The 144179-nt window shown below is 42.0% G+C and overlaps 1 protein-coding gene across 2 annotated transcripts; it reads right to left on the reverse strand.

Annotated features, from left to right (window-relative positions):
* Positions 1 to 5228: 5228 nt before the first annotated feature.
* On the reverse strand, positions 5229 to 101998 carry LOC117750223 (inactive dipeptidyl peptidase 10-like). Of its 2 annotated transcripts, XM_034561318.1 has the most exons (25): positions 101959 to 101998; positions 98197 to 98292; positions 63095 to 63189; positions 62905 to 62979; positions 39598 to 39650; positions 38216 to 38297; positions 34604 to 34724; positions 33235 to 33389; positions 31608 to 31705; positions 30851 to 30974; positions 29110 to 29148; positions 26298 to 26405; positions 21034 to 21125; positions 20833 to 20880; positions 19852 to 19973; positions 18190 to 18234; positions 14839 to 14937; positions 14677 to 14746; positions 13627 to 13821; positions 11532 to 11586; positions 11251 to 11350; positions 10404 to 10462; positions 9660 to 9732; positions 9297 to 9370; positions 5229 to 5366 (listed from the first exon to the last, which is right to left on the reverse strand). In XM_034561318.1, the coding sequence occupies exons 1-25, from the start codon at positions 101981 to 101983 to the stop codon at positions 5229 to 5231; spliced, it is 2241 nt and encodes a 746-aa protein (XP_034417209.1). In that variant the 5' UTR covers positions 101984 to 101998. The 2 variants fall into 2 exon arrangements, with proteins under 2 accessions (XP_034417209.1, XP_034417210.1); XM_034561319.1 differs by lacking the exons at positions 5229 to 5366; positions 9297 to 9370 and adding an exon at positions 98798 to 98812 and having other exon boundaries at positions 9646 to 9732; positions 98197 to 98277; positions 101959 to 101983.
* Positions 101999 to 144179: the final 42181 nt, after the last annotated feature.

Here is a 144179-nt window from a genome sequence, read left to right on the forward strand (position 1 = left end):
CAACACAGAGTTCCCAGACTAACCATGATATCAAATCAGATAATGAAAATGAAACATAGTCAGCACTGAGGATTACCAGAGCATCTGCATCTCCAGTAGTGGTGAACTGATTCCTCCACACATCCCAGTTGCCGTATGGTGGTTTTATTCATATCCAGGTAACCATTGCTGGATCTATTTCTCATTCTATGTATTGTTTAATTGGCTCACAGTGCAATTAGACCTTTCCAAATGAAGTCAAAACAAGTGTTTTGCTGATCTGATAGAAAGGAAGCATGCTGGTAGTTGGGAACTATCAGAAGAAGCTTTTCAAACATAATGTCATCCTACTGTTATTCTCCATTATTAGTTCACATGTTGGCTAATTGACAACATACTGTAAGTAAGTTAAGTAAGTACATAAGAGTAACACTTAATAATAACCATCACAGATAAATTGTAAACTGATGATGTTATATCATCTTTATTAGTATCTCAGCCGGGAGGAACATACTTGCTCTGCGTGTGTGTGTGTGTGTGTGTGTGTGTGTGTGCGTGTGTGTGTGTGAACACGCCTGCATACAACACTGCTTTAAATAAATTAAAATGAATACTGTGTGTTTTACGACCTTATTGGTGTCTCGACAGGGTTTTAGCCAATTATGGTTGTATGTATTCAATCACACAATCCAGCTCGTAGTATTAGTTATAGTAAGATGACTACTATTAGTTAATTCATCAACAGTTAATGTATTATTGCATCATAACTGATAAGTGACAATAACGATTACTTTCTACCTATAGACAGATGGACCGAGGACCAATTATTAAGCATTCACAAATTGAACATGATTTACAAAGTATTTACAAAGTATTTATTAACCATTTAACATCATTTTATGATCATCTGTTGCAACTTCATAATAGCATCAAGGTAATGGTTATAGAAGGTTTATAAACTAATTATTAACCATTAACAAAGTTGCATAAATACCTGATCCATCTTCATATGTGATGTTTACAGATGTTTTACCAAGGTTTATAAATCATTTGGTTATCATGAACAAATACGTATTACAGTATATGCATATAAAGATATAAACAATAATTTAAAATAACATCAAGTATAGCGTTACTAATAGCTAGTAATCATTATTAATTGTCATTGTTTGTTAACAGTTGAATAACCATTATCTAAAATATAATCAACTATAATTTTACCATTTATTGATGATGGTTCTTAGAAAGTGTGATGTCACATTAACTATGTACTCTCACCTGATTGCTCTGAACTAAAGAAGTTCTCAAGCACCATTTGATGTGATTTCTGAGCGGATTTATGGACCTTTTTTTTTCCAATGATGACTCTTTGATATTTGCCTCAAATCAGAAACTACACTGCAGTAACACTGATGGGCAGCCCCATCATGAATGAGTCCAATCAAAGCTGAATGCTTTTTTCTTCCTGAATATGTTCCTATGTTCCTTTGAATGTTCACGACCGACTGGATTCTTCACTGTTAACATCCCAGAATGTGAAAAGTGTTTCAAATAGGCAGAAAGCGAAGACACATCAGTTGTATTAATACCGGTGCATTCTGTACAGCGTGCTTTGTCCATAACCAGATCACCAGATCCTCCTTCGAGTAGGATGTAGCAAACCGGAGCATTTTCTGACCATGATCCTGTGCTGCTTACACTTCTGCACTTGCTTGATTCTGTCATATATACTGACATTTGTATACTTGGGGAAAATGTATATGCTGAAATAAATTGGTAAACAAGACAGCGTTTCTTGCATATGTGCCTTTCATTGTTTGCTGTTGTGATGAGAGGACGAAGCAATAGAATGAGAATGTCATTCAAAGCCAAAATAACGTGGCTAATCTTGATTCAAAAGTGCTGACGGTGCACTGCTGACCTGCAGTGCTTAACGGTATCAGCAGTGACAGACGTTATGTTGCTGTTGCCTTCGAAAGCCACAGTCTGCTGAAACATTATTTTTCTAATGACGCTTTAACAAAAAGTTGAGTGTCAACTCTGAGTATTGTATGGCTATAATTACTGGGAAATTACCCCCAGAACTAAGAGGCTTTACATCCAGTTTTAGAACCATAAAAACCATTAAAAAAACCAGAAAACAAGACTAAAGAAAGCTATGCACCCGGCTGTTGTTTATTGAAAATAGTTCATTCGGGATGTATATGTACGTCAACATTATCAGTAGTAAGATGTGTTGTTGAGGTTATTGAGGTACATTATATATGTACGTCAACATTATCTGTAGTAAGATGTGTTGTTGAGGTTATTGAGGTACATTATATATGTACGTCAACATTATCTGTAGTAAGATGTGTTGTTGAGGTTATTGAGGTACATTATATATGTACGTCAACATTATCTGTAGTAAGAAGTGTTGTTGAGGTTATTGAGGTACATTATATATGTACGTCAACATTATCAGTAGTAAGATGTGTTGTTGAGGTTATTGAGGTACATTATATATGTACGTCAACATTATCAGTAGTAAGATGTGTTGTTGAGGTTATTGAGGTACATTATATATATACACGTCAACATTATCTGTAGTAAGATGTGTTGTTGAGGTTATTGAGGTACATTATATATGTACGTCAACATTATCTGTAGTAAGATGTGTTGTTGAGGTTATTGAGGTACATTATATATATACACATCAACATTATCTGTAGTAAGATGTGTTGTTGAGGTTGGAGTTTGTAAGTTGTAATTGTAACATGTTGGTCGTCTAAAAATGTCTCATTCAGCTTTAGGTTGTACTTAGCTTCATCCTCTTGTATCACTTCTGGTTCCAAAAAAAGAAAAAAATGCAGAGCTCAAGGGTTGAAAAACAGAGTCCAGAAAACTAACGGGTGAGTCTACGAGCATCCCTTCTGATGAGCTCACTGGAGGGGCCAAGGCGATTGGGGTGGGGGAGGGTTGCATTGTTCTGACATTGAAACTACAGCTGAGCAGAGGATTAACAGTTTTAAAGTTGGACAGTAGTGAAATTATTGGCTCACAGAGGTCGTAGAAAAATCTGATTGGTTTAACTTGGGAGTGATGCTTCCTGCTTATTTACCTCTAGTCTACTTGATATTAAATACCTAACCCTATTATGTCATCAAATGAGTTTATTGTTATTGTTCCATTACATTGTATTCTACTTGTATTCTTATCTCCCATTCTTGCCAATAGGTTGTGTCATAAGTGGAGTACACTGAAGAGTGTTTTCACCACAGGTTGTATGTGAATGTATATATGACGAATAAACCATCTGCTCAGCATCGAGGCCAGTGATTGCAGGCACAGGTTAATGCGATATTGAGGCATGATATCAACAAGTAGATCTTTGCTGCCAAATCATAAATGTAGGAGTCCCAAGGCCATTATGATGCCTCTACTCTGTAATGTGAGTCCCAAAGTGAAGAAACAAATGAAAGTTACTGTGAAGAGCTTTTAACTGGTTATGAAACAGTCTCACTGTAATACATATGTGTCTATATGAGTAAACCAGACCATCAGTGAAAAATACATTACAACTATTTATATATAGGTATTCTTAACGCCTGTCATCGGAGCACTCTCAGACGTTGCAGTAAAATGAGGCGTTTTGAAGGGATTCAGGTGCTCGAAAAAAACACTTACCACGTTTGGCCTCAGGGGGCTCCAATAGCAACACTATTTGAAGATTCCTCATCGTAACGTTACATTGAACTCTAGAACAATCAATATTGCAAGAACAATGTACCTGATTCAGTTCTTTACTCTTTAGCAGCATAACTCATTGTTTTTCCATAGTCTTTTTTTATTTATAATCATCACTAGAGGACAAAAAGCTCAACCCCTGTCCTTTTTAAAACAGCAAAAAGAACAAGAACAAGCATTACAAAATCCATCCGAAGAAGAAAAATCAACAGCTGAAAGGAAAACAGGAGAAAGAATGGTACAAGACATCCGGGTCAAATTAATCCATCCCCATAGACTAAACTATCTATGAGATCTGACATCTCAAAAATATATTTATGTACACACTCTGCTGTATAGGTACTGTACAAAATGTGACAACACTTGACACGTTCCCTGTAGACATGCAAACACCTTACTGACACTGTAAAATTGTCCGTCTTAGTACACCCATTGTCATTAATAACCACTGCAGTTAATTATTATCTTCTTAAATAAGAGAATATCCAGAAATAAGGAAAACGTCTCTCGACTTCAAGAAAGCTCTTTAATCTTAGATGAATCTATGAGAGAATGTTAAGAAAGAAAAAAAGAATAATATTTAATGACGTGTGACCTGAAACTGAAATTACTGTATGGCCAATATCCATTACCTTCATATAGAATGAATAACTTAGTCATGATACAGCTTACGTAGTGTTGTTGATACCAAACTGACTGCAATGCTGTGTCTCGAGGACCTGAGTTGACATAGGTTAACATGACACTGCTAATGGATGATGGTAAGATTACAGTAAATTGAACCTCATAAGGCATTGCACATGTCTACATGAGACCCCTGCACAATAAAGTGTGACCTATAAAGACTGTTGTTCCTTCAGGGTGGGCGATGGCGGAGTGTTTAGCAGGAAATAGCACTTATCCAGGAAATCGGCTCTGCTTTTGCGGTGAACTAGCATTTCCTTGTGCGACAATACGACAACCAAAGGAGAGGTGAGATCAAAAGTGTACATCTGTGTTTTTTTTTTCTTTCCCGAGTGCTACCACATACGGGACTAACGTGGGGAAATGAGTGAAGCCGCGAGGTGGGGAAAAGAACCATGCACTTGTGGATGACTGCAGCCCAGAGAGCCTGCAAGACATGGAGGCGGTCTTCCGTGCGCTTTGCCAAGAAACGGAGCGTCCCAAAATTGAAATGACTTAATGCTTAGAGGGCAGTTCCTGCCTTGAGTCCCGGGCTATGCAAGTGTCACTGTTTGTGTCCTTCAGTTATCTTTTCAACACATTTATGCACAGTCACACACTGGAGTTCTCTCTCTCTCTCTCTCTCTCTCTTTTTTTTTTTTTCTCTCTCTCTCTCTCTCTCTCTCTCCTCACACACACACACGGCCACACACACACACACATAGACGTTAAGAGCATTATCAGCTCAATCCCATTGTCCATGTCCCGCACAACACTTGGTCCAAACGTGAAAGGCCTTGACTGATTTTTAGCTAAATTCTTCTAGCTCTGCCAAAGGTCTGACCCTCAAAGCCTCCCGCCTACTCCTCCTCCTCCTCGTCCTCCTCAGGCAGCGGTAGCAGCTCTTCCTTCAGACAATCCCTGTAGAAGCTGGTCAGTGTGGCGTAGAGGTGCTGGCGACTCTGCTGAGACAGGAAGTGGCCCTCATCCGGGTAGATCTGGTGGGTAAAAGGTAAGTACATTAGTGGACAGAGGTCTGCAGACACATACACTGCAGACGGAATATGGGGTTGAGGGAGTGTTGTCCACTGCTGCTGTCTTTTCTGATACTGCCACTGAGATGTGCTCACACACATAAAATGGCTCTAATCTAGGCAGCAACCTTCGGTTCTGCAGAGTGAAGCCAATGCGGATGTGTCTTAAATCTCTCTGCTGACCACCAGGGGGCGACTCCTCTGGTTGTATAGAAGTCTATATAAAATGACTCTACTTCTCTCTTGATTTATTCCCTCAGTAAACATTGTAAACATTAGTTTTTGGTCTCAATCTCTAGCTTCAAGTCTTCTTTTTGTAAATGATGGTCCATTTAGAGTCAAACAGACCATAAAGCAGAGTATGCTTTAGGGCGGGGCTACTATGATTGACAGGTCACTACCGCTACCAGAGTTGTATATGGCATTGCTATGTCACTCCTTCACATTTAAAATAAGGTCACTTCCCTTCATTGGTTGTAAAAAACAACAACATGGAGACGGCCGTGATCCAAGATGGCGACAGCAGAAACGCCAACTTTACTGATTGCAAACTGGATGTTGTTGTTCAGTCTCACATTGTTTTCAACTTAAACAACTTTGAAAACCTACTGTACTCTGCCTGCTTAGCACTGAGAAAATTATTGTGAGTGGATACCAAAACAGCGCTTAAAAGGAGAGTGAATATTATTATATTCATCAGGTGACTAGAAACACAGGTTCCTCTTTTTGTCACGAGTTGCCTGTTCATGAAACCCTACCATTTCAACCTTCTCTTAATAATGCCTAATAATCTACTTGGACTCTGGGCAACCTGGTAGTTTATTGATGAGTTTAATGTACTTATTTTATTAGTCAGGGATCATGCACAAAGCACATTAGTCTCGCACAAGGAAAAGATGTTGCACACCAGATTTACAGTAACTACTAGCTCATTTGCATTGGCAGTTGCTGAGCACATAGTATTAATCATCCTCCCCAGCCCCCCTCCCTCCAATTGTCAGCATATTTTAAGAATACCACAGTACTTATATTGTTGGGGTAGCATGTGTAGGACTCAAAATAACAGATAAATAACTTAATTTACATTTCTTTTTACCATTAACATTAGGCTTTGGTCTGTGCTTATATACATTGTTACACTTTTCCTAATATTCAAAGTAATACAATAAAATCAGAGCCAATTTGCAACGTTTTTCATTGTTTGAGACTTTTTCATATTTTATGTTATTAATTCTGAACACTGAGAAAGATACCCTCCTCTAATGACCAATGTATGGCCAATGTAAGTAGTAGATGTTGTTAAATTGTCCTTGTACTTTTGAAAGAAAAGTCTAGAACCATCTCTTGCTTTTGAATTTCATGAACTCTTAAATAGTTATCTGGAACAATGTTATACAATTATTTGCAACTACAAGGCTCTGATCCTATTTATCTTAAGTTATGTAGCTCCACACTTCTACCACTACAGTTGTCAATCATCTCTTTCAGCTTTTCCATTTGCCTTCCTGAGTTGCATTGTAACCTTGTTTCTCTCGACTCATCAGTTGCTTTAGAATTATTTTTCAAGGCTGCCACTGGTGCCTTCATTAAATGCCAGAGGATTTCATTCAGTTATGATAAAGTGTTTATATTATGTCTCTGGGGTATAACTTCAGTAAATGTCGATTTGAGCTGTTCAAAGGTATCTCAGTATCATTCTTTACCAGAAGTCAAGTAAAGTATTAGTCCATTTAGTTTGCCTATTTCTTTCTAAAATAACTAATTCAATTTCTATACCTGGACTTTGACAACTTTCCAATGTGACACAATTTTTCTAATTTTGCCTATTAACACGACTGCAATGGATTTAAAATAAAGCAGTCAATATGTGGTTGAAGTGTAGACCTTCAGCTTACCTCAAAACTCATCCTGCTACGTCTATCAGCTGTGACATCATCAATGAACACCAGTGGCCCAGTTCCAACACCAGTGGCCCAGTTCCAACACCAGTGGCAGCCATACAGCCCAGACCATAGCACTGCTTCCACCATGTTAACCAGGTGATGTGGTTTGCTTTGGGTCAGAAGTCGATCCTTTCCTTCTACACACTTTTCTCTTCCCATCCTTCTGGTACAAGATAACATTGGTTTCATCTTCCAAAGAACCTTCATCTAAACCTGATCAGGCTTATTCAGATGTTTCCTGCGAAAGTCTAATCTGGCCCTCCTGTTCTTCAGTGCTGCCAGTGGTTTGCACCTTGTTGTAAACCTTCTGTATTCAGGTTCATGAAGGTATCTTTTGATTGTAGACTTTGACAAAGATACGCCTTCCTCCTCCATAGTATTCTTGACCTCGGTATTCATGTTATGAAGGGTTTTTCTTCACCCAGGAAATAGTTCTGCTACGTCTACTTTCCATGTCTTCTGTGGTCTTCCGGGCCTTTTGGTGTTGGTGAGCTTACCAGTACATTCCTTATTTTTAGGAATGTACCAAACGGTTGATTTGGTCAATCCTAATGTCTCTGCTATCTGCCAGATAGGTTTGTGGAGTTGGTCAGCCTTTGAATGGCCTCCTTCACTTGCAGTGACACCTCTTTGGTCCTCATGCTCAGAGTTACCTGGACCAGCTCCCAAATGCAAACTCAACATGTTGAATCATTTTATCTGCTTAGTTTGTCATAAAGTAACGAGGGAACAGACCACACCTGGCCATCAAACCATTTGTAAGGCAATTTGTCCAATTACCTTTGAGCCTCTCAACATGTGGGGGGCTGTAAACATGGTTGTAATTCATAAACAGTTAATGCAATAGTTTTGTTACATCCATTAAATTAAAGCTAAAAGTCGATACTTCAACCACATATCGACTGCGGCATATCAAATAAGTGTAAAGTTGTGTAAAGAGGAAAATAAGAAACAGTCCAAATACCAGCCCTGACTGTATGTGTCTAGAATATCTGAACTGCTTTATTTGTGAAAATTAGCAAAGTATGATACATTTTTGTCATTCACTGTTAGTGATGTATTTGTATTTGTTCTACATGTTATACTTAACCTATTAAGCTAAAATTGTACATTCAGATAAATGAGCAAAGAAAACATCCTTTACAGTAGAGGACATGTTAGGTCATTTCAATTTCATGGATTTGGATTTGATTACACCGAATGCCGCCTTTAAATAAATCCTGACCGTCGTCACGATATTCTCAATCTCTATAAGCAACCTGGTATATTAAAGTACCAGGTTGTACCGTGTACCAGTTACCGAGTACCGTGTTTCCAAAAGACACAATTAATCAAGATTAGAGTGTGTGCAGTCCATGACACAATGCTCCTCGTCCACCAAAGAAGGGAACCTTTTACTTTCCGGTCCCAGAGTATTTACATTTTCAGTTTGGTTGTAGTGCTCTGATGTGTTATTGCTTTGGTCTTGGTGCAAGCTGTGTGAGCCTCCAACAGCTTTCACAAATGAATACATTTCTATATAAATCATTTCATACCGTCACATTTATGGAAGTATCAATAGATTGGAATAAATCAGAATGATCCTTTAATATTTAAAGTGGATTTCTCCTCCACCAAATTGCCTGAATGTAGATGATCAAGTCCAGACAGTTAAATGACTGCTGTGGATGATGCTAAGCCCTGTTCTATCCTCTTACACTCTATCTCTCTGTCTCTCTCTCTCCAGCCTGTGATTACTCAAGCTCTTATAGAAAAAAACATTCAATTGACTGTGATGGTCTGTGGTGATTATGACACCCATCTGGCACCCCAGCAGCAGTGTTTGCGCATATAATTCTGTATTTGAGCTGATTTGATACATTTTGTAAATTGTTATTTACATTATCTTGTACGTGTGACGTCATACAATACACGCATGTCCATCACTCCTTTAACAAATGCAGATACACACCTGCATCGAGTAGTTTGCTCCAACTTTCACAAGGTTCTTGACGAGCTCAGCAGTATGCTGGAAGTGGATGTTGGCTGGGAATAAATGAATACAAACGCAACATGTCAGCAAGATTCAGACTGAATCCTAACTGGGAAAAATACGAGACCGTCAGATTCTAGCACGAAACTTCAACAAACATGCATTCAACATGCGTGGCTCACCAACCCATGTTTTCCTCTGGCTATCCCAGCATCAATTTAGATTATTCCTTTATATCTTTTGATTAGAAACCATGTGCCTCATTATGTCTCAGGGTTGCATGCTTCTTTGTGCTCAGCGCCACAGATACTTTTCATTCAATCGCAATCTATTTTCTCTTACCATCTGCCGTGCCGTGCACCAACATCAGTTTCTGCTCCCGGAGTGCCTGAACGTTCTGCAGCACACTGGAAAACTACGGGGAAATCAGAAGCAGAGGGGAGATAATAAATGTATTGATATGATATTGATATTAAATTGAAGAAAGCAATACAAATAAAGAAGTATGATCACATGAAAGACATTCGTGGTGAATTGCATCCTGCCCTGATTACATGGCACACACTGACACAGTTATGCAATCCAATTATAGATCTTCAATTGATAAAGAGTCTCCCATTGACAATATTTTTCTACGCTTGGAATAATACCGTTTGCGCAAATTGTGAGGAAAAAGATGTCAAACCAAGTCTGCAGACAGGAAAACATACTGAAAGCAGTGGATTGCTTGTTGATTTGTTGGTTGGTTGTTTACAATGTTCTTGCGGAAAAAAAAACATCCCTTTAGTTCTCCCTCCCTCACTATCTTTCCTATCGCTGTGATAGCGAAACATCTCGTCTGTGTGGGAATCCTGAGAAAGCCGGGGAACCCTTTTAGTGGCGGCTTCTAAAGAACATGTGATCTGACACGCCGGTGCACACAGTTACCAAGGAGAGATGAGTGACACGATCCTGTGGAGCATTACACAAAAACACAAGAAAATGTGACGCATCGCTGCCTCTGACTTTGATAGCAGCCTTCGGTAACTGCGGGTGTGTCGGCAAGACTCTTTTCAACGATCAGTGTAGGGGGGGGGGGACACGCACCTGATATCTGCTGTCATCCCGTAATGGCAAGCCAAGGTATCTCTCGGAGAACGCCGACGCTGTGCAAATGAGAAGTGAGACGTTCTTAATGGAGACAGGGCTTCAGCTGCAGCCGAGCACCGAGACAGAGTGGAGTTCATGTCATCCTGAAGCCGAATGAGATGCTTCCAGTGAGGAGACACACAACCCCTCTGAGTAGGTGTGACGGTCCTCCGTGGCAAAACGAGTGCTCTTTAGTCTGCTCCAGAGAAGAGCTGAGATTGACCTCACTGTTTAGTCAAACTCTTTACTTTTTACTCTCCACACAAACATGGTATTGTTTTTTTATACTTGAATGTTTTGCTTTTACTTGACTTCTCAGATGGCGAATACGAAGCAAACCACAGATATGTTGAATATGACAATTTGTTTCATATTTAAATGTTTTTGCCTTCGGGAGGAGCAGATGAAGTGGCATGGAGCAACCATGATATTTTTTTCACTCAGCTTAACCAATCAGTTGTTGCCTAAACGTAACCACCTTACCTACGTGGTATTGTGCATTTCTGAAAACGGATATGAAATGTGTTTTTGCTTCAGAAATGTTGAGGAGACGGGAGACAAACAAGGTTTAAATACTTTGGGGAGGTGCAGGGGATGAGACACAGGAGGATTCAATTGGGGGCGGGGCCGACCGTCACAAGGGCAGGAAGTGAAGGGAACAGAGGACACGAGAGGCAGGGGAATTCAACATGAAACAAAACAAAACCCAAGACTGTGACAAACATTTGTTTTCTGACAGCTGGGCTGAATACATGAAGTGTGAATTCAACATGATGTTGGACTCTTGGAGGGACTCTGAACTCACCGTAGAGTTTCCAGTCCGTCACTGGTGACATTGCACAGGCACATTTGAAGAGGCTGTCAGTAGACTTGAGCATCATTAATGTTATGTACGCTCCATAACCCTGAGCGGACAGACATAAACACATTGAAGTTTGATGGTTAAATCCTTAAAAAAACATGTAACATTACACAAACAAGCATTTTAAAAATACATTAATTGATATACTCTCCATGGATTTGTGCTCATCAGCAGCATAAACAGATGTAATGTAGATGTATTCAATCTCCAGAACACAGGCTCACCTTTCCAAACACTGCTATCCGTGTCCGATCAATATATGGAAATTTCATCATGAATCTGGAAGAAAAAAGCACGTATCATATGAGTTACAGTTCAAAACTTGTTCATACCATCATTTATTTAATTATATTACTTGTTATACATATTTGTGTTTCAGTTTACTGTATATTTGACCTTAAAGTAATGAGCAAATAAATATATAGTTCGATGAGAGCAATTGCTTTTTTAACATGCTGGTTTAATGCCCCTATTTCAATCGTACAGTATTCTCCAAAAGCAGGTATGACTGTAATATATTTTAAGCGAATGCATTGGTGTGAAATCTTGAATTTCTCTGGGAGCAATTGACACATTAAATTAACGACACGTCTGTGAAACAAAAGGAAATGGACTGAAAAATGTAAAGAAAGCCCAGCTGGAGCACGGAGAAACATTTCCTGTTGGTAGACGAGGGACATCGGAGCAAAGGAAAAAACTACACACAAAGTGGAATATAATACCGCATTGACAAGTGCAGACAATTAAGCTTTCAATTATACATATTGTTTCCCATAACATGTTCATCCGCCGGTGCAATCACATTCATCATAAGTGACATTTATGAAGCTATCCTTTAAGGGATTTGCATGTTGCTTTAAAGAGTAAGTCATTTAGTGTGTCCTTTGAAAGTAAAACCTAACCTTTAAAGTGTGTTACATTATATTGCATTCAAGATCTATTCAGCATTAATGACTGTTTGGAGGATATGAATCACAATGTTATTATAATGCCTTCGAATGTAATCTTGTAAAAATGATGAGAGGCGGATCATCAAGGATTAATAATACATTTACATGAAACAGTATGCAAACATTAATAATGGAGTGTATGTTGAAGTACATAGTTTGTTAAAGTGACGTCCCTAGTTTATTAAAGTAACATCCCTAGTTTAAAGTGACGTCCCTAGTTTATTAAAGTGACGTCCCTAGTTTAATGTGACGTCCCTAGTTTATTAAAGTAACATCCCTAGTTTAAAGTGACGTCCCTAGTTTATTAAAGTGATGTCCCTAGTTTAATGTGACGTCCCTAGTTTATTAAAGTGACGTCCCTAGTTTAATGTGACATCCCTAGTTTATTAAAGTGACGTCCCTAGTTTAATGTGACATCCCTAGTTTATTAAAGTGACGTCCCTAGTTTAATGTGATGTCCCTAGTTTAATGTGACGTCCCTAGTTTATTAAAGTGACGTCCCTAGTTTAAAGTGACGTCCCTAGTTTAATGTGACGTCCCTAGTTTATTAAAGTGACGTCCCTAGTTTATTAAAGTGACGTCCCTAGTTTATTAAAGTGACGTCCCTAGTTTAATGTGACGTCCCTAGTTTAATGTGACGTCCCTAGTTTATTAAAGTGACGTCCCTAGTTTAAAGTGACGTCCCTAGTTTAATGTGACATCCCTAGTTTATTAAAGTGACGTCCCTAGTTTAATGTGACATCCCTAGTTTATTAAAGTGACGTCCCTAGTTTAATGTGACGTCCCTAGTTTATTAAAGTGACGTCCCTAGTTTATTAAAGTGACGTCCCTAGTTTATTAAAGTGACGTCCCTAGTTTATTAAAGTGACGTCCCTAGTTTAATGTGACATCCCTAGTTTATTAAAGTGACGTCCCTAGTTTAATGTGACATCCCTAGTTTATTAAAGTGACGTCCCTAGTTTAAAGTGACGTCCCTAGTTTAATGTGACGTCCCTAGTTTATTAAAGTGACGTCCCTAGTTTAAAGTGACGTCCCTAGTTTAATGTGACGTCCCTAGTTTATTAAAGTGACGTCCCTAGTTTATTAAAGTGACGTCCCTAGTTTAATGTGACGTCCCTAGTTTATTAGTGATGTCCCTAGTTTAATGTGACGTCCCTAGTTTAAGTGATGTCCCTACTTTAATGTGACGTCCCTAGTTTATTAGTGATGTCCCTACTTTAATGTGACGTCCCTAGTTTATTAAAGTGACGTCCCTAGTTTAATGTGACGTCCCTAGTTTATTAAAGTGACGTCCCTAGTTTATTAAAGTGACGTCCCTAGTTTAATATGACGTCCCTAGTTTATTAAAGTGACGTCGCTGATAACGTACTCCACTGCGGCGATCTGGTCCTGAACATCCACGGTTCCCAGTCTCTGGTGGACCTCGTGCAGGATCCTCTGACCCTGGAAGCCGCTGCCCCGGCCGTCCAGACGAGCCACGAGGACGTTGTCCGAGCTGACCAGCACCGAGTCCCAGCTGAGAGAGAAGCGGTCCGTCACAGCCTGACCACCGGGGGCGCTGTCACTGAACAGAGCACAGGACATGATAAATATACAAAACTCAAGAGAAACTGAACTGTGAAATCAAACAGCTGGAGCTGAGAGCAATTACGCCAGAAGATATAAGTGAGTTTGATTTGTTGGAGATTTGTTTGTAGGCCTGCTAACAGCTGGTCTTTATAAATAACGTAGATCATGATTGCCTAGTTACTTTAATTGCAAAGCTCATTTTACTTCTTGGCAACAAATCACAACCAACAGTTTGTTGGTCCGTCTCTCAATAATCTCTTATCCCTGTCTGCAAAGCACACTGGTTCCTTCTGATGACATGAATCCTTAAAAACTGCCCACAAACATGTTATTTAATGTTTATTAAAAAGCTCAGTCAAATCCTAAAACAGCTAGGCACTGTAGGTTTGAGTCAACGTTACACAAAAAAAGGAGGAAATGGTATGTTCTTGATTATTTGTTGGGCACTACTTTCTGCTACATATTAACACACATTTAGTGCTACCATGACACTACAGTGTGTTCATCATGGTCATGAGGGAAGATGTCACCCAGGGAAACAGTGTGGCTAATTGACTAGTTGTTGGACGATGTCTAAGAAGAAGAAGAAGAAGAAGAAGAAAAAAGAAGAAAAAAGAAGAAAAAAAAAGAAAAAGAAGAAGAAGTAGACATATCAGGCTTTGACAACATGCTACTACAAACATGGTATCTTCTGTATTGCTACTTGGATAAAGGTTTCGACCAAAGATTGTACAAGATTAAGATGTATTTTAGTTTAGAACAAAAATGTCTCAAGAAAATAAAAAGAGTTCATCAGTATGAATTTGTGACACATTCCACGGTATAATGTGTCGTTGCATACGGTACGTACATCAGCAACAGTAGTCCATAGTGACGGGACTCAGAGAAGTCTGGTGGATACGAGATCTTCAAAGGTAAATCTGTGCGGAGAAAGACAGATAAACTACTGTGTCACCAAGATATCGTAAGTGGTAACAGTATGGAAACCAATCAACTGCATGGAAACTCTCACCAAAATGTTCCATCTGAACAGTTCTGAAGTCAGTCAGCTGGATCCTTTTGAGCATCAAAGCCCCCTTCAGCAAAGAGTTGTTCTCGAGGATGTAGTAATCTGAAAAAGATGAGGGGAATGGGTTTTACGGATGATACGAGAGCAAAAATTCCCTCTGATAATCAAAGCGTCGCTGCATTCAAATGACCCATAATGACACGGGGCTTTGTCTTTGGAGCCGGGGGTATAATGAGATAAGATGGAAGGTTGATGTGAGGCTCGCGGATCCTTCCTGACATTGTTTCATTTCGTGATCAATACAAAAGTTTCGGGAAGTACATCCCTGGATTTCATCTCTTAGGGGTTTAGTTTAGCGGTTGCAAATAACGGAGACAGTTCTAAATTGTAATGAGTTAGAAGATTATCGTATGAAATATGCAATCAAATCACTTCTTTCTAACAAAGCGTACATGTGTTTTTCAGCGTTTTCTTTCAACAAAAAAAACCACCAAAAAAAGCTGAATATGGTTTGTAACCAAAATGATTGAGTTGACCTGTATGCATTTTGAAATTGCCGCAGTTCCCCTTTAATTAAAGCGCCGATGATAATGGTAATTTGTACTCCTGTTAAACTTGGATGAGCACAATGAAATACGATCACTATGTTCCATTTCCAAAGCCCAGCAGCTTGCTCATTCTGGCCTCGACAACAGGGGGAGGCGGTATTTTCTCCACATGTAAATAAACAATGACTATAGTTTCGGCCATTTTTTCACCCATTCAAGCCATCTGAGAAACAGCTGAAATGAAATGGAATTCATCCAGCACTGCTAATGGAAAAAACCCAAAATCAATAGACGCCTCATTATGAAACCCGCCGGGGGCCTTGAGTTCCCAGCTGTGGATGGAGAGGGCCTATCTAAATAACCCTGGGCAAATTGTTTGCTTTTCTGCGGCACAGCTGTTAACATTTGAGGGGGGTAAAAAATTCCACAGACAGATAAGCAGGCATGGGTAACAAGAAGAAGCCTGTGTGTACTGTACATGTGCTGAGAGTGTGGATGTGTATAGCATGTGTGTATGGATTCAACCCCCCGTTGACCAGAACAGACCCCTAAAGAGACGCTCACACAGCCTTTTCTTTTCACGCTGTTGATGGTTCAGACAACAACACTCAACCCCCAGTAGAGTCGTGCCGTGACCACTTTTCAGTCGACTCACACTCAACATCATCAAAGCAGTCACAAAGTCCGCTCTGGTTCCTCTGAAACAAATCCCAAGAGTGAGAGGTTTCACTTGCAGAAGAGGCGACATGGGGCCCCGTTTGGTTTCAGAACCTTCTTCCGACCCAAAGGTATCTCTTCTTTAGAGGTTGTTTTAGCTGCTCGTCCTGCAGCGCAAAGAAGCGGCGACCATGAAAAGAGCGTATGCATGTAACAAGAGGAAATGGACACCTCATGGGCCTGCTTCCCCACAGGAACCTCTTCTGAGTGCCTTCTTCTCTAGTCAACTGTTCCCAACGAGCGGAGAGCTGTGCGGCGCTCGGAGCGCTTCAAGACTCTTTCTTTTCAGAAAGGTGCTGTGACGTCACTGAAGAGAGCGGAGGAGAAGCTTGTTTTAGCTGTTTCTGTCCTGAAGTTATTTATTTTTATTTCTAACAGACACTTTCATGACGCCTGTGGAGATATTTTATATCTCCTGTATACATGTTAAGATTGATAACATTGTATGGAATATTGTAGCAGTTTAAGAGAGGTCTCAACACAATGTATTAGTATAGATTTCCAGCTTTGTTGTAGAATTACACATACTGATATTCATAAATGAACTCTGTGACTGGACACATTCTAGTCGAACAGGTGTAGCTGGTTGACCAGTGGGGGTCAACTCTGTTCTATTTAGAGATCAATGTCTTCCATGCCTGTGTTCTGACCATCTCCATATATGGACTTGTGTTTCGTATGCCTGTGCTCAGCATCTCTCCCTGAAATCTAAATAACTGACCTCTAGGTAAAAACCTAAGTTTAAGCTGGTTAACTTCCATAAAGATGTCACCCATGTGTGTCTCAAGCGTTTGGTGTGAACGCAGCCCGACCAGCTGCTTCATTCGCGCCTTAGAGGGGGCGTGGCTTATCTCCGTGGCTTTACTCTGTGGAAACAGTTATAATTTCCGCCATCCACCACGGAAGAAATAGCCACTACTGCTTTATACTTGTTGTGGACATCCCACAAACGTCGGAACATCTAACACCCTGGTGTTTGGGTTCATAACATAGGCTCACACAGCTCGGGGGAATTTCACAGATACGTCTTGATGATTTCCGCTTCCAGCGCTACGAGAGCAGCAGCAGCCAGGGGGGCGGATTGATTGGCTTTCGCAACTTTGCGTGTTGCGAATTTTTCGCCAAAGTTGAAATATGTCAACGCGCGATTCGTGTCAATGCGCGATTCGTGTCAACGCGCGATTCGTGTCAACGCGCGATTCGCGTCATTCACAACCATTCGCGTCTGTGTGCAAAATTCGCAACGCTTTTGGTGTGAACGCAGCATGAGGGTATAAAGGTATTGTGGTTTCTTCCTTGCAGTCCAGCAAACTGTGCTTTTCCTCCCATGATTCATGTTCAATAAAGAATTCGACAAAATTGATCTTCGAATCCGACCTCATCTGTAACCAGTCTGTTCAACTACCACACGCCCATTTGTGGGAGCAGATGGGCCGGGCGGACACTTAATGTGGCCGAGTGTCGTGTGTCCATCACCGCGCTCTCACCTCGCTCTAGTACCGCGGCTGTCAGATTGAGTTGTGGCGAGCTCATCCGTACGAAGTATGACGCAGACCTCCTCCGTTTGCAGACAAACAGATCGTAGCTCAAACAGATCAAACTAAAGATACCACATTTTCAATTCAGCTTATTTTGTATAGCCCAAATTCTCCTCAGAGGGCTTTACAATCTGTACACATACGACATCCCTGACCTTTGACCTCACATCGGATCAGGAAAAACTACACAAAAAATGACCTTTCACAGGGAAAAAAGGGAAGAATGAACCGTTGTATGAGGTGGACCGCTGTGCTCGTTGCAGGCGCACTCCTTCTGTTTACTTCCAGCCAGACAGAATGATTCACATACATTCACATTGAAATGAGAAGCTCATGCAGCTCACGCAGATTAATACGTTGTTTTGCGCGGGACCTCAGATTAATTTCCGTGAATTTCTACAGCTGAGGTGTTGAGTGCAAAGTTAGCCCGAGCGCACAAAGCCACAATATCCACATTTATGGGAAATACACCATAGAAATAAACAGTTTTTATCTTTTAAGATGGCCGTCACATGCCCGTCATTTCTCTGCAGACTAAATGGATTCCTTACTTGAGTTATTGAGGCTGTGTAGGATGACAGTCGGTTCTCCGGGACCTGAAAGGAGAAGTGAAAAGCCTGTGAGTGTCCTGTGACTCTAATCCTCACCGAAGGATTATGTGTGCTATGCAGATAGCGGAGGACAATTCAAAGAGAGAAAACCTTCAAACATTGTAGACGGTGTTTCTTTTGACACGTTTGCTCCCACAAAGCAGACACACAAAAGTCAAATGCAGGCAGCCGTTTAGTTTTTTTCTCTGGTCACCTTCCATACTTTACCCGCATCCATTAGGGGTTAGAGGTCACTCACAATCGCCTCCGTAATAGCCCCAGGCGGTCAAATTTGGTGAATTCTCTTCAATGTGTTTTTGTGAAATACTTCGTCAATGAACAGGATGGCGTGTTTCACTGAATGTCAGCTGAGGAACACACACGACGACCGCATTCGACCCGCCGCGCTCGCTGTGGACTGAAACGCAGACCGCAGAGCTGTCCTGGACTTCCTGTCGGAGGGCTGCATTAGCTTTGGCCTTCGCATTCCTTCAACCACTCGCGTGTGCCACGCAGGGAAACCGTCCATTGTGTGAACGTACCTGCTTTCAACACGAAACCCATCAAGAGAAATAAAGGCCTTGCGTTGCTTTTCTTGGTGGAAACAGAGGACAGGACCGACTTGTCAGGGTCATGTGAACTTGATCCACCCCCCCCCCCCCAAAGGACAATAAGCCTCCTCCATTATTTTGTTATGTTTTTGGGGAAACGGAATTGCGTTATTATCCAATAAATCACCACGTGAAAACCCAAATGCTTCTGAGCACGTAGCACTTTCATCTTGTTGAAAAATAAATTGAAACCACAAACAATATAAAGAGTTACCCTCTATTAAACCAGCTACTCGCCGCCCGATTACGCTACCTAAAAGTAATTATACACAATAGAGCGGCCGTTTAATTTTATGCCTCTCATTTGGAACTGATGAGAGATTAATTGAAGAGAGAGTCGTTGGAGGGTGACAGTTTGCAGCGAGCCTGACATCTGCTCGAGGATTTCAGACGGAAAACTGATGAATAAATTAGGAACATAAAACACAAAAGAACCCAACATTTCAAAGACTTTTTGACTCTTTTAACTGCAACCATCTGCAGTTGTGTTGTCTTAAACTCGGCTTATTTCAGCCCATTTTAATTTGAAGGTAAAAGCTGAGGTTGTTCAAAGCTCCCCAGCATGTTGGAAGTGTAACCTCCGGATTAACTCTACAATTCTACTGCACACACACCAAAAAAAAAACATTTCTGAGAAAGAAGAAACGGACACTAAATTGTGCATTGTACTTTGATCCAAAACCAGTCAGAAAATATAAATAAAAAATAAGTTGACAAAAGGAGTTGACAGTTAGCATTCAGACATCATCATTTCAAGAAGAGAAATATGATTTCTATCAAACTTGAAGATGACTCATTCCGTACTCAGAGGCGTATTTATCCAGCGGCACAGTGTGTGACGTGGGAAGTCCTCTCCAGCCGTGCTAGATATGTCGTGTCCCACTTTTGAGCAATCACATCTCCCTGAACAATTTGACCAAAAGCATTCTCTTAATGGTTTCCACAGCCGGTGCTGTGGGAGCTAAAGATGCTCTAGTTGGAGCGCAGCCCGTCAGGGTGCGTGATGGCCTACCTTTGCAGCGCAGGATGATGTGCTGGTTAGCGGGGCTGATGTCGGCGTCGAAGTACAGACAGTGAGCTTTATTCAGCTCGCATGTCAAACACCGGCGTGGGAACAGGCCCACCGTTTTAACACTGAGGGGAGGAGATACGCATTTCAGGGAAGCAACACAAAAGGGGCACGACAACATTTTGAGTGAAAGACGGAGGGTGAAGCTGGCATTGCTTTATCGTCTCATCGTGTTCAAACCCTCCCCTGAAGAGACCAGAACCAGCAATAAAACAAATCCAGATCAGAGTTGTCCAATAACTATTCAAATGAGTGTAACCTAGAATTAGCACAATGTTGCAGTCTACATCCATGTCTTTCCAAACAAATTGTATCAATTCAGACATTTGTGTTGAATTGGCATAATTAACTCGTGAATTATTGAGTAAAAATAAATAATAACTGCTTTGTGAAATCAAAGTGACCTTTGACCTTCAAATTCAAATCAATTCATCCTTTGGTCCAAGTGGACGTTTGTTAAGTTTGAAGAGTTTTATTGTATTCATGAGAGTGGGTCGCACGTGAGGTCACAGTGACCTTTGACCTTCTGTTAAATTCATAATTAGCATATGAATTGATGAGTTATGGTGAAAAACACGTTTTATGAGGTTATGTTGACCTTTGACCACCAAATTATCATCAACTCAAAAAAAATTCCCTCCTGAGATATCACGTTCATCAGAAAACAGGAAAATATAAGGCCTCCATTAGAGGCATAAAAACACTTTCTATGACACCCAGGTCTATAATGCATTCTAAAAATATGTTTTTAATGTGAGTATAAAGTGCTAATAGCACTGTGAAATTATATATATGAAAACAATCTCAAAACCTTATAAAATATTGTATAATGACCTATAAGTCAAGTATAATATTTCATAATTACTGGTGACTAACTGACATTTGTATTATGTATTACATGGCAAAGATCTTGTCAAAACCAACCTGAAGAGTTGCCGTCTTCGTGGTGAACCCTCTGTGCTGAGAAAATAACTGTAAAGAGAACACACGCACACAAACAATAGGCACAAACAGGCATAATTAATTAAACATGGTTCTTCATTATCTTCTTCTTTAGGTTGAATGGCAAACCTCTCTTTTACTCTTTTGTGTTTTTTCTATGTTAAGAAATGTATGCAGACTTACAGGTTGTCAGTGTTCTCGTCATAGGCAATGATCTTTGTCACCTCCCAGTTCCCTGATGTTAGATGTCGGACGTCATTTTGATCTGCTCTGAACTGAGTGAAGCAAAAGAAGATGAGTACCGGTCATTGGTGTGAACATCTTTTCATTATATGCAGCTTATTTGAAACTGTGCAGACAAACAACAGCATCAGTCATTGGTTCAAAGCCTCCTGTAGGTGTTACATAATGTAACACCTACAGGAGGCCTCTTGTAGTCATGTGGATCATGACATGTGTCCGTCCAAGGCAGAGGTGGAAGTAGCCTCAAAGTGAGCAATATACCAATTCCACACCTAGGATTAGAATGTGTTTGGGGTAATCGGATCGCAACTGGATAGTGCCCGACCACATGTAAGTACAGGGGTGAATGGGCCCAAAACGCATTGAGGACGGACGGTGATCGGATCAGATGAACCACCTCCGGAGGAGGTCGGGGACGCATTGTGACCACATCGAACGCAAGTGTAACAGACTTAGTATTAAGAGTCTGCTCAGGGCGGCTGGGAGGAGCAAAAACAGGACTTCATGTCCCGTGTGAAACTAAAAGCCAAACCATGATGTTTTCCTTTAACCTAACTAAGTGGTTTAGTTGTCTGAACATTCTCCACGTCTGTTTCACAACATTAACCACGTGTTACAACGTTCTCCACGTCTGTTTCACAACATTAACCATGTGTTACAACGTTCCCCACGTCTGTTTCACAACATTAACCATGTGTTACGACGTTCCCCACGTCTGTCTCACGACATTAACCACGTGTTACAACGTTCCCCATGTCTGTCTCACAACATTAACCACGTGTTACAACGTTCTCCACGTCTGTCTCACAACATTAACCATGTGTTACAACGTTCTCCACGTCTGTCTCACAACATTAACCATGTGTTACAACGTTCCCCACGTCTGTCTCACAACATTAACCATGTGTTACAACGTTCCCCACGTCTGTTTCACAACATTAACCACGTGTTACAACGTTCCCCACGTCTGTTTCACAACATTAACCATGTGTTACAACGTTCCCCACGTCTGTTTCACAACATTAACCACGTGTTACAACGTTCCCCACGTCTGTTTCACAACATTAACCATGTGTTACAACGTTCCCCACGTCTGTTTCACAACATTAACCATGTGTTACAACGTTCCCCACGTCTGTTTCACAACATTAACCACATGTTACAACATTAACCACAGGTTACAACGTTCCCCACGTCTATCTCACAACATTAACCACATGTTACAACATTAACCATGTGTTACAACGTTCCCCACGTCTGTCTCACAACATTAACCATGTGTTACAATGTTCCCCACGTCTGTCTCACAACATTAACCACATGTTACAACATTAACCACATGTTACAACATTCCCCACGTCTGTTTCACAACATTAACCACGTGTTACAACATTAACCACATGTTACAATGTTCCCCATGTCTGTTTCACAACATTAACCACGTGTTACAACGTTCCTCACGTCTGTCTCACAACATTAACCACGTGTTACAACGTTCCCCATGTCTGTTTCACAACATTAACCACGTGTAACAACGTTCCCCACGTCTGTCTCACAACATTAACCATGTGTTACAACGTTCCCCATGTCTGTTTCACAACATTAACCACGTGTTACAACGTTCCCCACGTCTGTCTCACAACATTAACCACATGTTACAATGTTCCCCATGTCTGTTTCACAACATTAACCACGTGTTACAACGTTCCCCACGTCTGTCTCACAACATTAACCATGTGTTACAACGTTCCCCATGTCTGTTTCACAACATTAACCACGTGTTACAACGTTCCCCACGTCTGTCTCACAACATTAACCACGTGTTTCAACGTTCCTCATGTCTATTTCACAACATTAACCACATGTTACAACGTTCCCCACGTCTGTCTCACAACATTAACCATGTGTTACAACGTTCCCCACGTCTGTCTCACAACATTAACCACGTGTTACAACGTTCCCCACGTCTGTCTCACAACATTAACCACGTGTTACAACGTTCCCCACGTCTGTTTCACAACATTAACCACGTGTTACAACGTTCCCCACGTCTGTTTCACAACATTAACCACGTGTTACAACGTTCCCCACGTCTGTCTCACAACATTAACCACGTGTTACAACGTTCTCCACGTCTGTTTCACAACATTAACCACGTGTTACAACGTTCCCCACGTCTGTCTCACAACATTAACCACGTGTTACAACGTTCCCCACGTCTGTTTCACAACATTAACCAAGTGTTACAACGTTCCCCACGTCCGTCTCACAACATTAACCACGTGTTACAATGTTCCTCATGTCTGTTTCACAACATTAACCACGTGTTACAACGTTCCCCACGTCTGTCTCACAACATTAACCACATGTTACAACGTTCCTCATGTCTGTTTCACAACATTAACCACGTGTTACAATGTTCCTCATGTCTGTTTCACAACATTAACCACGTGTTACAACGTTCCCCACGTCTGTTTCACAACATTAACCAAGTGTTACAACGTTCCCCACGTCCGTCTCACAACATTAACCACGTGTTACAATGTTCCTCATGTCTGTCTCACAACATTAACCACGTGTTTCAACGTTCCTCATGTCTATTTCACAACATTAACCACATGTTACAACGTTCCCCACGTCTGTTTCACAACATTAACCATGTGTTACAACGTTCCCCATGTCTGTCTCACAACATTAACCACGTGTTACAACGTTCCCCACGTCTGTCTCACAACATTAACCATGTGTTACAATGTTCCCCACGTCCGTTTCACAACATTAACCATGTGTTACAACGTTCCCCACGTCTGTTTCACAACATTAACCACATGTTACAACATTAACCACATGTTACAACGTTCCCCACGTCTATCTCACAACATTAACCACATGTTACAACATTAACCACGTGTTACAACGTTCCCCACGTCTGTCTCACAACATTAACCATGTGTTACAATGTTCCCCACGTCTGTCTCACAACATTAACCACGTGTTACAATGTTCCTCATGTCTGTCTCACAACATTAACCACGTGTTACAACGTTCCCCACGTCTGTCTCACAACATTAACCACATGTTACAACATTAACCACATGTTACAACGTTCCCCACGTCTGTCTCACAACATTAACCACATGTTACAACATTAACCACATGTTACAACGTTCCCCACGTCTGTCTCACAACATTAACCACATGTTACAACATTAACCACATGTTACAACGTTCCCCACGTCTGTTTCACAACATTAACCACGTGTTACAACATTAACCACATGTTACAATGTTCCCCATGTCTGTTTCACAACATTAACCACGTGTTACAACGTTCTCCACGTCTGTTCCACAACATTAACCATGTGTTACAACGTTCCCCACGTCTGTCTCACAACATTAACCATGTGTTACAACGTTCCCCATGTCTGTTTCACAACATTAACCACGTGTTACAACGTTCCCCACGTCTGTTTCACAACATTAACCACGTGTTACAACGTTCCCCACGTCTGTCTCACAACATTAACCATGTGTTACAACGTTCCCCACGTCTGTTTCACAACATTAACCACGTGTTACAACGTTCCCCACGTCTGTCTCACAACATTAACCATGTGTTACAACGTTCCTCATGTCTGTTTCACAACATTAACCACGTGTTACAACGTTCCCCACGTCTGTTTCACAACATTAACCAAGTGTTACAACGTTCCCCACGTCTGTTTCACAACATTAACCATGTGTTACAACGTTCCCCACGTCTGTTTCACAACATTAACCACATGTTACAACATTAACCACATGTTACAACGTTCCCCACGTCTGTTTCACAACATTAACCAAGTGTTACAACGTTCCCCACGTCTGTTTCACAACATTAACCATGTGTTACAACGTTCCCCACGTCTGTTTCACAACATTAACCACATGTTACAACATTAACCACGTGTTACAACGTTCCCCACGTCTGTTTCACAACATTAACCATGTGTTACAACGTTCCTCACGTCTGTTTCACAACATTAACCATGTGTTACAACGTTCCCCACGTCTGTTTCACAACATTAACCATGTGTTACAACGTTCCCCACGTCTGTTTCACAACATTAACCATGTGTTACAACGTTCCCCATGTCTGTTTCACAACATTAACCACATGTTACAACGTTCCCCACGTCTGTTTCACAACATTAGTCAAGTGTTACAACGTTCCCCACGTCTGTTTCACAACATTAACCAAGTGTTACAACGTTCCCCACGTCTGTTTCACAACATTAGCCATGTGTTACAACGTTCTCCACGTGTTACAACATTAGCCACGTGTTACAACGTTCTCCACGTGTTACAACATTAACCACGTGTTACAACGTTCCCCATGTCTGTTTCACAACATTAACCATGTGTTACAACGTTCCCCACGTCTGTTTCACAACATTAACCACGTGTTACAACGTTCCCCATGTCTGTTTCACAACATTAGCCATGTGTTACAACGTTCTCCACGTGTTACAACATTAGCCACGTGTTACAACGTTCTCCACGTGTTACAACATTAACCACATGTTACAACGTTCCCCATGTCTGTTTCACAACATTAACCATGTGTTACAACGTTCCCCACGTCTGTTTCACAACATTAACCATGTGTTACAACGTTCCCCACGTCTGTTTCACAACATTAACCACGTGTTACAACGTTCCCCACGTCTGTTTCACAACATTAACCACGTGTTACAACGTTCCCCACGTCTGTTTCACAACATTAACCACGTGTTACAACGTTCCCCACGTCTGTTTCACAACATTAACCATGTGTTACAACTTTCCCCACGACCCTTTCACAATGATAGCCCCATGAGAACCTTGAGCATCACGATCCCACGCAAAAGGCCACCAATGTGGCAAAATATGAAGGAAGGGGCCATTATGTCTACGTTGATGAGAAAAAGATCTTTGAAGTGGGCCTATACTGTTCAGGAGGACAGTATCAGATTATGGAAACACTTCAATTAACAGCTTAACAACATCATGACTAATAAAGGCTGCTGTGAGGACACCTGGCTGCACATACCATTAAAGACTCTGTTAAATCTGCGGCAACACACAACATCCATCCTGTCAGAATTAAGGATTTAGCCAGATCCTTTGGTCTCAAAAACTGTTGCCTGTATGCTGGATCAAGTGGCTGTGAACTGGGCCTTTACCTGTGTGGTGAACATGGCGATGTGATGGAACTCTCCACGTCCTCCTTGTTTGACCGGGACTGTCAGGAAGAATCTGCTGCCATCTTTGGAGAACACTGGTTCTTGGTTCTGCAGTAAAGCAAATATAGATGAACAGCATCGGTCACCTTGGTGGACAAAACAACACATTCCTGTTTACACATTACAGAGGATTTCCCAAACATTTTTTTTTCAGAGGCTTGCTTTTCCTACAACTGACATCAACAGCATGAAACAAGTGAATTAAAAAGAGGATGAAATGATGTGCAAATTACTCCTACAGTCAAACCACTTTTTCACCCAGAAAGTAGTAATTGCAACATTTTAAGGAATAAATGTCTACTTTGCTATTGTTCAGATTGCTGTAACAGTGGCCGAAACATTTTCCGGGAAAGGAAACAGGTAGTTAGCATGATCAGCAGAGAGAAAAGTGCACCATTTACCACAAACTTGACCAGAATATTACCAGGCAGTGAGGGTTTAACAAAGAAACAAAGTTGCAACATTTAGGATCCACTATTTGTGCAGCTTGAATGATACTGGGGGATAAAAATCTGGATTTCTGGACGTCCGGTGCATACATGTCTTTTTTCTCTTGTGAGTCTAAAAGTTCACGTTTATTTTGTTACCACAGAACTAGGCCGCTGGAGTTAATCTCAGTACAGATGGAATGACCGTGACAATACAACATATAGTACAAAAGAAGGACAACATAATAATATAGTACACACTCCACATGCAATTACAGCGAGGTCAACATTGTGTGTGTTTAACAACTGCGCGGCCTTGGGGAAGAAGCTCTGGCTCTGCAGCGGATAAACGCAGTAATGGAAAAGAAACAAGAAAGAAACCCCTGAGGTACACGCATTTTACATCAGTATCTACATTTTCTCAACCTCTCAATTGAATTTACTCAACCGCAGAGGTTCTATGTACAGGACTCAAGAGTATTAATATGGTGAAGGGACCTTAACACGGAATGTCATCATTCACACAAATGCATACGCCGATTTGCAAGGTGCCACCCACCCATCAGGAATACAATACTTTGCGTTCACATCTATTCACACAGTGATGGCACAGCACTGGCGAGCAATTGGGAGTTCAGCGTTTTGCCCGTGTACGGCAGGAACACATGAGCAGAGGATGAAGCCACTCTCCCTCTGGGAGCGTTGGAGTCCTCAGGTTCTCTGTTCCTGCTTGACTCCACACGGCTCTCATCCGGCTCTTTCAGCTGATACACCGGTAAACACGGTGAGCTCTGTCGGCACCGTTGCCCGTGGGTTGCGCCGTTCGTGCTGTTAGCTTCTGAATGCCATATTGAGTATTGAGCGCCTCTCAGATTTCCACAACCCATAATGAGCATAAAGAGGAAACAGTGCGTTAAAGTAAATGACCTCAAAGTGAACAAAACACTTAGATCGGCTCCACCTCGAGCAGACACGCCCTGGGTGCACAATAATGAATCCGTAACTATAATCTACTAATATAACAGTTAAAGGGGCCAACCTGCAGCGCTTGTAGTAGTTGTCCTCTTTTATATTCTAAATGCATTCCGTTGATAAGATTTTCATACTTTGAATGTAGAAATATGTGGTATTACTCCCTTTTCTCATGTAAACATATGACTACCTTTAACACCACTGATCTTGGCCCACAGAAAATCATAATTCTGGATCATTTTAAATAAACCTATTGAATGCATATCCATACTGTGCATTGAGGCAATCAAGTTCATCAAGACACCCAAACTGAATACACATCTCACTCAGAGAACACATTCTGCCTCAGATGGGGAGAGTTTACCCAGATTGAGATGGCATTTGAGTCAATCTGACGTCAATAAGCTGTTGCGTAAAGCCCCCCCCCCCCACACACACTGTCACAACCACACAGTCGGTAAATGAGCATCTCGCAGATTAACCACCTTAACAAAGACAAGCAGCTCTGCATGCCAAGATTGACAAGTGGTTAAATGACCCGGCGCTGCAGCCAAACATGTACGGCTGCAGGGCCGTACGATCCACATCCTGCCAGCAACGCTCCCTCCTCTGCCTCCCATCTAAAAAAAGAAAAGCTAAAACGAACGCTGACAGTCGACCGCACTCCCTCTTCTTTGGAGGAAGACACATACAGAGAGCTAAATGATACAGTGTCACGTTTTAACTTTGCTGACGTTTATTAGATGCCAGGTTATTGAATGTCCGTCATGCTTGATTATTCCTACAGTGAAGTCGTGCTTTCCAGAAGTCCATTTTGACTAGAGGAGGGTATTCACATGTTTTTCTTCCAGTGAAAACATTCTAAAAAAGCTCACTGTGCTGCAATGTTGCATATTTCATGGATGACCTACACCAACCGCATGGGAACACTGATTTAAAATTGCATCTGCTTTGATTTTTCAACTTGTCCTAATCCCCCCAATAGCTCTTCGTTATCTCCAAGGAAAGCTCTATTCTTCGCTCCCGAATCCTACAGGTGATAATGAAGTGGCAGGTCCCTGCATCCAGAGTACTGAAGAGAATCATTTGAGGGGGCCGACACCGAGTGCTTCATCGCTGCCACTCATCCTGTGTCTGCGTCATCCGGCGAGGGATTTTAGAGGACGAGAGCCGAGTGTGCGTACAAATACTCGGGCATGTGATGGGTAATTGGTGAAGTTGTCCTTTATGTGGCATATTTGGAAAGATACTGAGATAGAAATGAATGACATCAAGTGAAATTATAGCGGTGGAGTGCATGCTTGCAAAAAAATAGTACAAACCCCGACACACGGGCACGGAGAGCACTTTACCTGCTTGGACAGCCAGAGCTCAGAGCTTTCTTCATGTCTCTGAAAAAAAAGATGCAAGAGCAAAATGTCAGTCTGCACTTAACGCACCCAGATCATCGAAATCCTCCCGTCTGTGCAGCCCTTCACTCTTACACTTCTACTTGGTACACAGAGGTTTTCAAATGGTGGACAATGGATGCAGTTTAATGGAATTCCATATAACACAAACCTTTATGTTTGAGAATGTTGTTATATTTTTCACGTTGTGCGTAAACGTATTTGGGAATAATACTTGAGTGGCATATTTTCAAGATGGAATCACCCGTCACATAGTGGACTTCATGTTTTTTCCAGTTTATTTGTGCACACCCTTCCCAGCCTTCGCCGTGGTTTCAAACCGATACATGCATGAGCCGGGAGCCGGAGTTTTAGCAGAGGAGGCCGTAGCGCTCGGTCCAAGTCTGAGCTAAGCTGCGTCTTGTCTGGGAGGCATGTTTGTTGGTGCGAATCACACCGAATAAGGAAAAGAAAACAGCACTGGAGAGCGGGTCCCACGGTTCAACTGGCAGGTTAACGCTGCTCTGCGTCGTCCACGATATTGAAGGAGTTTACTGCTGCAGGTGTTTTCTTCAAATAGTGATCGGTTTAACAGTTAAGGGCCTCCCGCAAAGTGGCACCAGAGGAGTTCCTCCGCATGTCCTCGTAACCGAGAGATTTATTGGCTTGGGACGACTCCTCGGGGTCGGTTAATGATCGACTACAGCTCGGGGGACATGTCGCAATATGTCTCAAGCGGTTTCTGTTGTCTCTCTAATGGTCTGTTTACTCCTCTCTGGCGTTGTACGCCCGGGACGGGACGCCACCGACCGCTCTCTAAACCCTGCCAATGTCCAATCACAGCTTCGCAACCGCAACTACTTCAAGGAGGCGTGTCAGGGATTTGTTCATACAGGCCACAGCAGAGGTCACTATGATTGATAAATCAGTGAGAACTGTCGTCTGAGCGTTTCTGGTTTGGACACGATGTACACGACGACCCGCTGGATGCGAGCATTGATACTCAAAACAAGACTCGCACGCTTGTATCTTCTGTCTCACACGAGTAACAGATGGCACTTTTTTTCCTTAGATCCTCTCGAACTCACGGCAACACAGCAGATGGCAACGACTCAGAGAGGGAGATGGTTTGAAATGACAAGCGGAAAAAAGTCAAACTAAATAAAAGTACTTTTTGAAGGTAGCGGGATCGTGTGGATCCTATATTCAGAAGCCCAGTGCCCCGATATGTACATTTTCATTTGCACCGGACCGGCTCAGACTCACTTCTCCGGTTAATAATAATAATAATAATAATGCATTTAATTTATATAGCGCTTTTCATAATACTCAAAGACACTTCACATAATTAAAACATCCTAAAAGCTAAAAATTAATAAATAAGAATAGCTAAAATACAGGTAAAACAAATAAAACAAATAAATAGGGACTTTGAGTCGCTCGGACTTAACAAACGATTCTGGTTCTCTGCTTCATCACGACAGCGGGAGTGTTACCGTGCCAAATCTAAATCAGATATAATGAGTCACGTATCGTCCCTGCACAGAGCACTCCGCTAAAGTTTGACTCAGAATTTCTTCAGGCAATTCCCAGATTAAATGATTACTTCGCCAACGCAAAGTCTCCTTTAAGACACACTTATTTCTCTCTCTCTCTTACACACACACACACACACACACACACACACGCACGCACGCACACACACCGTGACACAGGCTCCAGTGGTGGTGTCGCACACAGTCAGGATGGAGATGTTCTGGGCCCGGTTCAGCCACCTGACCGATGTCTTGGTCTTGCTGATCCACTTCACCACGGTCACATAATGTTCACTATGAAAAAAAGAACAGAACAACGCTGGTGACTACATAATAAAACTACAGTGCTACTAAGAGAAAGTCCTGTTTGTTTTGACCCCACCCGGCCACCCTCAGACTGTGTCGCTCTTCGTACTTCCTCTGATGGGTTTGCATTGAAGTTAGTTGAACGGTGCCTCGTGCTTCGGTATAAGCGACTATGGGTATTACCAACAGACAGGATGTAGGTTAACATATATGGAGGTTCAAGGTATGTCTGTTTTTGAGAGGCACAGAACAATGGAGATGGAGGAGAAAGATGTCCTGTTGACATCAAGTCAGAGGGGCTTTTGGGGTTTCAGTGATGCAGTCTCATGGAACCTGATCTGAGGTTTATAAAATCTGTTGAAATGACAAATGCAGCTGCATGTATTGTGAAATAATAAAACAATAGACCTGTGCACGCTGGGTTTAGTTGGTCACGGTTTGTCGTTTTCTTTGTTTCCCAACCAAAAGTGTAAGTTAAAACTGCAATGCGCATGGTCTCCCCTAAATAAAGGTGCCGAGTGAGCAAAAGATGACGATGTAGATCTTTAAAAACAAAAAAAAGTCAGAAGTCTCCTGCGGCCGATGCAAAGGTCTCGGCGACCAGCGTGCAGCTCCCCTCACCGTAGCTTGAGCGTCTCCGGAGGCATGAGCTCCAGCGTGTGCGTCGGCCCGTAGAGGTTGACCACGTAGAGCCTCACCGCCGGGTTGGGTTGGCCAGCCTGCAGAACCAACAGTCCAGACGTTAGACGAAAGCCCCGCATCATCAAAAACGCTCCACGCCTGCACCACCCAACCCGGCGAGCGTGACTTATAAAGCGCCGCGTGATGAAGTGATTTGGAATGAATAATTCAGAGTTTTGTGTGACACACTTAACAGCAGACATATGATATCATTGCATTGGAGCACTGACGCAGTAGTAGGCTACAGTAGTAAAGAACGGGCATTTGCATTCTTCTTTTTCACTCCACCTGCAACAAATCCCACTTTGAAGATCTTTCTATCTCTGTGCAAGTCTTCTTTTCAGGAAACAGCAAATCAGAGAACAACAGGCGGCGCCATTGTAGCGACTACTTTGTGTATTATCTGTGTGTGACCTCTGCGGTGTGGAGCGAGGTGGGGGGGTTGTTCCCCTTCTCTGACAGTGGACAGCCTCCCTGTACGATGGACAGAGGCACAGACTCCAAGAGACACCGACTGTTTTTCTTTTCGCTTCGCTGATTGCGTTAAAAATGTAAAGCTGAGATCTGAAACTGCTACAACACGCAGAATAAGAAAGGGAATCCACTTGATCCACAGAGATTGCAGCTGTTTTCATGAATAATATTTCCTACTGGCCTTGTCCAGGGGTATTTGGCTTTGAATTATTCTATGAACATGTTTTATAGGAAGATAACTGAGAACACAAAAATAGTAAGTTCAAACAACCTTAACAAGCCTGTATAATAAACTATAATAAGGATCAACAGCACAATTTCATTAAAATAACTGTGTCTGCAGATGGAAATAGGATCTTAATCTTAATACATCCCTTTTCTATGTATGACAGTAGTCATTTTTGTACCTTTTTATCTCTGGCAAATGAATGTACTAAACTCAACATATGTGAAAACACACTGTGAAAGGGTTAAATTAAAACATGGACAACTCCCAGATTGTGAAACACTGTGGTAGCAACCTGTCAATCACACGGTAGCCCCGCCCTGAAGAATACCCTGCTTTATGGTCTATTTGACTCTTATTTACTAAATAAACATCATGCTGTATTGAAGACTTGAAACTAGAGATTGATTTCCAATGTTTACTAAGGGAACAAATCAAGAGAGAAATAGAGTAATTTTCTCATAGACGTCTATACAACCAGAGGAGTCGCCCCCTGATGGACTTTAGAAAGAATGCAGGTTCAAGGCACTTTCATATTGGCTTCACTTTTTCCTGAGAAATCGTGTTCACAAAAATGGACCGGACGGATGTATATGCAGCAGAGGTGGGCGTCATGGCCTCGCCCACTCAGAGAGCAAAACAAGGAGATTAATAGCTTAATAGATTAATAGCAAGTTGAACACTAATAACTGGTGCTATTTATTGTGTGGCCGCTACCTCCTTATTGGACCAGCAGTGCAAGGATGGGGTAACCAGAACATCTTGTATGTTCCAAAATGGTTACAGATATGTTATTCACATTTTTCTGGAAAAATGGCTCACGGTCATGTGACGTTAAGACATGTGTGTCTTCTATATAATGTTTACCTTGGGGTATGGGTATTGCTTCCCTTTGGGGTAAGTCATGCCAGTGAAGCGAGGTAAAGCCATGTTGGGGACCAGGCTGTCATTAAGGACCAGGAAGGCCAACCTCTCTCCGTCCGGTGACCACCAGTGGGCCACATGGGTCTGAAGGATCTCCTCTGTTTCGGAAGGAGACACAGGATGAGCTGTTTCATCAAAATCGATCTTGAAATGTAAGTATCAGAAAGAGTATCATCGCCATAAAACATAAAACGTCTCAACACATGATCACCAAATTCAAGCTGCCACTTCAACATGAAAACGTTTAAAAAAGGTCTCTCTCTAAAGCCGGTGTTTGGTTTGTCCTTTCTGGGCTCCTGTAGAAACATGGCCGTGCAACATGGCCGACTCCGCAAAGAGGCGTCCCTGTGTGGATATGAAGGGCTCATTCTGAGCTCACGAAGACCCAATGGTTCTTATTTTCAGTAGTTAGGAATAGTTCCATTTCTGCTGGTCCTTTAAAGCTGGCTTAACTATGTGTGGCATCTTTATGTAATTGATGTATTTATTTGACACCACCACTGGGGGGGCGCCAACGTTGAAGCCTCTACTTACAGCAGCTTTAAATCCCAGGACACTTCAGCTGTGTACATTGTCAGTGTGGACGTTTGAATATCTGTTATTGACATAACATTTGTAATAATTACTAATTAGCCTTAGCAGTGAAGTTGAAATGGAAATGGAAAGTCAGGTTAAATGTAACACAATAAAGTTAAACACATTGCACTAAAAGCAATAATATCCATAAAAAAGTATTCATCTTTGTAAACACTGAATATTGTAATTACAGTCACTATTTTAATTTTTAAAAAGTAGGACACTCTTTATATATACCATTGATTACCTGACTCATTTTGGTGTCAATCATCACTGTTTGCTACATTATCATACTTCAAAAATATAACAAAGAATAAAAAGTCAACCAGAAGAAGAAAACAACGGTGCCGCTGCTTGCCTTTTTATTAGATTTACATAATATCCTTCACTTCGGAGAGATTGGCCAGACTGGCTAAGTGCTTAACGCACATAAAGCGACTCCTCTCACCCAGAGGGGAGATATCTGCACGGGAACAAACATTATGAATATTTAATCACTGCCTTTTTAAAAGGTAATGTTCCTGAACACAGGCATTTACGGTTTAATGAGACAGTCTGCTAACACTTTAAACAAAAGTCAGACGTTATCATCAGTGTTGCACTGTGGGAAATGTTGTTTCTCAACAAGTCTCTATCTGACATCACGTTCCCGTTTGTCATTGTCAGGTTTCAGCAAACAGCGACCACAAAAAAAAGGTCCAAGCGGCGTTTTATGGCTAGTTTCGGTCACATGTACCTTCATAGAGCCAGTCAGCGATCCCATTGAAGACGATCCCTTCCTTCCCGGAGGATGTTAGCCGGAGGGAGTTGCTCTTGACATCTGATTGGTAATAGATGTTGTTTTCAAATATGTAGATCTGTGGAAAGGAAGCACACACAGCCACGACTTAAATCGCATGGCAGGAACGAGCCAGTCAGGAACAGGAGCACTGCTGCATGGCTGGACAAGTCTCAAGTATAGGTGCTTCACAACTTTAACAATGGATCAACAGTGATTGTATGGAAAACACCCAATATCTGCTCGAGCATCCAGACTATTGTTTTAGGATTAAAGGTGTACGGCAGTGTCAGTGAGCTCTGTATTTGTGGAAGTAAGTCTGCTACCCCTCCAGATGCCCCAAAAGGGTTTTCAAAGTCTGACACTGTGGGCCCCCCCTCAGACAACATCCTTCACCCCCAAATGCACTCCGCCTCCACTCTAATTCAAGTATGTCCTCATCACACAAATCTGTTTTTGAATGAGCAGAGGAGAGTGTCGCTTCCATGAATATAATTGTCTTACTTCTCTATCTTTTAATATTTGGAATTACGGTTCCGATTATGCTTTTCCAGGATGTGAAAAGGAAGTATAATGTTGCCATGGGCTTAATTACACTTTTTAAAAACAATATTTGTTTACATTTTGTCAAATTAGCTTCTAGCAGTTCCTATTTGGATGTGCGTGACACAGGATTACTGTGATTCGGGACTGAAGAGAGCTACATTTCCCTGGAGAAAAAAAACAAACAATGCTTAACGTAGCTGACAAAAGTAAAAAAAATACAACTCCAACTAGTCAGACAAACATTTGTTGGCGTTACACGCTGAAAATAGTTGTCTGGGCTTTCCAACGAGCCAGAAGTCTGTGGTCATGTGATCTTCCATACAGTGTTATGGAATCAGCACAGGGCCACAACATCCCAGTCAGGAGGGCCTTCTGCTGTCTGGCTGGATGGCATTAAGATACCATCGGCCCAGAAGGCAGTCTATGCATGTGCTAACAAGTGGCTCCCTGTGGCTCTCAGCAAACCACGGAAAAACTTTTGTTGGTAAGCGGTGACAGGCTCTGGGAAATGGCCAGAGCTTTAATCATGACCAAAATTAGAATTTACATCAGAGGTTCTTGAAACAGGACAGGCAATTCAGTAAACCCTTAAACCTGTTGCCATGATTATCACATGAAACAATGGCACTCCTTTTCAGTTATAACTCATTCTATATTATATTATATGTTTAGATTTAGAGGGACTTACACTCTGACATATCTGATACCAGTGACCCAATGACAACTAATCATCTGCATATCTGCTTCTATGATCGGAGAGAAAAAAACACTTAATATCTCCAGGTTGCTTTCTTCAGTATCAAAGTCGTCCAGTGATAGCTGTCTGTGGTGATATTGCATACAGGAAAATAATAATAGACAATTCTGCATTCATTTAATCAATTCGCCAATGTTAACAAATATGAGCAAAAGAAGGGGGCTCAATTACAGCACAAAAGGCTACTCACTGAATCCATGGCAACATGGTTACATTGGGGGACGTATTTGTCTCCACAATGTCGGACCCCATTCACAAATGCATTCACGAATGATCAAAGACATCCAAATGACACCTAATTTGAAAACTTGTGTCCATCCCATCGCTGAAGGCTTGATGAATAGTGATTCATATTCCAAACGTAAACTTTCTGGCATCCTAATGAGGATGCACAAAATTCCCAAATAATTGCTCGGAGGCTCACTCCAAGCCAAAACACAGACGTTATGTTATTGTTTCCGAAGACGCACTTCTGGCTAATGATGCTGCGCATGCTACTCAAGAGCTGAGCTTTCACATCTGTCACCATAATGACTTCCTAATGGAGTCGTGTTTGATTTATGCCCAAATATGACACGCTGAAATTCGCAAATATGAACAAAACTACTCTGCTTTGCTTCTTTTTTGCTGTCAACCAATCTCACCAGTGTAGATAAATACAAAATCTGTAAAAAAAATGTGCATCTAATTGGGTTCCCACACAAATCTTGGCATATTATAAGCAGAGCGGGCAATTCTGAATTGTAAGCGCGGAAAACTAAAACCATTTATTGTGTGTCCTCGCAGTTCAAATGCACATGCAGTAAAAGCAGACACTATTACATGGTCTTCAAATTGCTACGTTTTATTTGTATTTTTCTGGAGAAATTCTGACGTCAGATAAAGCCAGCAATAAATATGCTGGAGCTGAAGGCTACATTATGAACTAATGATTTTCTGTGCTGGACTATTTAATTACATAATGAAAGGAAAACAACCGCATGTGTGCTTACTGCTGATTCAATGTGTTGTCATTATATGGCCAGTAATTGCTTCCCAGTGGCCAGGAATAAATGGAATAATCTCTCTCTCGCAGTCCGAACCTTTCTGTGCTGTCTTCATATGGGCGAGCCGGCTATGCAAGCCTTTTCGTGCATGTGAGCGTGCCCCTCACTACCCCCGCTTAGCACCGTGCTGATACTGCAGATACAGCTGATAACGCCGTCTCGACCAACAGCGTCCTGGTGGAATCATAGCGCCCACCCATCTCAGGTCAGCACTGTTCGCTCTGTCCGCACTGTTAGCGTTGTTTGCACTGTTAGCGTTGTTTGCACTGTTAGTGTCGTTTGCACTCTTACCGTGCCGTAGTTTGTACTGTTACCGTAGTTTGCACTGTTACCGTTGTTTGCACTGTTACCGTTGTTTGCACTGTTATCGTTGTTTGCACTGTTATAGTTGTTTGCACTGTTACCGTTGTTTGCACTGTTATCGTTGTTTGCACTGTTATCGTTGTTTGCACTGTTACCGCTGTTTGCACTCTTACCGTTGTTTGCACTCTTAGCGTTGTTTGCACTGTTAGCGTTGTTTGCACTATTACTGTCGTTTGCACTGTTACCGTTGTTTGCACTGTTACCGTGTTTGCACTGTTACCGTTGTTTGCACTGTTAGCGTTGTTTGCACTGTTAGCGTTGTTTGCACTGTTACTGTCGTTTGCACTGTTACTGTCGTTTGCACTGTTACTGTCGTTTGCACTGTTACCGTTGTTTGCACTGTTAGCGTTGTTTGCACTGTTACTGTCGTTTGCACAGTTAGCAGAGAGCAGCCGGCGCAGCAATAGCCACGCTGAGAGCCGTGTGTAGGCTATCCCTGTCATAAATATGCTATGTGTTTCCTATTGAGCACCTTTAACCAAGTAGCTGTGATTCCTAAACCTAACTAATCAATTCACAATGTTGACCCTGTGTGATTGTGTGTTTCTGCAATCAAGATATGGGGCTGATATGAAACGTATTAATGACAGATATGTTTTGTTCAGAAAACGTTGACAGTCAATGATTCCGTAGTTGTAGGTTGTTATTGCAGTCAAACATCGATGTAAATATGGTACAGTAACCTTGAAACCTTGTCTACTTAAAAATAAACATGTGTCTACAATGAATTACTTACTGCAAGCTTCAGCGAAGATGAGACACAAATAAGTAACTTTATAAACAAGTATGAGAGTTGTAATCTTCACTGGTGCTTTAAGGCAGTGTGAGGCTGGGGAATGTGGCTGTGTGTGTTCTCACCAGTTGTTGGCCTTGCACTCCCCAGGCGGCGTACTGCAGGACCGAGTTCACCACCTCAGGAGGGTCCAGCTCCCAAACCTCCCTAAAGAAAAAAGACAACAAGCAATGTCATCGCAAAAATGCTAAAATCTTGATGGGTCCAAGGTAGACAAAAAAAACTCATTTAATAATTAACTGTTTTCACATGTTTCATAGACCAAACAATTAATCAATAAATAGTTGGCAGACTAATCAGTAACGGAAATAGGTGCAGCCCTGAAATACACACAAGACTGTGTAATATAAACACAGAAAGGCCTTTAATACTATCTCAGACCTTCCATACAAATAAAGTTGGGTGCAGCTACTGAGCATATTAAGGGACAAATATGGGAAAATAGTTTTTTTTCCTGTGATTTAACACACGCTGTGTCAGTTTCTCTTGGTCCAAAAAACAAAGAGGCGCAAATTAAAATCTGCAACGAGTTGGCGACAGACCTGATATCAGCAGCCAGATGACCACGATGAAAAGAATATGATAGCGTGATGCGCTGGAATGGCACAATATCTCAGGAATCTCTCACAAAGCTTTGTCAAATAACACTCATATTTGAAAAAGGCAAATCCCATGAGCCAAACAAAGTTTTAATCCTCTCCGATTAGTGGTGGGAATCCTCCCCGTCCCCGTGACTGACACGGCAGGATGTCTGAATCCCAGCTTGTCTGGCATCAGCGCTTTGGACAGCAATGTGGACCCTTTGTGTGGGATGTTCTGAAGATCCACCTGTAAATCAGCAGGCCGCGACAGACTGTAGGCCCAGCTACTGGGAATCATAACTGCGCATGCATATATTTAACATTGCTGAAGTTCACAGGCCGTATGATCTCACTTCCCCATAAGAGAGATCTTCAATGATGTGCATGGCAAATAAATGTCCATGCATCCACTTCAGAAATCATAAGAAGTACCTGAGAGAACCTGAGAATCACCCTGTTATCTTCTTCAGAGGTTCTCCAGGTAAAATTGTCCATACATCAAACAGAAACTGCAAATAGCTAATTAAGCACGAGTTACACAGTGGTGACAACTTACTAAATTGTGTGTTGGGGAGGTCACAGTCGTCTCAGTTTTGTCTAAGGACGTGTCAGACTTTAAAACCCCCATATAGCATAGATATGTGACAATACTGGACCATTCAGAAACAAATTCATCCCACAAATGTATGTTTTAAAAAGCCAGCCAATGTGTGTACCCTGTGCTTGCGGCTCCATCCTGTATGTCAGCACGTTGCAACATGTGAACAGCATAAACTTTCATTGAGTTCTATCTGTGTCATACAGTGTTTGCAACCCTCGAGTGTTTCTGTTGTCACCCCACACACACTGAGGACAGCAACACTTACCGCGTGTGGATATTGTAGATACTGTAGGAGGCCATGTAGGAGTGGCGGTAAACCTGCAGCAAAACGAAGACACAGAGAGAGAGAGAGAGATTAAAAGATGACTGTCTGGAGACATTAACGAGAGAGGCAGCGGTGTCACGGATAATGACATCATGACAACAACAAAAAAGAAATGAGAAGGAAGAAAGCATCAAACAAAAACAGACTGCTGGCTTTTCTCAGCGATAGAATCTGTAGACAATGCAATTTGCATGGCTGACAGCTGTGGGACGAGACATTTTAATTCCATCTGAGAAACCCATCATCGGCTAGTGCCTCTGTGCTGAAAGCCCGGGAGAGAGAGGGAGGGAGACGGGGAGAGAGAGAGCGAGAGAGGCATTCAAAGTGACAGCGAGGTGCATGTAAAGCCCCCCCCCCCCCCCACATGGAGAAGCTATGGCTGACATGATAATAGACCTCTGACCGTGGCTTGTGATCGGGTACAGAAACAGGCCATATTTTTGCATTTCATCACGAGGATGACACTCATGTATTCAGCCCGGACACAAAGCAGAGGAATATATTACACGAGAAGATGTTGTAGCGCTAATGTAAAAAAACACTTGACGGACAATGAGCGTAAGCTGGGGCATAATTGTATTTCACTAATCAAAGTAACTGAAGATGTTCAATCTGTACATTCAATGACAGCACTCTCTTTGTCCGGTTCTATCTGGTGGCCACAGCATGGTCAACCCTCTGGTTTGGTTCATTTTTGCAGCATTTCTATATTTCCCTTTTTGTCTTCATCACCTTTCTTTAACATTCTTTTCCTCACATGCATGGTATCGTTTTCTTCCCCCAGCACAAATACAGTTATCATTCAGTCAATCCAACCAATCAAACCCAGACACCCACAATACAAGAAAGAGGTGACAAACATATGTGTAGCTGCTGCCCCCCCAGTCCACAGTACTTTGTTTGGCTCCATCTACTACAGCTAGTACACCGAATGTGGAGAAGCTCATACAACCGCCACTTAAAAACACCCAAACGTTTGGTTCTTCCAAACCAACGATGTATTTCTTTCGGTACATATTGAGCTGTAACTTCAAAGGTGGTCTCACAATAGTCATTTATTGTCATCTTTCAACGCTGTGGGACCTTTTCAATCAAGAAGGGCACATTTTAATTCAGGGAAATAGTCGTAGACAAAAACAGTGATAGGGCCACAGAATGACCTTCCTATGACAAGCAAACATGAGGTGAGCTGTCTCAAGTTGATCTGACCCTGATGACGTTGGCAGATGCTTGTTCTCCATACAGTGGGTGTACCAACCGAGTATGAGCGCATTCAGGCACATTTATTCCAGAGGGGGACGTTTGCACTGGGGCTTTTCTTGCATTTTAGCGTGCACGTTTTGGTTGAAACTGTACCCATGACAAATGTTGACAGGCTGATAATGTTGGAGCCATTGAACGAGAGAGGCCGCACGTCCTCAGAGCATGCTCTCAGACTCAACTGCCCCAGCGAGGCACGTGTAGCGTACCGAACAGGAACGGCGATCAATCCTGGAGAAACAGCTGTCGGCACCTTTTCATTTTACTGAGGCCGTTACGCCAAGAAGTATTGCGCACCCCAATGGCACAAATGAGAGCTCTAAGTGCTCCCCGGTACACCTTGAGGGGTGTCAGCCACAGGCTACAAGTGTTCTGCACCATCTTGGAAGGTGCTGAGTTCGTTTAGGACCGTTCCCTCAGGCTTTTCCAGCTAACCAGAAGCTTCACTTTTTTCTTTCTTTGTGTGTTATGCCTGTTGGCAGCTCACTGCTGCCTCCCCAGAGCACACCGGCCAGAACATGACTTCTCAATGAATTGTAAGACTTGGTAACTGCCGTCCATCTTACAGACAGAGCTCATCAAATGCCTTATGACGTTTATTTTCCACAATGCCGGATAAATGTGCAGGAAAGAGGTTCACACCCAAAGGGAACAATTCCAGTATTTTCCTTTCAATATACATCATTGAGATTTATGGATACCTGCAATTAAAACACACCATGGTGGGGATAACAGCAAAGAAAAGGGCCATTGTTGTGGTTAAACTTGGAGCCCACAGAGTTCGCAAGGCTTAGTAGTAACCATGTTATTAAAGATAATAATGTTATCTAGTAGCTGCATTTACATTTTTTAAATCGGGCAAATCCTGAAGTTTCTATCATAGTTGATATATGAGTGTGTTTGTCTGTTGTCTTTGTCACTTCTGCCATGTTATGCTCATCTAAAGCCTGCAGCGGGCTAATTGTTCATCACATAAGCTAATGAAGGACCAGATGGCCCTCTGTGAGTGGGATGAACCTGAACCCATATTGTTGAGGGGCAGACACATCATTAGCGGCTCCTTATATTTATGATTTCATTTATCCAACATGAGTAATCAAGGCAATCACTTTAGTCAGATGAGTTAGCACTTGTGCCGGGAGCTTATTACAACCCATAGTTATGACTGTTGTTAGGCGGCAATAAGTCGTGGCCATAGTAATTATGACGTGAGAAAAGGAGGAAGGCAGCTGACGTATTATTTTGAGCAATACACTCAAACACAGGAAACCGGTGTTCATGTCCCATGTGAAACCAAAGGCAACACTTAGGTATTCTAAGTTATGTTATTTTAAGTTATGTACCTAAATACGTTAGTACTGAACCACGTCATGTACGTGACGCAATAACTACATCACATGCTATCGTACATTAAAAAAATGTACTTATTGTAACCCAAATGATGTGTTTTTGACCATTTCACAGTGTTGAATAAAACATTTACATGCAGTGCAAAGTTTAAATGACATCAAATAGAATTGTAATATGTTTTAAAAGAGACGGTTGCGCAACGTTAAATAGATTGGTCATTTGAAGTTCAGGAGTCAATGGAAATTGTTGCATGCTATCATTCAGATATGAGGACGTGTTCATCTATGAACAGTAGATCAAATACATTTGTGAAATGTGAAAGGAGTTGTTCCTATTGATTAAGTTCCACTTGCTACCTGCTGTGCACCAAGCAGCTAACAGACAAGCTTAGCGACGAGCTAACATACACACCGTAAAGCATTTCAAAGCTAAAATGTTATCTACCCCCTACAGAGAACAGAGAATAACATGTTTTACTCCAAATTACTATATTAAGAAACCAAAGAGATGTTAATGAGGCTTATGGCAGTTATAAAGACATTAAACAAATACTACAATGAAGCTATGGATTTCAGCCTAAGCATCCATGAACGGCCCATAACAATAAGCAGGAACATCAATATTACAGACTCTTGCATAGTGAAAGTAAATGACTGTTTAGAGAGAAGAGCATTCACTGAGCTGCAGAGTGTAACTTCTCAGCACATACTGAGTGTACTGCAGTTGAAACAGGGGTTGAGTGTGCTCAATACAAATTTGCGGGCCTTATTACAAATATCTCTCTGTGTTGTGGGGAACTTTTTTTTTTGGGTAACATGTCACACATGTACGTTGGTGCTAGACCATGAAGAGATTTGTACACAAGCAGAGCTGTTTTAAAGTCTATTCTCGGAGCAACAGGAAGCCAGTGCAAAGACCTGAGCACTGGACTAATATGGTGGCATTTCCTGGTTCTAGTTAGGACTCGAGCAGCAGCGTTCTGGATGTTCTGCAGCTGTCTTACAGCTCGTTTAGAGCCCAGTGAGCAGGCCGTTACAGGAGTCGAACCTGCTGGAGACAAACGCATGGATTAGTCTCTCCAAGTCTGGTTTAGACACTATTCCTTTGATTTTGGCAATGTTTTTTAGATGGTAAAAAGCTCTCGATGTTATTGATTTAATGTGGATGTTAAAGTTCATTTCTGAGTCCAATATTACCCCTAGATTTCTAACCTGATTTTTAGGTTTTAGAGAGAGAGTCTCAAGGTGACTGATAACACTTTCTCTTTGTTTCTGTGGGCCACAGACAATCATTTCAGTTTTGTCTGAGTTTAGCTGGAGAAAATTGTTTTGCATCCACACACTGATCTGTTCGATGCAGTGACAAAGTAAATCTACAGGCCCATATTCACCTGCAGTCAGTGACACGTAGACCTGAGTGTCATCTGCATAGTTGTGGTAGGACACGTTATAGCTGCGTATTAGCTGGCCTAATGGAAGCATGTACAGATTGAATAATAGGGATCCTAGGATTGACCCCTGGGGAACCCCACAGGTCAAAGCCATTTGGTCTGAGACACAGTTACCAATTTCAACAAAATACGTCCTGTCCTCGAGCTAGGACTTAAACCAGTTTAGAGCAGTACCAGAGATTCCCACCCAGTTTTCTAACCTCATAAAATCCCATGGTCAACTGTGTCAAAGGCAGCACTCAGGTCCAGCAGAAGACTGAGACTTTGCCTGTGTCTGTTCAGGCGGATATCATTTGTCACCTTGATCAGAGCTGTCTCAATGCTGTGGTGGGGCCTAAAACCTGATTGGAAAGTATCAAAAGCATTATTAGACAGGAGAAAGTCAGTAAGCTGTTGGTATACAACCTTCTCTAGGACTTTGCCTAAGAATGGCAGGTTTGATATGGGCCGGCAGTTGTTCTGTTGTACTGTGGCATCCAGACTGCTCTTCTTTAGAAGAGGTTTAATGACAGCAGTTTTTAATGCCTTTGGAAATGTTCCAGTCTGGAGTGAGATGTTGACCAGGTGAGCGAGTTGTGGTGACAAACTGTTCAGCTCAGACTTTAGAACTCTAGTGGGTAAGTCATCAAGGCAGCACGTCGATGGACTCAGACTGCAGATGATCTCTTCAACTGTTTTGTCAGTGACAGGTATGACATGTGTCAGCTCTAGGTGTCTAGCTGGCTGCAGAGTAGATATTTGTGTTTTGGAATTTATGGCATTTTTAATGCCTTGAACTTTGTCATGAAAGAATATTGCACACTTATTACACTTAGATATATAATTGAGTTCTAAGGGCAGTGAAACAGGAGGGTTTGTTAATCTGTTTACTGTAGCAAACAGGACACAAGAGTTGTTACTGCAGTTTGTGATGATTTTCAGAAAAATAACTCTCCCTTGTTCTACGCAAAGTCTGGTTGAACGCACATAACCTTTCTTTGTAAATCTCATAATGAACCTGGAGCTTTGACTTGCGCCATTTCCGTTCGGCTCTCCGGCAATCCCTTTTCTGTGCCCTGACCGAGTCTTCTTTTCTCCATGGTGCCTTTTGCCTACTTTTAACCATTCTAACCTTGACAGGAGGTTGGTACAATGGTATCCAAAACATTTAGAACACTTGGTGTATAAGAGTTCAACAGATCATCAACATTAGAACACGGGGGAATTTTCAAACCTAATCATTTCCATAAACTGTGTCCCTGTGCCGTCATTTATGAGTCTTTTTCCAACAACTGCAGACAAGTCAAAGAAAACACAAAAATGGTCAGATAAATCAACATCAACGACATTCATTCATTTGGAATAATAACACCCTTGGTAATGAGCACATCTAGAGTGTGACCTCTGTTGTGGGTGGGCTCAGACACATGCTGAGTTAGACCAAACATATCAAGGACAGCAGTGAGTTCATTGGCTACATCCACATGCACATTCAAGTCCCCTTAATAATAATAATAATAATAATAATGCATTTAATTTATATAGCGCTTTTCATAGTACTCAAAGACACTTCACATAATTAAAACATCCTAAAAGCTAAAAATAAATAAATAAGAATAGCTAAAATACAGGTAAAACAAATAAAACAAATAAATAGGGACTTTGAGTCGCTCGGACCCTGATAAGAAAACAAAAACAAAAACAAACAATCACACATTAAAAGCAGTTCTGAACAGGTGGGTTTTGATTTGGGATTTGAATGAGGAAAGATCAGTGCAGTCTCGGATGAGTTTGGGGAGAGAGTTCCAGAGGGAGGGGGCAGATATGGAGAAGGCTCTGTCACCCCACGTCCGGTGCTTGGTCCTATGTGGGATGGACAGGAGGTCGGCATCAGAGGAGCGGAGCCGACGGGATGGAGTGTGGTGGTGGAGTAGGTCGGTGAGGTAGGAGGGGGCCTGATTATGGAGGGCTTTGTGAGTGAGGAGAAGGATTTTGTATTGGATCCGTTGTGGGACGGGGAGCCAGTGAAGGCTCTGGAGAACAGGGGTGATGTGATCACGGGAACGGGAGTGGGTGAGCAGGCGAGCAGCAGAGTTCTGGATGTATTGGAGTTTGTTTAGGATTTTGGAAGATGTGCCATAAAGAATACTATTGCAATAGTCAATTCTGGAGGTGATGAAGGCGTGGATTAAAGTTTCAGCAGCAGATTAGGAAAGTGATGAGCGGAGACGGGCAATGTTTTTTAGGTGGAAGAAGGAGGTTCTGGTGATTTGTTTGATGTGATGTTCAAATGAGAGGTTGCTGTCAAACATGACTCTGAGGTTGCGGATGTGAGGGGAGGGAGACAGAGTGGAGTTGTCAATGGTGAGGCAGAAGTTGTGACTGGTTTTGGTGAGAGATTTGGGGCCGATGATGATCATATCCGATTTATCACAGTTGAGTTTGAGAAAGTTGGTTTGCATCCATGATTTAATGTCAGTGAGGCAGTTGGTCAGAGTGGAGTGAGTAGCAGTGGTAATGGCTTTTGTGGAGATGTAGAGCTGGACATCATCAGCGTAGCAGTGGAAGAGGAGACCGTGATGACGTATGATGTTTCCAAGAGGGAGCAGGTAGAGGATGAACAGAAGAGGACCAAGCACCGAACCCTGTGGGATGCCCTGAGACAGAGGAGCAGTGGAGGAGGTGCAGTTGTTGATGCTGATAAATTGTTGTCTGTTTGTTAGATATGATTTGAGCCAGGAGAGAGCAGTTCCGGTGATGCTGAGGGACGATTCGAGGCGGGAGAGAAGGATGTTGTGGTTGATGGTGTCAAAGGCTGCAGTGAGATTCAGGAGAAGGAGAATGTTGAGGTGGCCAGAGTCTGAGGAGAGGAAGAGGTCATTGGTGACTTTGAGAAGTGCTGTTTCGGTGCTGTGCTGTGAGCGGAAACCAGATTGAAATGGCTCGAACAGATCGTTTGAAATGAGGTGGGTTTTGAGTTGTGCAGCGACGACACGTTCCAGTATTTTTGACAGGAAGGGAAGATTTGAGATGGGCCGGAAATTGCTCATGGTCTCAGGGTCGAGTCCAGGTTTCTTGAGGATGGGGGTGACAGCAGCCAGTTTAAGTGTGTCGGGGACTGAGCCGGAGTTGAGGGAGGAGTTGATTATTGCTATGATGAGTGGAGCAATGGCTGGGAGACATTCCTTGGTGAGAGTAGATGGTATGGGATCCAGAATACAGGTGGAGCTTCTCATTCCTGTTGTGAATGAAGAGAGCTCCAAAGGGGACACAGGGGAGAACTGAGAAAGGGGCTGAGGGGTGAATATGGGGAGAGGGGGTGGCGAAATGGAAAGTGCGGGTGAGGTCTTCAGGTTGCTGTAAATTATATCAATTTTTGTATTGAAAAATGAAAGGAAAGAGTTGCACTTGTCGACTGTAAAGGATTTGGAGGTGTTGTCCCTGGGTTTGAGAAGCTTGTTTATTGTTGAGAAGAGAACCTTTGGGTTGGAGGAGCCAGCGTGTATGAGGTGTGAGTAGTAGGTGGTCCGGGCTGAGATGAGAGCGTCATTGTATTGTTGAAGGTAGTCAGAGTGGGCTTGGAGATGGACTGTTAAACCAGTTTTCCTGCAGAGTCTTTCAAGCTGGCGCTTACGGGATTTCATGTGGTGGAGATCAGGAGTATACCAGGGAGCTGAGGGAGTGAATGAGACCGTTTGGGTTTTAATAGGAGCCAGCTGATCAAGACAGGAGGAGAGTGTGTTATTGTAGTAATTTACGAGATCGGAGGGATTATCAGACAGTGGGAAAGGGGAGGCCGACATGGTACTGGCAAGAGAGGCTGAAAGAGTTGTGGGGGAAATAGTTTTGAGATTTCTGAAGGATATGTTGCGCTTGGTTCTTGGGATGGGGATAGGGATGCCGATGTCCATGGTGATAGCCAGGTGGTCGGATATATTGAGGTTGAGGCTGGAGAGCTGAAGTATTGTGAGACCAGTGGAGCAGACCAAATACAGGATGTGACCTCGGCTGTGAGTGGGGAAGTTGATGTGTTGTGTGAAGTTGAAGCATTGTAGCAGTTCTAGGAATTCTATGGCAGGTTTACATTCCGTGTCATCAATATGGATGTTAAAATCACCAAGGAGGAGAACGGCAGGTGAAATTGCACAGAGCTGGGTCAGAAAATCAGAGAAGTCAGAGAGGAAGGAGGGGTTTGGCTTGGGGGGGCGGTAAATAACAGCAATTACCAGAGGAGTCGGACCAGAGAGTTTGAGGGCAATATGTTCAAAAGAATGAACGGCAGGAATGGGAATGGTGGTTGTTTTAATGTCCTCCCGGTGGACAGCAGCAACACCACCTCCCCGCCCCTCTGGACAAGGTTTATCTGTGTATGTGAATCCTGTGGGGGTGGTCTGGTTGAGGGAGAAATAGTCCAGGGGTTTATGCCATGTTTCAGTGAGGCAGAGAAAATCAAGATTACTATCAATTATGAATTCATTCAGAAGGAGGCTTTTGTTATTGAGTGAGCGGGTGTTGAGCAAGGCCAGTTTCAGGTGACGTTGCGTTGTGATAGGCTGTGAGGACTGAGGAAGGGGACGGAGATTGGACCAATTCACGTGTGGTTTGTTGTGATGACGTAACGAGGAAGTACGATTGCGACAGGACCACAGGGATGGGATGGAGTTTTGGGACGTGAAGTTGTAGGTGAACATGCGGCCAGAGCCTCTGTGTGAAGGATGGCCTCGGCGGAGTATTCCATGTTGTTTCAGAATGTCCATGCAGTGCGGGCGCAGGTGGTTATCAAAGCCGCGAAGCTCCGACGCGGAGTACAGCGGCGGCATGGTCCGGTGGCGGAGTAGTAGCGTTAAGCTAGCGCCAGCCTGTGACCGAGAGCCCGCCGTCCGCGAGATGAGAAGCGATGTGCAGCCCAGGAGAATCAGCGAGATGATCCACAGCATACCAGCGGGAAGACGCCAGCAGTCCGGTGAGGAGAGAGTGGTAGCCTGGAGGGGCTACCAGCCCGTTAGCCTGACGATCCTGCCCGGAGAATGGAGGTCCACCTGGTGCAGTGGTGGCTAGCGGAGACCAACCCAGGTCTGCTCACCGCACCGGAACGGAAAGATCCCGGCAGAGTAGACAGGTGGGCTCGTGATGGCTAGCGACGTGGCAGCCAGTGGTGAGAAGACCAGCCGTTCCAGTTGCAGGACAAAAACAACAATTGGACTAAACCCGGAAGTCTTCGGGCTAGCGGGCTAATTACTCTTCTGAGGTTAGTCGAGTGTTTAAATATATTCAAGGTGCTACTCTTGTGTTTGTGAGCACAGAGCTAGCAACCTAAACAAACAGGCAAAAAGAAGTGAAAAACACAAGAGCAAAAATAAAAACGCGAAAACACGAGCGAAAAATCGAGGCTGACATCAAGCGGCCATCTTGGATCCATGACTAAATCCCTTGACTAAACAGTCAAAATCAGTGCACACAACTGAAAGTAATTCAGTAAAATCTTCAATAAAACAATTATGTGGTGGTTTGTATATAGTGATATAAAGTATGGAAGATTGTTTTGTCTCCATTTTGAATGACACATACTCAAATGATAAAAAAAAACCAAATGACAGTTTGTGGGTGAGTATATTGTCCCTCAATATGGCACAAACCCCCCCACCCCTCTGGTTTTGTCGAGTTTAAGACACAAAATTGAAGTGAGGTGGACTAGACTCAATCAGGACTGCATTAGCTGTGTTTTTGTCGAGCCATGTCTCAGTTAAAAACATAAAATCAAGATTGTAAGAGGAAATAAAACTATTAATTAAAAAAGATTTGTTACTTAAAGATCTGACATGGAGTACTGCATGTTTGAGATTAGCTAAAGTTGAACTGGACGCTGTGTTCTTGCAGGGGATATGGATCAGATTTCTCTGATCAGACAGTCTGACTGTCCCTCTCTTATTTAATCTGTGTTTGGACAGTAGTTATTGTTTTAGACACTCTCTCCCTGGACCTCCGGTTGATATGGGGTTTAGCATCGCAGAGGCCCTCAGCGTCCTAGACAACAGCATTGACGCCATTGATAGCAGCTGTGGGCACCGGTGGTGGGGGCCGAGCTGGGGTGGTCTTGGCTGGTGGATGAGGCTGAGGAGGTAGAGGGGAGTGATTCCTTTTTGGGGAACAAATCCTTGATCTTGCCATCCTTGATCCCCTCTTCTCTCGATGGCAGCACAGGATCCGGTCTAGGCCTTTTCTGATGCCTCAGAGAGTGGAGGAGGTTATCCGTCAGTCGTCTCACTCCACCTCTGTTCAGGTGTGGGCCTTTTCCTTTAAACAGATCGCCTCTTTGCCAGAAAGAATTGAAGTTGTCAATGAAGTGCAGTCCTCTGGACTCGCATACTTTGGACAGCAATGTGTTCAACTGAAGCAGCCGGCTGAATTTGTTTATCCTGTTTTCGACGTTTGGGAGAGGTCCACTAATGAACGTGGGTATTGCCACTTCATCAAGACTCTCAAATAGTTTATTAAAGTCTTTTTTTTAAGATTTCAGACTGATCCTTTCTGGTATCCACAGCACCCACCTGCACAATCAGCTGTTTCACCCCTTGGTGTTTTGCCAGTTCCTCAGGAAGTATTTTTGTGAAGAGTATCCAAGTATCCAAGTGCCACTGTCAGAGACAGTGGCACTTGGATAGCTGCAAGTAGCTGTTCTGTTTATGTTTATATATTAGATATGGCTCCATCTCCAAGCACAAGAGTATCTTTGACCTTGACACTCGGCACAGTTATTCTATCCATCTGCACTGGCTTCATGGTTCACAATGGTTTTATAGTTTCCTCTCTGTTTGTTATACACAGTCACATTTGGCTCTGACGGTGGTAAAAATCTGTTTGTCAAGTCCATTATAAGTGTCTTTACAGAGTCTTGGAAAATACACAGTATCATTTAGATTTAGGTTGTAAGTGGCAGTTTTTTCACCCTTTCCTTTGGAAGTAAATGTGGACTTCTTACCACTGGATTCCGCTGGGAGCGTTTCCTGAAGTCCTTTTTCGGTTTCTAAGGCAAAAATCCGTCCCTGTAGCGCACACATTTCTTGTTGATATATCCGACAGCTTTCACAGGGAGACTTTGTTTGTATTACTCCTTTGGGCATGTTGAGAAGGTTGAGTAATCTCCTCATAGATTTTCACAAAAAAGAAAGAGAAATAAAAGCAGAAAGCAGAAAAAAATGCAGAAAAATGAGGAGCAAGCAGAAAAGCGTCTGGACTGCTCGAGAACCAGGAAGCGTGAGCCCTGGACCTTTAGATGAGGTCCAGGGCTCACTTGGGCATGGTGACCTTTTCAACTCTCAAATACAACAGTGGCTGTGAGGAAGCATATAATGTCCCGAAACCAAAAGGCATGGGCGCCGATACAACTAAATGTTATTAATATTACAAAGTTGATCTTTGCAAGCCGACATTGACCATCATACTATGACAACCAGGCTCAATCTCTGACTTAGTATCAAAGTCCCAGTGAGAGCATCTTTAGCATCTGTACTGTGACATATTCCTCAGTGAAATGGCGTGAAATCAAATCCTTTGCATTGGATTGGTCCACTATAAAGTCTGGGGGGGGAGGGGGAGGCCTTAGGAATGTAGCATGATAGCCGTGATGCACACACATCTCCTTTGTCGCTAAAAGATGCAGATTGATGGATGGACGTCATGAAATATCATTGGTTGAGAGTCGCTTACGTAAGCGTGTCAGACAAAAAAAAATGTCATTTCAATTTTAAGGGTCTTTCCCCAAAGGTTAGGCATGTTCCTGGGATTTACTATCCATATTCTGTGATGAACCAGTACTGTACTTGCTATTATAAAGTCAACACTTGTTGATTTTAACAAAGTGATTGATTAACGTATTAGCATTCATACTGATCCCACGAGATTATATAACTGTAACCTTTTTTTCATCTATCCTCAGCTTTTCCTATTTCTCTCCTTTGGGATTGCATTTAGAAAGACAAGTAAAGAACAACCCCAATCTCCGGTTTCACTTCAGCTCACTGCAGAGGAGAGCTTGTCAGTACGTAGTCTCCCAAGAGCTGTCGTTGTATGACATGAAACTACAACATCTGAGTAACACACGGAGAGAAAAAAACAGCACGGACACTTAAAGGGTGTCTTGGGAGGAAGGGTAACTCAGCCCCCCCTCCCTCGCTTGACATCAGCTCACTTATGAGCAAAGAGAAAATCGATAGCCGAGTGGGAGTACCTCCCCGGATGAGAGACTGGAAAACATGTTGGGTCAAATGGCTACCAGAGAATAACCAAGCTTTGTTACTATATGTGCAGCTGACACTGTGTAGCACACTGAAGCCATCAGGTTGTCATGGCAATATTATCTCCAGGTACACTTACAGGTATGACACTTTAGGCTTTTGCACATTTATATGTGTGACACTGCACTCACTTCCCATTGTAAGACTTACCAGAAAAACCCACCATTAGCCTGGTTCTGAAATAATCTGCGCAACTATTTCATCACCATGTCACACTTCAATATACTGAACCTGCTTCACCCTCTGCTCTGATTTGGTCAATACTTTAACAAAAGGACAAAGAAAAAAAAACATTAATTAGCTAATTGCAGATTGGTCGAAGAAGTCTAATTAAATAATAATAATAATATTTGAGACACTTCTTGTGAGATCAATACAATTAGGTGCAAAAGTACAAAATACGAGAGCATTCAGACACATCCTTAACAAACCTTGTAAGACAAGTTAAGAAGAGGCAGCAAAGATGAACTATAAAATCATCCCTCACAGTCACTAAAGAACAGCTTCCTGGTTTAACCTTTACCTGATGAAGTCAATGTAGTTTTTATGTGCAGTGAGGGACTGTTGCAGACTTTACTGGTGGACTCACTTTCAGTCTTGGTCAACCCACTCTGATCTCCTCTCAGACCTTGTTGCTCAATATGCTACGTGACCTGAAATCCTCCTCCTTTGCTTCCTCCATAACAAGGTCAAGCCACTAGAGGTTGTCGCCTAACAGCGTGTATTGCCTAATAGCGAGTATTGCCTAACAGCGTGTATTGCCTAATAGCAAGTATTGCCTAATAGCGAGTGACCATTCAGAGGGTGTGCCAATTCAAAGCGGTCTAATTGCTTGGCCCCGTGAATGCTGGTTGCAGGACATGTGGTACCTGTGTGATGATTGAAATAATGTCATTTTCGCGCTTGGAAACCAATTAGAGGCAATAATGGTTTTGGAGCACATCTATAGAACACAACAGTATAATGGAACACCGCTCTGTCAATGGCAACATCTTCACCAGTCCAGAAAGTGTAAGATCCGAATACCAAAGGTCTAAGGGAAGCAGTCAAATTGGTTTAAATAAGTGTGTTTGTGAAATGAAAATGAGTCAAAGTTGGCTTTTTGTTTTACACAGGACCCAGACCACGGTCTCCTGAGTGAAAGTCCTGTGTTCATATGACCATCCACCAACCGACGTATTTGTAAAAATAGGGTTCCCATTAAACTTAATTGACAATGCAATTATTAACAATGGACTTGAGAACAGCACATTGTTCCAGGGAAGTGAAGAAGAGTTCAGTAGTGATGTTAGTGTATCCAGCATCCGACTGCAGTCAATGAGCCCGGCCTGTCACAGCCAGCTACGGAAGACATGCTGGATTCAGACCACAGAGCCCTTAAGCCCCACCCCCACTTCTGCACAGAGCGCTATCGCTTGTTGATTCAACGTTTCTTAATATTGAACGTGTCACATGTCCACATTGCACCAACTTGGACACTGCATGTCCTTGCGTCCCCAGTAATACAGCGATGAGCACTTCTCAAGATATGCAAAGGACACAAGCAGACGGAGATTCCTGGATTTGTCACCAATGTTTCAGAATATTCTGCATGAGTACATGAAACATGGCCTTTAGCATCCAGGAGCACAGGTGTTGTATTTTAACAACAAAATCTCAAAGGCGTACTGTTTGGTTTGTGTTGGAATGAATGGAGAAATGTTGATGAATGATAGTCGGGTGTCACCATTCAACAGACTCATTTCACATGTAATCACAGACAAAATACAAGCAGAGACGCAGGTGCTGTTCTTCCACCGTAAAATGATAGTAGGACATTTGTTCCTTTCTCTAATAAAGCAGGCAGGCTCAGCCGAGACAGCTTCTGCCTCCTCTTTCCTCTTTGTTTTCTAGCACTACACCTGCGACTCCCCAGTCGCATTCCCCATTTAGCCCATTTGTTCTTTCATCAGCAATTTAGGCTTGAGGTGGGACACTGGAATATGATATATATATATATATATATATATATATATATATATATATATATATATATATATATATCTCTCATCTCTTCCGAATGCGTAATTAATCAATGATTTTGAAAACGACTCCGTCGGCATTATTCCGAATGCTCTCAAGACAAAGATGAGGAAAGGGCTTTTTAACTACTGACAGCCAGAAACCTTATGATATGCTTGTAACCTGTAAAATACAGAACAAATGCAAAGCACACAATCCAGTTACGCCCATGACATGCAAACAATGACGGCTGTCACTCTGAATCAGCAAGAAATCCCTCAGCGTCAAACCCACACACATCTGTGCCTTCACAGCTTGAAGCTTTTTTTTTTCCTGTCTTAGTTTGAGTGGAAAAAGGAACAGCGCGTATGCATATTAAAAGAGAGAGGGAACATGTACAAAATATCTCCCACCCGATTCCAATGCAGATACATATGACTGAAACAACTGGTCCACATAAGTGACATAAGATGACATATAACGACCGAGGCTGCAGGGATTTGCGCTGACAAGAAAATGATTCTGGCAAGGCAAAAAAGAGAAAAGGAAAACACAGGCCTGTTGTCAGCTGTGGCAAACAGGAATCCCAGAGATTATGAGCTTTTATCAAGCTTAATCACTCCCAGATGCAGATGTCGTCAGATAACGGTATGTAATCCGACAGATAGGTGACGCTCAAAGAGCTTTCTCCTCCCACCTTGTAACAGGAGACTCCTTCACTTACGTCTGAGCAGATCCATGCAACCAGCTGGGGGTGTACAGATGCTTCTGAAAGACTGTGGCATGAAGAGCAACGTACCAACTCAAAGACTTCACGGGATCAGAGTGTGTGATTAGTAGGAGACTCGTTTACCCATTTGAGAGCAGAGCCAGGTCCCTTTGTTATTCCTTGCATCATTTATTACAGGTTGCGATTAACTGCGAGCACCGACTCCGTGGAAGAATTCATAGATCAAAGTCTGGAGTTTCAACGAACCCACTTTAAAGCCCCGTTTCGGCTAAAAGGCAAATCACTAAAAAAAAAAAGCATTCACGGCACAAAATAAAACTAAATGCATGCTTTTGAAATGAAGCAAAACACAGTGCATTCAGATGCTACACCACATCCTGTGGTACACGGAGTGGAAACAGGCTTTGGCACCTGCCTTGCAGAAAGATTCACATTAATATGTGCAACGTTTAGCTGACCTCATGCACATTACGACATGTGCACACGCGCAATACACGATAGCAAAGACCACGTGCAGATTTATAATACAACTACATGAGTGCGGTGTAAAGCAGAGGTCCATTAAATGGTGTTCTATAAACATAGCTCGTGAACGAAGACTACGCCCAGAACTCAGCCAATCATCCGAGCCCTAAGTACTTCAGCACGTCGAACCCGTTCACACCTCTTCGACTCAGCTCCGTCCTCCCTCCCCCCCAACCCTGTTCTCGTCTTCCCATTTCTCTCCCTCTCTCTCTCCTACAGGACTTGAGGAACAAGGGGGACTCTGCACCGCCAGAGCTTGTATACCTGCACACCAATTAGAGGCAGTAATGGCTTCGGGGAACCGCTATAGAACACCACAGTACAATGCGACACCTCTCTACCATACCGTCGATGTTAACATCTTCACTAGTCCAGAACGTGTGAGATCCATATACCAGAGGTCTTAGGGAAGGGGCAAAGTGGCATGGACAAAGCTCAGAGACCTGGGTCCATGTCCTGCATCTAACCCTGTCTCCTATGGACCTGTACTTGTATAGGCTATGAAATGATGTTCCCACTCAACCAAACCTTATTGGTGGCAGTTTTATTCACGTGGTTAACGTCGATTGGAACAAAACAAAACAAAAACGCAACAAGACCAGTCCAGTAAAACAAGGTTTTGCTTTAATAAATCGATTTGTTTTTGAAGTTACAGGATGCAAATGAAAACCCGTTCACCTCCGGTTTCACACGGGACACTAACGATGGTCTCCTGGGTGAAAGACCTGTGTTTGACCCATCCATCCATCCCAACCTCCTCCATAGGTGGCTGTCTGTGATTAGAGATTTATGGTATGTCAAAAACAAATGTAATCTGGGTCGGGGGGGGTAGTTTCCCTTAAGACTTAATTGACAGAGCAGTTATTAACAATGGGAGCAAAGCCTGCATGCATCCCATTTGTTGATAGGCAAAGAGCACTAAAGCATTATAATAAACCTGCAGTCAGATTTGGCCACTAAAAATCAATGCATTCTGTTTTCTATTTCAAATCAGGAATTACTTTTTCAATATGATGATTCCCTAATCTTATGATGCCTTGAGTCGCCTGAACCAAACCTGACAAGCATTGTTTCATATTACAGGGAAAAGAGATGAGATATATTGGCCATGAACATTCGTATTTACTGCTGAATTCTTTTTTCATATAAAACAGAATATTTCTGAGGTCTGGCCACTAATTCAATTACAGCATCAAGGCTGCGAGTACTCTTTCCTTGCATCTGCAATTCTTCACTAAATGGTTCACAGCCAGGCGGTTTTTGTCAGTCTCTTGTTTTGCTCTGAATGGATTAAACGTTGTGCACATTTTGCTTTCATTTGCATCTCTAAGGCCTTTTTCATAAATAAGATACACACTGTTTTTCCAGCAGCATCCACATCAGCTGTACTCTGATTATTAAAAGTTGAAAACTGTTTTCCTGACGGTTATAATATTCTTGTTTCATCACCATTAGTAGTATAGCTGAGAAATTAAACCTGTGAAAACAAATGTTTGGGGATTTAAAAAATCTTTATTCGTAATGTTCTTTATGCTCGGGCCCATTCTCAAAAGGTGGCTTCATTTAAATTAATTCTAAGAATGAAAAAAAATAAAAATGTATTGATGATACCAAGAAAAGTAGTCATGTATTTGTATCCAAAAGCCTGATATAATAATGTCCAGTTCTAGTCCAGTAGATGTATCATGGAACTCAGAGATGGCTGCCATTCACTTAAATAAAAATTGCTCACTGAGCACAGAAGCAGAAACGTTTTTCCGGCTCCCGGTGTTCCTCTCTGCCGGCATGTTCACGTTTATGGCCACGTTGCTCATAAACTTTACATCGGGACATCACACAAATATAAAACTTTCATAGATTCTAATTCGTAAAGCAGAGAGCAATAAGTGACCTTGTTTGCAGGTCGATGCGTCCCATCAGCAGTTTCTATCTTTTATAATGGTTGGGACAAATTGGCAGCAAGAATGGGTGCACCATATTCACCTCCATTAATAATGGGGCGGCCCCATTGTGAGCAAGTGTTTGATCGATTTACTTTTTGAGTCCCTTCTAGTTATTCTTTTGAAAGAACACATTTCAGCCAAAAAGCCCACAATGCATTGTGACATGCTTGGAATAGTAGGTCTATCAATAGGCTTGCAAGGCTCGTGTCTGTAGAAGCGCCAATGGGGATGTGGATCTGGTCGGGTTTTTCGCGATTTGCGTGAATTCAGTTGCTATGGTAATATGGCAATATTCCATCCCTCACTGTTCAAATAGATTTTTGCGAGAAAAGCGCTGGCAGGGCACTGGAGAACGCTTTATCTGCAGCGATGACACAAAAAGTTCAGAGATGTTCAACCAGATGCATTTTTTTAGTGGCTGCATGAGAAATTTAGTGAACTCTGAATTAAAAAAGCCGTGTGGGCGCTTTTTCTCTCGGCAGCCACTTCCACACTCACCTCATAAAGAACAATTAAAAAAAAAACGACTCAGGCGCTCAGAAAATATTGCTATCGGACACTATTAGTGGGGATATGAAAATGCATCTGCTGGTATCCTGATCATTAACGTTTGTGTAAACGAACCCTCCCTTACACACCACAATTCCTTATGGACCGGCCAATCCCACAGACACATCCGGATGCTGTAAGTAGAGCTCTGAATATGTGATAATAGGCCCCGATAAATACACTATTTACTCCCGTTTTAGTAACATTTTCTAAAAACTGCCTGGCTAAACTTTTCTAAAAATAAGACTATGTATTTGTTTCTAAAGATCCACATCTTCATTAGGCACTGACAGGGTCGGGCCTGAATGCCATATTGGGTATAGTCAAAAAGTTGGTTTTGGTATTTTTATACGATGTCTTAACAATACTGAGACTATAAAATAACACCTGCTTTATTCCTTCATCAACATCTCTCTTACATCTGATGTGCTTTCCTTTGAAATGTCATTAGGCACGCTACGAGCAGAAGAACAACTGACGAACATTGTTTTTCTGCGTCTATATTTATGTTTCATGGTGGACCAAACTGATGTAACATCACAAGATGCAGGCGATGAGTCTCCGTCTCCTGCTGACACTGGTGTCTGTTGTTCCTGCTAGCTGAGGCCTGAGAGACTCATCCATTCTAACGGCACCCCTCCATCAGCTGAGCCTCTTCCTCTTGGACAGCGTTGTCCACACTGTATAGTAAAGTCGTGTCATACATATAGTGAGGATGTGGCTGTGCATCAGAGTAATTAAGCTATAACTTTGAAAAGGTAAAGAACAAGTCGATGCTATTATTTCTGCTGATAACGGATCATTTTGTGGTGACGCAGCCAGAACACCGTGCGCTGTTCTTTCCTCATAACTTGTTCGCAATATAACAAAACACACTGTAATGTCTGATCCGTAACAAACAATTCAATGTAAGAACCGGGGACAAAAACAAGAATCAAACTTACACGCTGTCACATCCCTACCGAGGCGATAAAATGTTAATGGATGTTTTATTTCACTCAGTGCACCGGAGATGCACCTAATAATAAGTAATTTATTTTTCTGAGAAGAACTGCTGTTATTATCATCAAACAGGTGTCGAGGTCAGGGTCGTTGGTTTGTTTCACATTGGCTTGCTGCCAGGTGGGAAACAAAGACAGTTACAGATACCTACAGGATGAACAGTGAAGGTTTTATGCTGCAGAAGCCAGAGCTTTAAGCCTTTGGGATCAAGTCCAACTCAAGGTGTCAGGGCTTTGACACGGCTATGGATTGGCATGCAAATTATGTGAGCACTAGGCCAAAATAAATCAGAATAAAATAATGGAAACAATGTTTGGGGAGGTGAATTTAAGAGCAAATGATGAAGAAAAAAAAAAAGAAGCCGCTTGATGGGTCTTTGTCTGTTACGTTGACATTTTTCTGTACATCCCCTGCTGAGTTTTCATCTTTGGTGCTTTGTCAGAAACCAAGCTCTACTCAGCCACACCCTCTTCACTTTCAACATCCAAGTGGAATCCATTCAACTTTCCCCGGATTTAATTCAGTTTGAAATCTGCACCAAATGTGTCAATGTCTGCCGCTGTTCATTTCCGTTGACCAAACTGCTTTTAGTTATGCTATACACGGTTGGGTCAGTCTTCTTTGTAGCTTGTTACTAATCATCAAAGATCAGACGTCAACAAAATTGGGGTATCTATTAAACAGTTTGTAACAAGTTAATGAGTTGCAAAAAAAACTGACTGCATTGAGCTGATTGTTGGCACAGAAATGGAGATTCCAAAGAAGACACATTTGTTATCTCAGTAATTAATGAAAATATAAGACTTTTACAATGTTTGCCTTTTCACGAAGAATTGTGTGAACAAATGACATTGTAAAAATAAGTTGTTCATATTCAGACTGCATATTTGTATTCATCATTGTAATGGTTTTCCCGACCGACCCTACCCACTGCCACAATATGCACTCCTTGTACGTTTATATGTTTGTGCCTTCCATGTTTGGGTAGAGCTCTAAAGAAAACTAATAGTAAAAGAAAAATCTCTTTGTTTTACATCAACACAACTAATAGACAGTAAGCCTCATCCCACACGGGTGTAGAAACCTTTCCTCTCTGGTTCTGAAGAACTAAACCAATTACCCAACACATTTCTTCAGTTTTAAATGTCAGAATGATACACTATATAGAAGGATATACATTTATATCAGACTTATATGCATGTCACTTCATATTTTTGAAGTGTCAGACTTAAATCTGCTTTTAACCTCTAATTTTCATGTTTTTGTTTTGTTTATTACTGTTATAATGTCATCTCTCTGACTTGTTTATATCGTTATTGCTTTTATTCTTACTGTCTTTATCATGTAAAATACCTTTTAAAGCGCCGTACTCAAAAAAAATATTATTATTGTTATTATATATTTTATAAAAACAAGAAAGCTCTCTAATAACTAAAAGCAGAAATTAGAACATATATATGGATCCATGTGTCTGAATCATTTGGAAAATAGTCAATGCTGGATTTGAAATAGTAAATTTAAACTAGTCATGTTTATAGGCCAATTAATCTTAAAATGATTTCCCTTATCTAAATTTGATATTCTAAATTGTTCTCTGGCACCAGCAGCCATAGACATCAATGTGTATTTGGCATTCTCTTTATGACATCAATTATTTACTGCACTTTGACTCTACAGCACAGCGATTTAGCCGTCCTGAAGACATGGCTCTAGAGATGGCAATGCCGGTCTGTCGGTTAGTAGCTCCACCGGCCACAGTGACATTTATGTTTGAGTATGCAGCCTGACAACTTTGTTCATCCCTTGACTTTTCCTCTAACATCACTAACAGGTTTATTATGTCTAATATCCTCTAAGAATCTCTCAACATTTGTTAACAACACTCCTAACGAACATAAATTCTGAAGACTTTGGTGATCGCTTAACTTTCCCTGTAGTGCCACCATGAGGTTGACATTTATAGTTTTGAGGTGGATGGACTGCCATGGAAGTTGATACTGGGCACGCATAGATGAATGATCACGTTGGTGATCCGCTGACCTTTTCTCCCGCACCATCATCAGGTTTACAATTGTATCCAATGTTTTCTGACCCAAAGCCGGCCTTAGCCATACTGAGCTGTGCTCATTACCAACTGTTTGCATGTTAAGATGTCAAACTAGGCTGATGAACATGTTGAACAATTAAACCTACTTGACATCAGCATGTTCATTCAACATTGGCATTGTGGGCTTCTTTCCATGCCGATGTTAACATTTAGCTCAAAGCACCGCTGCACCAACACCTTTTCACTCCCGACTCATCAAATACTGACGCTGGGTCAGTCACATAACAACATTACAGTACAATAACTCATGTTGCGCCAAAAACGGTCACCTGGGGGAAAGTCCTGTGTTATCCATCTTCTGCTTCTTCCTGCCCTACTCGGACCATATCGCCATTTGAACTGCATCAGTTGCTCTGACTAGCTAATGAAGACTTGGATGGATTTACATGTGAGGTAGTTGGAAGCCCCCAACATCTCATGCACATGCTAAAGGGTGTCTCGGTGTCAGACCCTCAGGGGCATGACCAAGCTGTGGTACTTGACAACTGCCAAGACTGGGTTGGCAGCCTCACAAAGCCCCATGCGTGACTGGAGACTCTCCGAGTCTTGTTCCAATATTTATGAGTTACCAAATCAAGTCTCCTCAGTTGTTTGAATTCCAGTCTCAAGTCAAGTCTTTTGGGCAAACAGGTCTCAAACAAATCAAGCTTACCGTCCATCTATTTGAGACCAAATCAACAAGAAAGTCTCTCCAGTCAAGTCTTGAATCTCAAATGTCCTTCTCTGGTTGAAGCTCCAATTGACCAATACATATACTTCCTTCAACATTACCTTGTGCTACATTGTTCCAAATTGTAAATCTAACCCTTCATGCAAACTATGCAAATCACTTCTGATTAATCACCATGTCACTAATCCTCACCGTTGATCCCTTCAAGAGTGGAGGGTCCAATTTCCATCTCTCACTTAGCATCCACTCTTTTCTGATAGAAAGCTGGTAATTATGGTTCAAGCTCGCCCCGCTGCGCCCTCGTCAAAATGTATCAAGCGCTACAGGACTATGGTGTAGATGTTTATTCAACTCTGACAAATAATTTCAGTATGGGTTTGTCTTTATAATGCTGGGATGTAATTTCTTACAACCCAGTCAAATCAAATATGAGAGTGACAAAAGAGTTGGAAAGTCAGCTGGGCTGCTTTTGACACACATCTCGACATGTCAAGACCGTAAAAATGGTGTATTTGGTCACAAATAACACACCGGCTTGCCGCTATAAGTGGATATTAATTCCTTTTCAGAACACTAAAACCTGTTTGAATGGAGGGCTGACACATTGTGTACTTCTTAATACTTAATAGGACTTTTTAAAGGTTATTAGAAACACTTTAGACTCCAGCTGGTGCCAATATTTAGTATGCCACTTTCGAAATAAGTGCATACTTGAAACCATTGAATCCAGTTGGAAATAAAATAAAAGGTAATTTTTAATGACACTGAACGTGCACATGTAACCAGATAAGTTAGAAGAACAGAAACCCCTCTACCTTCTATTATTGTTAGCTTGTGAGAAAATCCTGCTGTTTGCTGATACATTTCTATCAAATATACAAATTCAATTCAATTCAATTTATTTTGTACAGCCCAAAATAAGAAATTACAAATTTGCCTCAGAGGGCTCTGTTCACATACAATATAATATATATGTACCAGAAACTGCATGCAACAACTTTAAATTAGATTATATTAGAGACGACTGCAGTAGCCAGAATTATTGTGGACACGTTTCTAAATTAAAAATATGTTATATTTTATATCAGTCTTATATACCATGGTTGTTCATCTTGGGATATTGAACTGGACTAGAATATTAAATTATTCCCAATCATTACTTTTGTGATTTGTGCAGTTCAAGACTCGTAAAGAAACCTCCTCAAGTTGATGTCCTCATAAGCTCTCAGAATGAGAAAGAAGCTACATGAATAACTAGCTGAAGAGATTCCTTGTGAATCGTCTGGTTACACTGTATCATGGCCATCTGAGTGACATATTCCATATTGGATGAGCAGGAATGAGTGGAAAGTGTCACTATGAGTGAGATGAAGATGAAGAAACATACCTGCTTCACGTCATAAGCGAAGAGAACATATTTCAGATCGGGGGAGATTGAATACTTGGCCACGTTAAAATTGATCTAGGAAACAAAAGTGACAGAGATAGCTTTACCGTTTGCAATGTCAATCATTGTCATATCATTTTTATCACGATACATCCTCATAATCTAACAGCATGAAAACTAATCTACTTACAAATGTAGTGTTTGTCAGGACAATCTCTGTTTCGTTTTTAAGGATGTTGAACTTGATGACGTGGCCGTCACTGTTTCTGTAGATGACTTCGGAGTCTGTGAATAGAAACAGAGGGATCAAAGAAAAGAATAATTGAATTTGGAAAAGACAATACAGAGAAAAACGTTGAAGTGAAAACCAGCAGACTCTTTTCGGAACTGCGAAGATGCCTCTGAAAACAAATGCCTTCTAAGCCTCATCCTTCCCTCAAACTAAACAAACAGTGAGAATGCTGCAGACAGCCCAACGGGCTCAAGTTTGTGCAATTGTAATGTGACGTGATTAACTGCGAGGATCAAAAGTGAGATTCCACTGCGAGGAGAACCATTTTCATTTGGTTGACGGAAAGAGGCCAGCGTGGCACCGCCAGGGAAACATCTTCTCCGGAGCTGCACTGCCTGGACGAGACAGCACTGTTGGTTTTGAGTCAAACATTCTCACACGCAGCCTACCTCAAATGTCATGGGTTGAGGGCTTATCTGCATAATACCTTTGTGTCAACACAATTGTGTTCTGGTTTCAGCTCGGAAGGTGGACCCAGAAGCAAGACAGCAGGGTCAAATAACACGGGAGCTTTACTAACAACAAAGCTGGTCGCAAAGAAACCAAACTGGCAGATAACAAACACTGAGGGAGCCGGATGAGGAGATACAAAATGCAAAGGAAAAACAAAACAAATAGCAGTCACAATTACCCAACTGACTGACTGACTGAAAACAGAAACACGGACGAGTTAAATGTCCACATTGAAACCCATTACAGCATAAAGTTGTTGCATTCTATTATGTCAAGAGCCTGGTACGGGTCAGTGGGTCCCTTGCTATCAGGCCGCACAGAAAGTTTGCATTGATTATCAAGGTCGGAAAGATGTTTTATTTTTCATCACATTTTTTGAAAATGCCCATGGAAACTGTACCTCTCCGTTAATGTCTGCTGGTCTGGCTGGCAGTGTACAGGCAGTGTTGTGTGTGCGCAGTTATATTCCAATACAACAGTGTGTTACGCAGACATTTTGGAGTTACCTTGTTGGTCTTGCTTCAAATCATGCTCAAATAATCAAATAATGTCTAAATTGAATGGAGAAGGTCCCCACTTGGTAGGAGTAGCATGAAGGACCCCAGTTGGGAATCTAGGAATGAATGAATGTATGTGTGTGTGTGTGTGTGTGTGTGTGTGTGGGGGGGGGGGGGGGGGGGGGGGGGGGGGGGGGGGGGGGGGGGGGGGGGGGGGGGGGGGGGGGGGGGAATGAGAGGGTCATGTCTGGGTCTTTGTGGTTATCCAAATGCCACCGGGACTCATTCATTAAAGAACAGCTTGACAAGTAAGCACAGCTGTCTTTAATGAACATTATACAGCTGCTGATGCTGTGTTTTGATGGCACTCTGCTCCCTGAGGAAAAAGCTTCCCCTTTATTCACAATGGTCAACAGGTCAAGCCCCTCCTGAATTATCATTTTTACTGTCACATAAAAAAATAGTAAACCAATGATATAGGAAAACAAAAGAGGGAACAATATAGTCCTCTAGGACTTCAGTCTTAATGGACTTTACTTGTTGTTTAGAATGGCCCGATCTCCACAGACCTATATGTATTATAGAGCATTTAACAAAAACTCTTATCTAAGTTGTGTCAGTTTAAAATATCTCACTTATAAAATAAAAACAAGATCACCTAAAAAACTTTCACAGGCAAAAACTGCCAAATGTGTCCAAATATTTGTATCTCCAATGAGGTCATTTAAAAAGCATTAAAATAATTTTCATTTGATGCCCAGCAGGGGTAAACCTTAAATCAGTGCATGAGAGAAAAATGAATATTTAGGTAATAAAAAGAAACTTATTCCTGTGATCTTTAAAACATCACCATAGGTCTTTGCACTGCTCTGCGCTTGTCTCCTTAAATAATGATGTTCGTAGCTGAAAAAGAACAAGCTACGCCTCTAATGTATAAGTAATGTCCTACGTCTGCAACTCAATGAATAATGAAATGCCTTGAATATTTCTCCTGCTTTGTTTAACTCTGCAACTTCTATGGAGTAATGGTCACTCTACACGCTTTTGTGGGTGTTCATTTTAGGCAGGTAAATATGACGTTTTCCTGATGTAAGGTTCCTTACAGCTCATAACATAAATATCTGTCAATATGTTATCTACACTCATGGTAGCCACAGATATGATTAACATGTAATTGGGGTTTCTCAAAGTCCTTCCATGTTGGGTCCTACAGAGGCTCGGCAAGATTGCTACCTAGCAGTGGATGTTGTTTGAATAATTCAGTACATAAACCTTTCAAGTGGGAATATTGATTTTGCATAACTCAAAACAATATACACAAATCAATCAAGCAAATATGTAGGCCTCTTATAAAATAAATAAAATCAACAGTAATGTTGGCAATTAATATAATTTACAAACTTGTAAATGTACAGAAGATACAATAATATGTTCTCCTCAAAGCCACTTGATTGTAATTTCATTTTCAGTAACAAAATAAAACGCGTCTAACCGCCTTAATTCATTGTTTGTTGGTTATTTAGGAGAATTGAGGATAGATACATGCATCCTTGAAAATCATCTGGTCTTAGTCCACGAGAGAATTTCAAGGATCCTTAAAATTGGACCAGTCCTTCGATGGGATTCGATGACGTTTGGCCGTTGAAGGATCCTTACCGGACTTTACAAAACGCCCTGTGTTTCAGCTTTAAACAGAATTCAATTTAAAATAACTTTAGCAATAAAATGTTTGTGGTAGCTTTAGTCATGACCAATAAAACCATCTCTTCCTCCATACTTTTAAATGTATCAATACTCTGACAGCTTTTGTGGATAAGGGAAGGTGGTGCAATGTGACAATGTGACAAGAGCAATAGAGAACTTGAAACTGCTTGGGGTTTAAAGGGTAGTAATACCTTAAGCTTCTGCAGGTTTACGTCCAGACTCTGCTGATATCTGAACGTTTTCTTTCTACACAATATACTTTAGAGGCATACATTATGAACGAATCTCACGATTCTGCACCTTCTCGTGAAAAGTGGTATAAGGTTAGCTTGTGCTACAAAAGACAAACGGTACAGCTATAAAAAAAAAAAAAAGCCAACTCCCTTCACTTCCTGTCCAAACCAGCAGTTGCAGGAACAGTTTAGTTCTCGTCTTTAAAAGAGGCCGCCGCCAACACAATGGACCCTGCATACCACAAGGAGCACTGAGACCGCCCCTGTGTTCATTGAGGATCAAGGATGAATGTCACCAAGCCGGCTATCACATCCACAAAAAGGGTTGCTGTGCTTTTGACCCGCAAATTCCACAGCATGATTGCGACCAACACAGTGGCTCACATCACGCCCTCATAATACTAAAAAGCAAGAAAAGCACGAGTGCCTTGGAAAATAAAACCCCATTTCACCCAGATTGTCAACCGCATATACTAGTAACCCTTGAAATTGTGTCAGGTGAGTATTTCTTCCTGTGCAATTGGTAAACAGACATGCACAGGACTCCTTAAAGGTATACACAAGGCTGGGGTAATGATGTCACCCTTCCAGGATTTGTACTCAGTGGTCCACGACACACATTGTAATTGTCTTTTGAAAACCTTTCAGATTAATTTGGGTTTTAACTGTCCAGCTCCAGACTCTGCTGCCCACATAACTGTCAGGAAATGAAAGATGAATTCTGCCCACTGACTGGAGGCAGCAGTAAGGAGAAACCACATTCAGTACTAACTATAGCAGCTGGTAATTATGTGTCACATTTCTTGATGGTAGGCCTATTTCTGATCACAGTAGATATCAAATGTACATGGTATGAACACTTAAGGCCTTTAGTCAAATGGGGTATTTTCTTTGTGCAATTACTTCAAATAATGCTGCATATATATATATATATATATATATATATATATATATATATATATATATATCACGTGTATATCAAATACTCTTTTACATACTCTTTTACATACTTTCATTAAATACTTTTTACAATATCTACATGGCAACAATTACATTTAGTTAAACATAATTGCGGTATATGTTTGCAACTGCTCTTGTATTATACATGTATTCATAATTTGTACAGGTTTGTAAGACAACTAATACACTTGTTTAGTGATTCTTATTATGGTTTATAAAAAAGGTTCTGGGCCAACACACTAACTTCAATCACCTGCATCACAAACAGATGTGCAACTCACCCATCCTCGAACCTGCTGCCAGGCATCTTACAGGGCATGCACTGAATGTTGTCATTAGACCAACATTGTGAGGTGTGGAATTGTGAACTATGTTCATTATTATATAATATCTCTGCAGCGAGGTTCCAAAAATCTGTTGGTAAGCCCTCCCAGAAAAGTAGGAGCTGATATTGCAGCATATTGTTGCTTATGGCTTTTCACATATGAGGGGAATGTTTTAGTGTCACCAACTAACCATACTTTGGCATGGTTAACAATATGTTTATCTCACATTTCATAGCACAGGACTTGGACCGATGTCATCTGGGGCTGGTTCCATAACTGTTGGATAATTTAACCAGAATTCATAATAAATTAGTCCTACTTAAGATAGTCAAGAACAAGACAGCTTCAACATTCAAATTATTCTTTTTGCCTACTAGTTGCACGTAACAATTATGCTACACACATTCTATTATTGTTAGTAATATACTATTTGTAAAATTAGGTTCCAGTGGGATTGTTTCCGACTCTTGTGCTTCCAAGTCAAAAAGTCAACATGTATTAAAAAAGAATCATTGCTAAACATCACAATACGTTTTTATCTAACAAAATATTGCGCTCCCGTCCATATATGTTGACATTTAGCCTTTTTGATATTTAGCTTTAACACAGCTGTAACAACATTTTTACTGTGGTCCAGTTTGTTCTCCTGCTTTCTACAAACAAAGGGAGGCAGCAATCTAAATCACATTTATATAAACACAATAACAATTTATTCTAGGTAAATGACGACATAAAATATAACAGACTTTCAAAGCTTCCTTCAAGAACCTAAATTAAATGTAAACATTTACGTGTACACTTTCCAATAGATACCAAACGTGAACACCTCCAACTCAACAGTGAGGAGTGAATTTTTAGCTTAACTGAAAGCCCTTCCACTGTCAGATGATTATGCACAGCCAATGGAGTAGAGAGTCTGAGGACAAGTGGGAACTCACAATGTAATATGCATAGCACACACTGAATTATTTAGAGAAGGTTGCGTAATGCGTGTCGGCAGTCCCTACGGTTCCACCAAATGTCACAGCTGGTCAAGCTCAAAGCCAACTTGTTAAAGATAGAACATGAGTGCTTGGTTGTGCAGAGGCTGACAGTACAATATGGTATCATATGTTGGGGTGTAAGGACTCAGTGCCAGCCACTGCTCGTGCTAAAGGGATTCATTAAAAACGGCATCTGTGGTTCACTGCTGAAATGAAAAGAAGAAGCAGAATCCCTTTTGTCAGCACTTGCAGCCCATCTACAGTGACAGATATATTGACAGCCCAATCAGCATAATTAGACTAACTATCTATGAAGTCTAACTATAACATGAAAACGTCCAATTTGTCAATTATTTCTTCATAATTACCTTACACAAACAAAAATAAATGCCAAAAGACATAAATCTTATCACACCACTTGGTAGAAGTGTAATTCATAATCTTGAGAGATTTGTGTCCCAATACTGGTGGAATAAATAATCCCTTTGGGTAAAAGACTCACAAGCAGATTAATGACACATTTAGAGTGGCATGACACATAAACATTATAAATACAACAACCACTTAATACAACACGATATCTGTTAATGAGGTCCAATGAGTAGGGAACACACTCCCATGTGATGACGATAGGGTGTTGTTTCTGTGAGCGCATCCAAATGGGAAACTAGTCAACTGTGACTTTGCCTCTGAATATTTCTATGGCCATTTGTTTGTTCAACACACTGCTGTGGCTAATACAAACACTTAAAACCAGTTTTGACCTCAATGAGTGAAGAGCAAAAGTTGTCGATTCCCCGACACAATCGCATCACTATTTTTCATGTTTTGCCAGTTGGGCAGAAGCCTTTGGCATCACTATAATGAGCCTTTTGAGTAGTATCTTGATGCTCAAGGCACGCGCACTGTAACAAGTGGTTAACTTTGTGAAATATACTTGGTGACCATTGTAACAAGTGGTTAACTTTGTGAAATATACTTAATGACCATTGTAACAAGTGGTTAACTTTGTGAAATATACTTGGTGACCATTGTAACAAGTGGTTAACTTTGTGAAATATACTTGGTGACCATTGTAACAAGTGGTTAACTTTGTGAAATATACTTAATGACCATTGTAACAAGTGGTTAACTTTGTGAAATATACTTGGTGACCATTGTAACAATTGGTTAACTTTGTGAAATATACTTAATGACCATTGTAACAAGTGGTTAACTTTGTGAAATATACTTAATGACCATTGTAACAAGTGGTTAACTTTGTGAAATATACTTAATGACCATTGTAACAAGTGGTTAACTTTGTGAAATATACTTAATGACCATTGTAACAAGTGGTTAACTTTGTGAAATATACTTAATGACCATTGTAACAAGTGGTTAACTTTGTGAAATATACTTGGTGACCATTGTAACAAGTGGTTAACTTTGTGAAATATACTTGGTGACCATTATAACAAGTGGTTAACTTTGTGAAATATACTTAATGACCATTGTAACAAGTGGTTAACTTTGTGAAATATACTTGGTGACCATTGTAACAAGTGGTTAACTTTGTGAAATATACTTAATGACCATTGTAACAAGTGGTTAACTTTGTGAAATATACCCCCCCGTGGAGACCTGGTGATGAGCTGATAGAATGATGAGTTGATGAAGCTGATGGAGCCATGAAGACTGGGCGGAGATGGGGAGGTGGAGGGGTGCGTAACAGCAGCATGAATGAACTGAAGGTAGAGAGACAGTCATATTTAAATGAGACAGCACCAAGATGATTGGCTAACCATGTCATCGTTACCGTGTGCTCATTGGATAGAGGGGATCAGCTGATCTGCACAGCTGGTGTCATGATTGACGGAGCAGAACAATGACAGCAAGTAAACAATGAGTGAGCAAATAACTGGCAGACATGTGAGGAATAGATGGCGGGCTGAGGGGTCTGGTCTTCCTGTCTGAACGTGCTTATAGCTCCATTTGATGCCCCTGGAGTGAGACCAGGCTGCCTTACATTAACCCATGGATGTCTTAAATGTCTAGTTCGTGTTTTATCCTAAATGTTGTAGAGAGAGGGAGAATGTAAATTATGAATGTAAAATGTTCATACGTGTACTTCTTTTAAAGTGTAATGTGTTCCCTCGTGAGCATTTCAGTGATAATAATGGCCCGAGAAAATATCGTACTTCATATTCACTGTCCTGGTTTGAGGATTCTTAAATAGCCCATTTCTACCACAGGGACTCTTCCAGGAACCCAGGGTCCCTTTAGGAACTCAGGAACTTAACATGTGTTGACCTGCACAAAACCGTGTCTAAATTTAGTTCCTGACCTTAAAAAGTCCTGGTCTGGACCAGTACTTCCAGAAGGCCTAGCAACTATCAGGCTTGAGTCACTGCTCAAACATAAACCTGCTACAATTTGAATACAACATGTATCCACACATGTAGGAAGCAAGCACTGGCTGGATCTAAAATCTATATTAGTACGAGGCATGACTTATTAACTTTCACAAAACAATTTTGGAATATAGAAAGTGTAACTTAGTGTTAAGGATTTTCAACATCATACGTCCTCTTCAACCTCATTAAATTCACCCACACTGCTCCGCTCCTCCGCTCCCTTCACTGGCTGCAGCATCCGCTTCAAAACATTGGTACTTGCGTACCGTGCTCCGAACAGATCGGGTCCGGTCTACATCCAGGACATGGTCTAACCGTACATCCAGGACATGGTCTAACCGTACATCCAGGACATGGTCTAACCGTACATCCAGGACATGGTCTAACCTCACACCCAGGACATGGTCTAACCTCACATCCAGGACATGGTCTAACCTCACACCCAGGACATGGTCTAACCTCACATCCAGGACACGGTCTAACCTCACATCCAGGACATGGTCTAACCGTACATCCAGGACATGGTCTAACCTCACATCCAGGACATGGTCTAACCTCACATCCAGGACATGGTCTAACCTCACACCCAGGACATGGTCTAACCTCACATCCAGGACACGGTCTAACCTCACACCCAGGACATGGTCTAACCTCACATCCAGGACACGGTCTAACCTCACATCCAGGACATGGTCTAACCTCACACCCAGGACATGGTCTAACCTCACATCCAGGACACGGTCTAACCTCACACCCAGGACATGGTCTAACCTCACATCCAGGACACGGTCTAACCTCACATCCAGGACATGGTCTAACCTCACATCCAGGACATGGTCTAACCTCACACCCAGGACATGGTCTAACCTCACATCCAGGACACGGTCTAACCTCACACCCAGGACATGGTCTAACCTCACATCCAGGACACGGTCTAACCTCACACCCAGGACACGGTCTAACCTCACATCCAGGACACGGTCTAACCTCACACCCAGGACATGGTCTAACCTCACACCCAGGACATGGTCTAACCTCACATCCAGGACACGGTCTAACCTCACACCCAGGACATGGTCTAACCTCACACCCAGGACATGGTCTAACCTCACACCCAGGACATGGTCTAACCTTACATCCAGGACATGGTCTAACCTCACACCCAGGACATGGTCTAACCGTACATCCAGGACATGGTCTAACCTCACACCCAGGACACGGTCTAACCTCACATCCAGGACACGGTCTAACCTCACACCCAGGACATGGTCTAACCTCACACCCAGGACATGGTCTAACCTCACATCCAGGACACGGTCTAACCTCACACCCAGGACATGGTCTAACCTCACACCCAGGACATGGTCTAACCTCACACCCAGGACATGGTCTAACCTCACACCCAGGACATGGTCTAACCTTACATCCAGGACATGGTCTAACCTCACACCCAGGACATGGTCTAACCTCACATCCAGGACATGGTCTAACCTCACACCCAGGACATGGTCTAACCTCACACCCAGGACATGGTCTAACCGTACATCCAGGACATGGTCTAACCTCACACCCAGGACATGGTCTAACCTCACACCCAGGACATGGTCTAACCGTACATCCAGGACACGGTCTAACCTTACATCCAGGACATGGTCTAACCTCACACCCAGGACATGGTCTAACCTTACATCCAGGACATGGTCTAACCTCACACCCCAGCCTGTTACCTCTGCTCGACTTGTGACTCCGTCACTGCGAGCTAATCACTCGACAAAATCCAGGACAGCAGAAAGTCTCTACATCTTCTGCCTATATCTTGAATTAGTACTTCAGTGGCACTTGAATGGCACTTACTTATGGTATTACTTATGTTATTACAGTATTACTTATAGTATTACGTATGGTATTAGTTATGGTATTACTTATAGTATTACTTATGGTATTACAGTATTACTTATAGTATTACTTATGGTATTACGTATGGTATTAGTTATGGTATTACTTATAGTATTACTTATGGTATTACTTATGTTATTGCAGTATTACTTATGGTATTACTTATGGTATTACTTATGGTATTACTTATGTTATTACAGTATTACTTATAGTATTACTTATGGTATTACGTGTGGTATTAGTTATGGTATTACTTATAGTATTACTTATGGTATTACTTATGTTATTGCAGTATTACTTATGGTATTACTTATGGTATTACTTATGGTATTACTTATAGTATTACTTATAGTATTATTTATGGTATTACTTATAGTATTACTTATGGTATTACTTATAGTATTACTTATTGTATTACTTATTGTATTACTTATGGTATTTTTGTAGTTTGGCTTTCTTGAAGAAACGTTACTTTCTTGATTCTGATTCACTTATTGTAAGACACTTTGGATAAAGGCTTCAGCTAAATGACATGTAATGTAATGTATCTAATAAAAAAGCTTGTGGCGAACAATCAACGTCGACCTCCCAGCTGGAGATGTGTGAGCGGTGCCAGCCTGCTTATGTCACTTCAAGCGTTGCTGTCGGCGGTGCGAGTGCAAACAGAAAAAGAGCTCTTTAGGGTATAGGCTCTGTAGTTCTTGGGGGAGCTCTTCAGTGGGCAACCGACAGCTGTCAGCACTGTTGCTGTCAGCACTGTTTTCCCGGCCGACACTATCTTGAGAGCCGTTGAAAGGCAACAGAAATACTCCCAATCTCATTTGTAGCAACGTCAATGTGCTCAGAGGAGTAACTATTTGAACATATAGAATTCTATGACAACCTTCATGATTCTACAGATGCAGCGGGGAAACAAGGTCCTTTGTACCATGAAAAAGTTGATTATCAGTCGCATCCTCTGCATGTCAGTTTATTGACAACATTAACTTCGGAGGTTCAATTTAAGCTGCTGCGTCGTTGTTTTTGGATTGATCCGTCTATAAAGTGTGTAACACTCCATCACAGTGCAATGCCACTCTTGTGTTTTTACACCTCTCCTGTGTGTGTATCAGCAGGGATCACCTACGGTGGCTCAGCACAAGCTGCGTCCAATAATGTGCCACCCATCGCCCGCTGAGCAGACAAGTGTCTAACATTGTACACCCTGTAGCCTCTGACTATTTCTTTTCCCCACCAGAGATAAACGAGTAACATTTTCTGATTAGATTAGGAGATTAAGAGATAGATGAGCACCACACCTTCTCTGCAAAGCGAACCTTTTAGACATCGTCAATAAAGAGATTTAATTAATGACTGAGCCTTATTTAACGAGCCATCCTGACTCATTCTAATTGACTTGTTGTGTGCACCGTGTGCCAGTGGGGTGGAATTTCCCAGTATTAGCACAGTTCAGAGCTGCTTCAGTGATACCTACGATGCGGAAAAGAACATGTGACGACGCCGCTCTTGCGTAGGTTTGCATGCAGGGATTCATTAACCTTGTCCATCACGGCTAATGCGCTAACACATTACCTCTCGGCTCGTTTTAATTCCTCCACGCCGCGAAGCGCGCTAATGATGACACGTTTGATTTTCATCAGAACTGCAGACTATTTATGGATGTGCAAAGGAGGCGGACCGCCAGTTTCCTCTTCTGTGTGCCGAGCGCTCCAGTCCCACCCCATTTCTGACACTACTGGACATGCAAGCTGAGAACGAGGTCCAGTGGGAATTGCATTCCATTTAACAACGGGCACGCTACTAATGTGTGCGAGTATGCTCATGAAATATGAACATATTTAGTGTGTAAAAGAGAGAATCCCCGACTGCAATATCCGCAGCGTTGTTTTTCACCCTTGCGCTTTGCATCCCGATCACATTGTTCTCCTCTTCCTCACCATCACCATCCTCTAAAACATTGTCAGCAACAAAAGCAGGTGAACATAACACACGCTTCTCTGGAGAATAATGTAACTGTTCCACCTCAGGGAAGCAGCAGAGTACTCTTCAAAGGGGCCTGCACCTGGATGCTGCATTGTTCCGTGCAGTCAGCAGTTCTGCCTCCAACCTGCTTTTTCCCCCTGTTCCTCCAACGGGGGCATTTCCATTACCTCAAGGTCTTTCATCACTAGGTCACCTCTCTGGAAGTCTCCAAATGCAGTTATATCATGTGTACAGAAAAATGATTTGTGCTAAATGACAACATAAAGAAAGATATTTCAACGTTATGACACTTAAAACTACACTGAACCTTTTTTGAGGGTGACTCAACGGTGGTGTGGTGGATAGCTCAGTCGCCTCGCTGTTCAATTCCCGGATGATTAGACATAAGTCATATTACTGAAACTTGTTTAAGTCAAGGCAAACATTTTTAGCAGATGTCATAGTGTGAACTGCTGATCGTTATCGGACGATAGTCAGTAAAAGCGTACAATTGGGTCATTGCCTTCTAGTAACCGGTCGTTGATAATGTGATATTATCAAATCTGTATTGAAATCCGCAGGAGGAGAACTAATAATGTTAGCAGCTAACTGCTATTGTTCCATTAATTCCATTCGGATGCGCTCAAGCTCTATTAAGTTGAAATGACTATTTAAATTATAACGTTATCATGATGTGTTTCAAGGATATCTCGTTAAATGTAGTGTTTGGCAAGAAGAGATATAGAGCGGTTTAAAGGAGATAGAGAAGTCTGAAGCATTGGATACCAGCTGCTGTAACAAAACAACAAAAGACATCTGTATTCTGCTGATCTGATCCGTGACTGATCGTATCCCCATTTAAATATGGAGATACGATCAGTCCCTACGGCTTTGGTTGTGATTGATTTACATAACTATATACATCACTTCTACTGACTGAATATAAGATCACTTTCTGAGATAAACAACTACTACTGCTGTATTCGAAAATGCTGTAGTTGCTCTACAGGACCTAGAACCTCCATTTCAAGCAGTCTCAGTCCTGTTGTTTGGTTCGTACCAGGGTTCAATTGACAGTTTTCACAAAGTGCACTGGGGTTTGTTTGAACCAAACCAGTGAGGTTAGGCGCGAATAGGCACTTTGCACGTCTTGGTCTCAAATAAGCAAAAGTGTAATTGGATCGGATTGGATTGCTACCGAGATGATTAAATCATGTAAATGCATCGTCTCTACAAGACGCACATGTAACCTTTACTCGCCTTGCTCTCGCAACCTCATGCGACAACATTGGAATGGTGTAAACTGGGAAATCATTGCAAAACACAATGCAACACTTCATTATACCAGTAACAATGCAGGGATACACATGAAATGAGAAATATGTCCATGAGTCTGCCACCCTGGAAACCTGTGAGGTTTCATTGCGCCTTGAGTGTGTTTCAAAAGACAGACGCAGATTAAGTTTAATTCAGACCCAGCTGTCTCTGCTGTTTTTGTCGTTAACATCGTATCACCATGTGGTATTTCTTTCATTATGGTGATACCATTCATCATCCTTCTTAAGATCAAAATAATTCTCACTTAGCCGTACTACGAATAAGAAAAGCCCTACGTACTGTGTGTAACCACACAAATCCTTCCTGCACACGGCTCTGCAGCTACTTTTATATTTCAGTGCATTGGGGGAAAAGCAGGGTCTGCCAAGTGGATGACTGGAGGCTGTATTTGTGCTGGTTGTGTGTATTTTTCTACTTAAATTGTACCCAAGGAATGCAACAAGCACTTTCTGGAGATGGACAGGTGGTACTGGCACGCTTCACAGACTCACTTTAATTGGTATCCGCTGTATCTTGTGTGGAAGCGCTACCTTTTTATTTGCTTAAGTGGCTGAGAGGAGCTTAAAGGTTTCTGAGACGAGCTGTGTGGTAAATAATTACTTTAAGGGTTTTTTTGAACGCGGGAAAACCCTGCTGAAAAGGGCTGAGTCCTTTCCCATTGCCAGTATGGCTTCCTGTTTTTTTTTTTCCCAGACAGAATTTGTGGCTGAATGACAAAGAAAAAGAAAACGCTTGAGGGAGGGGGGGGGGGGGGGGGGGGGGTTATCGTCTCTACCCAGCTGTCATGTTTTCTACTGAAGTCATTAGTCCCAGGAATTAATGCACATTGTAACCTTTGGGGTGGGTGTTATTTTATTGTTTTACAGTAGGAAAGGGGCTTTAGAATGTTATTTTTAAGCTTTCTGAAATATGGAGCTGAGTAACTGCAGTTCATTGATTCCTCTTATTCATTTCTCTTCATCGACTGCCCAACACGCACGCCCGATACCATCCACATGTGATTTGTATTGCTAAGCAAGTGTGGCTGACACGGTGCACATTATTGAATGTGTTAATCAAGGGCAGGATTCCGCCAGTCATTTCATTAGTAATATAGGACGCACATTAAGATGCAGTCCAATATGCCAGTTAACCCCATAATTACCTCTGGAAAGATAGAAGACACAAACTGCTAAATCTACACTTGATGTCACCGTGTAAAAAACTGCAGCTGTACTGCATTCGATTATATCCCCCATTTGAATATCTATTTGAAAATTAAGTCTAATAACTAACATCCTTCAAGCTGCACTAATCTATAATTCTATATATAAAATGTACATGAATCAGGTGACATTGTGTAATGTGAAAGGCCTCGTTCAAAGAGATGAACTCACAGAGAGTCATTTACCAACCGTTATAGTGTATTAGTGTCTCTTTGCTCAGACAGCCAGATATCTTACTGTTGGCTGAGTCCTGCCGGTCTCATCAATCTTTTCCATTCGCAGCAGGCCGCTGAATTTAACAAACAAGCGTAGCTAAAGCCACTGTACGCTACCTAAAGAGCCAGATATGTTTCTCAGTGGCTGGTGGAGACCAAAACAGAGCAAAGAGTCAGTACTGCGCTCGCATTTATCGTGTAAGGGGAAACCACTCCAAATGAATGGTTAAGGCACTCCTTGTCAGCCAGATGTTTAAATAATAAATAGACAACTGTTTGACCATATCAACTTCATCAGGTGATGGTATTGTCTTCAAAGCTTGGCCTGAAAGTCAGTTATTACCAGTTTGAAGGATAAGGCTCATGCCATGATATATTTTTGTTATTGTCAAAAAATCCCATGAAGACTATATATTTCAGTCTGACTCTTATTCATTCCTTATGCAGACATACATCTTTTAATACGGCTTACAAATATCTAGTTTTTGGCAAACAGTACTAAATCAGGAGTAATATGTGCATTTGATTATTGTCACTTGTGGATTCATATGAATTCGGTGCAGTGGTATTTACAGCAGTACGTGTGGGATTGAGTCAAAATATACTGCAGTATGAATGCTCATGGCAATGAAGGAATATGTCAGCCGCTGCAACAGTGTGGCTCGCTGATGTGTTTTTGGACAACAATGGAGATACAGCAGCTGACATTAGAGGTACACACATCACACAACAGTTGTTAGTTGCATCAATAAATGATCAGATTTGGTCTTTTCGTGAGATTTGTTACCAATAAGCGAAGGAGAATACCATTTAAAATGCGTCGCCATCAGCCGTCAGCCAGGCGATGATGTCAGGGGACGTTAGAGGGTTGGAGAATGAGCAACTATACTGCCCCCTTTGTCCCATGAAGTCTATATTTAAACCCGCCATGTTTAATTCATCGTCAAGCGCCATCCTTTCACACCGGCCCTGTATCTGGGACCAGAACATCAAATGAACTGAGGACTTAATGAAGTGAAATGTCACAGCCTTATGGCAGGGTGCTGCAGGTTATAGATGGGATATGAATGTCACTCCATAATGCATTGGCCCTTATGACCCAGGGGGGACAGCGGTACCGAGACTTGTGTGCAAAGTAGATCTCGACTAGAGGATTACACCGCAACCAGACACACTTGCTCCAGCCGTGCTTAGCGGTGTCCTGTCCAATGACGTTTTTTTCAGGACATTGGTTATTTTTCAACTTTTATTGGAATCACAGCAATATTAATATTGTAAAAGTACATCTAAATATCATTCCTGCTTTCTGCACATTTAATACCTTTTTCCTTCAGACCAAACAATTAGCTGCTGTCCATTTTTGTATGAACTTCCGCAGACTCGAAAATTGCCTGAGCTGGAAAATGACTCCATTACGGTCTCAGAACCGATTATGAAACCTTATTTCCTATTCACAAATTAATATGAAACTTTTTCATATTCACGAATAAATATGAAAAACATGAACTGGCTGTTGCCAAAGTTCTTCTGGCTTGTATTCATTATACTGTGACTGAGTTGAGTCAAGCAATAACAATCACAGACTTTAGATGTGTTTTTGGGAAGGTTACACAGAGGGTGAGCGAGAGCTGTATGAACATGTATGAACATGCACTGTATGAACATGTATGAACATGTATGAACATGCACTGTATGAACATGCACTGTATGAACATGTATGAACATGCACTGTATGAACATGCACTGTATGGACATGTATGAACATGCACTGTATGAACATGTATGAACATGCACTGTATGAAAATGCACTGTATGAACATGCACTGTAACAACATGCACTGTATGAACATGCACTGTATGAACATGCACTGTAACAACATGCACTTTATGAACATGCACTGTAACAACATGCACTGTATGAACATGCACTGTATGAACATGCACTGTATGAACATGCACTGTAACAACATGCACTGTATGAACATGCACTGTATGAACATGCACTGTAACAACATGCACTGTAACAACATGCACTTTATGAACATGCACTGTAACAACATGCACTGTATGAACATGCACTGTATGAACATGCACTGCATGAACATGCACTGTATGAACATGCACTGTAACAACATGCACTTTATGAACATGCACTGTAACAACATGCACTTTATGAACATGCACTGCATGAACATGCACTGTAACAACATGCACTTTATGAACATGCACTGCATGAACATGCACTGTAACAACATGCAGTAGGAGGTGGCATTGCTCTTCAATCTCTGAGGATTACATGATATTGGCTCACTCAATTTTTGTTGAATGAATATGCTTTATTTGTCTCACTTCTTCTAGATGGTACGGGTTAGATTGTCTTGACCCATAACGACTATTCCAACATAATAATAATAATAATGCATTGAATTTATATAGCGCTTTTCATGATACTCAAAGACACTTAATTATAACATCCTAAAAGCTAAAAATAAATAAATAAGAATAACTAAAATACAGGTAAAACAAATAAAACAAATAGGGACTTTCTCAGTGGCTCGGACCCTAATAAATTAAAATAATAAAAAACATGGAGCAAACAATCACACATTAAAAGCAGTTCTGAACAGGTTGGTTTTGATTTGCGATTTGAATAAGGAAAGATCATAACTCCTACTTTGGCGAGTTCTGGTCTGCTTCTTCCAAGGTGAAGAATTATAGTTGTTGCTACTTAAAGGGACAGTTCACCTCCAATGTCCAATTTTTCTTTGTAGTGCTATTTATCAAACCACATTGTTTTGGTGTAAGTTGCCTAGTTTTGGAGTCATCTGCTGTCGAGATGTCTGTGGTGCTCAATACCACAAAAATCTCTTTTCAGAAATCATAACTGGGGTTCTCGAGATAATCCGCAGACCTTGTTGTGATCAGTTTCATGTGGGAACTATTGTCTTTCTTCGTCATGGACGAGAGGTCGTTTATGTGACCAAGTGTGAACAAAGCTGACAAAGCTGCTGCTCAACCACCGTGTGCTGCCTCCAGAATTCTGGGAACTGCAGTATTGAAGTGCACTTGCTGTTAACACCAATAAACATGAGTGACGCCAAACCAACCAGGACGGAAATCTGTGGAGACTTTTACCACACCATAGTCGGCGTGCCAAGGTAGACAATGAAGTACTCTCTTTGAATGTGTAGCTGCGTGCATTTGGAATGTCAAAGTCAATCTGAAAAGGAAGATCGTTTGCTGACTGAGCAAAAAGACCAAAGCCAACAAAAACACAGCCGGAGGTTGCTTTTTACAAACATATTCCTCTCTATCGAAAGTGAGAGCTCAAAAGGTTACATTAATAGTCTCCGTGGTGATGCATTGCAAGGAGGACACGATAGGGCAGCAAGAAATAAAAAAAAGTACAGTTACAGAACGAGTGTGGGTTGAGAGGTTAAAGACTATGAAGGAGACACCGAATGTGAGTGACAGAACAGTACCTGCAGCTCTGAGCTCTATTCTGGACTGACTCAACTTGGCTCTCTTTTTCAGCAGCTGTGGCCATCATTTCACTCACTCAGTTAATTGCTGAGATCTGGGAACGTAGTGACGCCCCCATGACAGAGTCCGAAGGGGGCAGGAAATCCAATTGGATGATCACACAAGCCAACGGGGGTCGACCAGCCTGAAGCTACAGCAGGGCTTTGTTTACAACCTGTCTGAGCATGGGGACTGCTCGTGCTTCTTGTTTTGATCAATACATGTTCCAAGCTCTCAAACGGTGACTTATTGAGCACTATGTTTTTATTACTAATAGGAATGGTAACACAAGCTGTGTGACTATCATGCACGTTTCAATAAACTGCCAGGACAAGAATGAACAGTATGTAAAATATCATGAAATTACACTATATTCCACGCTGTACAATATTAGGGGTTGCAAGAGAGAATACATTTATATATTGTTTATTATTTGTTTAGTCTATGTGTCCATCAAATGTTACTCAGGTCTTAAATTGCTTGTTTCTAAGATACATTATAAGAGCTTTAAGTCATTTTTTGTTTAAGAGCCTTTAACTTAATTAATCATGTAAATAGTGTTTATTTTTAAAATTACAACAAGAAATGTAAGTATTTCTGAAACAGTTTAAATGTACGAATTGAGCCTCTATATGACCTACATCAGTAAATGAGACTGAGTGTGAAGATTAGCTATTTCTATGTAGATATTCTTAATGCCTGTCATCGTGTCAGATTTACTGCAAGATCAAACAAAACCATTTAGGGTATAGAAGTCTATGAGAGAATAACTTCTCTCTTGATTTATTCCCTCAGTAAACATTGTAAACATGAGTTTATGGTCTCAATCTCTAGTTTCAAGTCTTCTTCAATACAGCGTGATGTTCATTAAAAAAGATGAAGGTCCATTTAGAGTCAAAGAGACCATAAAGCAGGGTATGCTTTAGGGCGGGGCTCACTGTGATTGGCAGGTCACTGCCGTATACAGTGTCTCTACGTCACTACTCCGCATGCAAAATATGGTCACTTCTGTTCATTGGTTGCAAACAAACAACATGGTGACGGCCAAATTCAAAACCAATGGGTGATGTCACGATGAATGCTTCTTACATACAGTCTATGAGTGCTGGTTCCGCTGGAGGGAAGAGAGGCCCGGGAGAACCAGAACCAGGACTGAGCGGGGCAGGCGGTTTTCTAAAGGGAGTCTGGTGCTTGGAAACACTCACGTTTTGATCAGCTAGTCATTTCAGCTCTATACTATCCTATGTTTCATTATACTGTACTTCACAATAGTATAATATACTTTGCAAGAAATACATGTATTTTACTGGAGCACAACATATGTAGATTATGCCCAATTGTACTGTAGTATACATTGTACACTAATAAATGGCTAATAAACTACTGTACATTTCTAAATTAATAACTGTATGAATTTCAATTTAATTGTGGAACGGCGTTCTCTTCCTCACCAAAAAGCAGACACAGTCGTACTCTTTTCAAATGTGTATGGAAAAGAAAACAGTATACCGGTATGTGTTTTTGAGTTTGGATGCAAATTGTATTTCACTTTCATTTGTGATGCACCTGCAAATTTGAAGCCTCCTTTCTACTATTATTTTCTTTTTTTTTTTTTTTTGGATGGGATTTAGAATAAAGGAAAAAAGAAACCCAATATTTCTCTCCACCCTCAAACAAAATGCTACGAAAAGATTTCAGCTATAGCCTCAACTAGCCTACGAAAAAGCAAAGATGTCACAGTCAGATGGGGGGAGGGGGGGGAGCCTTTTGAGAAAATCTGAGGTATTTAAAGTTCTGCCATTCAACCTTAAAATGACTAATTTTAGAAGTGTATGGATCCGGTGAGGCAGAACCGTGTGTACAGGACGATAAATACTCACAGAGAGCTAAGGGGCCATATAGCTGCTGAGATGGTTCATATAAAATGTACCCTTCTCCTTCATCCAATATATCACTGTCTTCCCACTGCAGGCAGGCGCGAGCCAATCAATACCCTCTTTTGTTAGAATCCCACCGTATGGCCTTTAACAATTACAATGGCTCATCATCGGGGCAAACACACCCTATGTTATTATCGCAGCAACGTACCGTATTTGGGTCAGAACTATGTTTTATTGTAAATATGTCTCTCTAAAATAGTAGTAAAGATGCAGCACACCCACACAGATTACTCTTGATTCATCTCAGGACTGAACATGCAGCATGGTGGCCTCATGTCATTCCCAACATGAGGTCTAATGAGACTTAAGTGACGACACAGGCCTTCAATATGAATATAAGACAGTCAAATAAGATGCTGCATCAATGAATTTTAATAAAACATAATTGACGAAAAAAAAAATACCAAAACTGGAATATCCAGCCAGAAATGTTGAATTACTAGGATAATAATTAATAGTATTTTACTCCAATACAAAGGACTTAAATATAAAACAGACCAAGTGTAACAAACAGCTGAGGCAGTCTTTAATGCCTTGGTGCCTCGTATTTAAAGTTCAAATCCAGTTTCCATGTGTTGATGTGGCATATACATATTTGTCCTTTTTCCAATTAAAGGTAATGTGGGGCGATGAGTTAACCTCACCCAACATATAAATCCGACTGTTAGCTGGCGGGTCCCATCAGCTAGCAGAGCCCCACATTATTAGAGCGTGTTTGGATCTCAGTTGTTATTCACTTCCTGGTCATACAGGAAGCTGACAGTGTCTTGTGGCAACACAAGTTTGAAATGGAAGTTGAGACAGTGGCCCCTTTCTTATATCCTCGTTTGAAAGGATATATAGTGTCTTCGAACCTGGGAAGACATAGCTACGGCCTACCTAGACCTAATGCAGAGAGATCAGATATGATGCAATCCAATCATTAGATCTTCCATTAAGCAGGCAAAACTAGTGCCTCCTGATAAAAGCAGAAGTTCCTTATTCCTAAACGACAGAATAGGTTGTTGACCAATGACTCCAGAAATTTGTGAATTGAAACAAAACCTCTTGGTTAGATGATGGAAAGTTCATAGTTTGGGTTAAAATAAGTAACTTAAGTTACATGTGTGAGTTAATAACGTTACATAAATTAGGGTTAAAATAAGTCAATGTTGACTAACAGTGTTTGTTTGTTGCATCAATCCAACCCGACCTCCCTACGCAGACGCTGCCTCTCGTTAAACGACGTCACTTCCTGCCTTAGTCCCGTCATAATTACTGCGGCCACTAAAAGTCACCATTCACCCATTCCTAACCATTCACAGCCATTCATACACCGATGGAACAGTCTGCAGGATCAATTTGGGGTTAAGTGTCTTGCCCAAGGACACATGGACATGGAGCCGGTCGAATTGTTGATCCTTTGATTGAAGGACGACCCTGCTCTACTGAGCCAAGGTCGCCCACTCAGACTCTTAAATGAGGAAGAGTCGCATTCAATTACGCTCTCCAAATTATTCTTTAATTCTTTAACTATAGTGCAAGTGTTGTATATGTACATTCCACAGACTATGATTGGTGGTTGCCTTCATTCGCGTTGCAAAAGCTCTTAAATATTGACCTTGTTCCAGAAAAAGAGTGTTAAGGCCTTTAGTTGCCTGTTTACTATCAGCTCTCCATGCTGCAGTTGATCAGTACGGATGAACAGCGTGCAGAAGTGGGAGTGGGCCTCTCCTCCCAACGATAGGATTGGTGTCGCTGATTGACACTGACACTCCCGTTTTCTGTTAGTTGGAAATCAATGGACGAGAACTACTTTTTCAGCCGTCATGCTCGCTCTCCCTCTGTCTCTCACACACACACACACACACACACACACACACACACACACACACACACACACTCTCTCCAGAGACAGTTTATTGCACCATTGTTTCAAACTCTCTTTTTTTTCCAGCTTTACCGTCTTGCACCGCGACACAATGTCTACCTGACAGCACCGTTTGGATTTTTCTATTTTGGAAACTTTTTTTCGTGGTTGGGTTATCTCATGATGCAGATGATGAAGCTGTAACGGCTGTGTTCATGGCTGACCTCAGAGTCCATCCTTTGGTGTGGTTTTGATAGCATGGACATTGCTAACTGGTAGCTTGTTAGTGGTGATCACTTCTTAAAGTAATTGACTGCTGCTGTTCAAAAGAAGGGAAATACCTTCCCTGGAAATCACCTTTCTTTCATCACATTCTCTCCCTGTGGAGTGCCTGCACTACTGGCCTCACACGGATACTTGTCGACGCTAGTGTTTGAAGTAACTATTATCTAATACACAGGGATATAAGACATGATTCCATTTCAGAAACATTAAAAATGTATAATATGATCATGAGAGTAGTTCTCTGTCTTTAGAACAGGTTAAAGTCACGGTAGTTATAATGTGCTGTGTAACCCAGGCTCCACATTCTTCTTTCACACACTGTCACATTGGCATAGCGGTATGAAGCATTATGAATGGCTGAATTTATAATGCCTTATGTCCACCACTTATAATACTTTAGAAACCTTGTTATTATATGTTGTCATGATTATGAACATTACAGAGATTTATGAAGAATGGACTTTCCATTGGTATTGTTTCTGTGTTGCCAAAATAACTGCATTAATTTGTGGGCAAACTCTGATTTTTGCCAATGTCATATCTTTGCAACATTGCTTTTTTGTAATTAATTCCAAAACAATATTTTGCTTTTAATTAGGTTCAAGACTACACCACTCTTGGTAACATATTGGCTGTTTGTGTTCTTTTTGGAAAATATGCAAAGGCTCTAATAGAGGAAAATAAAAATATATATATAAAAAAAGCTACTCCTGTGGAAAAGCTATCATGTATTACATTATTATATTGAACCCATGAACAATAGTATGGGTTAGGTTTTGCCCACTCAGAGGACCCATTAACACAGTTTCTGTTTCCCACACGATGAGCAAGGGCAATGAAAGAACAATCATCCCTTTTAATCAGCGTCCCTCACTGCTCTGGCCGATGCTAATGGACATGTTGGGAGCCTCACAAATAGGATGCGCTAACAGGAGCTTATTGGAAGAGGGAGAAGAGTGTGAGAAACGGAAGGCTTAACGGAGGGCCGGTCTACAAATGAGGATGATTTCCCCAACCACAATATTTTGTCCATGAGAGGACGAACAGACAGAGGAGGCACATTTACACGTTTATCCGTCTGTGTACTCAAAGCTGTCCGGATGCTTTCAGCTCAGGAGCTGCCGAGCAGTAGCATGCAGCCATTACCAACCTTCACACTCTAACAGTCCTGTGTATGTGCTACACGCATTTGAATGCCAGCGAAGAGGAACACACACGCACACACACAAGCAGTCTTTTCTGCACTGATGCTTATGCGGCAGTTCCCAACACAGCTTGGGAAGTCTCCAATGTTAATTAATGGGAGGCACGAGAGCATGCAAATCCTAATTAACCCCTGAGAATGATGGTGCAAAGTGGAAAAGCAGTCGAAAAAAGAATGCAATCTTTTTTTCCAAGACCCCAGCGATCCATATGTAGCAAACTACTCTGCGGATCGTTGCCAGCTGACAGCAACGTGGCTGATCTTTTCGTTCCACTGCCACCACGCTGAGTGGCAGGGGAATAGAGATTAATTGGCGTAATCATGTAGCCAATTAGGGAAAATGAAAGAAAATCAAGGTGGGTTGATGGCTCAACACGAGAAGACCAACCGAGCTGAACGGCGGAGTGATCGGTCATCCGCGAAAGAAATCAAGTCCGTTTGGAACCAGACCATAATGTGGCACAACATGATCCCACAGAAATACGTGAATTATCCAAAACCTCTCACAATAACAATGCACTACGAGGGGGTGGCACGCAATGTGCTATTGTTTCTCTTATGGTATGCCGTGTTTCCTAGCGGTTCTAGTGCATAACAGATTAAATATTATCTTCTAAATATTCTTAACACTTGCCCCAAGCATCCAATCAAATCAAGCAAGAGACGGGCTTTACTACTACACCACATAATTCCTGTTTTGTAGATGTGGTAGGGCTAGGTAGCCAGTTGCTAGTTAGCCAATGGGCTATGAGAGAGCTACGGAGTATGTGAGAAGAAAGCGGGAACTCACATCTCATGTTGCGAGTGTCGGCTTCAGCGGCCGAGTAAGGAAAGGAGTAACTTATTAGCATTATTATTATTAGGAGTAGCATTATTACTTTTTCCTTACACATACGATCAGTTGCGCACACAGCACCTTCCACGGGCGCACCACGCAACCATGCCAAAGAATCCATATTGCCAGAACACAATTTTCACACATTACGCACCCCAATCCACCTAATGCGCTGTGAAGTTGTCATGGTCATTTCATCAGGCTGATATGGGATGGACATGCAATTGCTGAGCAATTTACACTTATTGAGAAAACTAGTGCAGTGGCCATTGTGGGGGCGTTGCAGGACAAAATGCTCAGCCCTGCAAAGCCCTCACTGCTGCGCAGAGCAATACCACTTGTTTATCCAAAATGTAACATGTAGCAAGTCTAAACTTGCACCAACTTGTTCCTCAAGATACACGTACCACCAGAAAGAGCCCTTGCTTTGTAGCTCTTATATCTATCCACCCACCCACCAGCATACAGCTTCTGTTGGAGTGTGTCAGTGCATCCACACCCCACCAAACTGCAGCTTGGGTCACAGCCCGTTCATCGTCAGTCTGGCACAGAGCTTCACACCGCATGCCAAATCCCTGATTCAGAATAAAAGGTGTGAAAGGGAAACCATATACTGCCCCACAGTGAGAGTAATGGGATGTGTCAGTGCCAAGGTAAGTGGCTCACCCGAGGGGAACATCGATGGCAAAGATCATGACGACGTCATATGCTGCGTCTCGTGTGGCGATACAGATGAGCTTCAGAGAGAACGGTTCTCATTTCCTGTGCTGCAGCGGACCTGCACAGGCAAGTTCAAGGGTGTACTTTCCAATAAGGCTTGAGAACAAATCTCCTTCACAATGCTCTCAAAATACTATTTTTGGCATCCCATAGAGTTTCACATAGTTTCAATGTGATATACCCTGTAATATCTGACGGTCCAGCTGCCACAATCCTAATAAGAAAATGTCTGAGTTGATGAAACTCTTGATATATGTGTCTACATTGCCTTCAGTTATTACAGCCTTATCTCACACAAATACGTCAAATGACCTCGACCTGATTACAGTGCCGGGAAACAATGCCAATGGATTGTGTATTCCCAGGTTCAACAGAAATATGCTGTAATCAAAGTCCATGTATCAATCAAACACGGGGCTTCCAACCAGGAAATCAGTGTCTGTGTCCCGTAAGAATGAACAAGAAGTTATCTTGAAGTTATACGCTACCGAAGTTCCATAGCAAACCATGTTCTGAATGTGTGTTCCATAAATCCTATGATGAATTGTATCCATGGTAAAGACACGTAATTTACGAAAAACGTGCCACCATCTTGTAATGCACAGCCAAGAGGCCGTGGTTATTCATGGTGATTCTGCGAGATTAAGTTGGTTATCACTATGTTTTCACTGCGAAAGCTTTGTGAACTGTACAGAGTTTCCATTGGAATGATGTGCCCAGGATTTTGCCTGTCAGACCAAATAAAGGCTGCCTCACCTTTGGTGGGGCTGGTTAGGACTCGTCCTCCTTTGCATGTTTTAGGGGAAACCATCCACAGGTTTGATGGCCGCCATTCACATAGTATTCAATATTGATTCATCTGCCAATTGTTTTCTAAATTAATCAAAAAATAATTTTTTTAAATTTCAGAGAAGTAGATACATTTTAATCACAATTTGCTGACGCCCAAAGCCTACAGCAGACCCTAAACCCCACACTTCTGAAACCAAAGCTATGCCCTTCTTTCACTCTTATTTATGTTGTCAAAGTTCCATACTCCCTCTAAAATGAAAGAAAACATAAAATAATATATGATGCATACACATATCAAATATTAAAACTGTTTTCATGAGCGTGTATCATAATGTGTAGGAGACCTGCACATTAGAAAAACACTGGACTTGTATTCAGATGGGACAGAGAATATGAGCAGGGATGATGTACTGAGCGGGGGAGTGAGGCGTATGATGTGCTGCATGAAAATCTGTATTTTTCATTAGCGGAACCAGCATTAGTCGTCTTATGTCATTAATTAGGACAGAGCAGAAAAGCATTCATCATCGTCAAGGACACAAGGCACTATAAGTCTCTTTCAGCATGTACACCTTCAAGCATCATTATCCTCTGTCACCTGTTAATAATATATCTTGTAAGGCTGTCACGTATTAGGAGAGCCATGGCTCAGCATGACATGTAAATATATGAATTATTCTGAGGTATTGTCAGATAGATATTACATTCATACATGAAAGAGGTACTAAGGGAAGAAAACGTACCCATTGTTAGAAAACCACTTAGCTAGTACTAGTAAAAAACGTAGATCCTATAAAATAACTGGACCAGTCACCGTGATGTGACCCATTGGTTTGTTTATTATGGTTTTGAAGCCTTGAGTTCTGCATTTTGTCCGTCGCATCTTGTTTTTTTGCAACCAGAAGTGACACAAGACAGTGGAGCTGAGTACAACTGAAGCCTGAAGAAGACGTAGAGGCGACGAACATTGGTCTTTCATGAACTGAAAACACACGGTGAAAGGGTTAAAGTTCTAGTACAAAAACACGGACAATTCCTAGAACGGACAACTACACGGCAGCAACCTGTCAATAACAAGGTAGCCCCACCCTCAAGGATACCCTGCTTTATGGTCTGTTTGACTCTAAATGACCATCATTTACTAAATGAACATCATGCTGTATTGAAGAAGACTTGAAGCTAGATATTGAGACCATAAACTCATGTTTACAATGTTTACTGAGGGAATAAATCAAGAAAGAGTAATTTTCTCATAGACTTCTATACAACCAGAGGAGTTGCCCCCTGATGGCTGTTAAAGATAATGCAAGTTTAAGGCACTTCCATATTGGCTTCACTTTGGTGAAACAGATATTCGATTGTATATAACTTTACAATTGTTAGCAATGCAGAGCACATTTCATGAAGAGTCATTAAGACTGATAATGTGCGAGGGAGATACTGAATTTTTTCCATCTGCTACAGAAAAGGAGATCTGCAACACTAATGCACTGCATTCCATCGAACACTTCATTTTTTCAGCAGCAGCTAGTTTAATTTTCACATAATTACATGTGTTTATTTCCGGGAGCTGCTCAGTGCTCAGTTAAATTATACAGCCAAACGGTCCACAGGGATTCATCAATCCGTCAGCAACAAATCCGCTTTTCAAGTCAAAGAAAAAAAGAAAAAACAAATTTGACTGCAGTGAACGAAGAGAATTGACAGACTGTGCAGCTGTCCAATGGTGAGCAGTGATTACTATGAATAGGGAGGTGCAAGCAAAGCTAAATGACTTTGTATCTTAAAACTATGTTTATTTCAACCTAGTCCTAAAATGGCATTTATATGCACAGGTGTCCCCTCTAAAATAACAAGATTTTTTATTCATAATGTTGTCTTTTATTTGTCCACCTAGTCATTTTGTATTCTGCTTTCAGAGGATTCCTGTAATATATGAATTTAAATGCAAACAACAACATAAACCGAACTTAAAGTCAATAATATTTGAGAAATGGATCTAGTAGATTAGCAATCAATGTGAACTAGAGGGACAAATGAGATTTCAGATTTATAAAAAATATTCTGCTTTGAATCAGAATTAGTCTCTTTTTCTACCAAAACAGTTAAATTACCCGGTCCAAAATCAAAAAAAAAAAAAAAAAAGACCACATTTTTGTTTGCTGCATCTCGGGACGTGATTGGCTTCCAAAATCTGCAGTGACTACACAAAATAACACAAAAATAACACAAAATAACACTCATCATGTTACACTGAAATTTAAAGTGAGCACCGTGAAACTTTCTCTCTGCAGAAGATGAATGTGAAAACGGGAATTTACTGTCAAACACGTGCATCACTCAATGTGAGTTAAAGGTCTATGGGGGGCAGCGGTTGAACAAACATATCATTTATTTTTTTCTTCTCCACAATTTGGCCAGCCGTAATATTGTGGCTGAAAATGTGAATTGAGCTGCTGATTTTCCTGATATAATCAAAAGAACTGCCATGGACAGACCTGGTTCTGTGGACGCATGCGCGCTCTAAGCATGCGCCCAAGCAAGTTCATAAAAATGAAACAGCAAAAGCTGCAGTTGAAGTTAACGTCATTCTTTGGAGAGAGGATGAAAAGGTGGAATTGGCTGGATAGAAGGGGAGACTGCGGGTCGTCCACTAAGTGCAAGAGCGTTAGTGGACGTTCAATCCCCGGATCCTCCTGTCAAAGTGTCCTTGGGCAATCTCCTGAAGACGGAGACATTAGTGTGTGAGTGTGTGTGAATGAATGGATTAGCAGGTGGCTCCTCGTATGGCAGACTGTAATGCCATAAGAATGTGTGTGTGAATGGGTGTGTGAATGGGTGAATGTTGACAAGTAGTGAAGGGCTTTGTGTTGAGTCGGAAGACTAGAAAGGTGTTGTAGAAATGGAAGTCCAATTACAATGGTTCTCACCAAATAACAAGTGCATGAACAACTGTAGGCTATTCTGAAAGGTAAAGCCAACTGACAAACACATTTACCCATCTCTGGTTTGAGATAGATAGATAGATAGATAGATAGATAGATAGATAGATAGATAGATAGATAGATAGATAGATATTACATTATATTACATGTCATTTAGCTGACGCTTTTGTCCAAAGTGACTTACAATAAGTGCATTAAACCATGAGTCCAAACTCAGAACAACAAGAATCAAGCAAGTACCATTTCTTCAATAACGTTAAACTACAAAGTGCCATCAGTAAGAGCCATTTAAGTGCTACTAAAGTGTTAAACTACAAAGTGCTATCAGTAAGAGACATTTAAGTGCTACCAAAGTGCTACTACGGCGCTACCTTCCCTATTCAAGGTATAGTCGAAAAAGATGCGTTTTTAGTTTGCGACGGAAGATGTAGAGACTTTCTGCTGTCCTGATGTCAATGGGGAGCTCGTTCCACCAATGAGGAGCCAGCACAGCAAACAGTCGTGACTTTGTTGAGTGTTTAGCTCGAAGTGAAGGAGCTACAAGCCGATTGGCAGAAGCCGAGTTTAGTGAACGAGCTGGGGTGTGAGGTTAGACCATGTCCTGGATGTAGACCGGACCCGATCTGTTCGCAGCACGGTACGCAAGTACCAATGTTTTGAAGCGGATGCGGGCGGCCACCGGTAACCAGTGAAGGTCGCGGAGGAGCGGAGTAGTGTGGGTTAATTTCGGGAGGTTGAAGACCAGTCGAGCAGCTGCATTCTGGATGAGCTGTAGAGGTCGAATTGCATTAGCAGGTAGACCTGCCAGGAGGGAGTTGCAATAGTCCAGTCGTGAGATGACCAGAGCCTGGACCAGAACCTGTGCCGCCTTCTGAGTGAGAAGGGGTCGTATTCTCCTGATGTTGTACAGCATGTACCTACAGGAGCGTGTTATTGCGGTGATGTTGGCAGTCAGGGAGAGTTGACTGTCGAGTGTCACACCGAGGTTCCTGGCAGTCGGAGTCGGAGCCAACACTGAGTTGTTGAAGTTAATAGTCAGGTCGTGTGTGGGAGAGCCTTTTCCTGGAAGGAGGAGAAGTTCAGTCTTGTCCGGGTTAATTTTTTAGGTGGTGTGCGGACATCCACTGAGAGATGTCAGTCAGACAGGCAGAGATTCGTGCTGCTACCTGTGTTGCGGATTGGGGAAACGAGAGGATCAGTTGGGTGTCGTCAGCATAGCTGTAGTAGGTGAAGCCATGCGAGCGAATGACAGAGCCGAGAGAGTTGGTGTACAGAGAGAAGAGAAGAGGACCAAGGACTGAGCCCTGAGGGACCCCAGTAGTCAGAGGACAAGGCTCAGACACAGATCCTCTCCAGGTTACCCGGTAAGTGCGGTCGGTGAGATAGGATGAGAAGAGTGAGAGTGCGGTGCCTGAGATACCCAGGTCCTGGAGGGAGGAAATAAGGATCTGGTGGTTCACTGTGTCAAAGGCAGCGGAAAGGTCTAGAAGGATAAGGACAGAGGAGAGAGAGGCTGCTCTAGCAGTGTGAAGCTGCTCAGAGACAGCAAAGAGGGCAGTCTCTGTTGAGTGGCCTGCCTTGAATCCAGACTGGTGGGGGTCTAGAAGGTTGTTCCTGTGGAGATAGGGGAAGACTTGGTTAAAGATAGCTCGCGCTATAGTTTTGGAAAGGAAGGGGAGGAGAGAGACAGGTCTGTAGTTATTGACTTCAGACGGGTCGAGAGTGGGTTTCTTCAGGAGAGGGTCGACTCTTGCCTTCTTCAGAGAAGTGCAGTTACAGTGAGGTTAGCTGTAGAGCAGTTTCTGGTGAAAATATAGTCAAGGTGGTTGCCAGCTTTGTGAGTAGGAGGGGGTGGACTGAGCGAGAGAGCAAAGGAAGACAGTAAGAGTAGCAGGTCCGATGACTTCTCTGTCTGGATGTTAAAGTCACCCAGAAGGATGAGCGGGGGGCCGTTTTCTGGGAAGTTTGATAGGAGGACGTCTAGTTCTTCCAAGAAGTCTCCCAAGGAGCCAGGTGGACGGTAGAGAACAACAATGGTTAGTTGAACCGGATGAGTAACCGTCACAGCATGAAACTCAAAAGACAGTGGGGTAAATAATGGAAGCGGGTAGAGAGCAAAACTCCATTTGGGTGAGATGAGTAGACCTGTGCCACCACCCCGAACGGAGGGTCTGGGTGTGTGGCTGAAGGAGAAGGCCGAGGAGAGAGCAGCAGGGGTTGATGTTGTCTGGTGTGATCCAAGTCTCAGTGAGAGCCAGGAAGTCCAGCGATTGCTTGATAGCAAAGCCAGAGATGAAGTCCGCCTTGCGGTTAGCTGACTGGCAGTTCCATAGGCCCCCTGTGACGAGGCGCTGGGTCTGTGTGGAGCGGGTGGGATAAATAAGAGAGTAGGGATTTTTGATGCATGTCCGCAGTCTATAGTATCTATGAGTAGATGTGCACACAGGTATGGAAAGAAAACACATTATCACAGGGAAATGTTTATACTCAGCCGCCCTCAGCCACCACCGAAGACTCCCACGAAAGACTCCTAGGTCTTTATCCTCCGAGTCTTGACTCCCACGAAAGACTCCTAGGTCTTTATCCTCCGAGTCTTGATTCCCACGAAAGACTCCTAGGTCTTTATCCTCCAAGTCTTGACTCCCACGAAAGACTCCTAGGTCTTTATCCTCCGAGTCTTGACTCCCACGAAAGACTCCTAGGTCTTTATCCTCTGAGTCTTGACTCCCACGAAAGACTCCTAGTTCTTTATCCTCCGAGTCTTGACTCCTATGAAAGACTCCTAGGTCTTTATCCTCCGAGTCTTCATACGAGGAGTCTTCCCTGACGCTTCAGCTGACGCTACAAGCCCCAACCTGGTTATACACCTAAGTTGGCGATAATTAGTTACAGCTGGGATGAGCCCGCCCACAGGTCGTTGAAGGAATTGCCCACTTATCGATCGATACTGGTAAGAGTCGGCACTCAGGCAGGGGATTCCTTGCTACCAGTGAAGTCTCAGTTTGCTAGAATGTGAAATTCTTGCCAAACTGATTAAGGACAAAGATCTGTTTACCTCAAGGTAGAAAGTAGAATATAGTTTAGTCCCTAGTAGATTTGGATTACAGAGCAATTACTTCAATCCTAGCTGGTTTCGTTGACTTTTCAGTCACTTGTGTAAAAAGCAAGAAATCGCAGTTCAAAATGTTCAAATTAGAAAGACAGTACAGACTAGCATTCTAGTATACCTAAATACAGCAGATACAGTAGTAATATAGCAGAGAAACCTTGTTAAAGAATATACTCAGCAAGATACAGGAAGTCCCAGAAGTCAGTGGACTCACAGCTCAGATGCACTGATATATATATATATATATATATATATATATATATATATATATATAGATAAGATAGATATATAGATAGATACTTTATTCATACCCAGGGGGAAATTTGTTTGAAGCAGCAGAAAGCATGTATACAATATATACAATAAAATATAATAGCATAGATATAAATATAAAGTTAGTGTAAAGTCCCCATTCTAATATTATAATATTTCCAGAAGACTCATTGCACTCACAAGCAAGGCAAGGCAAGTTTATTTATAGAGCACAAAGTGCTTTACAGCTACATAAAATTACAAAAAGACAAATAAAATCATTCCATAAAAACATAAAAATAATCATTAATTAATTATATTAAAAGCAAAGAGTGCGGATAAAATACTTTCAGTTGTCAAATAGAACTGTTTTCAGTCTGGATTTAAACATTGTCAGAGTTGAGGCCTGTCTCACATCTTCTGGAAGACTGTTGTGTTATGTTCTGACAATATTCATAAATATGTGTTTTTACCATTTACAGTGAGCTGTACATCATCTAGCTGTAGCAAGCTAGCAATGTTAGCCCTGAGTGTGTGTGTGTGTTCTTGTTCAACAGCTCACCCCTGACTGATCTTAGAAATCCACCTCTGACCATTTTCTTCCACCAAGTTTCTCTCATTTTTTCCCTCTCTGCTCCAAACATGTATGAAGTTGAGTCATGCCGCCGCAGGTGGATTACAACATTCTTTTAACTCAAGTTAAAATAGTATATCCTGGGCTAAACTGCTTGGGAATTTGTATTCGCTTACCTTTGCATGGACTTTACATGCACTACCTCTGAAATTCAATTCACGCTCAATGGGAATGCACCTTCAGGCTTTAACAGTTGGAGGAAAGGCTGTCCAACTCACGTTCACCTCCAGGTTGTGTCAGATTCCACTTGTTGCATGCATAGTTTGCAGGTATCAAGACGCCGCGGGCCACTGACCAAATGTCCATATTTAACGCATTGGTGAGTGAGTAGGTTGGTATGTCACTCGTTCTAACCTAAAACACTCACTTCTCTAATGCTCCGACTAGGTTCATTGGCTATGGAAGCAGCGGGGTAATGTTTCACTGAATGTGTTATGTTTGAAGTAAATGTCTTTGTAAAGAAAAAGTTCAAATAAGCAAAACAAATGTTACTCCATTGAGTGAACTGTTTCTGGCTCTGAGAGTTTAAGTGAGCCAACTGGTGTGTTATTTTCTGCTGTCTGGGCCAATGTGAACACAATATGATGCCCTTCTCTCAGCAGATTGTCAATGACAGTCTGAGGGTGCCCAGCCTGCGACAATACTGATGGAAAGAGACGCTCACTGGATCACGTGCGGCGGCGGCTGAATGTCACTTTCTCAATCACACACACACGGATATGCACTCACAACAGCTGGAGAAGACGCTGCACGTCATTTCTTGCACATGTTCCCGTCATTAACGAGCTGTCTCACAATAATCTCCGCACAGATCTTCGTCAATACCAGCCGCACCCACATCAGAATGACAATGAATTTCATGTCAGACAACACTGCAGTGGCACTCAGTGAACAAATGCATTTCAGGTTGAGATATATGAGATATATACACAGTACTTTTCATAATGTAACATCATCTGTGGTGTGATTGATTTAATAGTGCATGGTCCAATCAGCAGATGTTAACCAGTCCAAACTACAGGTAATTGGGGGGTTATAGTCATCATCATCATCATCCCCGTGTTGAAGAGGTGAAGCGAGAGACAAGAGACAATGCCCTGTGAAAAAGTGGCGCAATTACCAAAGAGATTGCGATGGACCTGATGGATCACAGTGCACTTAGCAGCAAATGTAATGATGCAGCCCATTTGACTAATGTCAGATTGTGGCCCATCCATCTGAAACTTTATATGGGTGCTCATTCAACTGAGAATTAGTCCCCAGATGTGTCTACTTCTTCTGTGGTCACTTTCATACCAGTAGTTGGTTCATTATATGTTGGACCAATGAAATAAATAATAGGTACTACTTGATTGATTGCCAATCTATGTGGGGGTGCTGCATGTCTGATTTTACTTGTACTTGAATTCACCTTATTTATGATTTACTAAATTGTTTCTGTGTAACTCAAAAATAATTTCATGCTACTGCACCCTATTTGCACTTGACTACTCATTAGATCACAAAATATACCCGTTCAGATTTTCTCTAATGAAGACAGAGATGAAAGACTTTCAAGCCCAAACCTCCAAAGCCTCTGACTTAGGGAAAAGAAATCTCATTTTTGCTCCGAATCCTCGTGATCAATCTTTCCTCTCTCGCCCGTCCGTCCGGTATCTTCTCCCATTTGTCTGGGGTCTATTTTGCCCCATCCATCCACAAACCAACCTATAAAGCTGACTTTTCTGGGCGCCTCGTCGCACAACATTGGCGCTCCCTCTGTCTAGCCTGAGGTCAGCTCTGGAAATGAGATGGAGCTGAAAAAGATAGTGGAGAAATGTCACCCCGGGAATGAAATATTGATGGACGGAAAGGCCTCGCCTCTTGCCCTTGCCTGTGGGCGTGGCGGGTGAGGTAGGCAGTCGATGGGCAACGGAGAGGAAAGTCAAAACAAACACACTAATCCTGAGGAAAGGAGCCAGACGGAGAGCAATGCGGGAACGTCGCAATCCTGTCCAGCCTTTTCCCTCGGAGGTATCGTTATCTTCTCCCTCCCCCTCGGCCAACCATAATCAGATTCTCTTGCACTTCACTTGATGTGGTTTATTTCCAGCCCAAAGCCTTCCAGGCTTTAACATATGATCCCCTTCTGGCAAATAAGGGAATCAATACAATGTAAATAAGGCGAGGGAAAATGAAACCCAACATCTGAATTTGCATAACTACATACAACGTAGGGCCCGGCTGAAACATGTCCGCCGTGTTTAGGGCTGAACTGTCGGCTCGCTGTTGCAGTGAGCCTTAATTGCAGGAGAGGCAGCAGAGAGACGTGTCATCCCTCGGCGGTTGTTTGCTCTCGCTGAGAACGTTCAAAACTCACCGAGATGTCGTTCATGTCAACTATGTGTCGAGGTGTGTTTTGTACAACGAGCAATATGAAGAAGGAGTCAATTTATCGGGCTGTCACTCAAGCCGTTGTATAACTCAACTGTAATAACGACTATGCCACATGTGTGCTGATCTTGTCACTCCGTGCAACATGCCGATGGCAGCTTTGTCTGCCATGAGAAAACAATGAATCCTCATTAGAACCAAATCCAAATGCCTTCCTATCAACTCTCCTCCGGGCCAAAGACCGATGTATGAAAAAAACATTGTGCATTTTCATTTGTTTCAGTGCCCCTCTCATTTCCATTTGTGGCTGAAGGAATCAACCAGACTGCTCTGGATTCCAGACGGTTACAGTGAACGTGGTGGATTACTCACCATTGATCCATTTGGCCTCTGGGTCATGGACCTTGAACTCAGGTTTGAAGAGATCCTCCACGGCCAGTTTGGTGTTGCTTCCTGCTTGGCTGTCAGCTGAAAAAACAAGCCATTCATTGTTAAGTTGCCTTACATTTTATGTAAGATATGATGTTCCACATCGGCGTGATGTTCTCTACAGTTGTCAAACATCAGTTATATCTGGCAAGCCCATTTGTTTTTCTAGCATGCACAGTTTAAAATCTCCAGCGTTAGCTGACCTTGGGATTCACTTCCACCACACTTCTGTTTCTTTGTATATGCTTTACCGGCATCAAAACACAAAGTCGACCCTTAAAACGTACAACAAGTCTCAGAAAGCATCCTACACATGCGTTAACATATGTGTTCTCCCAATCAGGACCATTGGTCCAGTGGCCGGAATGTTTCACTTTTTTTTTAACACTTTTGAAACTGAACAGTCAGGCCCCCCTAATTAAGTCCAACAGTGACATCTTGCTTCTTTGTGATTACAGACGACCTGGAACCTACACCTGAACCTGTATCAATACCTGCCTGCTCGACTGCACTTTTTCCTGTTTACCTGTATATCATCAACCACTTCTGGTCAGATCTTCTGCCTCTGCTTGTTAACTCATGCATCTTCCCTTCGGCAAGAAATCACGGAACTGTTCCTGTGTGCTCCGTTGAATGGCATTTGAGTCATTTTCCTTGTTGTCTCGCTCACCAGCTTGGAACTTAAAGCTCCATTAATCAATATTTTTATAGCAACAATAAATCAGTGGTGCCTTATAGTGACACACCCAGAGTGAAACATCTCTCAACTCTTTTTTATTAAAGCAGACAGCGGCTTTCATCAAATAAGATTGTGTACAGCCACTGTACACAACTTGCCACACAAGCTAACATCTTCCATTAAACATCTCGCAAGCTCACGATATTTTATGCATGTGTTGGTGGAAACCAAAGCTGAGCACAAAGGAACATGAATAGTGGACTTTTATTGGAAATAAGTCTGCCCCCAGTGGCCAACATCTGATTGATTTAGCTTCAAGGTTTAGGTAAATGAATAACAAATATCAGTTTACTCCTGCAACCTGCACACTACTCAACTATTCTCAATGGCTAGACCTTTTTCATGTTTAATAAATGTTTAACATTTGTTTGGCAGACATATGTGTTGAGTATCCTTTTATTCCAGAAAGGTACGTACACACACAAAGAAATGGAAATGAAAGAAAAGCATTTTCCTTTTCACAGAATAGCATTTCTGTTCGTTAATAAGACCATTGCTTGGATAGAGATGCCTTAAGTTATTCAACCTTTGACCCTGAATATGTTAATCATTTTTAATTATGAAATGTTATTTCTTTAGCAGGAAGAGAACGGGCCAATTGAAAGCTCCTCCTGAATAGGACAGCTGCCGATTGTGAGCAGAATAGCAGGGCCAAGTCATTTTGAATGTCAGCCACATTGGCTTTCCTTGATAACTCCACACAGCATGTTTGTTTATGGAGGCAATGAAAGTCTAACCAACCGTGAAACACACCAGGGGAGAGTGCACTGCATGGGCATTGGATTGTGATGGTTTTTCATCTGTGGAACAATGGGGCTTTCCTTTCATAATTTTGGAACCAGGTATACAGTGAATAATAGTATTAATGTAGTCAAAGAATAATGAGGATTGTACTGCTGTGTGATATAGGGAGGTTCAAGGTCTAAGGGGGTCTCATATGTCCAAACACAGTTTAGAGGAGTGGGGGTACATCTAGTACCATCAGGCAGGCAACCTCCGTGTCTGAAAAGTAAAGCCAACGCAGGAGTGCCTTAAACTTGCATTCTTCCTAATGGCCATCGGGGGGAGACTCCTCCGGTTGAGAGTTGTCCGTGCTTAACCCTTTCACAGTGTGTTTTCAGTTCATCAAAGTTAATTATAACATGTTACTCAGAGATTGTATTTGTGTTGCTACTTGGGGGCATATTACATATTATTGCTTTTTCAAGTCGATATGGCTAAGAAGTTAGAAAACTGGACACGTCCGACAGACAAAGCAAACATTCATTTGGAGTTGTGTTTCTAGCAACCTCACAAATGTAGGTCTACTAATGTTAATTCTACTTTTGTGTCGTTTGGTGCTGGTCAGGTAGCGTGGGATAATCAAAGGTTTTTCACCCGAAGAAGCTTGAAACGGGGTTGCTGGTGCAGTGCGACTCTACCAAAGTTTAAAACTGAGGGTCCATACAACCCGAACACCGAGCTGAAAGAAGAGGAAATGTTTGTACAGATGGTGATTCTCTGTGGGTTCTTCAACACAGAATCATTTGATTCATTGTTCATATAAAACCAGACGTCAGTAGTGGAGAGAGGTGGAAAATCCACTTCTTTTCATTTACTGTGTTGATCAAGTCTGTCATCTTCTAATATTCTACCCAACTCATCCTCTGCAGCCGTTTGGAGAAGGACTGAACCATACTGACACTGTCTTCGGGTGAAGGATTATCTGTTGATCCATCTGTATTTAACAGACGAGAATGTTTATCCTTTTGATTAATTATGAAATACTTAGATCTGCATGTTTTTTTTTTGGTCACTTGGTTGCAGCTGAACAAGCTTTACACCTTGATCAGAACAGACGTTGACCCTAAAACCAAAACAATAAGCTAAAGGAAGCAAAAACACTTGGTAGAGCTGAAGTTAACGGCAGAGTAGAGTGATCAGCAACAGCTTTCTCATCACACAGCTATTTGATACATTTTAAACAGAGGTACCAGTGTTAAACATTATGTCAAAGACATATATGTAGTGTATTGCAGAGATATTGTATATTATATTAGATCATATATATGTAACTAAAATGAGCACGCTAACCAGATAGCCCCGGCCTGCGCTGTCTTGTAATACCACTTGTACCTCGTGAGTCGCTTTCAGTCTGTACTGAGCCCAACATGAGAGGACGCAGATGTATATCCCCCCATGAGGATTGTCAATAATACATCCATGTTTCGTGTGTTTGTGTATTGAATTAAATCCAAAGTGGCAGAAACGAGAAAACGCCTCGTCCTCCCCAGCGGCAGGAGGCTGCTTTGTCAAGAGTAGAGCGAGCCAAACATACGGGAGATGGACGGCCCTTACGTTAGCAGTTAGCTTAAATTCAGTCGGTGCGAACCCCAGCACCATGGGTCTGATCACTGCCCTGACTCCCCACCAGATCAGATGTAGCCGTCACACAGGTTAGACCCAGTGCCCACCCGCCCGCTGTGACTCCCGGTGCTGCGGTTTTCTACAGCCACCAACTGAAGCTCCATTTACTGGAGCTCGAGGCCCTCCCAGCAGAGAGTCCCCTCTCAGTGTGTCATTTTCTCGTTTCTCCCATTTTGGATTTAATCCATTAAACAAACTATCATAACGCATGTAAACTTTAATCCGACGACACACATGAAGATTGTAACCAGAGAATATTCTCAGAGTTTCAGCAGTGTACATGGATTTTGCATATTCTAGCCCTTCATAAAAATGCTGCCTCCTATTTCTCTGAAGCATGTGGCTAGGGATGACACAGTGTACCTTTGAGGAAATCTTGATAAGCGCAGCGATTTAGTTATTGCATATTAAGTCTTGTGATTTTTTTGGAGTGTGAGAGTCTTGGTGCAGCAGCAACGGCCAATGGAACACGTAAAAACAGGTGTAAAACCTGGACTCTTGAACCAGAGCAAATAACAGGACCACTGAGACGGCAGGGCACAATCACGACTGAGTGTTACCTGGTGTGAGGAGGATGACAGACATGGTGATTAGGGAGCAGACCACCAAGATGACCAGCAGAGCGATGGCAATCCCTTTCCAGTTCCTCTGAGGAGGAATGCCCCCACCCAGGTCCTGCAGAGCAAGAAAAATGGAGGTGAGAGTGGAACAGCCAATACAAAGACTTGAGTACAAATTAGTCTTTTTCACATTGCTGAAGTTTAACAGTTTTAATGTTTACCAACTTGATTGTTGACACAAATATGAAATGTAAAAAGCTAGATATTTGTTCAGAGGTGAATATGAATGCTAAACCACTGAGGCTCGGCAACACACGACCATCCCGATAATCCCATTTTGCACACAACTGCAGCACACAGTGGTGGTGCTCACAATTTATATTAACAAGGGTCACATTGAGGCATTGTATTTTCAATTATATCCCATGCACGGTGAAGGAGATAGAATTACTATGAAGGGCTTTGCATGAGCCACACTGTAAGCCAGAGATATGAAACTCGCTCTATCGGTACTGGAGTGCTTAGTATTTGCACGGTTCTGTCATTGTTCGGCCAACCTGTCCTTTCTGAGTCAGACATTCTGAGTGGTGGAAAACACATACGTTCTGCTGGGGCAAAGAGTCACACTTTCTGAGTTTGGCAGGTCGGGTATACAGCATCCAGTTGCATTCAAGGGCTCATACTGCCGAAAGACTTGGTTGGTGCAACTTTAGGAGCAACGGAAGTCAAGACGGTGACGCGGTTATACACTCGGCGGCACACGTTACCGCAGTCTCCCAAGCGCCCTGGAGAACTACGGTGGCCTTCAAGTTATGTGAAATGAGAAAAGGTTCTCGAGTGCCTATGTTTAGTTTTTTGTGGAAACACGGCGATACAACATTGTGACTCTTTGAAGAACACCTAACCTGATTTAAAAAAATACTTGGCAGGTGAACCATCCGTCAATCAAACTCTTGCCTAAGTGAGTCAGGAGGAGAGCAAAAAAACATATTTTCCATGGAGAAAAGCTATTCTCTGCTCTTCTTTCAATGGAGAAACAGTTTCCAGTTCTCATAGAGCTGATGCTGTTGTGACCCTCAGACAGATTATGTTTGGCAGGTTAGGAATACAGCAGCTATTTGCATGCAAGGTCTCCATCTGTTAAACTGGCTGCAAAAAGATTGGGCTCCAGAAATCTGAGTGACCGCAAAGTACACTGAGTGTGATATTATCTACAGTGAAATGGCTATCCAGGAGAGTTTGTGAAAGCTTTCGCCCGCAACTCCATCGCTGAGTCCTGGTATTAGAGGGTCTTAAGCGGGGTCTTCCACCACATCTGCTGCTTCTGATAAGATGCATTAAGCCTCCCCCTATACATTTCTCCTCACAGCAGCTCCTCCTGCCCTCAATTACCTACAGAACCCTGCCGGTGAAATACAGTGTTCACTGACCACCAACCCACCACTGCATCTTGATTGGCTGGAGGGGAGGCGGAAAACAAAATGATTGCCAATTAGAGCTGGGTTTCCGCATCCGTCTAACACTTTCTCTGAAATCCATTTTCTAAGTGCTTGGTGGTTTGAAAGCATTGTAGCTCACTTTTTTTCATTCCGATAGACTAGAAATGTCACTCATATTGACTGATGAGGCAATTATGACTGAAGTACATCCAGTTGTTGTTTTCTCACAGACCATATAGTAACAGACCTTTAGCTGTTTAGTGCTAATTTCTGACAAACGTTCTTGTACTGAGTGTCAGTTGGACATACATTGAATGTGACACACAGTGCATGGATGCAGTGTTACGCTATCCACAGCCCCCGCCTGACTCATAAGACTGCTCTATTATCAGGACTTCGGCCGCTGCTCATTTCATTAATACCACAAAAAGCTGACGTGTCCTTGAAAACTGACAGAAACTCTAAATTGCCTTTGTGCCTCCATGCATAAGCTTCTTACTCCCTCTCTTTTTCACGTTCTCTCTATCTCATTTGTTTCTCCCCAAATTTGCTATTTAGCCACATTTGAATCATCAGTCTCAGTTTATTAACTCAATTACGAGCAATGATAGAACCACTAAGCCAATGTTGACCCACTGAGTCCCTCCATTACCAATATTAGAAATCTGACAAACCTATTAGGAGAAATGAGACAGCAATACTTTATCTAGATCACTGGACCCTCATTATAAGTAAATGCATGTCTTCATTTCAACTCTAAATCTATGTAAACTAGAGGACAAACTGAGGCCTTGGTGAGATATATTTTTCTTTGGAAAGATAATTTTTTTGTAGAGAACGGAGTAGAAATGGGGGAGGGGGAGAGAGGGGCATTAAAATGCTATCCTCTTACTTTTCAGGAAGACATATACACTCTGTAACTCCTATTCACACAGAGTATTTTGTTACAAGGAAACTCAATATAGTAGCTTTCAGTAGTTTAGGCTTTAATATCATTTTGCTAAGCCCGAAGCTGCTTCGGCTCAATAGGACCGTTGGTGCTTACAGTACGACCAACTGGAAAGTAGCATAAACCAACCGACTGACCGAGCACCAATCGAGTTGTATCCTTAAAGCCAGAGGTAGAAAGTAGCAAATTATGGGAAATGTTGGTCAGACCCCTGAGCAGGAATTAGATTGATATGTGTTATCTCTCTGTGTTCAGTACAGAAAATGCTTCAAGACATGTTTAGACTATGTTAGCACTGTTGGTTAGCGACTACAGCAACTATTTTCTGTCTTGGTCCAGCTAAGCCACTTTTGTAATTCTGAACAAAACCCAGCTGACTCGTGTCAACACACTACCTTGAAGCAAGTCGAGGCACTAACGAGACACGATGTGTTGACAATTTAGGAGTTGTTCAAAGGCATGTTAATTTAAGCTTGCCAGCTGGCAAGATAATGCAACTAAGACAATTCTGTGCTAAGCTAGGCTAATCGGGGCCTGAATCACAGTGACAACACAGATCAAACTGGTTTCAGTCTGCACCTAACTTCCTGTATGTCTCAATTTAAAAGAGCACCTGGGTAGTTTTGTTGCCATGTCGGTATAAACAATCAGTTGGTTGCCACTTGGACGAGTAGTGAAATGTGTTGGTAGGGTGACCATTGGCTAAAAGAAACACCTACTTCTGTGGCTTTTATGCTCAGAATCAATGTCTGTTTGTCACCCTTCTCATTAAGTCAATCTCCACAGGCACACGTTGAAATCACCCCTCTATATGTTTTCATCCTGTTATTTTTCACGGAAATTGCAATAAATAAAACATGTATATGCTTTTCTTATTTTTTGAAATTGCAATAAATAAAACATGTATAAGCTTTTCTTATTTTTTCTTTTGTTTCTATTTAATTTCTGATAGTAGTCAGCTCCTCATGACCTGTGTGGCTGAGAGGACGGAGGAAGAAGTTGGGGTGGCTCGAACAGATGGATGCTTCAGAAGCACAAACACACCACTGATGTCTCACTTTGGATGTGAAGTCCCAGTAAAGCATTTTCTCTTTCCATCCCTGCCGATGATCTTCGCACTGATTCTCACCACGTGGAGGCAGAGGCGAAGACAAGACAAATCTTGGGAAATATACAGCAACAACCGACACGCACACACACAAATGACATAATTACAGGGATTGAAAATCAAAAGTTTACCGATATACACGATGAAATGAACGGACGCCACCAAAATGATTTAGTTAAAAGGCTCTCGTCACATGAACATAAATAATAGGTGTGAGACACCACTGCTATACAGTGGTACACTCATGAAGACAGCAACATAAGAGCATAACAGTGCTGCAGAATTGGGTCATAAAACCCTAAAATGTTTTTTTGGGACGTGGCCCTCTTGCAGAGTATGCTATGTGGGTTACAATAATTAAAGGAAAATAATGATAGTGCATCTCTAGTGTCCTGAACAAAAGTGAATACTACATGCCTGAATGTGTAAAAAAAATTCAATTAATTAAAATCCTTGGCTCTTCTTTGACTTCCATCAGTTATTATTTATTTATTCAACCCCAGACGACAACAATTTGAACCCACATTTAATTAAACTGACTCCGGCTGTAATTCTACCTGAATCTCTGGAACAAATGCCATCACACTCAATCAATACAATCAAGTATTCATCAGGTCAAGTAGACCACATAAAGTAATGGGACACATTTGTTGTTGGGGGTATAGCTGAGTGAACAGTGATGATGGTACCATCAGGGTGACTCAGAGGACATCCTAGAACTGTCTTCACACTGTGAGTGGTAGTTGCAATGACTAGTAAAATGATCTTAAAGTATCATTTGCAAAATTCAAATCATGCTATTTTTCCCCCAGAAATTAACAGCTATTTGTTCCATCAGTTGACAGTGGAGTGTGTCAGTCGTGGTGAGGTTATTCCATAACATGTTCAATGATCAATGTCTGGAAGGCATTTAAATCAGAAAAGCAAGCGATGGAGGAAAACCTTCCTAGATTGCCTTAAAGCAGTCCCTCGACAATCATATGGCTTAGTTGTGTGCTATCGGAGGCCATTTTCTATAATCACATCATCTGTCTTTGAAATGGCGAGGATTGCCTTCAAAACCGAGAAAACAACTCAAATGATCACAGGAAGCCTTCAATAAAAGTAGAGAGAAAGCAGGAAAGTTACATTATATTCATAGTACTTATGCTGTATTGTATTATAGTTTATGATCAGTCTGCATTTGGCATTGTACAGTGATACTGATGTTAAAAGAGTGTTTTATGTTTGAGTATGAAGGCCAAGTGAAACGGGCAACACATCTTTCTATTCTTTACTGTGAGTATTCTTCAGTGAAACGGAATATTTGAGTGGTGTACAGTTCAAATCCGACAAGACGGTTCTACCGCGTCTCGGTGTGATTAGCGGGCTTCTTTGTCACGGAAAAATGTCTTCTTTGTTGCATGGCTTCCCTTCCACTGGAAAGTTTAAAATAACCATCATTAATAATAGTAAATTGGTAGTTCAGAAAACTTTAGTCAACCAACAATTAAATAATAATAATGTTTAGTAATTATAAGTATTTTGATAACCAATGTTGTTTCACCAGTTTATTGTTGCATACATAATGACACTTTATATGCTATATTAAGTATTTGTTATTGATTTAGTTTATAAACTGTCTGGATGACTGTTACAAAGTTACAACAGCTGATTGTAATACTTTTTTGAATGGTTGATAAATAGTTATTAAAGTATCTTTATATATAGATAGTTAAAACCTTGTCACTGGTTATGAATTGGTTTCTTGTTCATCATTCTACGTCATGTTTATAGATGTTTAAATTTCTTCAGGTTTACAAGTGTCAATCATTAACACATATGATAAATGTATAGTGCGACTGTAGGTGCGACTGTGCCTCAGAGATCTAAGATGCTAAGAGTGATATACAATTACCATTTAATGTCTTTTCATCCGCTATGATACAATACATAATCTATGAACTAATATTTCATTTAAAGAACATAAAACTAATAATTATGAAGAAATATTCATTATCATTTCATTGTTTGTTAAAGGTAAAATAACTGTAAATTGAAAGTGTAATTGACTATCAATTAACGATGTATTATTGGTGGTTATTGTAACATAATCAATTAGTCATGTACAGACATACACAACATTTCAATGTAAAAAAAAACATATTTCTAATATCTCTCAATCCTACTCATACCCTACACACTGCCCTGTACTTAGAATACTCATTGCTGGTTCATTTTCTCAGAGGTTAGAGAATGAGAATGATAAGGCATTTTGTAAAATTAGAATGCTAATGGTGCCTTTGAGATGTTTGATTAAGACCCCGGCCATCTTCATCAAACTCCAGCTAATAAGCTTATTCCCCACTGGCTTTCTGTGCAAGTGTGTGTGTTTTGTGCGAAGACGTACATGCAACGAGCCTGCTGTCGAAAGTGTCGGGCTATTTATAGAGTCGTCGCCTGGACTCTGACCTTGGAGAGAGTGTGACAAATGACAAGCAGCATTTCGGTAGGAGCCAAAGCCATTTAAACAATGGCAGCAGGTCGGAGAGGGAGGAAAAAAATAATGCCATCTGCACTGGCTTATTTTTGTTTACCCATGAAATACCATTTCTCACTGCCTTGTGAATCATTGACAGACACAGCCAAAGCTACGCTGGGGTCGTGAGGCTTAACATCTGAAATTGATCCACTGGCTAATAGGAAACGGCAGGCTTAGCTACATGTTGTCAGCAAATTGTATTTAGCATTATCAGCCTTGCCCTGAAGGACACTACTATTGGCCTTTCGTCCATGTGGGATAATTCTCAATTAGTCACTGTCATTGCCACATTGGTTTCAGATACACTAGGTTGTTGACTCACACAGCGTCGTAATGGTATCAATGTATATTTATATGAACGATGACCTTATAATATACGAGCAACAGAAACACAACATTAGTCTCTGGAAAAGCAGGGACTGTGCTCAAACAGGGTATTTTGCCGCACAGATTTCATTTATTTTATTGAACTCTAAATGGTGGAATGGTTTGGATTTTTTGACAACATCGCTGGACTCAGCTTCTTAACGCAATCCCCAGACCAATGGGGGACGTCACGATGACTTTGTCCACTTCTTATAAAGTCTATGATTCTACACTTATTCTATTTCTGTGTGCAGGACCTCTGCATCTCTGTCTCTGCAGTAAAGTAAAAATACACTTTGCTCTAGATAAACCTTGCACGCACTATAGGATATGCATCTAACAGTCATATTAAAAAGTGAGTGAAAGAGGTATCTCTGCATATTGAACCATTATTCCCCAACCATCAGTCAGTGTGACCTCAAGCAGACTCAGCTTTTGCCCATGTTAAGTCAATGTCAGTGATATAAAAGGGAGAAGCAGTGGAAGGGGAACCGACCTTCAAACAAACAGAGTTAAAAATACAGAGGGCAGAATGGTTAAGCCCTTTCAGCTCAGGCAATTCAAAGTCCCCATTGATTTTCTTCTGAAGCTTTAAAAAGTCTAGATATTTGATTCTCGTCAATAGTCTGGAAAGGTGTGCTCCATAACCTATCCAGAGTGTAAGGTGCTTTTTTGGCAGAAAAAGAGATGCCGAGCATTCAGTGTGCAAGGCCAACCAGCCCTGATCCCAATCCTCCTTTTTTAACCTTATACATTTGGTACTGTAGGGAGGAATCATTTGAGGTACGTATCTAATTGAAATTAAAATTGGGTTCATTTTTATGAATTAGAGGCCTGTTTTTCCAGTAGCTTGATGTTGAGGTCCTCTAAGGGATTCAGAGAAAAGTCAAATTTAGTTATTACATATGTGTACTTGACATTATTCAATCATATTCAAATAATCATGGCATTTAAAGGTGCCATACGTAATTGATAACAGCTAGCAGGCTGGTATTTGAAATGGTATTTTCACTGACTACCTTGTGACACTGTTAGCTCGCCAAAGCTGCTTAAGCTAACATTAGCTTGAGGAGGAGTTTTGCCCAGAATTCTCCGCCTGAGCTCACAGAAATATGTAAACCAGTGACACAACACAGTTGCTCACACTAATGTGTATAAATAATGTAGCTTGGTCTGTGGCACAAAGCTTCAAACTATGAGGCTCTATGTAGCCCACGAAACTAGCGAGTGGTAAATTAATCTTGTGACTAGCGACAATAACAACTCACGTGATGACAAACAATTCTTGTGACTAGCGACAATAACATCTCACGTTACTAGCGAGTGACAAACGATTAGCGGCAATAACGGTCGTGATGAGCCAGATTTTTTGTTTTTGTTTGGCCAACTCATATTAAGGTTGGTAAACTACAGTTGAGTAAATTAGCCTTGTTATAGCCTGCGTAATTAACTGTAACTGGCTCACACGTCCACTTACTATAACTTGTTGAGACTGCTGTGTAAGGTATAATCAAATGGTTTCTAGTGTAAAACATATTCATAATTTAACAGATACTACATACAATATGAGGCACAGCTGTGCCTTTTACTTCATACATTCAATACCTGTGTAGTGTATGCCAATTAGAACAATGCCATTGATTTCAATAAAAAAAATGTAAAAAACCAATGACACTGTACTTATTGCTGTCAATACACACAATGATTGTATTCCAATGCTGTGGATTATTTACATAAGATATAGGTAACACGACCATTGATAGTCGTTCAACACAAGAGACAGTGGAGCACATTGTCATCGTCCTATTTATCTGTGTCTGCCTGGGCGTGGCTGATTAATTCCATTAATCAGCCTTTACTTTGAATTTTCTCTGCACATTTAAATGTGATATTATATAATTAACACGGTGGGCGCCATAGCCTTTGTCCGTCCCCTGGAGTCGGATCTCTGGTTTGAACGCAATTAGACACAGTTGACTACATTCCTCCAAATTACACTCCAGGCGGTGGATAAGATTATAGCCATTTCCTCCCAATACAAAAACAAATCTCATTCATCTCGAGAAATAAAAACTGAAAGGCAAACCTGACATCAGCACAGCAATAGCAACAGAAGGCTCATCGACATGAAGCTGAATGTGTCTGTGTGAAAACAGGAAATTGTCTCTCTGTGTGTGGTTGAAAAGTGGAGCTGTGTGGTTGTTTACACCTATAGAGTGACGTTGGAGGATTCAGTGGGCACTGAGCTATAAAATTGCTAGTTGAGAGGGCATTAGTGGGGATGGAGAGGAAAGGAGGCTGGTTAACGAGGGAACTCTTGAGTGGACCCGACCCGGGTAGCGTCTACAACACATTCTATAAACTAACTAACAAGATAGATTGTTCTTCATCGCCTTCCAAAGAGACCCATTTGAGCATTTTCTCGTCTGAGGCCCAGGATGTCACAACATGCACTTTCCTAAATCGAGCAGTTTATGATTTTGAGTTGGGATTTCTGGCTTCCACCAGGGCTGCTAGATCATGGCAAAAATCATAATCACCATTATTTTTGCTCAATATTGAGGTCAAGATTATTTAACAAGATGACTCATTGATTTTAAAAACATCCCGACATGAAAAATGAAATACTTTGAGAGCTAAATTCATGAAGAACGTTGCGTTCTTGTAAACACATTTGTGCTCTAGTATCCACTTTAATGTCAAACACATTGTTTGTGTGGATATGAAAGTGGACGCAGACAACAATGCCACGCCCACAGAGCGAAGGTAAACAAATAGAGGTCCGTGTTCAGGTGGGTTGCCGACGTCACCGCAGAGCACTGAGTCGCACCGGGAGCAAGGGGCACTGTCCCTCCCCCGCAGCCACTAAGCACCGGTGGCCAGAGCGAGGGCCGCTGTCATGGATAGTTCCGTGGAAAATCTTGTGCAGAGCAATCACAGATTTAGTTTTCAGAGCTGGCCCGGAGCTGCAGAGACGCTAACCCTAAACCCTAACATTTTACTGTCAATAACAATAATATGTCTTTTCTACGGTCTGTAGAAATAAGCCAAATTCATTGTACAATTTCTTCATAAAAGAAACGGTCCAGAGTGCAAAAGAGTTCAGCCGAGGGTAATGAAGGTGGTCTTTGGTGGTGAAGGAAGAGTGCCTTGGATTCTTGTTCTAGTCTGAATCCATTGTACTGTGCAGACACAATGCAGCAGCAGAAAAATATGATTTTCAAGGTGAGACGTTAACAGGAGAAAGAAAAGAGAGAAAAAGTTGAATACTGTCACGTGGAAATATTCTTGTACTTATTAATTGTGTTGGTGCCATGGTGACCAAGTCCAGCAGTATACCACACACACACACACACACACACACACACACAGTTGCTGCCATAGATTTATGATGCGTAATACGTTAGAATCAACACTGTATGTATCATGGCTCAAGTGCAGATTAGTCGTACAGGAACATCATTTTGTGGGAGACTGAATTATCAGAAGTTGTACAATGTACAATAGCCCAGATTCATTTCAATCAACATGTCCTAAAAAATTCTATTACATTTTTAATAAAGTAGACGGTTCTTATTTTTGTATCTTTTTTGTTGGAAATTGCTGAGACAACAATTCAACGACAAAGCTTGATTTGGCTAAAAGAACGCCAGCAGGAGGATTTGTTGGGTTGATGCTTGTAACCACGACGTTGGGCCCGGCTCCCCCGACACAATTAGGGTTAGGGTGTTCGCCAGCAAGTGAAAGACAACCCCAGATTCACTTTTGTTTGGAATTTTGAATAAGCTTGTCCACTTAGGGTTTTGCCTTGCTGTTTTTTCGGCATTGTGTCCACCAGTTTTGTAGTTTCCACTTGGATGTGACGCCCAAGAACGTCCCATACAAAATAATAAAATAGAGGCAGAGGGTAGGTCTGTAAATACAGCCACAGCCACATACTTCTCATTGGACCAATACATAACCAAACAGTTTAGCCATAGAAACTATACGAAATGTCGGTAATATTTACTAGGGCAAGTAAGTTTAGTTGGTCCAAGTGAAATCATACAGTGTATTTTTTATTTTATATGTTGCTACATTCTCTACCAAATAGGTTTGGCTAACCTTGTTGGTTTAGAACTTGCTTGTGTGTTATGTGAATTTACCAGATCTGAGTGATTATTTTAGTATATTTAGTTTTGCCATACATTAATGCTCATTTATTCACCATACTTTACTAAAATGTAATACATGCTATCTTCAAAACCTGCTCTGTTTATTACATGCAATTCTGTGCAACGGTTATATTCTGTAATTTTGACGGTTTCTGTCTGGAAACTTTACTGCCCGTGCTTTAACCGGTTTATTTATACGTCTTTTTTTTCCCTAGCGTAAATAAATGTGGTGGTCCATCTATCTATAGAGTGCCATCAATATCACTGCCCTTCCAGATGAGCCTTTGATTATCTACCCCGGGGAGAGGGATCGATCTGCCGGCCCTCAGTGCTTACCAGAAGTGTAGAAAACCGTGTTTGCCAGAAACACTGCTGCACTTCATCTGAGCTGAGAAGATGAACTAGGGATGAGTAAAGGCCCGGCAGGGGCCACATGGCAATATCAATGAGAGCAATATGAATGGGATAAACTATTTCAATATTGGGGAGAAACTGTACAATGGCAAGTTAATTAAACATGTAAAATACATGACTGACAAATTGATCAGATTTACTTAATGAGCATCTGTATACAGGGTCAGCCACAGGTAGAAATATAGTTTTCCTCTCTATGGACACTATGATGGGGTCACCAGATCAGAATAACGTTATGTTTGTTTGTTTGTTTTGATGATAAACATCAATCAATCATACCATTTCCATTATAAAGAAGAGGAAAATATCAACATGATCCGAAGCTAACATGAATAATGTTTCAACATATACTGATATGCCTTTATTTTTGTATGAAAAGCATTTTGAAACAATCTTGGACAATTCTGTTTACAATGGGGGAAAATGCCAATATTTCCCTTCGGCCTTTGTTATTTTAACCAAAACAGATTTGAGTTCCGTGTGATTCTGCAGTAAAGCTCGGGCCAATGGGAGGTCACAGTGAGCCTCAGGGGCGGAGTCACCAGCTCTCTACTGGGGGAGCCCTGACTGCCCGTGGCCCCCCTGGTGACCAACACCAACAAGCCTTACATAATGATATTCATATAGCAGTGAGCCAAGGCATTATCCATGTATCTGACTGTACAGCGTGGAGCTCTTCAGTCATGTGAACAATAATTAATATTCCTAATTTGCATTACCATTTAAATGTATTGGGGAGGTTTGTTATTTCCAACATGCTATATGAATATAAATAGTGTTTTGAAGTAAAACTCTCAACATTCATGAAAAAATAAATGAATAAATGTTGTGTATCACATGTTAATCAAATTAACACTCCCAGTTGTAGCAAAAAGTCGGATAAAACTCTCAGTTGCATCAATAGCCATAGAACGTGGTTAAAATAATGATATTCCATTTCAAATAGAGATTATCCAGAAGACCAGGACAGAAATCTTAATTTTACTTATTTTATTTTATTTTATTAATGTACTCTGGTATGGTAATATAAATACAAATTCACTGACAATGGATTACAAGAAGAAATATGCATATAATGCCACATATATATATATATATATATATATATATATATATATTTATAATAATATAAATCTGGTTCAGGGCTACCAAAGTCCTAGTCCGGCTGTCCAAATATTCATGTGCCAGAGGAATCGTCATCTACCGGTGGCTCTAGATTACATCAAGAGGCAAATGTTTGAAAAGCTCAACACGAACGACAGTAAACTGCACACAGAAAGCTCATGTTTACCAGGCTGTGTGTGCTTTGGAGAATATACACAAGCAAGGAACATTTGTTGTTGTTATTCTTCCTTTTATTCCTGCTGTTGTTTATGAGACCAGTATATGGTCCATATACCCAGCATAGAGCAAATGAATAGCATCCTAATACAAACTGCTTTTGCTAAAGAAAACTGCCTGAAGCAACATATACAAATGTAAATATGTTTGAAGCCAGTTTGGGGAAACATTACCACAGAGATAACAGCTAGCTATAATGGAAGGAGCCTATGTCTGTTTTTTGATATTAGTCATTTTCTTTAGAACTGTCAATCCATACGTCTTCACACGGTGTATTTCTGAGGACCAAAGGAAGTGCAGTGTTGAGTGAGGTCTTGAGATAGCTCTGCATGCTTTAATAGTGCACTCGACAAGAGATCTATAGACATGTTTTTTTATGTTCTCAACAACCATTCATCCAAACAACTTCACACGAGGCTCAGGACTCAGGGAAGCGTAGGATAGCGTGTGGAGTTCTTTGGATGAACGGTTCTTGACAAAGCTGCAAGCAGCAATAATGGAGGCCAAACAATCTGCATATCTCAAACAGACACTAGTCCACACCACATATAAAAGATGTTCCTCAGAAGAAGGTGGTTACCAGGCTGCAACCTCCGGGCCTGAAAGGTGAGACCAATGCGGAAGTACCTTCAACTTGTATTCTTTCAAATGGCCACCAGGAGGCCTTGACAGACCACCATTCACTCTCACATTCGCAATTCAGTCAACTATTAGCTTAACTTCTCTTTTCATAACTCATAATTCATAACATCAGTCCTCAAACCAATGGCTATCGCCACGATCAATCGCATCTGAGTGGATAAAGGTGCCCATGTGTGTTCCACACACACACACACACACACAGGGTCTGACTGTTCCTTCTTCCTAATTCCTGCTATCTCAGGTTTTACTGCAGTCTGTCCCCTCTCTGTGCCACAGCTGGTGACTCAAATTTTGTAATTGCCTTTTAATCCTTTTGAGTAAAGAACATGTGTCAGCGTTGGTTAATTTGGGGCACCGCTCGCCTCAGGATACAGAGAGCTTATGACACAAAGGTCGCAAGTGTGAATCACCACTCTGGCTGGGACATTTGGGACCGAGAAGTCAACTTGTAAGCGCCGCACTGTCCCCGGCTCAGACGACTGTCTGCCAGGTGTCTTTGAGCAAAGAGTTTGAGCCGCCGCGTATGAACATCAACCGAAAAGAAATGAATCCCAATCTAAATCCATTACCACAGATGGGAGATGTGAAGTCATTTCATATGTCTAGTAAGCAGGAATAAATCATCCCTGTACCTCTGAATTGTGTCAGCACATTAGTGATATTTCCTAAATGTGCTTCTCTGAACTCTACCTCAGTATTCAGAGAGGTGAGCGCGGACGTGGCCTGAACATTCATTTGGATGACCTTTTTCCACATGCACACTAATAATTATAATCTGCTGCAGTATTTACATCGGCCTTTTCGCTTTCTTTATCTATTTCCTTTCTCTGAACAAATTTCCTGCCAAGTGAACACAAAGAAAGAAAACAAATTCACTATTATTAGCATTTAACACGTCGGTATGAATCACTGTCCTCACCGGGAAAACATCAATATGTTTTTTGATATTTTCTTCTGACTTTGGTTCTGAGCCTGGTCCACTTGAACAATGTGCTTCTCTTCCATGTTTGGACTGTGACTCAGGAAGGCTGCTGATGGAGGAGCGTGTCTTGGTGCTCAAGTGAAGCTCATTGTGTGTGCACATCATCTGTGACATCACAAGCGACTCAGAAGTCAACCGTGGTTGAGTATGAGACTCGCACAAAGGAATGCTTTTCCTTTGTGTGAAGGCTATTTCCTGTGTGTTCCGATGGTAGACAAGGACTACTGTGGAGGTTTGTTCTTTTGAAATGAAACTAGGTAAATGAGACAAATAATCTGGCACGCTGAAGATTATGGTAACACTATGGTTAGGCAACTAAACCACTTAGTTACGGTAGATATTATAATTATGGTTATAAAAAAAAAGAAATTGGTCCGTGACGAGGAACAAATTCATATTTTGTGTTTTGAACTAATCATACCTTATAGCGTCCGATCGGTATATATTTATAATTATCAAAACCAATGCATTCGGTTTTCACATTTTGTTTCTCCTAAAGAAAATGTGTTTGCATGTTTAAGCGTAGCATGAGCAGTTAAGAACATGTGCATATGAGTTGTTGTTGGTACATTATTACCTTTGTGTTGATATAGTAGTTACACAACAAATGTGTCTGTCAGTACTTCACACTCCCATCTCCATCTGACATGAATGTTATCAGCTGGTTATTAAATGGCAGGGAGAAGTTGTCATCAGAAGCACAGGGTTGGGGCTCTACAGTCTGCCTCCTAGTCTCCTGAAAAATATGCATTGTGAAATACATTTCTAGGGGGAAGATATTTTGTGGCGGATTACCTTTTTTTTTTTTTACCTACCGCAATTACGTTCCTAATGCTGGTGCATAGGAAGGTGATCCGGGTGGAGGATGGGTCAAACTAAAACGTCCCTTTTTTTCTCCACCAGCCAGCTGTTAGCGTCCCGTATGAAACCAAACGTCAACGTTCACTGATTCAGATTTACGTCCGTAGCTCCAAAAACGTGACCGACGTCGTCACTTTAAGACCAACCGTGACGTTTTTTGTTTGGTTTCATTTCACAACATTAACCATGTGGTTTAAAACTGTTGAACACATAATGGAGAATGCAGGATTTCGTTCTGTAAAGTTAGTGATAACAAGCATTTGAATGGGATGATAACATTCAAAGCGCTACGACAGTTCTTCACCTTAACAGCTCGTCTTCTCACTCCACTTAGTCCTCCCCATCATCATCATCATCATCATCCCCTTCATCCCAATCCTCTTTCAATCGATGGGTCATAAACACCTTTTCCATTTCCCCTTTCCCACCTGTCCTCCTCTGTATTTCTTTCTCTTAATTCTCCTCTTCCCGTTCTCCGTGTCTAATCCTTCTAATTCTTCCCTGTCCTTCCCTTGCTCCATACCTCCCTCTCTCTCGGCAGCAATGTCCTGGACGTGTTTTCCTTTAGTGTGAACTGCAGCTTCGCGGGCCAGAGGATCACGACGTGTGAAGGCGCTCCTCTTACTCACAATAAGGCAGGCATCCATTTCTCCCAACACGTTGCCTTTTGTCCCTCGAGCACACGGGCAACACAACAGCTCCATTAACAGAGCCAGGCGGGACGCTCCGTCTGACCGGGCGGTGAGAGCATCCACCCTTCGCCACGCAGGAGAGGTCCACGCCGCGCTCCGCTGGCATCACGTCTGCCGTTACAGGAGGCGGCGACACAGCTGGAGAGCAGCCAATGTCAGACAAGTCGGTCTGTTCTCAGCTTTTTCTCGCAGGGAAAGTAAAGAGGGATCGGCCACGCTGTATCGCTCCACCGCCAAGAGTGCTTCAGTTCATCACGAGGGAACAGGGACGGTCTGGGCTGTGGTGTCACATCACAGCTTTTTTAAAATTCTTATCACTGTCAGGGGTCACTCTGAAAAGGTCATCCATTCATTTTCTACCATGACTTTATGTTGTGCCGCCTGGACGGGTCTGACACAAGCTCTGGACTCCAAACGTTCCATTCCAGACCTTGTCTCTGGACCGTGGGAGGACACCTGACCACCCACGCAGACACGAGGAGACATTTTGAACACAGTCAGGCTCCATGTGGTGAACTCAGACCCAGAACCTGAGTTGTTACAGCGCTTTACCAATGAGTGTATCTGTTCACAGACCCAAACCCGCTACCGACGTTACCCACAATGCAACTCGAACGACAACAGTTTGGTCAAACATGCACCTTCACCCAGGAGACCACTGTTCATGTCCCGTGTGAAACCACATCAGTGTTGACTTATTGTACCTTAGTTTTGTCACGTAACTTCCAAGCTTTACGAACACCAGTTGCGTAACAAGTGTAGTTATTTCCCCTAACAAACATACTTATCTTAACACACAGGATCTTTTCCTAAACCTTCCCAAGTATCTTTATTGTCCAAAACTAACCATATAGATTTGTTGTCCGAGTCAACCGAAAAATTCAGTAAACCTACATAACAAGTTTATTTCACAAACACACGACGCATGATGAACGGAAGCTTCCGCCCTGATGTAAGAGCATGCTGCCAGTTCTACCAAAAAATCATACATTTCTTCAATATGTCGGACGATGTTCTTTTTTTTTTTTTTTTTTATGAGCTGTCATATTTGACACCCTCAGAAGTAAATAAAGATGCATTTTGTAAATAAAGATGCATTTCGGTGACCTGATCAAGTAATACACCTTGAATTAAAACGCTAAATATCCTTCACTTTTCAAATTGGTAATCCTGAAAAAGGACAAATCTAACAAATCCATATTCAAATCTTCCCCCTGTGAAAAGCACAAACACAGTAGTCTGTTAAATGTTGTCATCCTGTATTTTTGCGGTAGCTCCAAGAACAAGTGGGTTAGTTATCTAAAGAGACAGAAACAGGATGCTGCTCCTCACAGATCTCCATCAATGTTACATGTTCGGCAAGGTCACGTTTTCTTTCTACACCGACTGAGCCACGAACTAAAAGCTTTCACCAACAATGGACTCAACCGGAGTGAACACAGCACACCAAGAAAGGAGATGTGCTGCTCCTCCGCCATGCACACGCTGGAGGCTACGTGTTCTCCTCCACCTGTTCTTCAAAGGTCCCTCACGACGGTCACAGCCTCGGCTCCGCTCTCCTCCCCGATGCTCGCAGACACCTTGACGCCGACCTGCTGCACGAGGCTCACGCAAGAACTTAGACTGACCGCCCGGCACGGAGCGATGGAGCATCCACTGCACTGGTTTCCGGTGCCTCCATCATCGGACTTTGTCATCTTTAAATATTTTAAATTGTCTTGATTTTTGTCAAATTGACTCCTCAAACATTCAAACATTTAAGAGTCCTGCAGCAACACTTCAGATCATTTGAGTCCACAGTCACACAGAAAAAGAGCTGAACACAAGCAGGATGTGACAACAGGCAGCCTACCAGCCCCTCAGCTGCCGGCCCACAGTAGTCCAGTATCAAGGCTAATTAAGTCGCTCACACATAGAACCAACACGACTTTTAAAGAGGCCCGGGGGCCACGGAGAGCTGCGTGAGCTCTCGTATTTCAACCCCACATCTCACGAGGCCCCTCTGATATTCCTGGCGGCGGAAACTTAATTATGAGTATTTTTTATTTTTTATTTCCTGGTATAATCGGGCTACAGGTTCTGAATTCAATTAGGCGCTCCGTGGATATATTTGGCAGCCTCTCTCCGAGGGGAGCCCCGAAGTGAAAACACGTTCACAGAATCGCTTGGAGGTGTAAAAAGAAAGGCTGCGCCGGGGGGAGCACTGAGAACATTGGGGAGAGCATTGATGGCGATGGGGATGATGGTGGTGGAGAATCAGCCGTTTGGCACAAAACACAAGCGCACGATTGTCAAGTTGGGGGGGGGGGGGGGGGGGGTTATGAAGTCACGGTGAGTGTTATCTGGAAGGGAAAATGCGCATATGCAGTGCCCTTTTATTCCCCTCTGTGGGTACAAAGTGATTGTTCAACCACCGTTCCCTGTCGAGGACAGTGCATGTGCCCGCGCCGTTCAACGTGTCTGTGACCCCGGTGCCGGCAGCCGACAATGAGCTCCGCGCACGGCGGATTGTTTCAACGTCGGCAAGTGCAGCCTGACTTGAATCAGCCTCGGTCACCGTCACTACGGCCGCCTCCGTGCTGGTGACTGACCTTGCAGAGCAGAGGCTACACGGAGTTTAGCTCGGTGCCCAAAGTGGAGGAAAACCTGCAAACCCAGTCCAAAGAAAAGCCAATAGCCCACCTCATCCTGCTGCTGGTTCTGGCTCTGCCTCTGGGTCGGCTGCTCCTTGGTGGCTGTCATTGTAAACTCCGCGTGTGATGACAAACTTGGCTGAATCCGATGGAACAAAACAAATCCTCCAGTTTCCCGTTTGTCCGCGAAGGAGGATGCGGCGGCGAGCAGAGCGCCGTCTTGTCAACTGCGGAATCTTAAACAGGAGCGGGTGAGGAGGGTATGAGAGAGAGGGGTGGGGGGGTGGGGGGGAGGGGGGGGGACGGATCCGTCACGATTAAATATCTGCGAGGGTCTTGGACGCGAGCGTCTGACGAGAGAAGCCAACGCAGACGGTGCGTTCACATCAGCCCCCGGGTGGGTGGGGGTGGGTGGGGGGGGGGGGGGGGGGGGGGGGGAGATAAAGGGGAGGAGAGTTTCAGACACGCTCGTCACGGAACCGAGAAAGCAGAAGTGTTCTCACGTCTCCCTCCGACACTTCTTTTGCACGCCCCCCCCCCCCCCCCCCCCCCCCCCCCCCCTCCTCTATCCCTCACCACCACGACCACCCTGTCTCAGTGATGCTGGGGAGCTTTGAGGGTGGCAGGGTGGTGGGTGTTATAGCATAGAGAGGGGAAGCAACACGTCCACGTGCAGTGTGAACTCCGTTGTGTTTGCAGACGGTCCTATTGACGCGGTGTGACAGTTTTATTAATGGATGCTGACATCGCGCCCGAGTACCGGACCCCGGAGCCCAGAGCCTGGAACCCCGAGCCTGGAACCCCGATCCCAGAGCCCCGATCCCGGAGCCCCGATCCCAGAGCCCGGAGCCCGGAGCCCGGAGCCCGGAGCCCGGAGCCCTGAGCCCTGAGCCCGGAGCCCGGAGCCCGGAGCCCGGAGCCCGGAGCCCGGAGCCCGGAGCCCGGAGCCCGGAGCCCGGAGCCCGGAGCCCGGAGCCCGGAGCCCGGAGCCCGGAGCCCGGAGCCCGGAGCCCGGAGCATGGAGCTGTCCGCGGTGCTGAAAGCTCGCTGAAGGCTCATCTCCACTCCTCGTTGGGCGCGCGCTGCTGCCTGTGCTTTCTTTTCACCCACGCACTATAAATGCCGTCCGTGTTCTCAGTTAACCTGCTTCTTTTTCTCCAACTAATAATCATGCTGTTGTTGTTGTTGTTGTTGTTGTTGTTGTTGTTTTCACACATGAGCGGCATTTAAACGGCCAAATGAGGAGAGTCAGGCGCGCGGCTCCATGCGGGTTGATCCGGGCCAGAGAGGCAGTACTTAGCGGGGATGTGACACCTGTGAACCCGCTGATCAGAACTCAGCGCCGGGCCTATGAGCGGCAGCATGGCCTGCTGGAAGCCGCTGGATCCACACAAACAGCGTGAGGCGAAGAGCTGCAGTCTGGTGTCTTTCATGTCTCTGCCAGGATCGATATCTTATATCTGCATTTGACTTTTGACTTTGAACCACTAAGCTTATTAAGGATTGGGAGGCGCACACACTCTGGCTGTTGCCATAAATGACAACACACAGTGGTGGAAAATACATTGTAACGGTATTTATACTCAACCTCAGTATGTGTGTGCTATCCTTCCATTGGACTTTCATTCATCAGATGGCTGGAAACGACTTAATGAGTTCCCCACAAAGAGTCCTCACCACTTTGACTCTTTTTATTTTCCAGTGATATGTTAATGAGCTTCTTGGAAAAAAAGTAATTCAGCAAGGAATAAACAAAAATAACTAAGCCACTGAAGAAATATGATCAGTCAGATGATCAGTTGCTTCATCTGAGTCGACTAAGAAGGGGCAGCCCAAGATGTCTTCATCGGATAACTGTGATGTCACTTGTTGTAAGTTGTTTCCTGTGAAGATGAAAGTTGATTCTTTAAAAGACTGATTGCACGTCAGAGGAGAAGTCGACACGTTTTGCTTTACATGTGTAGGAGAATGCATGGAAGATGAGGACCTAAGATATACCGTAAGGCCTTACATTGAGCTGTGACACCCACAGAGAGTGTCCCTTCTCCTTCATGCATTTGATTGTGGGTGAAACAGTGCCTATCAACAGCTCACTGCACAAAACAACCGGCACTTTCAGTGGGAACACGATTCCAAACTGGTATATGGAAACACTACCTCCAAACATTCTGCTAGATTAATGGAGAGGCGAACAGCAGCGCATCAAATCCCAGTCACATCAACCACTGAACCTCCCTGGATCCTCTTTAAGCTTTCCACTCAGACCTGTAATGACTGTTTGAAATCAGCTCCATAAGAACACTTCAAACCACAGCCTATATGACAAACTCAAAAACAACAACTCATAACTGATGAATAAATCAACAATCCAAATATATTAATTTTAAAAAAATCAGTTTTCCAAGTTGTGGTGGTCTTTCTAATCTTAGATTCTCGGAAATGTAGACGGTGTAAATAACACTGGAACGTAACGTCTCTGGAACCCTCCTGGACTCGACTCCATATCAGGCCGTGACCCCTCCTGCTTTGTTTGGAAGCTCAGAGACGAGAACGCAGCAAACAGCACCGGAGTGGCTGTAAAACACCCGCTTGTATTATAATAAAGGCACAAATCGATCCGTGTGCTCCATTTTGTAGACAAGGGTGACCAATCTCACTTTGAAAAGTTAGTCGGCCTACGGGCAACACTGCAGCTGTATCGTTATGACTACCACGCAGGCCCCATTATTTAGCTCATGTCAGGTACTGCTTTAAACTTGTAGTACATTTAGATTTTAATGTATCTTCTGTTATGTTGGTCATGGCCAGATAAATCTGTAAAAGGGAAAAAATTTAAAATTGGATTATTTGGTCCAATATTGCCAACTCACAAATGAAGATGTTATCACAAATTCTATGGATGAAAGTGAACATTTAAAAAAACATTCATGGACACTGAGTGGGCCCATTGTTCCATTGGTCCATAGAAAAAGTAAATGTGTGTCTATGGAAAGACTACGGAAGCTCTAGACGGACAAAAAATGCATCATTTGATTTTATACGATATCCTGGGAACACATTTAATTATGTCGTTAAGTCAAAAAAAAAAAAAAGCTTGGTTATCTTAAGATAAGCAGATAATAAAGCCGTTATCGGGAGAAAACACAAGGTCCTTTTCTCCAATTACTCATAATTTACATTTACCGTCTAATCAGCCCACGGTAAATGCATTTATACAGCCCAGAACGAGCTGGCAGCGACATACCGTAGTCATCAATAGTGACACGACGTCAACATAAGGATGCACACTGAGCTGATGACGCAGTAATTACCCGGGTAGAATTTGTGTTTTAGTGGTGTCAGAAATCCCAACCCAATTTTGATATTGATCACCAAAAAACAATTGTCATGAAAGAACCGTTATTTGTATTTAGTTGTCATCATTTTTGGACCTCGGGGCAGTTGCTCTCGTGGTAGCCCAGTCTTTACGTCAATAACCGTTTTCAAACATGAAAGTGAGCATTAGCTTATTCAGAAAGTGGCGCTCGGATCCACCGCAGAGTGAACCTCCCGTCAAATATTTCATGGGATCGGGAGAGCTGCCAGCCAAAGACCTTGACGCTGGCACTCAGGGCAGAGGAACATCCCTCTCACCCAAAAAACACTGACGCTCAAATATTGACATCCTGTGTTTGACCTGCTGCTCCTTCAGAATGTCAAAGACGTGAAAATATTATAAAGTAAACATAGTGTGTAACAGATGTGCAGCGGTTGTCCTTGAAGGTCAACGCAAGTGTTTGAAGTTGAGGTGAAAAGCAAGAGGGAAACAATCTGTTTCATTCTTTGTGGGTGTGTCAAGTGCATTAGCAGAGCTGGCATTAGCATAAATTCCTCTTAACCTTTGCTCGTGCGCACCACTCTCCGAGAGAGACTAATGGTGTTTGCCTATTTGGAAGAGGGAGCGTTACACACATTGGATCTGCTCGGATGATGAATCCATCTGATAACCTTTAGCGGATTGTTTTCATCTCGAGGTAAAGGTTGCTTCTACATTGGTTATCCCCCATAAGCACCTTCAGAATGGTGGGCTCCATCTGACCGTGCACTGTTGTGATTGGACTGTTGTGAATTATTGAGACGACAGGATGTCATTGTGCAGCATGTAGTTGTGTCAGCTGTAGAGTGTCCTTTAGTTTTTAAGGAACTGTACCATTTCTATAGGTCAGTGGTTCTCAACCTTTTGTCAGAACCTCCTGACCAGCGCAAAGCATTTTTGGTTGGAAAAAAAGATGTAATACTTAATAAAGAATATATACAGTTCAGTTTATTTAAATAACTATTTTTAAATGGATGCTAATATTAAATAAATAGTTTTTTTTAATCTCACATACCCCCTGGAGTGCCTTCACGTACCCTCGGGGGTACACATACCCCCATTTGAGAACCACTGCTATAGGTGATATTGAGTCATGACATGAAAGGGTCAATTTGGTATCTTTCAACCTGGACCCTATTTTCACTTGTGTTTGTGTTTAAAAGATTAATGGGAACAACAATAGTTGAAATATTTGAACACTGCAGCCGGCAGACAGTAAACTAGCTGCTTTGTAATCGCTCGGGGCAACGCCTCACCATCAACGTACGTCCACTAGAAGTGTTGTTGTTGCTCCTTCATTCAGTGTCTGACTACATTATGGAACTCTTCTTTACAATTAGCTTGATTCCTTCTGTTTGTTAGTTTGGATATTTTTATATTGTGTTTGTATAATTATTATTCAGGTATTTTCTGTGTATTTATTTCATTTGAATATATTATAATTTGTCCGGTTCCTCCTCAGGTCATTACCGTTAACAGCTGTTGCTGTTGTTTGCACTGTTACCGCTGTCAGCACTGTTGGCTACTAGCATCGTTAGCTACTAGCATCGATAGCTACTAGCATCGTTAGGAGCTGTGTGGAGGCGATCTTTGATCATAACAATGCTCTGTATTTGGAATTTAGCACCTTGAAAACTGCACTAATGAGTACTTCATATTTAATTTCCCAAAGGCATTCTCGTTTATAAATCATGCATTTGAAATTATATATAATCTCAATAAATCCCCTTCCATATCAAAACCTTTTCTTCTTCCCTTGCTCTTACATATACTACCCAATAAGTATATACAGCCCTCAGAATGCACACGGAAGATAAAAAACACCAGTTTTCTATTCATATCGGAGGACATGAAAGTGGGTTGGAACAATCTGTATTTTCAGACGATTTCCGATTGATGACTTACTGCACATTCACAGCTGGATCCATGTCTACTATACAGATGAGTTACAGCCACAGTGATTGCAGGAGGATTGCTGCAGGATCTGTTATTTCTCTCCTCGAGATGTGCTTGTTCTGCAGCTTGTTTAAGGTCTGCCGAGGATCTCGGAGCGGGTACCGCGCTCGGCGTCGCGCTTCAAACACAACCCATGCATGGCGCCGTTAGAATAAAGGCGTCGGCGTCACATTGAAGCAGGCGAGATCAAAGACAGTGCTTTAAAAGATATAGGTTTGGAGGTTTACTTTGGTGCATTTGATGTGTTTTTTTCTCTCAATAAATAGTGAAATAAGACTCTCCATTGGCTCTTTTTATTGTTAATAGCCGAACATGCTGCTGCCCGTGCAGTGACTCTGCATTAGTGTGGTAATTGCTAAGGTGAGGTGTGAATTATATGGTAGAGTCAGTGAGTAGCTGCGAGGGTGAAATACTACACGCTGAAACGCAGAGGTGGAGTGGGGGGGATGGGGATGTGGGGGGGGGGGGGGGGGGGGGGGGGGAGCCCCGGGGAGCTGTTCTGCTGAGGCGTCCCCTGTTGTTGAAGTATTTATGACCCTTGGGCCATTTAGTGGAGACATCCAGGAACTCCGGGCCGCCCATGAACCCTTCATGACCACAGCGTCACGTGGCCGAGCCGGAGCGACTCCACCCGGCCACCACGCGGAGTGAAGTGCTCCGCTCACACTAATAAAACACATTCATACATGGTCAATTCATGGTTAATTACACGTCAGTTAACAGTTAGTATACTTTTGAATAATTAAATAATAATTATTCCATGATTAAAAATGATTTGTAATTATTGATGTTTCTCTATTATGAGAAGAAATCATAACTATAAGAGATAGCAATTACATTTTTATTGTTGAATACATATTACATTTTACAGATACTAGAAATTATATGTTAATGATTAACAAATACTTGATTTGTAAAACTTTAAGAATTTTGTAAAACATATATAAACATTGCGTGGAATGATGCACAAGAAACCATTTATTAACCATTAACAAAGTAGTAACTATCTATCTAAAGAATGTTTATTAAAATTTACAAATGATGTATTAACCATCCAGATATATTTTATGAACATGAACAGAGTTTTCAAATATCTGGGCCAACTATACTTATATCTATTGCTCAAAGGTTTACAAATCATAATCATTAACACATACTTAATATAGTACAGTACAATGGTATAATATGTGCAACAATATACTGGTAAGTAAGTAGTAAAGATGAGTATTATCATTGTTTGTTCAAGTTTAGTTCTGTCTTCACGAGCAGCGTGAACATCATAATGATAAATGTGATATGATTTTCTCCGAGCCATATACTGCACACTTGCTGATTTCTCTTTGATCGCTCTCCTCTTTCATTAAAGGCCAAATGATTGCAGGGGTTTGAAGGTTCCCCCACGATTATTACAAAAATAAATCAAGCTGTTTGAGATATTAATGATATTTCCCAGCCGTTCTCAGCTACATCTATTGATTGATCTATTACTTGGTCTGTTTGCCACAACCAGACAGGCCGAGCTCTGTGTTGAAGTCTGTCTGAAGCAGCAATTATTTTTTACACTCGCTGTTTGCATATGAGCATCAATATGAGGATTCCAGTGCTATGAACGCTGACATGAAAATGGTGAATTTGATGGGCCCGAGGTGTGTAAACATCAGACGGAGTGGGATCATTCTGAAAAATATCTCATAATTAAAACAGCACATTTACCGTTTGGGTACTTTCTATTTTCCATGTCTATAATGCTTTATAAACATTCATATAATGCATAATCTGCTAAAGCATTGTGTTAAGCACACGTTAATATTTATAATGATTTATTATAATAATAACGCATTATGAAGCATTTCGTTATGACTAATATGCTAGTATCATGATACTTCATAATTGCTGATAACATATTGTATTATAAGACACATACTTGTAAAACAGTACAATGTTTTTTGATGCAATATTAGGTTATTATAAGTGGCTCTATAAGTGTAAAAAATAATCAAATCTATGCAACATTACAAAATGTAAACATAATTCAAGCAAACAATGACTTATTACTGTATAGTGCATTAAAGCTCAGATTGCAATGCATTATAACATTGATTATAATCTTTTTTTAAAGGATTATAATATATTACAACTATAAAATAATAATACACAAGGACCCTTGTAAAATAAAGTAAAAAAGTTTGAATTATTATGATATAGTAATGAAAATGTGTTGTATATGGTTATAAAGAATGATAAATGTGTAGGAGTGCACTAATAACAGTGTTATAAGCAGGTAATAAAAAATGTTAAGTATGTTTATATTGTATATAGACATGTGCATCGTAGAAAGTGATGCCAAGCCTTTGCATTCTGAAAGTACAATACCTTTCAACATGATCTAGAGCTGAGAAAAGAGGAGAAATATTCGGAGCAGAAAGTACAACGACCCCATAATAACTTAAATATCTTTGTCTCATTTGTGTCCCAGACTTTGACTGTGCATCAAAGTAATAGCTCTAATTATGTCATTAGACAGGATGAATGCGTGTTGACTGATTGGGGGCTAAATGCATCACAATGAGCTGCAGCGGGCTCAAAGTCTTGCGGGGGGGCGCGCGGGGAGGGGGGGGGGGCTCACTGAGCCGGTCTGATGCAGCCGTCAGGTGGCACAACCGCCTGGCACCCTGCTGTGGACATTGTGATGCCATTCATGTTGCAGTCAGTGCCATTCATTCACCACTGTGTCCACGTCGAGGGTCGGATGAGGTGAAAGAGGGAGTGGGAGGAAGGACGCCTGCTGGTGAGCACATGCAGGTGCTCCCCAGGTGACAGGTGAATTACACTCCCCAGTCCCGCAGTCCAAGTTAGACCACTGTTGTTAGAGAGCAGTCTGTGGGGAACGTACAGCTGGGGTTTCCCGTATTGTAGGCGCATCATTACAGTCGGTAACCCACCAGCCTTTCAAATAAAGTGGGATGATTTAAAGCTTGCGGTTTATTTTCTTCCGCAGCACTTTCACATCCACAAAGTCAGACAGAAGATGTCCTTTTAATGAAAGCCCGAATAACCAGTTTCAAACAAGTGTTCTGAGAAAGAATAAAGAGCTAAACATTCTGCTGTCAGTGTCAAACTCTCTGAGTGGAGCATTTTAGGTCTACAATTGCCTCCGATAAAAGTGTTTTTTTTTTTTTTTTACCATTTTCTTTTTATTCAACAATAAGTACACCAATACAAGTCATCAACAACATCGACAGCCAGAAATAAAAATGAAAAATGAAAAACCTGCTGTCATATCAAGTCTGTGTCAACTGCCATAGAGTCCACTTCCTCCATTTACTGTCCATCCGTGATCCCGTCAGCCGTAGTCTGTGTGTCAGTCTTTCCATAATGTTTATTTCCCCCACTGTGTCCACCCAATGGGTCTGTGTGGGTATATCATCCGTCCCCCATTTTCTTGTAACGGCCTTTTTACCTGCAACCATGAGTATCTTGAATAGATACAAGTCCCCATCATGTACATCATTCTCTGTGTGCATACACAGATACATCAGTTTATGATTCATTTGAAATTTGTATCCCAGAATATCTTGTGTTATCCTATGGACCGTTCCCCAAAACCCTATTATTTTGTGACAATTCCAGAATATATGTGCATGGTTGGCTTCAGATGACCCACAATTTCTCCAACATGACTTTCTTGTTTCAGAATAATTGTTTGATATTTTAGGTGTGATAAAGAACCCTATTAGATTTTTCCAGAAAAACTAATGTTGTCTTGTGTTTTTCCCACATGTTATCCCATTCATATTCAGATATTTCCATATCAAATTCTCTTTCCCATTTTTATTTTATATACCCTGTTGCGTTTTTGTCATTCATCAATGCCTTATATAGTGTAGTTTTAGTCCTAACCCGGTTCCCTTTATATGCATCAATCATTACTTGTACCACCTTGTTCACTTCTAGAGAGAGCTCCTGTTCAATCCGTTTCCCATAATAATCCCATACCTGTAAATATTTGTAACATTCCCGTCAATCCAGGTCATATTTTGTTTTCAGGTCTTGAAAACTCCTTCTCCTCCCTTTTTCCACCAGTGTGCACCATGCCGTAATGCCCTTCTCCGCCCACCGCGCCCAGCTGGTTTAAAACTGTTATCAAAAGCCACCCATTTCAATAAATGTGCGTTCTTCTCCACCTTATTATGTCTAAGTAATTTGAACCATAATTCCAAGGTAAATTTTGTGATCGAATCCATTTGATTTCTAACCTTCTTAAATGTTTCCTTATCTCCTATTATACTCTGTATCGGACACACTCCAAATGATTTTTCCATTTCTTTCTATTTTGCTTCATAGTCCAGTTTACACATATCTCAGCTGGGCTGCGTGGAAGTATTCTTTCAGGTTTGGCAGGCTCAGGCCCCCCTTCTCCCTCTTTAGCTGGAGAGTTCTGAATCTCACTTTTGGCCTCTTCCCCCCCCAAATGAATCTGGATATCATCCTGTCCCATGCTATGAATTGTGTTTGAGGTATCTGTATTGGTAATGCTTGAAACAAATACAAAAGTCTGGGTAATACATTCATTCTTATTAATTCAAACCTTGAGCTAAAATCCAATGTTAGGGTGGTCCATCTATGTATATCTTTTAATAATTTTCGGTTAATCCTATCATAATTTGCCCTATATAGTCCTGATAAATTCCTAGATTCCAATTTAAATTGTATTTTTCCCTGATCTCCTTTGGTGGTGTATAATTGATAGTGAGCACTTGGGTTTTAGTTATATTTATCTTATATCCTGATGGCTGTCCATATGCGTTCAAGAGGTCTAACAATTCAGGCAACGATTCACTAGGCCGTGCAAGGAATGCAATGACGTCATCTGCGAAGAGGCCGACCTTATGTTCCCTTGTGCACCCCTTGTATTTGCCTATTTTCGCGTATGGCTTGGGCCAGTGGTTCAATAAAGTCTGCGAACAGGGTTGGTGACAAACAGCATCCCTGTCTGGTTGATCTCTGTAGCTCGAATTTGTTGGATAGGCTTCCATTTATTTTAATTCTAGCTGTAGGCCGTTGATATAAAGTCCGAATAATCTGTATTGATTTATCGTTGAATCCAAACTTCTCTAATAGGAAAGTCCAATTTACCCGGTCAAACGCCTTTTCGGCATCTACGCTAACCAGAATCGTGTCTCTTTTCTGTTTGTTTGCCTGATCTATGATGTGCAGAGTCCTCCCAATGTTATCGTGCGTCTGTCGCCCGCTCACAAATCCTGTTTGGTCCTCGTCAATCAAATCCCGTGTAAAGTCGTGTAATCGTCTAGCAATAATAGATGTATATACCTTGTAGTCCACATTTAGTAATGATATTGGTCGATTATTTCCGCATAATTCCCTATCTTTCCCCGGTTTAGGTATGACCGTTATTATTGCTTCTGTCCATGTTGGTGGCAATTTGCCTTTTTGTAATGTCCAATTAAACGATTGAACTAACAGCGGAGTCAGTTCGTCTTTGAATGTTTTATACCATTCCGCCGGATATCCATCACTCCCCGGAGATTTCACATTTTTCAATCTGTTTATTGCCCCCACTACCTCGTCTATTGAAATATCCCTTGTTAGGGTATCATTCTGTGTCTGTCCTATCTTTGGTAGGTCTAGTGTGTTTAAAAAGGAATTAATCTCCTCTCTTTGTGGAGACTCTGGCTGTGTATACAACTCCTCATAATATCTCTGGAATGTTTTTTCTATATCCTCCGGCTCTGTTATCAATTGGTTCGTAAGGGGGTCCCTAATTTTATGGATTTGACTAGTTGCGAGTTGCTTACGGGTCCGTCTTGCCAATAATTTAGTGGCTCTCGGGCCTATCTCATAATAACTTTGCTTACAGAACAGAATCTTCCGCTCCATCTCCTCTGTTAGATGTTTATCTATCTCTAGTTTTATGTGTTTTATTTTCTTTTGTGTGTCCAAGCCCGCCGAATTCTGGCAGTCTCTTTCCAATTCTCAGTTTTTCCGTATTTTTCATATACGTTTCTAATTTCATTTTTTTTGCGTAGGTTGATTCCGAGATTAATCTGCCTCTCATAACTGCCTTCAAGGAGTCCCAAACCATCGTTGGCTCCACCATCCCATTGTCATTTTCCGTAACGTAGTTCTGTATTTCCGATTTGAATTTGTCCTTCCTTTGTTCATTATTCAGTAGACCCACATTCAATCTCCAATTAGTTATTCTTCTTCGGTTAGTGATGCCCATGTCAAGGCACAAAGAGTTATGATCGGACACATCTGCACCCCCTATGTGGCAATCTTTCACTCTGTGAACATTTCCTGGATCCACAAACAAGTAATCTATTCTAGAATGTACTTTATGCACCGCCGAATAGTGTGTAAAATCCTTCTCTAGTGGGTGAAGGTACCTCCATATATCGACCAGAATTGCATCTGATTTGATATCATAATCGTCACACCCCTTCTGGGACCTCCCTTAAAACCGTATCTCTTTAACTTGTCATGTTCTACTTTGTTAAGGTGAGTCTCCTGCTGATATATAATTTGGGCTCCGTCCTTCTTTAATTTCATCATAACTTTGTCTCTCTTCTTGGGGGTATTCAGTCGATTAACGTTAAGTGACACCAGTCTAACAGTCGTACCCATCTAGTCCCAAGTCAATAACCCTATTAAGCGACCTGAATAACAGTAGGTTGAATACACAAGGAACATTTACCATTGCATAACGTGCAATAAAACATAACATGAAATTATAATAAGCAATAAAACTAAATACAACCGTCTCCCCCAAGTCCCGTTGGTAGGTTGAGGGGGAATCCTTCCTCTAAGAAAGGGCCCCTCACTAGACCTGAAATCCAACCCATTCTGTAGGGTTCCTCTCAGTCTAGATATGTCCAACTCTGTCGTTTCAGTCTCTCTCACTCGGCTTCAGTTACCTTGTATTTTAGCAGAGGTCCGTTGACATGCCTCATAGGCCGTCCAGCTGGGTTCCGTGTCCCTTAAAACATCCCTTCAGGACAGCGCGTCAGACTCATTTCCCTCTTTGAAAGCCCTTCAGCTTCTCCCTGGCAGCAGCCGCCGCCGTCCTCCCCGTCTTGCTTCGGGTCACCTGTTGCCATTCTGCCCGGTCTTGGATCTTTTTCCCTCTCTGCGGTCGCGGTGCTTTCTCCCGTGACACCCACCTCGTATCCTCTCTCCTCCATGTCTCTCCTCCATGTCTCTCGCCACGTCCTCTGCGCTGTCGTAGGTCTTGGCTCCGCTTGGCCAGTGAATTTGCATCTTCGTCAGCGGGGTCTGGAAGCGTATCTTTTCTTCCTTCAGTATTTTCTTTATGGCCCCGTATGTCCTTCTCTTCTGAACCACTTCAGTTGCATAATCATGGTCGGAAAAAAAATCCCCCCACATGAATCTTCTTCTTCCATGCATGGCTAAGCACCATTTCCTTGGTCTCGAATTGTAGGAAGTTAACTACAATTGATCTGGGGGGTGCGTTCGGAGGTGGCTTCTGCGCCAGGGCCCTGTGTGCTCTCTGTATCTGGAGTGGGATGTCTCTAGGCAATTCGAGTTCGGTGGTTAGGAAGCGCTCCAGGTACTTGCCTGTCGAATTCTCCTCCGTGCCCTCCGGTACGCCAAAAATGCGTATATTATTCCTCCTCGACCTCCCCTGGAGGTCCGTCATTTTCTCCTTCATCCTTTGGGTCAGGGCCGTCATAGTTAGCATCTCACTCTTTGCTCCTGTCTGCCATTCCTCCAGTTCAGCTATGCGCGTTTGAGCTTCCTCCATGTGGTCATGCTGCGTTTTAATGTCTGCATTAATCCCTTCGAATTTACTTTCAGTTTCTCTCCGGATCCTGTCGAACTCTTCCTTGACCTCTCTCCTCACATCACTTATCCCTTGTTTGACTTCTTTAACCTCCTTTCTCACCTCGTCCAGTTGTTTGCCTATGCTATGGGTGTTAGCAAGTCAATCAGCTGATTTAAGCTAGCTGGCTCTGCTCCTGCCACGTTCCTCTCGCCCCGCACTTCATTGTCAGCATTTGATTCCATTTTCTTCCTTTTCTATCACCTCTGGTTTTATTTGTATATCCGACCTCTTTATTTATTCCCTTCTATATTATATTGGATTTATTTATTTAAATCATGATTTTTGAGGTTGAGAGGTCAAAACTACGTGACTGCTCACTCCGCCATCTTGTCCGCCCTCTCCCCGATAAAAGTGTTTTGATTTCATTCTGTCTATTTACCTTCATGGAAAAGCACTTTGTATTTCTTGTATGAAAGGTGCTATGGAAATGAAGCTAGTTATTTTATTTATTTATCAGCAATCATATTATCTCTTCCACAAAATGATAGTCGATAGGCTCAGAGATTGAAAAGCTATTCACTTTTTTTTGTGTCGTATGGTATCATAATAATTATTTCCTCCAGAGCTGAATAAGGGCGAACATTTCACAGTCTATTATAACAACACACTGTTGCCCCAAACTGTAGCGGTTCAGTAGAATGTTAGTTGTTGTTGAGGAGGAGGAGGAGGAGGAGGAGGAGGAAGGAGGAAGAGAAGGAGGAGGAAGAAGAGGAAGGAGGAAGAGGAGGAAGAGGAGGAAGAGCAGGAGGAAGAGAAGGAGGAGGAGCAGAAGGAGGATGAAGAGGAAGAAGAGGAGGAGGAAGAGGAGAAGGAGGAGGAAGAGGAAGGCTCATCCTCCTCGTACATTCTCAGCTGGTTAAAGCCTCCAGCAGGTTGATGCTAGTGCCACAGGACTAAGGGCGGTCTGATGAGTCCACAGACAGTAGGCCTGCAGTACGTTTGAGACAACCTGTGTGTGTCTTATTGGCAACGCAACTGTGAATGTATCCGGCTCACCAGCACTGTGTGTGATATAATAAAGTGTCATCACGGTTCCATATTCACCGTCATTGCCCTAGAGACCAATAGTTATTCAGGACAGGGTTCATGCAGGCACAGGCTCTATGCCATCCTAATTTATGACTCCTACCTGGAATATGTCCTGAAATAGTTAAATTCCTTTCCTGAAACACGATTCCAGACTCAGGAAGCTTCTGTAATGAGGTCCCAGAGCGCCAAATGTGGATTAATACACAATTTAAAATAGCCTATGACAAATACACCAGTTCTTCCTGTTTGAGTAACTTTTTCTAACAACTGCAGTGTCCAGCTGTTTTAGGAAATGACAGCCTTAAAAGCATTAAGGAGCTTTAGAAAATTAAAAAGAACATGTTTAACACTTATGGAACACTGTGAACCAGTGAGCTGTGAGCTGAGCGCCACACAGGGCAGGGGACCTGAAGAATGATGCCAGCCATACCTGGAAGCTACACTATGAACCCCGCAGCAGCACGTTTCATGTCTGACATTTCATGAATAAATCACTTCACATGTATTGTGAAACATATTACTTGAACAATCTAAACACATAGGCCAGCAACGATAATCGAAAAACAAGAAGTCAAAAGAAGAATTATGCAACGGCATTCACGGTGTACATTTCCCTATTTGCTCTCTTTCTTCCTAACCTTCTCCACTAAAAAAAACAAACCCGCTCCGGAATATCAGCGACAACACACAGACGTGCCTCTGCCCAACACATAATGAAGACAAATTATGCATGTATGCAGCTAGAGGAGACACAAAGCGTTATTCAAAATCAATACAGCCTCTGGGTCTTTGCACAGGGAGGGCGGGGCGGAGCGGGGGTGCCCTCCCTCTCTGATCAAAGGCAGGGATGAAGCTCGGCGTTCTGGCTTCTCAAAAGCTTGTTTCTGCATTCTGTGCATCGTGGATCAACAGAGTCTGGCTGCAGAGCAACGGGCTGTGAAAGCCCCCAGGCATTCTCTGACATTGGGTGCAGCGTTTCATCGCCGCCGTAGAAGAGCCGAGGCAGCCGGCGCTGCTTAAAGCCGTCCTCATCACTGACACGAGTTATGCCCAACAGAAGGATGCTCCATTAAAGCCCTTCTGACGGGCTGTGGGTGGATTCATTCGAAGGCCAATAGCATGATGGGATAGCTTTTGGATCTCAACATTGACTGTGAAAATGATTCCCGTGACTGAGTGATTTGGAAACTTTTTCTTTTCAAAATAGAAAATCGATGGAAATTTCGGTTTTGACTTGGTGCATATTGTCTATGAAAGTATAAACAGGAAACGTATGAATATCTCAGAGGCAACTGTAACACATTGAGTTGTGGCCTCAGGATGACATAGTGGAGGCATCTGCTGTCATCAGTCATCTACAGCATGAACCACATTCACTGTATAGACATAAATATGCTCCATCTTAAAACGTATTGCTTCAAAAGTCTCATAAACTCCCAGATTGGTCCACAAGGACTCTGGACTCTCACACTGTGAGGGCAGTTCAACATCAGGACCAGACGGGCCACCGCCGGCTGAGGAAAGGAACTATTATATGTTCGTCATTTAGCGTGCGAGAACCACGACGTGCCTGCTTTTCGTGTCATTTTACGCTGATTTATTTTGCAGCCCAGCCACAAACCTTTTCTTCAAAGTGGTTTTGCTGCAGCCATTTCAAGGTAAAGATGATTAAAATCCATAAATATGTTATCATGACACACAGGATGTCCTTAACGTGGGATTCACGGTGAGGTCAGGTTTAGTCTCGATGTCACTACCCTTACTGAGTTCATTCTGTTTTACAAAACAAACTAAATCATAATGAAAATGATATTTATGAGTTTCTGTAGCCTTAAAAGTGAATTGACAAACTCTTGCAACTGACGTCACTGGTTTTGAACCGTTACTGGGTTAAAAATAAAAGATTTGTTACTGACATAAACCCTGTTACAGTACACGTGTAGACATTGGCAAATCACACAGTTTTATTAAACTGCATGCAAAATGGGAGCTCTTGCATTGTAATACACTGCACCCATGGGTACCACTTACAGTAGGTTGGGTGGATCAGCTTCTTTTTGTATGATGCGGATAAGCCATGTATTAAGAAGTAGGTCAAATAAAACATACCCAATCTAAATTAATAGTGTATTGGTGACGCTTCAGTTTTGTCTGTTTACCTCCTTTAGAGGCCACCATCATCAGCATAGAAGTACATTATTATTAGTTTGAAACTAGCCTCCTGTATTTAGTTTAACATATAAATAACAATTTGATGTGAATGCAGGAAGATATAATAATCATGGGGAGTGGATGTCATCTTAACGTTGCTGGCTCCTCCAGTCCTTCAGCCCAAACCTCACTGGAGATGAGCAGTCCTGACCTATGGCGATGACCCCTACACCCCCTAGTGTTTTCTGGATAATGACTTCTGGTCACATCCTGGTCCTTGCATTTATATCTGATAATCATACTTTATTGTTATGTACGCTCAGCGTGCACAAAAGACCGAGATGGCAATACTGCTGGGTGAGAGATGTGTCTTTCTAGCTTTTTGTATTTTGAGATAACCGGAAGTGGCAGATGTATGTGACCTCTCAGCTTCTGTTGGGCAGATCTGTCTGTCAACATTACAAGTTGTGGTCTGGCTGATCCCGCTGCATTGGGTATTTACATCTTGCATTCCTTTGCATTTTGCCCATAGAACTGATGCATTGAAGCGTTTCCTGTTCTCTCCTGGTCGACACCATCAGACTCACAGGGCAAACAGTTGGCCCACAGTAACACTGATAAGATTATGTTGGTATTTGGAGTCCTGATGATGTGCCATCACCTAGTTTGACAATAACACACGAACAGACATAAACTGACAAAAAAGTACCGAAAGCATTTCTGAAAACTCCCCTGACACAATCGCAGTAAAGGTTCAATGTGAACAGAATTAAACCGGCATAAACAAACGTGCTCACACAAACACTCCTATCACCAAATGTCTGCTGTGTACAACCGGAGTCATATGCACAATCCTCGGAGGAGTTAGAAGTTTGAGCAAACAGTGCATGTTCTTTAAAGAAGCAAACTTTTTCCACTTGGGAATAATGGAGAGAGAGAGAGAGACTGCAGATGAGATCAGTGAGGGTCTGTGTTGCCAGACACAGCTAACTTAAAACCATCCCGAGCTAGCTCAAACATTAGCTTGCAACTGCCTTGGGATCAATGATAGCCCAGATAGAAAATCACCAGTGGCCTTTAAGTGGGCCAGAGACTGCTACAGCAGGAGGAGCAGGAGCACTCCGCCAGACCTTTCACAGGGAATATCAGTCCACCCAGTGATGGGAAATTCAGTACGGGCTCATTTATTCAAGGTCACAGGGTTCTTTCCAATGAATTTATGCCTCATCTCTTTCTTCAATTGCATCTTTTTTCTTGCTCCTTAGATCCTCCCACTCAGAAAGCGTACAGGTACAATGGCTCTAATTCAGTTGGCATTTCAGCCCGAGCCAATGCAATGAGTTGTTCAGGAGGCTGAAGATGAATCAGCCGATTGGTCGCTTCACTGGCTTCGATGGAGCTCGTGGAGGCATAACCTGCAGTACGACATGATGAATTTACAATGCTGGTATTTACTCTATTTTGATTTGTCCCCCAAAAATGTTATCTTATTTGCTTGATGATTAAAAGATAAGAGGAGATATGGCACTGAGGTATGAATATGGTAAGATAAATAATATCAATAACAAGGTAACTTGCAAGGTTCCTCAAGCCTCACCGTTAAGCCCATTATTGATTAGACTGCATGAAAAATATGTGTTTCCAAAAATGTTTTTTATTCCTTTATTTGCAGATACAAATGTAATCTATTTCCAAAAAGAAAACATTATTGGATAATATTGGAGCAAAATCATCTTCTCTAATTGTGTAACTTAAATTAAAGCAATCGTGTGATATATAATGTTGAAATCTAAAGTGATTTATTTTTTGAAAGTAATTATGGATAATTATATATTCTGCTGGAAACAACATTTAAATGATGTCAAAGCAAAAATGTCACAGTTTATCACAATAATGTCTATTGACTTCTAAATTCAATATACACTTTGTGTAATTCACTTCATCATTACTGACTGTGTGATTATGGGAAAATACATATAAAACAAACACAAATCACACTGTTATAGCCCAGAGGGAGAACAACAACACGTGTCCACATGACTAAGTATCAAGAACCAACTAACTCAATAATTGGGAAATTAAAAGCACTAAAATGTATTGACTTCTGTATACATCATGTATAAACTCAGAAACAAATTACTGCCTGAAAGTATTCCAAAAGTCAATATGATTTGAACATTACACCCTTGAGAATGTGATATCACCCACATGCTTGTTATGGAGTTAATATCTATGAGGTTTTTTGTAAATAACCTAATGTGTATATATTGATGTAATGGATCAACCCACTGGGGTTGAATCAGATGAACCTTCTTGGTCACATGTTGAATATTACTTGTGTAAACGTCATGCAACTTAATAAATTGTCTTTTTGGGACCATCTATTTTATGTGCCAACCACTCCTTTCTCAGAGATGAAGTCGTCCACCACAGGAACACCGACTTGACAAAGGGTCTGCAGGACGAATCGAAAACAAACTTCTGAATGAATATGTGAACACCTCTGGCATCTCTCGTGATGGAGTGCAGAGATCACGGCCACGGCCAATCTGTTGAGTTGCGACATCGTCATCCACACAAACGTCTGTGGCTCCACGGATTGGTTGACCTATCCATCAAGCTTCAATCTGCAGTCATCAACAGAACATGCACTTTATCTTGAAAACAAGCGTGATCATTTTGATGTTGTTATCAGTGTTTCACTTTGAACATTGATATTGTAGCGAGGACTTGCTCGTCTTAGAAGTTGACGTTTCAGGACGTAGGAATCTTTGATCTTTGTGGAAGTCTAATATTTGTTCTGTTTTTCTGGTAAAGTAATAAAAGTCTATGTTTTAGAGCTTTAACATTTAAGTCAGTTAGCTTTCTAACTTAACTTACTTGACAAAGCTGAACCCCCAATAAAATTTGAAAAAATTAAGTAATTATTGTGTATATTGCTCAGCATTACTGATATCATGGGGGTAAATCTGTCTTGAGAGGCATGAATTGGCCTAGACCATAATATACCCGGGGTATAATCTAGCCTAGGCCCCTTTAACCCCAGGTATAGTCCAGACTGGGGGTGTACTATGGTCTGTTACACCGGCACCTTTTTGTGGGATGTGTTTCCACGAGTGAACAAAATAAAATGCGTCTTTGAGCAAATAGTCAAATTACTTTGGCAGGAGGAGAGACGTGTTGTGTGAAATCATCATTGTACGACACTGCATTCAGGCGTTGATGTCAAAAACAAAAATGCAGCAGATGACAGGAGCAATAAAGAACTGAGGGGAATCACTTTCAACATTTTAGTGATTTGACAGGAAAAGGAGAGCGAAGGGACAGGAGGAAAACAGAAGGAAAGACGTGAGCAGGGAAAAAGGCCGAGAGGCTACAGAGCTGCATCTCTCTCTCTCTCTCTCGGTCAGCGCTGTGTGGGAGGAAAACAACAAAGATAATGTGAAGAAAATAGCCATTCTGTTGAGTACAGGCCAGAGATGCAGTCAGGATTGTTAGCCACATGTTAGGTTTATCAGGATGCTCAGAGGTGTGTGGAAAAGAGGTGCTGAAAGGGGAAAGGTTCTATTGATCCATTCGCCTTCAATCAGGTTGTTCTCAGCCGAGAACAACGATGGCCGGCGTCGAAGGAAACGATGCATGCAGGGTCTGCGGACTCTGATTCTGACAGCTGTTGCGTTCACAGCACCGCTGCAGAAAGGAGAAATACATGTTGACTAATGGTCGGAGTCAAACACTACAATTTAGGCTCGGATCCAGCCGGGGGATCAGTCAGCCACTCCTGATGGAGGGCTTCTGTATTTGCATGATACCAAGTGATTGTCACATTGTCCTGAAGTGTCACCTGACTTCTAAATCCCCACGATACTCCGTGGTTCACAATGACAGTAGCAACGTGTTGCTGTTTGCACACAGCATGATGGCACCCGGCCTGCGAAACTGGCAACGTTGTGCAATCAGAGCGCCCTCAAAGTGCCTCTTGAGAGGAAACAACATCAAATCACCCAAATTCTGTTCATGAGAAAGCGCGAACATTCCCCCCAGGCCTCGTGTTTTACCTGCGAGGTTCAGCGTTTTGAGCATTGTTACTGTCATAACACTGCAGATGGTCAGGCCATCGAGGGGAAATACAAAAGAGTGCTTTTCAACCTCAGCTGAGTTTTACATTCTCGGGTTTTGTTTGGGGGTTGCATGGCCGACGTGCCTCACTACAGCTGAAGGTCGCAGTTCTAGAAAGTGCAGGACAGTGTCTGTGTGTGTGTGTGTGTGTGTGTGTGTGTGTGTGTGTGTGTGTGTGTGTGTGTGTGTGTGTGTGTGTGCGTGTTAGTTCCGTGCACGTCTGTGATATATTTTAGATTTATTTCAACACACAACCCTTTTTATTACATGCAGGTATACTTTTATACAGGTATAAAAACAGTCGCTGGTTAATATAAAGCTTTGATTAGCTTAGCATAGAGACTGGAAACAGAACAGCTTGGTCAGTGGCCCTACGCTTCAAAATGTGACGTGCTAAATGTGACGTGCTAAATGTGACGTGCTAAATGTGACGTGCTAAATGAGACGTACTAAATGTGACGTGCTAAATGTGACGTACTAAATGTGACGTACTAAATGTGACGTACTAAATGTGACGTGCTAAATGTGACGTGCTAAATGAGAAGTGCTAAATGTGACGTGCTAAATGTGACGTGCTAAATGTGACGTGTGACGGAATAAATGTGACGCAATAAATGTGACGCAATAAATGTGACGCAATAATCATGACGTAATAAAATGATACAAAAATACTCACCATTACGCCGAGTTAGTAGGAGCCCTAAGCTTGTTTCTCTGCAACGAGCCGGTCCAATCTCGGGGTAACGGGAGAAAGTGACACCCGAAGTGTGTTCCTTATGCCCATTCTACTCATAACTTAGTTCTGGTCTCTGTCACTGCAGAAAACCTGCTTCACAAAGTCAGGCTGTTGGAAATAGAAGCAGGTTTCAGTGCTTTTTTTGGCCATCTCAAGATATTCTGCCTTGATTTGAATCCAGAACACCAGCAGAGTTGTTGTCTGAAACGGACTTTTAACACCACCGTCAGTCACTAGATTGTGTGCTTCATTTTTGGGGCTCAGATGCACAGACGGATGTATCCGGTCATTTTTCAAAATAAAACATCATTCCGACCTTGATAATCAATAAAAACCCTTCTGTGCCGCGGCCCGCCGCTCTACGGAACTCTCTCTCTTCAGTTTTAGACGACTCGGGGATCGTGTGTCAGTTTTCGCTTGTGCATCGTGTCTTTTTAAAATGAACTACGCTCAATAGGTCAACCGTGACTCGGTTTCACGCGGGACTTGGACAGCGGTCTGGGGGACAGTCCTGTGTTTGTTTGACCGATCCAATAACAAGGATCGCCGGCTACGCAGTCATCACACTTTAAATATTAGGAGGGGGGAACGCTGTGGAAACTGCCACGCCGAACTGTCAGATGGAGGGCTGCAGGCCACGAGCGCTTAGTGTGACACGAGGGTAAACAACACCTTTTTACAACACAGTGTAAAAACACAAACGATACAGAAACCTGGCTGTGGATAGGTTCACATTGACCAAGTCCTCGCTTCTGTATATTTCCATTGGAAAGCTTTCTGGATACTAAAGTTCCACAGCATCCACCATTATGAGCCATATGTCTGTCTTTTTGTCATTTTGTCAGCAGGTGTCATTTTATGTATCATTAACGGCAGATTCTACGAGTCAAGGTGCAGCCCTCTCAGAGCCGTAGACCACCTGCACAAATGCAGTCATGAAGGTTTTTGTGCAGACCTTTGTGATCTGCACGTCTCTTTTTTTCTTGACTCCTAAAACGTCAAATTTTAATATGTTAAAAAAAAACTGTTGATCAAGTTGAAATCGACAGTCTATTGGAGACAAAACATTTTATCAGCTATTTCCAAAAGCCAAATACCATGTTCCTTGCATCTTCAGTTATTTCCTGAAACAATCTAACCCAAATTAAGTGACTTTAATGAACAACTTGTTGTGGAAAATATTTTGGTTTTTTTCACACGGCGCTTTTAAAACTCCAACTAAATTCCTCATGACGTTGGAAAGCGTGCACAAATTACATGGAAAAGGCCAAGAAATGTCGAGACTAAATCAAATAGGAAGTTGAATCTCATTAATAAGACAATTTAGCTGATAAGGGTGCAGAAGAGTGGACAGCTTAAAAACATCTAATTAACAGCTGGCGGCAGGAGATGACATCCAGACCTTTAGCATCTGAAAAAAGAAAATACTTCTGGGAGCAGGCTTAGGGTTTGCAGCTTGACAGATCAGAGGAGAGCGCTAAGAGGCGGCACACTTTTAATAGGATTGCAATGTATGCTGCTCACTGTTCACTTGGCTTATTTTGCGTAGCTTATTAACCTTCACCAGTACCCCATTTCAGGGACCTCTCCAGCCCTCTCCTCCACATCCATTTTAATCAGCGTTCATCCATTGATACCCTCACACTTTTCATTCTGGCACTCACTAGACATCACTTTAAACACACCACAAAACATGTTACCTGTATTCTTTTTCACACCGTTTTTATTCTTGTCCTGTCCATTATTATCTGCTACAACCATCTCCTCCTCTAGGCCCTCCGTCCCTAGTGATCCATCACGCCTCCCCGTCTTACTCACCAAACTGCCTCTCTTGCCTCCTCTGCCCTACCTGTGCCACTATCGCAATGACATCTAAATTGCTCGCTGTGTCCTGGCTATTCAGGTCTAGAGCGGCCTGCCTCACTGTTGCAACCCCGACGTCCCGCTCTGAGAACTCTGTGCAGCAGGAATGGAGCGCTTTTGGTACTTCGGAGGGGGGGGGGGGTTGTGGGTTCAGGCTTGGATGTAGTCAAGGTGAGGGCCACAATGCTCATTCATGGCTGGTAAACTAATGGCTGACGACCCTGTGTGTGTGTGTGTGTGTGTAGATATTGAATGACCAGCAATAGCGCAGAATGTATCATCTGCTCTCTGACCTCACCTGCACATGACTCTTTATAAAAAAAAAGTCAGCAGGTGATTTTCTGGGATGGATGTGCCAAGTGTTTGGTGACAATCAACAACCTGTGACAGTGATTGTGTGACACGTTGTGATGTAGGAGCTCTGAAAGGTGCACGATACGGGCTGGCCTTGTTATGTGCAGCTGCAGGTAACTGGACCCAAACGCCGTCAACACTCGAAAAGGCAACTTTATTGCTCAACAGGATTTAACAGGATTCAAAAACAAACAAAACAAGCTCACACACATGATCTTCAATGATCAACACAAGACGAACCGACAAAGGGGAATGACACGAACAGGACTTAAATACAGAGGGATGGTGCAGATGATTGGACACAGGAGGAAACAATCAGGGACAGGGCAGACAATCACAGGGACAAGAAGTGCAGAGAAACAGAGGACACGAGAGACAAGGACTTCAAAATAAAACAGGAAACACGACAACACTACAGATCCTGACAGGCCTCTCTACATGGGGACAGCTCAGCCGGCAGCTCACGGCTAACGGTGCTAACAGCGCTAACATAATTCACAACCAAATGCAATGCAGTTCTGTTGTTTGAGGACGGGATTCTAAATCCTAAATACTTCAGCCAAGCAGCAGTCACAGAGAGGGGGCGGCTCAGTGCACAATGAAACTGTGAGTATTTCAATCAGGGAGACACCAGTTAGATAAAGAAAGGATAATATTAATTGTTAACAGATGATATGAAATGATGAAGTCTC

This window comes from Cyclopterus lumpus, chromosome 21 (genome assembly GCF_009769545.1).
Source record: "Cyclopterus lumpus isolate fCycLum1 chromosome 21, fCycLum1.pri, whole genome shotgun sequence".
Taxonomy (NCBI): domain Eukaryota; kingdom Metazoa; phylum Chordata; class Actinopteri; order Perciformes; family Cyclopteridae; genus Cyclopterus; species Cyclopterus lumpus.

Coding starts and splice junctions, on each gene's coding strand:
- LOC117750223 (XM_034561318.1), bottom strand. CDS start 101,983: ATGTCTGTCATCCTCCTCACACCAG. Junction 34,725..38,215: donor GAGTGCAAGGCCAACAACTG/GTGAGAACACAC, acceptor TCCTTTCCACAG/ATCTACATATTTGAAAACAA. Junction 31,706..33,234: donor AGCAATACCCATACCCCAAG/GTAAACATTATA, acceptor TTGGTTCTGCAG/GCTGGCCAACCCAACCCGGC.